Genomic DNA, 144,179 nt, shown 5'->3' with positions numbered 1-144,179 from the left:
GTGAGTTGGATATAACTCAATCACAGGATAGCACTTTGCATGCAGCAAATCTATGTTGTGAAGATATCACTGTCAACAAAAGTGATACATGTAATATTACTGAAGCCGAAAAGCAGGAGGAAGTCAATGAGCCAAGCACCGACAATGTACTGTCTAATAAAGTTGGCAAAGAAAGCACTTTAAATGTGAATTGTATTAATGCTGATTTGAATAACATGGCTTCATCCTCAAATAACTCTGTTCACTCACTGAATCTTTCTCAATGTGAAAAAATGGATTCTTCTGAAATTTCTAACAGTGAAGTTGGTTGTATAACAAAACTAACAACCCACCCAGCAAAAATAACAACTGGTGAATTAAGTTCAGTAGATGACTGTGCTAAGAAACCCCAGGAAAGAGTAACTATTAGTACTTCATTTTCAACTCTGAAAAAGCAATCGAAGTTTATGTACAGTGTAAACACTGTGTTAACTGGTCATATTGCAAGCAATACCAGCATAGCCACTAGGAGATCATTGAACAGTCATTTAAGTTCTGATGAACCAAAACCTCACATTAAGGAAAATCAAAGTAAGTACTTCCCACTTCCCCTGAAATCTGCAATGTTCTTGCAGCCTGAATTATTTGTGTATTGTTGTAAATAAGTACTGATATTTGGTGGCAGAATTTAATTATCCTTTCCTCTGTTCTGCCTTTTCCTTCTTGACTTGTCCCTTCTTGACTTGTCTCACCATTTTTATTTTCATTTTTAAGACTGAACACATGTAACGTCAATAATCTTTCCCACTTGTGTGTCATCATTTCCAAATGTTCTCTGCTAAATTTAGAAAATGAAAATAAAACAGTTTAATACCTAATATAAGCTGCTGTTTTAAATTGCACAGCTCAGTCCTAGTTATTTCTATCTGACATCTGATGTAGAATTGCCTGTGCCTTGTAATAGTTATCAGACTAAATATCTTATTGCTTTATTTTAGATGAACCAGAATCAAATGCTAAATATTATTCCAACGGCCTGCAGAAACCAGTATTCCTGGAAAAGGAGAATGATAATAAGGGAATTTCTTTATGTAAAACTATCTCAGACGGTCAAAACACTTCAGAAGGTGCCAGGGCTCCAGACTATTTTGAGGAACGTGTTCCTGAAACAAAAGATAGATGCAAAGCTACACTAAGCATCAGGGAAAAGGTTGTGGCTACAGCAAATTGTTTTGCAAGAAAACAGCTTGAAACAGATTATCCAGAGGATGCCTCAGCACAACATGAGGCACTTCAGTTCCATGCTAAGCAATATGTGTCATGCTCAATGCTAAATTCTAATGTGTCCAATGACATGCAAATAAAGCCTCAAGTGTTAACTCAGGCATGCGATTTTAGGAGCAGCGCAGAAAATCTTGTTGAAAAAACAAAAAATCAATTAAGGCGGAATGAAGATCAATCATTTTCATCAACTGGCATAGGGAAAAAGCCAGCTAGTGGTGAAAAATTAGTAGGTGACTGTAATGAGGGCTCATTCCTTCATGTGAAGCAAGAAATAAGTGCTGCTCAGGCATTGGTAGGTAATGGTTACGAAACCAGAGACACTCCTGATGTCACTAGTGATCATACAAGGAGTGTTATTTCCAACCATGGAAAGTCTCTGTGGGAGGAGGAGACAGCACTGACTGAATTACCAGTCCCAGAAATTCTGAGTAAAACTTTCAAGGGCTTTAAAACGGCATCTAATAAAAAAATACATATTTCAGATAAAAATATTGTAAAAGGTTGTGACTTGTTCAAAGAAATTGAGTTTGGCATTGGTGACGCTAAGCCCTGCAATGAAGAAAACAAAGAGCCCTTAAAGAAAACTCCCTTTGATGTTCCTGGGTATGAAACAAATTTAAAAGGATTCAAAACTGCATCCAATAAAGAAATAAATGTATCAGAAAACAAATTTGCTAAAGGTAGACTGCTGTTTAAAGACATCGAAGAGGAAAGCGGTCAAACTACAGCTATAATGGCAAAAGATAATGAGCTGTTCATTAAGCCTGCATCCAGCAATAAGCCTGACATATTTAAGAGTACATGTATAAAAGGAATGAATCCATCTGAGAACCTAGACAGTATGCCCCCCAAAAAAGGAGACGTGCAGCAGAGTGCAGGTTTAAAACATTCAGATCAAATTGACGTTTTTGGTTTCGATGATCCTCCTGCAAAAGGAAATGTTCAAACATTAGGCTATTTTAATATGTCTGCTTCTGAAACAGACTTCAAAGGATTCAAAACCGCTTCCAATAAAGACATAATTATTTCAGAAAGCACACTTGCTAAAGGTAAACTTATTTTTGAAGATATTGAAGATACAAGATACAGTGAAACAGGAAGGACCATAGATTGTAAAGCAAAAGGTGGTGCGTTGTCCACCAGTAACCTTGTAATGCATAACACCATGTGTAAAAATGAACCAAGTACATCTGAGAACACAAATGATAAAGCACCAAAAAGAGCAAAAGTACAAACACCTATGGCAGAAAATAGTCATTTAAAAGAACCTTCTTCAGACAAAAATGCAATGGATGCTGCAAATCATCAAATGACACTGAAAGCCTCCGCATACAGCCCAAAGGCTGCCTCTTCTGCACTGCCCAGGTACAAAAAGAAACCAATCTCTACCACTAAAACCTCTTTCCAGTTGAATGAACATTTGACTGAAAGCCAGCAAGCTGAAATCTCTGAACTTTCCTCTATTCTAGAAAATGCAGACAGTCAGTTTGATTTTACTCAGTTTAGGAAAGTGCCTTCTGTGACTGAGAAACAAAATTCAACTGAAGGTGGGAGCGAGTCCCAGAACCTTAACAACTCAGATGTCTGGAAGGACGTAGATTTTAATGATAGTTTTGCAGCAGGAAGGGATCATTCTGAGGGAATGGAGGCAATTCCCTCCAGTCCTGGAATAAAAGAATTGCCTTCTGCAGGAGAATGTTGCAGTAAAGAAACACATGATTCTATGCCAGATTTTGTGACCTTGGCACCTAAACAAGGTTTTCTGGTTAAACAAAATGAAAGACTCTTTGCAGGGTTTAATCTTGCTAGTGGCAAGCAAGTTAATATAGACAATGATGTACTAAAAAAAGCTGCTGAACTGTTCAATGATATAGATAATGATAAAGAATTGCTCAGCCACGCCAAAGAAGAAAGCAGAAAAAGCAATATAAAACACTCTTCTAAATTAATAAATAATGAAAATTGTGGAAAGACAGAACACACATCTGAGCATTTGGTATGTCAAAGTAATGTTTCATTACCATTCATAAAAACATTGGGCAAGAATGCTACAATACTAGTGAGTGGTAATGAAAAAAGCCAGAATCAAGAATTACAGCTGGATTGTTTAAAATGTGAAAGTACTGATGTAAAGCATACACCACAAAAGGAAACAATCAATGACAACTCAAAGTGTAATGAATCCTCTCTTTCTGAGCTTTCCATGAAAGGTTTTCAGACTGCCAGTGGGAGAAACATTATGATGTCCGAGTCTTCAATCCAGAAAGCCAGAAACATATTTGCAGAGGAACATGAAGACAGTTTTACATTGCGCTGTAATATTCAAAATACAATACAAATACCACAGCCTGTAAATGAACCGACCCAATTCCCATATGTTAATTTGGGGCCAAAACCCACAACGACATCAGGATGGCAAGAAAAAAATATTCTGAGAAGAAGTACAGAAAAAGGTTTCATGCCGGGTTTTTGCACTGCCGGTGGTAAAAAGGTTTCTGTTTCCGACGACTCTCTAGCTAAAGCACATAAACTTTTCCAGGAGGAATGTACCTTTAGCAAGGAAGGGAAATTGGATGAGGTGAAACAAAATAAATTAATGAACTCTGAGCCATTGTCTCTTCTCACTTGTGAGTCAGTCCTGAAACAGAGTGACGGATTCATTGAAGATATTTCAACTTCTAGAAATGCTTTGGAAATCAGACCAGAGCTTTATCCGGAGGGCATGTGTAGTAATAGGGCATCTAATGGAAGTGGAAACAATAGTGAATTTACAGCTGGGGAAGGCATATCAATAAATATCAACCAATCATCGCTGCTTACAACAGGCAACGTTTTAAAAAATTTGCCGTCTGAAAGTAGTGGCCATGATGTGTATTCAGTAACTGAGCATCTAAGCACTGTGGTTAAAGTCAAAAGATACAATGATTCAGGTCATTTTGTAAATCAAAATTTAGCTGAATGTAATGATAACCATGTCCTTAGCACTCAAAAAAATACTGCAAATATAAGCAACAGAAACGAGGACTGTACATCCCTGGCACCTCTCTCTTTCAGCACAGCCAGTGGGAAATCCGTCACAGTGTCTCATGATTCTCTTCAAAAAGCAAGACTGATGCTTTCTGAAGCAGCTAATGATGTTACAGTAGATACTAGTAAGCAAGAGGCGGCTTATATTACGCCAGCCATTCGAAAAACAGAAGCAGAAAAAGAGCAGAACACTGTTGATGATTCTGATAGAGTTAATGCAAATACATTTTCATTTTCTACTGCAAGCGGTAAAAAGGTCAACATAAGCGGAAATTCTTTAAAGCAGGTCAGAGCTGTCTGCCTATCCTCTGACCCAAAAGAAACATCAGCGGCTCTGTTTAATGTTGAAAAAAGTGTTTTTAATGAAGATGTTAAGGATGTATCTTTGCTTCAGCCCAATGTTACCATGCCGAAGGCTGTGTCGTTTAGTACTGCAAGTGGCAAGACGGTGCAGTTGTCAGACGAGTCTTTGAAGAAAGCTAGGGTGATTTTTTCTGAAATAGATACTTGTCCGTTGATGCAACAGCAGACTAATGAAAGCACTGTTGAAGAGATAGTAATAGGAGGAGGAATGACAAAATCAAAACAGATGCCATTAACAACAGAAAAAGTCGAAACAACTAGAAAAAATAATGGTACTTTTGGCTTTAATACCGCAAGCGGAAAGCAGGTCTCTGTGTCTGAAAGTGCGCTGCAGAAAGTCAAAGATATCTTTCAAGAATTTGATGATCCCGACAATTATGAACAAAATAAATCACTCGTAAGACTGCCTGTTTCATCAAAAATAAAAGAATCAACTCCAGGAACAAAAAGACTGGTGCAAACTGCAGGGTCCTCTTATAAAAATGATAATTTGCAATGTAAAGCAGGGAATCTTCGTACTTTTCAGGATAAGCAAGCTGGCAAGAAGTCACTTACATATTCAGAAGCAGCCATAAGCCCCATTATAACAACTGTCCCTGGAAATCAATTAACGCCCATCCAGTTGGTAAAAGTCTCAACCAACACATCAGCATTGGCTAATAAAACCAAACCCGATTTATATGTCGCAACAGCCCAGAACACACCACAAAATGATTTTGAAATAGAAGCAGCAGAAAGTGCTAGAGCTTTCTTGGAAGATGATGACCTGACAGATATGGGATCAGCTGCCCATGAAACATACTTGTATCTCAACCAGACCTCAAATACAAGAACTGGGAAGAGATCAAGAACAGAAGGGCCGACACCTGGTATGTAACGAAACACTGTTTCTTCATTCTTACTCAAAAGGGAATAAAACATAAACATATTTTGCAGTTTATTTTTAAAAATATGCTCTATGTGTATGTAAAGCAGTACCATTGAAAAACTACTTTTGGGTCATACATGGTTTCAGTATGTTGACTTTTGACTAAACCTAGATACAGTTGACTTATTAAGGGGAAATATGCAAATGAAAGATATACAAATTAATTGTAGTTTTTTTATATTTTTATAAGTTACTACCGCCCAGCACCCCTCTTTTGGAGCCACCTTGCCACCTGTTTGCATTTTTCACTTTAGTGATATGGCTTATTGCTGTATTCTTCAAAATGCCTGAAACTGTCGCTGTTGTCTCCCATTCATTGAATGAGAAACATGAAAACCTTGGTACTTTTCAGGCACCAAAACATGTAAACCCGTGTATGAACCCAGGCCAACCCAGTATCTCTGGGTGCAGACACAATATAGAGCAGATCACAATGGAAGGGGTTTTTCTTAGCCCCATGTAGCAATAGCCTTATTCTTACAACATTTAGCCAAGGTAAAACATTGGAAAGCAATCACTTGTGTAACATTTTCCTAAAAGAGCATTTATTTTGTCACTTGCATTGTAGCAGACTGTGTACCTTGTGACTAGTAATGGCTATGGTTGGTATTAATAATAATGAAACCTGTAGCATTACCTAGTGAACCAGGTAGTTGATGGTAAGCTGTAAATAGTAGTTATAAGAGTGTACTATAGTAAGTGCTGCCTATAATGCATTATTGCAATCTTATCAAATGCAGGAGAGCCACCAATCAAAAGACGGCTTTTACCAGAATTTGATTGCACAACAGACACTCGGCAACAAACGGGGATTTTAAAGCCTTTGATCAGCACTCCAGGTTGTATTTATTTATTGGCTAATAAATATGCAGAGTTAGACCATTTACAACTGTACCATTGTACTGTGTTAATGCCCATCTTCTTCCATGTAGTGAGATGATTCACTATGATTCTACATCTTTGGTGGATGGGTTTTAGTAACATGAAGATGGCATAGATAAATCAGAGGAGCCCATGTACAGAATGGGGGTTATAATAATATAATTCATGCTAACCTTTTAGACACATAACTTTTACATTGACTGATAATCGTCATGTATGTATATTTTTATGTTAGTTTTAAAAAAAAAAAAAAAAACGTAACTTTTTTTTTTTTAAAAAGTAATTGTCATTTTAATTACTTGTGTCTTAGACATGATGCGAGACAGGCGAAGGTTTTTGTACACCCTTCCCTTGAAGCCATCAACTTGTAATCCTGAAAGGTAAATATAAATATGATGTTTGGTATTGGATTGTATTGTTTATTCATACTGACAGATAAGATCCCTTTTTATGTTGCTTTTTGTGCTTATCACACCTGCCCTGTCCCTGTGTAGCTCCCTTGTTTGCAGTAGGAAAGTTCTGTCCCCATTTATGAGATGCAAGTTATGTTAAAGCAAGAAAAAAACCTGCATCTGAGGTAACCCCAATACAAAGTGAAACTCCAGTAGAGTTGCATGCTACAAAGTTGCAGCTGTTGGCTGCCATTTGACATTGTGGGAACATTTGACCAGTATATTTCCTATTTCCCATATAATCTAATACTGGCACAAGCAGAATGTAAGAGAGGCTTATATAGTTGTGCCCCTTCTTTAGGGAAGATTTAAGCACAAAAACTAATACTCCCTCATGTGTGCCTGCACCCAGGTTTACGCAGTGCCTGTCAGACACACCAACAATCAGGCCTGCAAGTATCGGCCCCGTGTGGAAGTACCCTAAGGGCAGGGGCGCACATAGCAGATTGTCCACTTTCCTCTGTCTGCATTTTGTATACAGGCACAGAAAAACAGATCCGCTTTTCTGCGCTCACTCCAGGATCAGCGTTGGCAAAACATATTGGAAATTGAACTGCCTGCTACATGTGCCCCTGCCTTTAGGGAGACAGTATAAAGATAGATCAGTATACTTAACATACCAGGCTATGGTCTCATGGAAAATCCAAAATATTACATGTAGGGCAATATTTGCAGTCCCTAAAATAAGACATGAGTCTTCTTGAACAAGCAAATACCCATGCCTATGATAAGTTACTTTATTAAAAATAATTGGAAAAATGTTTTGAAATCTGACTCACTTCTGTTCTAAACAGGGATGGTTAATGGAAATATGGTGCTTTTAGCTCATCAGGATTGAACTTGACAGATATATAATTTAGGCCTCAGTTAATATGAGATGGTGAAGTCATAATAAATAGCTGTTTAGATAAACTAATGTATGGAAGGCCCCAAAAACAAAAATCTTGTTTTATTTTTGTGCAAGGTTTTTAAAGCAAGCATACACTTTGGGACAGTAGGCAGCCCAATATTCCTGCTTGTTTAGCTTTGGCTGCATTAATGTTAAGACCTCTGTTGACTGCATTGCTGTCAGTTAGTTATTGAGCTTTTGTTGACATGTGAAACACTTGCAAGGGTAACTGAAAATGCATTTTCATATGTTTTCTATAACTAAAGCAAAGCATTTAATCTCCAAAATTGCATTTGTTTCTATAACATAACATTTTATTTTTTGGTGACCTGCAGCTATGTTTAAACAGCCACTATATGCTAAATTATTTTCTCTTAAGTTGTGCTTTAGACACGGGAAGACTGATTTAGTCTGATGGTGTCTTTTGTTCATGTTCAGCTAATACCTGTATTAGGTTTATAGCACTCAACCCATTTTGACATCTGCAGTCTGTATAGTGGAAAAAACCCTGCAGTCAAACATCAACTTGCTTCACATTCCAAAATGCAAACACTGGTAATATCAGGGAGGGATAGCTCGGGAACACTCACTTTGCAGTTCACCCTGAGCTACATAATACTCACTTTGCTACCTACTTTGGATGGCTGTATCCTAACGACTTGAGACAACATAGTTAGTCACTGGCCATACACCTTACTGGCTACTTATGAAGTATTTCCCATAATATATGTGGTTTCAGAGCTAATGAAAAATAAATGATCTAGACTTAAGGATAGTAATTCTGCATACAGTTAATAATCAATATTCATTAAACAAGCAACTTTTTACCTTTTCTAGTGCTTTACGTCAAGTCACGTGCATTCCTACACAAGCCCATCTCCATTCTAAAGTCAAAATCTTCCACCAGTCTCTACCCATCAAGTCACCAGATGTTGCATCTGATTCAACTTCTAAATCGTATAGCCCCACTGCTGCAAAAGAGACCATAAACTGCTCATCTGCATCTAAAATACCTGCAAAGAAATTTGTGCCTCCTTTTAAAAAGACTGTGGCGACCTTGGCAGACAACCAGTCAAACAGTGTACAAAATGGCAGTTCGGATGGGCTTATCGAGAGCATTGTTTATCCAAAAGAAGACAAAGTTGAAACCATATGTTCTTCAAAAGATCAATTTGATGACTCAGGTATTATATATATATATTTATACTTTGAGACATGGGAAAATGCAAAGAAAGGCAATTTTTCTTTAATTTCAGGGGGACACAGGCACTGGAGGGTTAGCTTCACTTCAGTGCCTGTGTCCCCCTTTCAATGAAGAGAGAAATTACTTTTACAGGTAAAGGTGGCCACACACGTGGCGATTGTAGATCTTACAATCTGCCACTAACTGTTCAGGACTGAAATGGCAGATAAGGAGGTAGAAACAATGGGATTTCTACCTCCTTCTGCCGATTCAGCCCTGACGGCAGATTTTGCTCAGGCGCCTTCTATGGCGCCTGATCAAAATCTTTTAACCGGCCCGATCGGTGAGTCGATATCAGCAGCCTCCTGCGATATCGGTCGACTCACCAACTTGCCATACACGCACCGAATATATCAGTGCGTGTATGGCCAGCTTTAGTAACAAAAATCCCTTTCTCTTTCATTTCAGAGGGACACAGGCACTGAAGTTGAAGTTAACACTTCAGTGCCTGTGCCCCCCTTTCAATGAAGAGAGAAAAGAATTTTACAGGTAAGTAACAAAGATCCCTCTTTTAAGCCTTTATTTCACTGCCACCCGTAGGGTATTGCTTATTGACCTGGAACTTTTTTTTTTCTCCCTAAAGATATTTTACAAATGACTTCAAATCTTCGATGTAGCAAAGACCTGCAGGAAATGAGAATTCGGAAAAAGCTAAGGCAAAAGATTAAACCGCATCCAGGCTCACTGTATCGTCTGAAAATGTCACATGTGAAGAGAATTTCACTTCAATCTGCAGTGGCAGAAAGGTGTCCCACTCTGTATTCAAGGGAACAGGTAACGTGCGGTATCCGTTTATTGGTATCTGTGGAGAATGTGATTGAAATGTCAGCTTCTCACCCAGTCACTTTCCACATTTGTCTTGAAAAATGGCGGTGTATGTAGAAGCTGTATGTTCCTTCCTTCCTCCCTCCCACACTTATTTCTTATCATTGTGTACAAACTGTGGCAGCCACATTTTCTTGCTTAATGCGCTGAGCCTGAATTTTGTTTGTATGCAATTACTGTCAGTGGCACAATTACGATAAAAAAAAAAAATGCTGTCTCCTCTGCCTGTTTAGTTATACAGATATGGCATTGTGAAGAACCATATTGGAGTCAGCAGCGAGAACGCATTGTCCTTCCAGTTCCACTGTTCAAATTATTTCACAAAAGAACTTCTTCTTTCTGGAAATGGTGTGCAGTTGGCAGATGGAGGTTGGCTTATTCCCACTGAACAAGGCAACGCAGGCAAAGAAGAGATATACAGGTATTTATTTAAAAGTGGTAAGTTTGCAACAGAAACGCTACTATAGTTTATATAAATGAACTGCTATGTCAACACGGGGGCAGCCATTGAAGCTGGGAAAAAGGAGAAAAGGCACAGGCACATAGCAGATAACAAATAAGCTTTGTAGAATATAATGGGGTTTTATCTGTTATCTGCTAAGAAACCTGTGCCTTTTCTCCTGTAAATGGCTGCCCTCATGGCTACACAGAAGCTTTATTATATAAACTATAGTAGTCTTTCTAAGGAAAACACACCAGTTGTACCAGTACAGGGCAGCAATACATTATATATTAATTACATTTATACACTTTCATTTTTTGGTGTTACCGTCCCTTAAAATCACCCATAACTTTGTATGGTATTGTGTGTAAAGATATATATATATATATAGTAGAAAGAGTGCCGCACACACAGGGACTTGATACAAAAGAAAAAGTGGTTTTATTGAAAAAATTCCAACGTTTCAAGCACAATCTGTGCTCTTCCTCAGGGACAAACCAGGTGGTTTGTCCCTGAGGAAGAGCACAGATTGTGCTCGAAACGTTGGAATTTTTTCAATAAAAACACTTTTTCTTTTGTATCAAGTCCCTGTGTGTGCGGCACTCTTTCTACTATATTTTTGTTTTTTGACCTGCACCAAGGGCATTTGGACTTGTATAGGGTGTGCTCCTCCCTGTATACTATATATATATATATATATATAGACAAATATTGATGTTATTCCTCCTACACACACTGAAGTGATCTAATTCTCTTAAAGGTAAAGTTACAACTTAAATATTGTAAACCATTAAAAACATTTCTGGGTTTCTGTGTAACTTTTCACTTTTGCTATGTATTTTCCTATGTTTCCTTTTTCTCATTTGTACAGAGCGTTTTGTGACACTCCTGGTGTGGATCCAAAATTAATTTCAGCTGAATGGGTTCATAACCACTACCGCTGGATTGTATGGAAACTTGCTGCAATGGAAGTCAGGTTCCCAAAGACATTTGCTTGCAGATGCCTTACACCAGAACGTGTGCTTTTACAGTTAAAGTACAGGTCTGTATAGCAGGGAAACCTTTATATTTCTCTCTGTTACATAATCAAGTAGAATGTAAACCCTTCCAGGGTAGGTGAAAGAGTGCTTGAGGGTGGTTTGTATATATATTCCACTATCTGGTTTAGCCTAGGTTGGACTATTGCCTTGATTGGTTGGAGATTTGTGTATAACGTTGGCTAAAGCAAACTAATCACATTTCTGTTTTATTTATGAGAACTTGCCAATCAGTGGGTTATAGTTCAAGTTTTCATGTTCCGCTTTTCAAGATTTATGTTTTAACAAACATAAGACTATAAGTTTCATCTCTCCAGCTCTGATCTACCGAGGTACTATAGAAAGTTAACGGAAGTGGATATTTTAAAATGTTATTTAATTTTGGCTGTAATATGAAAATCTTGAGCCTTGGAATATGGAAATAGCTGACTGGAAAACTGAAAGAGGATTCCGTTGTCATTTACTTTCACAACAAAGTGCAAGTAATTCCTCATAACATCAATAATTAAATCAACATTTTCTGTTTTATTTAAGGTAAATGTTTCCCACAGCAGTCTCCTATAATAACGTAACCTGAAATGATTGTATTTTCTTTCCAGATATGATGTGGAAATTGATAAGAGTCAGAGATCCGCCATCAAAAAGATCATGGAGAGAGATGACTCCCCAGCTAAAACGCTGGTACTGTGCATTGCCAAGATCATTTCCCAGGGCACTCGCCTGCCCAATGCATGTAGTAATAAAACCGAACCCGCTGACTCTAAGGAAAGTTCTGCAGTAATAGAGGTGACAGATAGTTGGTATGGTATCAAGGTTCTGCTTGATCCGTGTCTCACTGCTCTCTTACACAAAGGAAGGCTTTTTATTGGTCAGAAGCTAATTGTTCATGGAGCGGAACTTATTGGCTCAGATGATGCCTGCTCTCCCCTTGAAGCGCCAGAATCTCTTATGTTGAAGGTAATGTTACTAAGAAGGAACTTAATTCTCTGCTAATTTGAGACTACATTTTAAATGCAAAGTAACTGCATTGTCAAATTCAGCTTAAAATACTATTTGTGCTTCTCACTGCCACCTTTTTTGTACTTTTTGTACATCTACACTCTTGTTGTTTAGTTATTGATTTAAATGAAGTAAAATAATCTCTATATCTGCTGAGTCATGCATATTTTATATGGGGCAGTCTCCTTTTATGATAACGATGGTTTTCGATAATCTATAATTTATGAGCCCATCTGTAGATATTAACTTTGTAGCCTTCTCCTAGATTGCAGCTAACAGCACTCGGCCTGTTCGATGGCATACCAAACTTGGATATTTCAAGGATCCCAGACCATTCTGTCTCCATTTATCATCACTGTTAAGTGAAGGAGGTGTGGTGGGGTGTGTCGATGTAGTAATACAAAGAATCTATCCCATGCAGGTAAGAGGCAGAGCCATTTTAAATGAAATGTTCACTTTCAGGGGCTATACACACAGAAAAAAATTGGTGCTGGCCCACCAAATGTGACCTTTATACATGTATTATGGATATTGGTTGGTTCAAGGATTAGAAAGGTTCAAAAATTATATCTGCCAATGGACCATGTCAGTGTATGGTGCAGATGAGGAAGTGAAAAGGAGCTGCAGCTCCTCTTTACTTCCTGCTCTTCCAATCTGTTGTGTGCTCTGCATAAACAATAGAGCTATAGGAAGGCTTCCCTTCTGTGTGTGGCCCCACATATGCTCTCTGTCCTATTGACCCTTGGTATAGTAGTCTGAATTCAAATCCTGTAATTTAAAGAGACCAAAAATTAAAAAAAAAAATAAAGGGTCATCTTATATTTTGTTTTGAAGCCCCTTTAGGTGAATGTGATATTGCTTTTTAGTATGTTCAACTATCTGTGTGCCTCTGAGTTCAACATCATCAGGACCCTAATATGCCCCCCCCCCCCCCCCATTTAGTTCTAAGCATTCTGTAACCCATATAAAAAGCAACCTTATACATGTATATAGTCACAGAAAGCCTCGGTTGTTTACATGCACTGGCATTCCACATTTGTATATTAGCAGATATATAGAGAGAATATGCCATCTGGATCAAGTTTCTCTGGTCAGCTGCATGGAATCAATTCAGTGTATAGCAGTTTGTTAAAAAATGTATACCAAAGGGCAAACCTTTGTAATAACTGACTTTCCTACCTCTCCCTTCCTTCAGTGGATGGAAAAAATGGCAAATGGACTGTATGTGTTTCGCAATGATCGAGCAGAGGAAAGAGAAGCAGAAAAGCATTCAGCAAATCAACAAAAAAAGCTTGAAATGCTCTTTTCAAAAATACAAGCTGAATTTGAACAGCGGGAAGGTTGGCACTTTGGTTCTTTAAATAAACTGGCTTTGCAGAGAACGTAATGTACAGAGCTTATAGCACATAACAAAAGAGCAAGTCACATTGGAAGCATTCATCCTGACTCATAGCAGCATGATAAGTGGGAAGTTGGTGCGTTAACAGTTTTGGGAAAGAAAAATGCTAGATAAAGTCTAGAAAGGATGCATAACTAAAGGAAGGTTTCACAGGGAATATGAGATCTGATGAAAAGAGGGTTGGAGTGTATATTTGTTAGCTGATTCCTTTTGCTTTAAGGAGCATAACAAATTAGTAAGCAAAAAAAGCTGCACATTGTTTTGTGTTTCTTTAGTAGGCACAGGCACATTCCCTGCCCATGCTCTGTGCTGCTGTCACTTACCTGAGCTTAGGGACCCACTCACAATATACTGTATATATAGAAATGTCACTATACAAAGATAATTAGTCATTGATACAGAGTCACATTACATGTATAGCACTGCATCATCCCTCCTCAACCCCATTTTCTCTGATAATTTTAAACAACCCATAAGCTTAGCTTCTCAACAGCTGCCTAGAGCACACTGAGCATGTGCAGTGTCACTGCATTCAAAAGATGGCATTACAAGATGCCAGGCATTGAGGTCCTCTGGACAATCTTGAAAGTATGGGTCATTACTTTTTTGGGTTCTACAACTCTGCAGGTATAGAGACTTTATTATATAAAATGCAGCATTTCTAGTCATATTCATTTACAGCTCTCTTTAAAGGTCACTGCCACACAGGAGGGATTCCGCTGCCTCATTGCATTGGCCCAGGTGCAGGCCCATGGAGCAGATTTTGGCACATAACTGCTTGAATATACAGTTTTGCACTGAAATCCACTTTGTGTGCCCGCACCAGGCCAGTGCAATGGCTTCAGAGCAGGCACATCAATAAGCTTTTTGTATTGTAGGGTGGATTTTTATCTGTAAGCCGAGAATCCATCCCGTGTGACAGTGCCTTTTTGGTCAGCAACTAATATAAATGTAAAGTATACCTATCCATATACTTTAAAATAGGGCAGCAAGATGGCAGCATTCGTTTGCAAGGTGTAAGGAACTTGTAGGGTCATTAATAACATGCTCACAATTATTTCGTTCCAGTAACATGCAACAGAAGAAAGGGACTCAGGCGGCGGTCATTAAATGCACAACAAATGCAGACCCTTCAGGATGGGGCTGAAATCTATGAAGCCATTCAGAACGAATCTGACCCTGGGTATCTGGAGGTAAGCTAATACTGGCCTTAAATAGGCTAAGCTTCAGCTTTCCCTATATAACTTTTAATTGATATCCTTATAAATGATGTTTAGTGATGCATTCAGTTTGAAATGTGTGTGTATAAGGAATAATGCACCTTGCTTTTAGTACTCAGCATGTAGCCTTGATATGGTCATAGTACTCTTTAGTTACTTCTGATACTTTTGTACAGTATTTACAATAAGATTTATGTAATTCCCAGTGTTACTATAGGAGCAAGCCTTCCAATTGCTAACTTGTACAAATAACAGTTCTTTAAGACACAAAAAGAGATGTTACATCTATATAAACTTTAAAATGCATAGTTCACCTTTAAAGATCATTTTATTTTTTATGGTTGGTTTTTTAACGATTTAGCTTTTTGTTCAGCAGGCTTAGCTTTAATTCCAGCAGCTGCCTAGTTAGTAGTCCAATTTATACTAACAACCAGGCAGTGGTTCAGATGACTGTAAGGTGACTAAGAGAGGGCCTAAACAGAAATACACTGTACATAATAAAATGGCAGCCATTCAGAGCAATAGTTTTTTTTACAACCAGGGTTAGTGTCCTCCAGCCAACAGATATCATTTTATAGTGCAAGATAAAAAGAGGCGGAAGAGGATGGCAAATAATTTCAAAAACTATCTTTTAAAAAAAAATGAAGGCAAATTTAAAACTATGAATAAGACATTCATATTAAAAGTTAACCTAAAGATGAACAACCTCTTTAAGTCCACGTGCACATTTGGGTAGATGGTTGGGGAAATAAAATATGATTGCATATTTATTTGGATATTACATATCATGCTGTGCATCTCTGTGCAGAAGGCACTGTGCCCACTTTGTGTTATGAATCTAGGGTGGGTTATATGAAGTTCATTGGGAGTGCTCTCATGCATACTGCTCCTTTTTATTTTACTGTCCTTTATCATCTTATATCTCTTAGCTTGAGTAAGCTGTGTATTATAGGCTTATAAGAAAAGTATCCCTATGTTTTATCCACAATTTATTTTACTTGCATTTTAGTGGAAAGTTTCTAGGTTAAAACCTGTTGCAACCTTTGTGAGGCTGATGAAATTACTATATAAACCCGTAATGTATGTCTTAAGTATGATTTGTGTTTTTGTTTCATTGCTAGTCGTACTTAAGTGCTGAGCAGCTGAAAGCCCTCAATCACCACAGGCAACTTTTAAACGATAAGAAGCAAGCACTGATCCAAGCTGAATTCAGAAAAGCCATTGAATGCAGTGAGCAGGATGCAAATGGCTGTACAAGGAGGGATGTCACTCCTGTATGGAAATTACGCATTGCAGATTACAGAAATTATGAAACAGATGCAGGTCAGTCTTTATGTATATTTTTGTAAAAACAGTATTTTCAGTTCTTTGTAATAATCTATAAATATGCCTACCGGTTCTCCCTGCATAGTAAATACTTCTGAATTTTCCTGGCAACACAGAGCTCATAAAATTGCTAAAAGCTCATTTGCATTCCTTATAGTGGTAGGACATAAATGCTGGTTCCCCCTGAAAGCTGCCTTTTTTTGGTAAAGGTATTGTTTTCTTCGTGTTTTTCCTTAAAATCACCCTTAAAGGAGAAGGAAAGGCTAATAGAGTTAATCTCAAGCTGCAGGCATACCTTCAGTTCTCTCAATAGTGCCCTTAAGTCTCCCCATATTTCTCCCATTCAGATGATCAGAAGCCTCATAGGTAAAAAAAAATGCTGAGCTCTGTAAAGAATATTCCCATAATGCCTCGCTCTTGCACCAAGACCAAGACAGGTGTACATGCTCAGTTTGTAAGACTATGAGGAATCTTCCTGCTGATTGGCTCAGATCCACATTCCTAAGGGCTGGGGAAGGGAGTTCTTAGCATTCTTGAGGGAGGGGGGAGCAGGACAGAGGAGAGAGCTGCATGTCTCTGGCACAGGAAAACAGAGAGACAACAAATCCTGTTTCTTTTGACAGAGAACTCGGATGAGAGTGCATCCACTTCTCTCCATCTTCCTACAAAACGTAGGCAGAAAGAAGCACACCCAATGCATTGCGATTTTAGCTTTAGACCAGTGTTGTGTGTATCTTCTCTGCTTCACTTTACAACTTGTGAAGGGTGCCATCCATCCATGGCTGCACCCGAAAGTGAAGGTTGCTGTGAAAGAATGTGGTTCTGATAGTAGAATTAATAGAGGCGCTAATTAGGGGAAAGGTAACCTTTAGTTTTATTTTGATCACTGTGATTCTTACACCTCAAAACAAGTCCACTTATCAGAATATATTGGGATCAAATGTTGATATTTGTGTCCTAATTTTCAGCATATATACTGAACATTTGGCGTCCGTTACCAGATGTGCTTTCTCTTCTGAAAGAAGGTTGTCGCTATAAAATGTATCATTTGGCAGCATCCACATCAAAAGGAAAGTCATTAGCAGCTGATTTGCAGTTAACAGCTACAAAGAAAACTCGCTTCCAGCAACTTCAGGTATATAATAATGTGTATAATTTGCCTCTAAATGTTTATTAGCCAAAGACACTGACTTCTATGTGGGTTCTTTTTAGCCATCAGAGAGCATTTTGGAGCAGATTTACAGCCCGAGAGAAGTGACGGACTTCAGCAGGTTCCAGGAGCCTTTGTTTAGCGCCCCATATGCAGAGGTTGATCTGGTGGGATTAATCATCTCCATATACAAAAAAACAGGTACGTGGATATTTTGTGAATAATGCAAATGCATTCATCGTTCAACAATACTAATTTTAGTTGTCCTTTTCTGAAATACCTTTTCTGGGGAGCCTGACAGATGAGAAATACATTGACCCTAAGCACTGATAACTGCAGGTCATGCACCTAAGGGGCCATTTTGCTTAGGGGAAAACCTATGGGGACATGCTTTATACTTTATATCTCCGTAGCTATAATTACATTCAGATGGTTGTTATTGTAGTCCTTTGTAAGGCCGTTTACATTCCTGCCTGTTACCAAATGGTCACAACCCATGACCTTTCTGCCTTGCCCCATGCTAGCATTGAGGTATTGAATAGAAATGTGTACAGTAGCATTTTCATTACTATATAATGCTAGTGTACTTAACATAAACCACTCCATAGTGAGGAAGATTTTCATAATTGTACCTTGGAACTAAGAGACATACAAATGGCTCAGAAAAAAACAACTGTATCTTGTTTGCAGGTGCAGCTCCAGTGGTTTATATATCAGATGAATCTCACAATATTGTGGCGCTAAAATTCTGGACAGATCTAGGGCAGCTTGGGCTTGAGGAGATAACCAAGCCACGCACATATATCTCTGCCAGTAATCTTCGCTGGAGATCAGACTGTATCGAGGGGATTCCTACACTGTACGTTGGAGACTTAGCCAACATTTCTTCCAATCCCAAAGAAAGCCATCTGCAGAGGGCAATTCAGAAACTGAAACTTTCTGTACAGGTGAGGATATTGGCACAGCCAGCTGGGAACTCATTCCAAGGGCAACAGATCAATTTACAGTTGTGTTACTATTCTCTCAAGTAATAATAATACATTTCGTACACAGAATGTCCAAGATTTTTGGAATTCATCACAAACCGCACTGATGAAAACCTTGCAGATAAATAGCACAGACACAACGGAGTGCAGTAAGAACCCAACGACACCAACATGGAAGTCAGATGTTTCTGCTAGAAGTGGTTACCTAGTAAGTGCCCAGAGCTGCATCTGTTTGTAGTAAGATTCAGATTGACTCCGTGCAACTTCTCTACTATGATTATAACTTGAAAAGTGTTTGACAGATATTTCAAGCAACTGCCTGATGCAACATGAAAGCTGATTTCATTCATTTTAAATAGATTTATATTTCCCATACTATTACCAGAATTCTTCAAGTTTATGTTGAATATATTATTTTACTTCCATGCCGTTTTTTATTTAGGTAAATGAAAGGTAGTTTGACACAAATTTGTTTTTCTTTTTCAGACCCCCTTGCACCATAGTGGTAAAAGGTTATTAAATTCTGTCCATACATCAGATCCTCAGACAGAAAATCCTGGATGTAGTAAAGAAATACAACTAAAAACCTGCAAAAAGAGGAAAGCTCTGGACTTTCTCAACCGCATTCCTTCACCTCCACCTGTAACACCAGTACGGCCCTTTGTATCCCCATCTTTGCAGAAGGCATTCCGACCCCCACGGAGCTGTAGCGTCCAGAAGTTGGGCCCGGAAACCAAGGGTAATACTGAGAATGTCCAGGGAACAACCCCAGAATGCACTAAAGACCTAGCAAAATTAGAGGGTGAATTTGTGGCTGATGAAGAACTCGCCATGATCAATACCCAAGCTTTGCTTTTAGGTCTGGAGGAAGAAAAAAAGAAAACCGAGCAGAAAACCAGCAGAACAGCAGGTAAAATGACTGCCCATGAGTCTCCAATAGAAAATGCTTCCCCCGTTCCTGCCCAGGAACAACAAACTGAGGAAGCATTGAACATTCCAGTCGGTAACTCAGAGAAATCTTACCTGTGCCTAAGAAAAAGGAAACGGAAATAGTGGCACCATGTGTGTTTAATTACACAAACTGTAAATAGATGTTTAAAAACAGTGTGTATATATTTATAAATTCAGCAAGTTCTACAGACAAACTGTATTCAAAAAGAATGAACATGAAGTCAGGAATCAAAATACAAGTATCCATTAAAGTACAACAGGAATTAGTCAAGAGCTGCTGCTTTAACCTCTCTACAGCGATACAGTAAGTACAACACATAGACAGCAGAAGCTTTAGGAATAAAAATACAAAATATAAACACTAAAGTATCACTTGCAATGTATCTCACTTATATACAGAAACTACAAAAATACAGCTAATTTAAAATCATTGATTTGGTGGAATGGTTAATTTTTATTACATATAATATTCTGTAAAAGGCAGTGTTTGCCCAGGTTCAGTAACCCACAGCAACCAATAAGACAAATGTTTGTGATGAGTAAATACTAAAGTACCTGCTGATTGGTTGCTATAGGTTATTACACTGGGGCAAACTTAGTATAATTTTATAATATTACGCCTTAATCATCTTATTAAAAATGCATATTGCTGACTTATGGTTAGCCACAAATGTCTCCATCAGGGCCACCATCAGTTTAGGCAGGAGTCATGTCAGGGGACCCAGGATAGAGGGATCCCCATACCTGCTGTTACTATATTGTCTCTGGGGAAGCTGCAAGTTTATTTAAGCTGAGGAGAGAAGAATGGCATCTTTCATTTGTTTTAATTTAAGGCAGAAGGATATATCTTCTTTTATGATACACACAGGGGCATTTGTCAAGGTGCAAGGGTGTTCTTTGGTGCAACGAGGGAATAGGGAATAGTGCAATGCACATTCAAAGATTACCTACCTGACCTAGCCAGACACTACACCTTGTATAATGGTACAGACTCCTAATGTATATAGTTTTAGAAGTATGGCATACAATTCATGTGCTGTTTAACCTTGTTTCCTGCTCAATGCAATGGTATATATTACCTTGTTCTACAGAATGCCATGCATTTATACTCATGGCACAACTTCTATTCTAATGCACAGGGCAACTTAACAGTGGGGCAAAGTTATAATCCTTCTAAGTGCCCTTTTGGTCCAGTTTAGCACCATACTCCTGATGTCCTTGGTCCCAAAGCCATGTTTATACAGGCAATTCTGTACGTTCTGTTAAATTGCCTGCTTGTAACCCAATTACATTGGCTGCTACAAAAATCAGAGCAATGTACAGCTGAAATCTGGAAATGTAGATTGTATCAGAGAGAATGTTATTGGTGCCAGCTGGAAATGCCTTGTTCCATAGAAAGCAATGCAAACTAGAAGCCTAACGTTTACTCATGTATCACACTATAATACAAAATCAGGATAGGTTGCTGTAGCAGACTGTCCTACAAGAAAGCTTCAGTTTAAAGGGGAAACCATATTATATATTATTATAAATGAATGCAAAAAAAAATACTTTTGCAATTTACATCATCATTATTTTTTTAGATTAATACCATGATTGTGTGACCAGAGCATTCTCTACTGTTAGGCCTGGGCGCGGCTCAGGCAAAACAGCAAAAGCTTTATTTACTGAAGCAAGAAGTGTCTCCTGATGCATCCCTCCTTAATTCTATCACTCCTGTTGCACTGAACAATTGAACTGAGCAGGGAAGTGTCAAAAGACACATTCTACTTCAGTAAATGAAGCGTAGGCTGTTCTGCCTTGGACAAACAGCAGAGGGCACTCTTGTCACACATACATGATGCTAGGCAGTGTGTAAACTGCTGATATAATGAACTAAACATTGTGTAAATTACTCTGAACAGTTTTAAATTATATGGCAGAATTTATGTCCCCTTTAGATTTGTTTGATAAGAGGTTGCACCATGTCTATAACAGGAGTTGGGGTTTATTGTATTTCCATTTAGGGTTACCATGCTAGACTTCTACCAGGCGATTATATTTGGAATGTGAGGAGTTGTGTTGTACACTGCGTGTCTGTATGAGGAATAGTCCGATGATGCACAAATGCTTAAAACTAGCCTTTAGTGGGGAAGACCGCTCTGCCTCACAGCACCATAAGCCTGTAGCCACTGGCTCAGAACAGCTGAACAGAGAAGGTCTCTCCCGATAGTAGTTTTACAGAAAACAATCCCCCAGACAGTTGAATCTTCCATATGTTTAGGAAACAGCTTGAAATGAATTCCAGGTTTTGGGTAGAGTCCATGCACCAGATCCCCCCACTTCTTATGGCTTTTCAGCATGTAGAACAGTCTGAAAAGTGACATTGTGGTCATAGACGTCTTTCATCCTCTGAATCTTCTCCCGAGGGACCCCATGGCTGTTTCTTCTAATGGCACAGGAGAGGGTAACATTAATTCCTTCTTAGTGCCTTACGCTCAGTAAATCCGATCCAAACCCCAAAATCACATATAGTGAAACATTTTATAAAAATAAATGCCCCAATATATTTAGAAGGTAACAGATATTCATTCGGGTATATAAAACCCAATACAAACAGCAGTCACATAGGGGCATCTCCATTGCATTTTCCAGTTCCAAAACAAGCATAAGTTTGGGCACAAGATCAGGGCAGGCAGCAAGCAAACAGATGATGAAGAGGCAAAAAGTCAGGGCAGGGGCCAGACAACAGGCCATGGGTCAAAAACAAGTATCAGAAAATGGGGCATAGGGACGGAGCAGAAATAACATAGGGCTGTGACAGACGGGGAGATTAGTCGCCTGAAATGCCATCCCACTGGCTAGAATGTAAATTGTCGGTGGGATGGCATACGCATCAACGAAGTTTCCTCTCAAGGCAACGTTGGCGATGTTCCGCGTATCCCATCCCACTGACGATTTACATTCTAGCCGGATGGCATTTCAGGGAGATTAGTCGCCCACGATTAAAGGATAATCGGACAGGATACTTGGGCGGGGTTGGTCAAGGCAACAGCACAATCATCCAGCCAAAGGTATTGGAGGAGGCTTAAATATCCACTTAATTACAGCCAGAAGGAAACGTCTTTGCTATTAACCTCCAGGCCAAACCTGCAGTGGCTCCTGTAGGAGCAGAGTCCCTGGTTCTAAACAACGGAGTTCCTAATAACATCACATCTCTGCTTTTATATTCTTACATGAAGAAGAATGTTCAAAACTTGATAGCTGATTGCTTGCTATTGCAATTTAGCGCCTATGTTAATAAATAAGCCTTGTATCCAACTCTTAGTAATTCCATTGAGTATTAAAGAAAATCAGTGTAGCTGATGCAGTGCAAACAAAATGCATGGGTGTGAGTGAAGGGCATTCTTCCCCCAACTAATTTCAAACATGGACTTTTTTTTATTTTAAAAAGTGATTGGTAGAATGGGGTATCCATGCTTTTCTTACTAATTGAGAAAAGCTCCATAATCAACACTGGGGAGCCTGGCATCACGTTATCTGGCCAGACAGGGTGGCTGCTAACCCAATACCCCAGGTAAGGGGAAAGGGGCACTTCTCAGAAAGGTTTTCATTGTCTTTAACAGTTACTTCCTTCCCTGTCCCTTAACTGTTTTCCCTTTCCCTAGTGATTGCACCAATTATGAACCAGAGAGCATGGGTTAGCATTTACCTATGTTAGAATATACTTTGCATGACTTTTGCAGGGAATATCCCACTGTAGCAGGGGATGATACCGGGGCTCAGACTAGTTCTAATTAAACTACTATAATGAAATGGTTTAGGGATGCTGTAACTGGCAGCCTCCAAGCACAGATCCTCTACGGACATATTTCATGGAATCCCTTTCCTCGGGGGACAGTGATGACTCTTGTTTTGTGCAAATGAAAGTCACGATGACTCAAATGTTTTGAAGCTGATTAACGGTGTGAGACAGACATTGAACTTATTGCAACAACAACCAGAGCCCACATCTAGTTATATTCTTTCTAACCAAAGAAACATATGGTCCCTGTTCTGTCTAAAATTATTGAAGGAAAGGCTAATAAAGAGTTAATCTCAAGCTGCAGGCATACCTTCAGTTGTCTCAATAGTGCCCTTAAGTCTCCCCATATTTCTCCTGTTCAGATGATCAGAAGCCAAACAGGAAGAATAAACACTGAGCTCTGTAAAGAAAGTTCCCATAATGCCTCACTCCTGCACCGAGACCCAGACCAAGTGAACATGCTCCGTTTGTAAGACTATGAGTAAGCTTCCTGCTGATTGGCTCAGATCCACATTCCTAAGGGGGGGAAAGGGGGGAGCAGGAGAGAGCTGTGTGTCTCTGGCACATGAATTTCAGACACAACAAATTTTTGACAGGGAACTGAGTGCAGCGTTTCTGTGAGTGCTTATGGCTGTATTTTCTGATAAAGCTTACTTAGTTTTTACCTTTCCTTCTCCTTTCATGAAACAGGAACGGTCTAAGAAAACTCACATAAGTCATGTTTGTCTAAAATGCTTTCCACTAGGAGAACTCTGGATGGGCTCTGGTCTTTTTTCAACCCTTTGTAACTATGGGTGTGGGATACCCCCCTTAATTAAATGTACAGGTGGTGTGCCTTTGAAGTTGCAGTTACATTTTTCAACTCCCCTCACACTATGTAATAAGCAGTGCCCATTCCTGGGTATCATGAAGAAAGGCAATTACTACACAGCAGCCTTGGTAGGACATGAAGAAAGGCAAATGGAGCAGAAGCCATAGCTGTTCTGTAGCAGCACGGGAAGCTTGGTTATATGACATGTGGCCACACCATGACATCACAACGTACCTTGCTAGTTCCGCCACATTGAACTTCCAGCGAGTGCTCGGCTCCAGGAAAATAACTTGATATTGGTTCTCGAGTGCCTATAAAGTTATGCAGATATGGTCAGGATTGTTACTGTCATGCTCCCTAGTAGGGCACCTGAGGGTTGTATATGGGGGTTGCAATGGGCAACTTGTGGCGTTTTACTGTGGCTCTTAAAATGGCAAATAACCTCATTATAAATCCTCCAGACACTGGTACCTTGGAACAATAACAGGCCAATTTACTAACATACATTCCAAACTGCACCAGTCCAGAAGCAACCAATTAACCAATTAGATTCATGGCTTCCTTTTCTAACATACAGCAGACTGCTCACTGCACTGGTGCAATTTAACTTTATATTCATAAACCAGCTGTTATGGGGCATATGAATCATAGTGAAAATAGGGTTCACCACAGATCATCAGTAGGAACCCCCTGTTATCATTTTTTCAGTCCAACTGCATCAGTGTGAAGTCTGGTGTCACCATTTATAAGTAAAGAGAGAGCTGGAAAGTTCCCCTTTAAGTGATAGTGACACCCTTAGTTTGGCGAATAGATCTTTTCTTCGGGAGCAATAATAATTACTCAATCACTAACATAAACTCACCAGATTAGTAAAATATATTGCTGTAAGAAGAAAAAAAACACTCCACTTTCTCATATGGAGAAGGATACTACTTCCTGTAGGGATGGGTACTACTGCTATATTCTTGTTAATGTTTTTCCTTTTCAGCCCCCTCAAGCAAAAAAGAAAAAGCACCTCTTTTTGGAAAACCCGTCTCCTGCTCTGGCTGCTATATTATTTATTTTTAAATGGTAGTTTTTAACTCATCCCTCCTCATTCATTTATGTGTATCCCTTGCCTTCCCTGCATGAACGATATACTCCAGCACTGGGAGTTGAAAGGTTAATCTTAAGGCTGATGCCACACGTGGCGTTTTTACGCTGCGTATTTTCTAAACCTAAAAACGCCGCACAAGCCACACAGCCCCTTACTAAGGCGTTTTTCAGCCTAGTACTGGTGACGTAGCAAATCCCGTTTCCATGGAGCTAATAGTGTGAAATAATAAAAAACACAGTGTATTTCCGCTAGGTCTGGCAGTTGTGTTTGTGTATACATAGGAATAGCTTGCTGTGCAAATACTGGTGTATTTCGGCAAACGCTTTAAAAATCCATGCTAAGGTGTTTTCTAGCGTATTTCCGCATTGTGTGGTTTGCTTAGAGTCTTTTCAAGTTATTTCTAAGGATGATGATATCGTGTGTTTTTCAGCCGCTAAGAGAATTAGAAAATACGCAGCGTCCTAGCACAGGTTAGTTTATGAAAGACAAGCAAGGGCCATGCATTAATAATCAAGTAAGGGGGAATAAGTTAAAAACACCATTTAAATAAAAGGCGCACAGAGCAGTGCAGGAGAGAAGGGCCCTGGAGGGTTGTTAGTGTATAGACACAAACCTAAACTTAAAAAGGCAGCAGCAACACTGTGATAAGAAAGTCACATGGTATAAGCCTACAGCGCCATTTGCCTGCGATGTCAGTCATACATTTAAGAAAAGACCTGACAATTGTCACTACCTTTAAACAAACAGAGGTGACCTATTTTAACTATTTGATAAATATGGTTGTGTGTGTTTTAGCACTGCTCCTTAGTAGCACTGAGCCACATAGAAAACCATGATATTAGAAAATCCTATCTTCTCCTGGACTGTAACATGGCAGTGGGCACCAATGGGTTAACGCCCTTGTTATGAGAAGGACAGGAAATGACAACCAAGCTAATAAATTTGAAACACCGCCCCAACCCTGTGTCCTTTTTTACTGTACGAGTCACATGTTACAGTCAAGGAAAAGAAAATCATGGTAAGTGTAATGGATGCGAATATAATCTTATTCCTTGGCAACCAAAACGGATTTCCCAAAAATTGCTTTGTTAGCAAACACAATGTCAAATTGTAGAATTTGATGAAAGTATTTAACGACGACCACACAGCAGCTTTAGCCACCTTACATCCCTCCTTTGGACCCGCAAGGATGATGGGGATGTTTTTGTCAACTCTAATATCCTTGTCAAGATAGGTCCTCAAACATCTCACTGCATCAAGGTTATGCCAAAGCTCCTCTCCTCCATCTTGGGATGTGGGAAGAAAACTGGTAAAACAATATCTTGATTGAGTGAAAACCTATAGTTACTTTGGGTACAAAACCATTAGGCTTTCTAATCACCACAGAATCTTCTTTAAAAAGCAAATTGCTATCTGATGCAATTAGGACTTGTATTTCCCCTACCCTTCTGGTTGAAATGATGGCCAGCAGAAAAGTTGTCTTCCAAGTAATCCATTTTAAATTTGCCAATTCCAAGGCTCAAAGGGTGCTTTGGTTAAGGCTTGAAGAACCAAGACCAAATCCCACAGGAGAATTTGAAGAGCCTGGAAAAAACTAATAACCAGGGAGTTCTGGGCCCAAGATTCTTTAAACAAAGCTGATAATGCTGACACTTGTCCCTTGAGGGTGGAATTTCTCATATTCAACCTTTCAGCAGCCGCACCATCAATTTCCAACCTACTGGATTGAACCAGGACCAGGACACCGCAGCATGGGCATTATGGGAATCCTAAACAATGGTGCTTCCACCAATCTGAAAAGCTGAGGGAACCAAAAACATGAGGTCTATGGTTGGGTGACCCCACTTTTCCACCAGCAAGTTGAACACTTGACAACTCAGTTCCCACTCGCTCAGATGAGGCTTCCTGCTCAGTCAATCTGCCCAACCATTGGAAGATGTAAGGCAGTAAGATTTAGAAGGTGAGCTTTTGCCCAAAGAAATATTGACTAAGCTACATGGAGAAGCGATCTGGTCCTTGTGCCTCCCTGTTGACAAGATTCTGACCATGGTCATATTGTCTGAATAAACCAATATGGCTTTCCCTTTGATTTCTGACTTGAAGTTCAGGAGAGCCAATTTTACCATAAGCTCTAGTTGGATGAATATCTCATCTGAGATGGCTTTCACCTGCCTCAAACTGACTTCACACCTAGGCGAGCTCCCCAGCCTGTCTGGCTCACATCCATGGTCAAATAAATCCAATCTGGTTGGTCTATGGATTTCTCCGACAGCGGATTCTTTGATTTTGTCCACCATTGTAGACTGTCTCTCACTTTTTTACTAATTATAACAGTTTGGGTTTGACTTGCCTGCTTCCTGTCCCATTGAAACTTGGACTGTAAAGGCCTGATATGGTTAATGGCCCAATTGACTTTATCCATAGTTGCTACCAGTTTCCCCACCAATTGCTGGCACACTAGTGCTGAAGAAGATTAAAAAGTTGTCAAAATGCTGCACCAGGCTCTGAATCTCTACCACTTTTTCTACTGGTAACTGTGCCATGAACTATTTGGTGTCCAGGACCATCCTCAGGAACTTCAGCCTTAGAGTAGGAACCAGTAAAGCTTTCTGAAAATGATGATTCTGGATATAATCCAACTATATCCTTGTAATATCTTCAAAACCTTTTGAGAGTGTAGAATGAGCACTTTACGACTTGCTCCTTTGATAAGAATGTTGTCCAGATAGTCTTACATAGCTTAAGTGCCCTGCAGCTTCGGCGGGGAGCCCAAGTGTGCTGGAAATGGGGGTTCCCTTCATGACAAGGACAGAAAACAAAGGAGACAGGTTTGGGGAGGGGTTTCAAATTTATTAGCTTGGTTGTCATTTCCTGTCCTTCTTATGACGTAGGGTTAATCCATTGGTTCCTACTGCCAAGTGAAGGACCAGAAAATCTGTTTCTAGCAGGTAGCACTTATCTGTGTGACCTAATGGAGTTTGTTCTGCCATCATCACCCCAAAATGCCTGCCAGACAATGGATTCTGGCTACACTGGCTAGTGAATGACCACTCCTGGCTAGTGCATGATTACTGCAATGCATATCTTCATAAGCAAATACACAACACTTTCCTGTTGGAATAAAGGAACCTGTAAGTACAGGAGGGAGTATTATGGATATTGAGTTATAACGTTACAAGGTAATGTAACTCTTTACATGCCATAAAATAGATATATAGTATTGCCTGTATTTAGCAAGGAATTATTGCACCCACCATAAGGGTAAATACAGCTCCTGCAAATGTTTCAGTAATTATGGGGTTAATGCACAGGGACAGTGTGCAGCTTTATAAGCCCTATACAGATATGCGCAGACACCCTGTGAATACATGTGACCCCTCCTACTGTGTGTGCATAGGTTGCACTGTACCACATGGAAACTAATCAGGGGCAGAACTAGGCTGAGGCAGAAGAGGCATTTGGGGACACAGAGGGGGTGACCTAAAGGGAATAGTGACCAGAGAGCAGCAGGTAAGGTTAATGCAGGTAAGGTTAATGCAGACAAGGGGTTGGTTGGGGTTTGGATTGACCGGCCTAAGTAGGAATGCGGCAGCACCTGAAATACATGTTCTAATTGTATCTAACAAGTGTAAGTGCCATGTGTATAGAAGCCAAAACTAAATCTGATCCCAGTAAATAGGAAATCCTTTCATTTCTTTCAATCACCTAAACCACCCAGGGGCTGATTCAGCAGCAACTGTCCTCCGGGGGTACTTTAACAGAGTATGGATATAATGATAGCTTCGGCACGGGGCCATATCTGGGTGCTTTACAGCCGTGTTTATGAGGGAGTGATGCAAAAACACCCCCACCTTCCCCTAGAGTTCAATGCAAATTCCTAAAAAATGGCAGCCCTAGTGTTTGTCAGCCAATAGCGGCATGAAAATGTGCACTGGAGTGTTTGCAAGCCCCAGTCATGTGCGGAATTCAGCCAATCAGCTCACAGATATGGCAATGAAGGGGCACGCACATTTGTGCAACTCTCTATAGTAGCTCTCTTGCATATAAAGCCCACAGTGTCCTTACCATGACTGCATAAGGCTTCATTTCCCAAGCCTGGATATTGGTATTATCAATGATAATGGGGGTCTTCCCTTTGCTCATTGCCTTGCGTGCTGCAAAAAAACAACACAGAGTTCTTAATGAATATTTAATATAAAAATATATCCCTTTATACAGCCTTCCATGGTGTAACGTAACCTTGGCCACTGCCAGATATATTCCATGTTCTCACTGCCAGGCACCACTAACAAATGTGCCGTACTCATATTTACATTAAATACATATTAACTGCTATCTAAATATGAACTTGCACTATTCCCCATTATTCTCCAACACCATGCAATCACTCTTCATGTTTTATCTCGTCAGATTTCATTGAAATATTTAAATTTTTTGTGCTGCTACATACTTAGGGGCAGATTTACTAATCCACGAACGTCCGAAAAGCGTCCGAATGCGACTTTTTCGCAAATTGTCGCAAATTTTTCGAGCGCTCAATACGAAAAAGTCGCGACAATTCGCGAAAGTCGTAATGGCTATGAAAAAGTCGCGACAATTCATGAAAGTCATAATGGTTATGAAAAAGTCGCGACAATTCACGAAAGTCATAATGGCTATGAAAAAGTTGCGACAATTCACGAAAGTCATAATGGCTATGAAAAAGTCGCGACAATTCACGAAAGTCATAATGGTTGTGAAAAAGTCGCGACAATTCATGAAAGTCATAATGGCTATGAAAAAGTCGCGACAATTCATGAAAGTCATAATGGCTATGAAAAAGTCGCAACAATTTACGAAAAAGTCGTAACGGCGACGGAAAAATCGCAAAAATGCGAAAAAGACGCAAAATTTTCGTTTTCCAATCCGAATTTTTCTCATTCAGATTTGTGGATTAGTAAATCAGCCCCTTGGACTTTCACCCGCTACCTGGTTGCTAAGGTTTAACTATTAAAACTAGGGATGCACCAAATCCACTATTTTAGGATCCGGTTGAACCCTGAATCCTATGTGACAGAATCGGCCGAATACCAACTGAATCTAATCCTAGTTTCCATAAGGAAGGGTTAAAAAGAACCACACGTTTCGCGCATGGTGAAAAATGTTTAACTTCCATATTTATGTGACAAAAAGTCATGTGATTTTAAGGATTCGGATTTGGTTCGGCTAGGGGCATGGAATCCTGCTGAAAAAGGCCAAACCTTGGGTGTATCCTGAATGAAATCCTGGATTTGGTGCATTCCCTAATTATAGCAACCAGACTGACAGATCAATAGGAGTCAGTACAATGGGTGAAAAGTTCAGTTTATAAATTACAAAAGCATTTGTATCCATGTTCCTTTAGGGTGAAGAAACACGGAGCTACTTGTAGCAGCTACTTGTCACGGCTACTAAAATAGACAATGCTGATCATTTACTGGTAATTATCTTGTGTGTTTTAGCAAAGGGAATTCTCAGTATTGTCTATGGCAGGGTATTTTCTGGTGTTTAGTAGCCGTGACAAGTAGCTGCTGCTAGTAGCTCTGTGTGTCTTCACCCTTAAGCTATTAATATGCCTTTATAGAGCAATTTAGGGCAGTGGCACACGGGGAGATTAGTTGCCTGTGATAACTCTTCACTATTGTGGGCGACCAATCTCCCTGACATGCTATTCCACTGGCAAGAATGTAAATCAGCGGTGGGATGGCACACGTGTCGCATCGGTTTTCTGAAGTCGAGGAGAATAGCCGCCCGCAACAGTGAAGATTTATAACGGGTGACTAATCTCTTTTGAATACCTTTAAAGGAGTTTTTCACCTTCAGGTTAACTTTTAGTATGTTATAGAATAACTTATTCTTAGCAACTTTGCAATTGGTCTTCCACTTTTGACTCTTTCCAGCTTCCAAATGGGCTCACTGACCCCAGCAGCAAAAAACTATTGCTCTGTGAGGCTACAATTTTATTGTTACTGTTACTTTTTATTACTTATCTTTCTATTCAGGCCCTCTTCTATTCATATTTCTGTCTCTCTTTCAAACCTCTGCCTGGTTGCTAGGTTAAGTTCAAATCTAGCAACCAGATAGCTGCAGAAATTCCAAACTGGAGAGCTACTGAAGAAAAACTTAAATAACTAAAAAAACACACATAATATAAAATGATGACCAACTGCAAATTATCGCCGAATATCACTCACTGCATCACACTAGAAGTTAAAGGAACAGTAACACCAAAAAATGAAAGTGTATAAAAGTAACTAAAATATAATGTGCTGCTGCCCTGCACTGGTAAAAGTTGTGTGTTTACTTCAGAAAGTCTACTATAATTTATATAAATAAGCTGCTATGTAGCCATGGAGGCAGCCATTCAAAGGAGAAAAGGCACAGGCACATAGCAGATAACAGATAAAACACCATTGTATTCTACAGAACTTATCTGTTATCTGCTATGTAACCTGTGCCTTTTCTCCTTTTTTCCAGCTTGAATGGCTGCCCCCGTGGCTACACAGCAGCTTATTATATAAATTATAGTAGTGTTACTGTAGCAAACACACCAGTTTTACCAGTGCAGGGCAACAGTGCATTATATTTTTATTACTCTAAAGCTCTTTAATTTTTTGGTGTTACTGTTCCTTTAATCTTAACAGCCCATTTAAGCAGCTGAGTGTAACAAACAACACAATCACCTCTTTTCTGGTTCCATTTATGAGCTTCGGGCAGCATTTCATGGTCAAACAAGTAAGTGCCATCGTCCATGAGAAAGTACTCGTCTGTGCTGAACACAAGGGCACTTGGGAAATCCTGCTTCAGTTTCCTACAATCAGTGGAACACAGTGGCACCAGTAAGTTGTTTTGTTCTGCAAGCAGGGGGAGAAGAGGGGACCAAGACACAAGCAATTCACATTTATTCTTGTATTTTTTTTAGATTATATGATATTAGCAGTTCTTGGTTGGATAATAGCAGTAAGTGTAGCATGAGTGACCCCTACTGGCATCCAGAGGAACAGCCAGGCACAACAACATGCGCAGTGTAAGAACTGCTAATGTTATGAAATCTAAAAAAACATTACATTTCCATAACTGAAACAAACATAAAATGATATATAGGTTTTATTTCCACATACATTATATAAGTTGTGTTATTTCTATCCATGAAGAAGTCCTGTTTTTATTGCAATAAATGTGCTTAGTTTGCTTTGCTTTTTCTCCCCCCACATGAAAGGCTCTGTACATAAGGGCTTACACGGCTCCTTTAGCAAGGCAAACACGAGTGCAGATCACTAGAACAGATACAGAGCAGAGATCACACCAGTGCTATGCGCAATATGAGCCTGCAGGGGGCCTCATACCCCAAAGCAGTGGTTTTTGGTTTTTTTGATTTAGGTTCCCCTTTGAGGGGTCAGGTCTGGGTTAGAGATCTAGGAAAGCATTGCAGCTAGGAGATCTAGGGGGCAAAGGAGTCCAAGGAGTATGTACAAGAGTCAGCAGGTATTCTGTGCAAATCTCACCCTAACTGCCCTCCAGTTGGGAGCCCTCCGTCCCCGCTATGGGTCACATAAGAGGGTGCAGTCCCACAGTTTTGGAAACACATCCTAAGGGCTCTTTCTTCATGTGGTTTCTCCAGTGGATCTCCCAGGCATTTCACCAACAGAAGGAACCGCATGAAGAAACGCAGCCAGTTCTTCCCAATGAGTTTGTACTGACTGTCGAAGGGATGTGCCGAATGCAGGCGGAATGCAACTTGATGTAGAAAAAAATTGCACCAACCTGAGAAAGTAACGTAGCATCACATGGGCCTCTTGCCTTTCCCAGGCTGCCCTGGCACATGTACAGTATTGCAATACCTGCAAATATTACTGCACTGCACATGTGCGAGTTGGCTGAGAAAAGAAACACTGTGCCGCTGGGCTGCACTACTCAGTCACTCGGACCACATAACTAAGTGGCAGAATAGTATCGGCTGGGGGCCATTGGGCCTACCCAAGGACCAAAGTTCTAGGTCCCCCACCACCAATAACTGGCTGACCACTGATACCATCAGATCTCCTGCCTCCCACCCCCACTCACAAACCTTTCCCTTACACACCCGCTGCTTACGGGGGCCCACAAGGTAGAGACCGACAAAAACAGACCTATGCCCAAAACGTGCCCGATGGCCCCCAATCTGCATCCACTTACCTGCATTCTTTTTCCTAGCCTGCTACACCTGACCAGCCCCCAGTGTAAGTGTCAAGTAAACCAGAAGTGATGTAATGTAAACAGGAAGTAATGTCACAGGATAAAGCAAATTTTCCTCCACCCCTTAAATAGACTGCTTATTAGGGTGAAGACACATGGAGTTAGTTAGTAGCAGCTACTTGTCATGACTACTTATCGCCAGAAAATCCCCTGCCATAGATAACACTGAGACTTGTCTCTGCTAAAACACACAGAGAGTAAATGATCAGATATTCTGTCTGTGTCTGACTGCAGGTGTCTGTGTCTGACTGCAGGTGTCCCACTGGTACCTGACCGCTGCAGGACTCACCACACATCGCAGTGTAAAACATGGGATAAAATCAGCGTAATAATAAAAATAATAATAGAAATAATTTTACACATTTTTTCTTCCATTGGAACTTATGTAAAATAATGGCTGAAAATCTGGCGTTATTCTACACAGCTTTTTACACCGTTTTTTCAGCAAATTTAATGTTACACAGCATAATAAACAGGCCCCTTAGAAAAACATAGTTACACTTGGGCCCACATGGGGAACTATAATGAAATGGTTAAATCTTTTTCTTTTCTCTCACAAAGCAGCAGCAATGAAATGCTTTCTGGCTCAGATTCTAGTTATTTTTATTGCACAGCAATCTGACCACGTGAAACTGATTATTTACCCCCCTGCGTGGCTGCTTAGCTACACTGCTGCCATCCCACCCCTGCTCCCACCAGTATGGGCCAAGCTCCGTACCCCCCCTCCCCATTCCATGGCTGTTATATCCCTGCATTTACAGTAAAAGAAACAGGTTTATTGGCATCAATGTTGTAACCTGACCCAATTCAGAACCAACAGTACATCTGGGCACCTGGGCGCTTATTACTGCTCAGTTACATAAACAATTGGAAATGGTTAATGAACCTTGGCATTGGCGCTGTAGCCAAAGTAATTCTGTCCAATGCAAACACTGAGTTGTTATTGTCTTGTGACCATAATGAGAGGGAAATACGAGGACAATTAATAATTTCTCTATACAGAAGCAGCACTGCACCCAATCAGCCCCTGCCATTCCTGTTCCCTTGCGTTGGGTCATTTATCTGAGACCTCAGGCATAAAACCAACTCAGTTCCTCCTGCACTTTATTCCAGCAGCCTGAATATTATACATGCACATTAATGTACTCCAACTTTTTATGTGACAACTCTATTTGCTACTATAGGCACCATCTCTCCCTACTATACCTGCTATCCCACAGTCACAGTCCCTTCCCAGAGGCTATTATCCCCCCACTGCTACTATAGGCACCATCTCTCCCTACTATACCTGCTATCCCACAGCCACAGTCCCTTCCCAGAGGCTATTATCCCACTGCTACTATAGGCACCATCTCTCCCTACTATACCTGCTATCCCACAGCCACAGTCCCTTCCCAGAGGCTATTATCCCCCCACTGCTACTATAGGCACCATCTCTCCCTACTATACCTGCTATCCCACAGCCACAGTCCCTTCCCAGAGGCTATTATCCCCCCACTGCTACTATAGGCACCATCTCTCCCTACTATACCTGCTATCCCACAGCCACAGTCCCTTCCCAGAGACTATTATGCCCCCACTGCTACTATAGGCACCATCTCTCCCTACTATACCTGCTATCCCACAGTCACAGTCCCTTCTCAGAGGCTATTATCCCACTGCTACTATAGGCACCATCTCTCCCTACTATACCTGCTATCCCACAGCCACAGTCCCTTCCCAGAGGCTATTATCCCACTGCTACTATAGGCACCATCTCTCCCTACTATACCTGCTATCCCACAGCCACAGTCCCTTCCCAGAGGCTATTATCCCCCCACTGCTACTATAGGCACCATCTCTCCCTACTATACCTGCTATCCCACAGCCACAGTCCCTTCCCAGAGGCTATTATCCCCCCACTGCTACTATAGGCACCATCTCTCCCTACTATACCTGCTATCCCACAGCCACAGTCCCTTCCCAGAGGCTATTATCCCACTGCTACTATAGGCACCATCTCTCCCTACTATACCTGCTATCCCACAGCCCCAGTCCCTTCCCAGAGGCTATTATCCCCCACTGTTACTATAGGCACCATCTCTCCCTACTATACCTGCTATCCCACAGCCACAGTCCCTTCCCAGAGGCTATTATGCCCCCACTGCTACTATAGGCACCATCTCTCCCTACTATACCTGCTATCCCACAGTCACAGTCCCGTCCCAGAGGCTATTATCCCCACTGCTACTATAGGCACCATCTCTCCCTACTATACCTGCTATCCCACAGTCACAGTCCCTTCTCAGAGGCTATTATCCAACTGCTACTATGGGCACCATCTCTCCCTACTATACCTGCTATCCCACAGTCACAGTCCCTTCTCAGAGGCTATTATCCCACTGCTACTATAGGCACCATCTCTCCCTACTATACCTGCTATCCCACAGCCCCAGTCCCTTCCCAGAGGCTATTATCCCTCCACTGCTACTATAGGCACCATCTCTCCCTACTATACCTGCTATCCCACAGCCACAGTCCCTTCCCAGAGGCTATTATCCCCCCACTGCTACTATAGGCACCATCTCTCCCTACTATACCTGCTATCCCACAGCCACAGTCCCTTCCCAGAGGCTATTATACCCCACTGCTACTATAGGCACCATCTCTCCCTACTATACCTGCTATCCCACAGCCACAGTCCCTTCCCAGAGACTGTTATCCCACTGCTACTATAGGCACCATCTCTTCCTACTATACCTGCTATCCCACAGCCACAGTCCCTTCCCAGAGACTATTATCCCTCCACTGCTACTATAGGCACCATCTCTCCCTACTATACCTGCTATCCCACAGCCACAGTCCCTTCCCAGAGGCTATTATCCCACTGCTACTATAGGCACCATCTCTCCCTACTATACCTGCTATCCCACAGCCACAGTCCCTTCCCAGAGGCTATTATCCCCCCACTGCTACTATAGGCACCATCTCTCCCTACTATACCTGCTATCCCACAGCCCCAGTCCCTTCCCAGAGGCTATTATCCCCCCACTGCTACTATAGGCACCATCTCTCCCTACTATACCTAAGTATGTGTTGCTCCCTGCCTCCCCCCTATGCTGCCCCTGACAGGCGGGGGTTGAGCCGGGTACCTGGCCAGGCTGGATTTGCCGGAGCCCGGAAGACCCCTAAGCAGGTAGATGTGTTTACTGAAGCGAGATGAGCGAGGGGCCGGGCGGGGGCGCTGTGGAGCCGGCAGAGGATTCTGTTGTCTGCTTTGGGGGCGCCGCTGGTGCCTGTAGCGTCTGTTTTGCTCATCCAGGCTCAGGTTTCCAAAAGCGCTGCAAAATCGCTCATCCATGGTGCCCCGCTCTGAGCCCGGCCTCCCCCTCTTCCTCCTTCCCGGGCAGCGCTGGGCGTCTGGGGGAGGGAGTTGGGCGGCAGCAGTTTAGTCCAAGGGCGGCGTCTGTGTCTTTAATGTGCAGCCTGTCGGCTCTCTGTGTGACTTCCCTGGCAGCTTCCCGCTGTCCTGCCTGGTACTGTGCCCCATAGGCTTCTTCTGTCTGACAGTTAATGTGACTGCCACTCATATCTCGGTGCCCCTTAGGGTCGGAATTAATGTGCTGCCCTGTATTATGTCTCCTTGGCACTAACAGAGCTGTCTCCCTCCTGCAGGGCACCCAGCCTGGGCTCCAGCTACAGGGAAATGGCAGCTGGGCTGGAGCCTCTTGGTGAAATAAACAGGTCTTTCTATTCAGCAAAGAAACTGGTATGAAGGGACCCTTTCACAATCCCATATGCAGGTACAGAGGTATTGGGTGGATAAAGGTGGCAGTGGGTACAGAAGAATTGGATGGATAGAAGTAGTTTTGGGTACAGAGGTATTGGGTGGATAGAGGTGGCAGTGGGTACAGAGGTATTGGATGGATAGAGGTGGCAGTGGGTACAGAGGTATTGGGTGGATAGAGGTGGCAGTGGGTACAGAGGTATTGGATGGATAGAGGTAGTATTGGGTACACAGGTATTGGGTGGATAGAGGTGGCAGTTGGTACAGAGGATCCCATTATGACTTTAGCAATGAGGCTGCTCTCAAACAGGGACCCGGAAACTACGAATAGCTCTATTGACTGTCATTGGCTCCTGCTACTTACCCATCAGCAGTGGGAATCTGACAGACCCTCTGTGCCCCCCCCCCCCAAAGGGAACAGGGGTTCATAAAAGCAGAGCAAAACACCATGATGAGGAACAGTGTCCCATGCACCATTCTCTCCTGCCCAGTGGGCCGTGCCTGTGGGGGCACTGTATCTGTAGGGGTATGTCCTGCCTGCATATTACAGTTAATGGGGTGGGGGGGGGGGAGAGATCTCAGCATTAACTGGTATTTGTGTAACCACACTGATACACTCACCCCTGGCAGCTGTTTATTTGCACTTTGCACTGTCGCTTCCCAGAATTCCACCCATAGAGGAGCCCAGAGAGCAGAACTATTGTGCTCTGTATGTTTGCTGGCGCACACAGCATGGCAAGGTTATGCTGAGCAATAGATTTTATAGTGGGGTACACTAAAAGGGTTAAATCACAGTTGTTACTAAGCGCCACAGATATGCAGCACTTTTACAGGTAAAAGAATCCCAAAACTTCAAAGAACAGGAACCCTAAGGCCCATTTCCCACAGCACCAGCACCTTAAATCTGAGTTGATTTAATCCGTACAGACAGTTTCGGACTGAGATGCCCAGGGCCCACCAGGAAACCCTGGTCTCTTAACTTTATTTCCTCCTCTCCTCCTTCACACTCTATTATCCTAATATCTTTTCTCTACACACTATACTCTATTCTTCCATCTACCAAGCTGCCATATTCCTATACAGAAATAGGGAATGCCCATGAAATAAGCTAAATAGTTAGGCTAAGCAAGAGGGCCCACTGACACCTGGGCCCAATGGGAGTTTTCCTGGAATCCAGGTGGGCCAGTCCGACACTGCGTACAGCAATGGAACTCGGGCACAGGACCCGTGAGTGTAGCACCAAGGCTGCTTCCATAGAGTCAAAGGGCAGTGAACCAGATTCTTCAAATTTGTATAATGAAAGCAAATGTAATTGTAAGGAACATCCAGAATATGTGTGCCAGAGAGATGAATAGTCAGTATTTAATAAAGAAAAAATCCTTAAAAACTTGCCAGAACCTAGAACCCAGGCTGCTTCTACCATTTGGAGTCTGTAATTGCCATTGTGCAACATGAGGAGAAAATCTGTGCCAAGGAAAGTCAATGAAGGCATTATGGGTGCTATTATTTTTTTTTAAAGAAAAACCCTCTAACGCCTGTCCAACAGCTCAGAGATAATTCAGGAGGCAGGCGTGTCTGGGTCACAGAGGCTATCTGCAGAAGGCTTCATCAACAGAAACACAGAGGCTACACTGCAAGGGGCCAACCACTAGTTAGCAACAAAAATATCCAGATTACAGTTTGCTAAAAAGTACTTAAAAGAGTGTGCAGAATTCTGGACAAACGAGACCCAAGGTTAACCTGTAGCAGAGTGACCAAAGCATAGCAGCTCCTCTGTTAAACATGGCAGTGGGGTGTTATGGCTTGGGCATGTATGGCTGCCACAGATACCGGCACACTTATACTCACTGATGATGTTACTGCTGATGGCAGTTGCAAAATGTATAGAAACATCTTATCTACGAGTTCCAAACTCACTGGACGGTGCTTCGTCCTGCAACAAGATAATGATCCCAAACATACTGCTAAGGCAAAACCGGAGTTTCTCAAAGCTAAAAACTGGAAAATTCTTGAATGGCCGAGCCAGTCACTTGATTTAAATCCAATTGAGCATGCCTTCCATATACTGAAGAGGAAACTTAAAGGGATGAGCCCCCGGAACAAGGAGTTGAAGGTGGCTGCAGTGGAGGCTTGGCAAGGCATCAGCAGAGAGGATACTCACCATCTGGTAATAGTTACATAGGGTTGAAAAAAGACCAGAGTCCATCAAGTTCAACCCTTCAATGTCTATAAATTGCAGACTTCAAGTAATCATTGCATGCAAGGGATATGCAACAAAGTACTAAACATGCCTGCTCTAATAGACCTACCATTACTTTGTCCCAAACATTATGGTGCCCTGAAATGAGGGGACTATGTATATAAAGTGGTGAAACTGTAATGCATGCAAATCATTTTAAATGAAAGTCTGAAAAGTGCACTATAGTCACGTCTGAATTGTTTGATTTTACACTGAGGAGCAGAGGGGTGGGGCAGGGACCTCCTTCCTACTGTGTCTCATACCCCATGGCACTTACTCCCTGTGCATTCATATATATTTATTGTATTTATTTATTATAACACTTGTCCTCCCTGTGTGTAATTCTGTATGTTGTAAGATTGTGCAGCGCTGCGTACCCTTGTGGCACTTTATAAATAAAGTTATACATACATACATACACTGCTTGTATGCATCTCTCCATTAGTGCTCTGTAGGCTCCTCTAGCACTTTGAAGTCTGTTCTCCCACTAAAACTGGACACACAGACACTAGAACTGGGCGCCCAGTCAGCAGCAACTGCTTGTAGAAGTGCAGGATGTGTGTTGGGTGGGGGTGGAGGAGTTGTGCATTCTCACTAGGCTCCCTCTCACAGAGTGCTCTGCTGTCTCTATAGCTGCACCATGGGGTACGATACTGTCACTGTAGCAGCACTCTAGTCCTATGTGCCCAGCACCAGTAGGCTTGCAGGGAATAAAAGCACTGCCTTACACAGGGTGCACCTCTGGCACCCAAATACCAAGGGGGCAATCTGTTAGTTTCACCATAGTGAAAGTGTCAGCATCGGCAGGTAAGAACAGTCAATGGAAGCAAAATAAGCAGCAAACAAAGATATTTTATACAACCAAGTCCATTTATGAACCAAGACCGTATTATATAAAAGTAGAATGTGCCCAGCCTGTCCTGCTGGCTCAGCGTAACAAACGGGAGAGAAACATACATTGGAAAAGTGGCATATTCTGTTCTGTGTATATTTCCGTGAGCCCAATCAGCTGGCTGCCCCTACAGAACCCCCACAAACAATACTGATGTATTACTGAAGACAGTACGAACTTCTAACACTAAAGAGGGATTTATCGATGCTCGAGTTTGTTTCTTTTTCAAATTTGAGTTTTTTAGCTTAAAAAAACTCTAAAACTCGAACGTAAAAATTTGCCATCTTGAAGCTTGCGAGTGTCAGTCAAGACATATTTTCAAACTGGAATTTTTTAAGTTTCTAAACTGGAAAAACGTAAGGTATTCAAAATTTTCTTATTAATAAATAACAGGCATTTAATATGTGAGTTTATTCGATTTATAGAAACAAACTTGAATTCACAAACTCGAAAATAGATAAATGAGTCCATGGGTCCTGAGAGCATAATGTTCAGTTAGGGGATATGATCGGACATGAACATGTGCCGAGGGGGGTTGGGGGCAAATGAAACATAGAAACACCAAATATTAACAAATGGATATCATTGTTATGCTGAATTCCTGCCATGTTGTTACATTTATGCTACGGCTGCATTCCCCATTCCAATCCCCATCCAAGCAGATTCATTGTGTAAATATTCTCCTATCCTAAATCTGCCGTTTTTCCCTGCAACTGCCCCTATTCTGTGCTACAAGGATTGGGGGGACCGTGCGTGATTGCTCAGCACTGACAAACAAGAAGCTTTACTGGAAACACAGCAATGTCAGCTCAGCTACTGTGTTTGGTAAACAAGGGGGCTCATTTACTTGCCCGTGGCAACCAAATTTAACGGTTCATTATTCTTTCTGCAGCTGGCTGATCAAATTGAATCAGTGAATAGTTATTATGGGTTACTGCCCAATGTTAGTAAATGAGCCTTACAGTGTTCAGACAGCAGTGCCTCCTGCCAAGCATGGATGTCCCTGATGCAAATGGTTAACAACATTCAACCAATCAGGTCAATGACACGCAGAGGAAGTGATGTCACTGCACTGCTTCCCATTCATTTGAAGTGAACACCACATGTACTAAACAGCACCAGTGCCAACACGGTCATGCTTTTCCCTTTATAGTGCAATGGAGGTGACAATGTCCTGCACATCTCTGCCCTAAAGGTTTTTAAAAACAATTAAAAAAAAAAAAGTGTTTAATGTTGAACTAATTCAACATATAATAAAAAAACTGGGAATTTACCTTGAACACCTACTTTAACTTTGCATTGTGAGAAGCTGTTCGATTCATTAGGAAAATAAACCAGTAAAATATATTGAATTCCTTTCAAAAAGAGCAGGCAGATATTAAAAAATGTACCCGCTGTCACCACCAAGCTGGTTTCTGCAAGAACCGTGAGGTATATTGGTATCTTTAATCAATGATCCCAGGGTCAGTTCATAGTGTATCACACGCTGGTACAGGCGCTATCTGTTGTGAAACGTCCTGTTGTGGTGGGAAAAGTCCACAGAGGCTCCCCACCTTGGCCTGGGTTGTGGAGGGCGCCTGTGAGCGTTCTTGTGTGGGGGTTCTACAGAATTCATAACAACAGGCACAGTCATGTTGTGCTCATATCGTTCCAGCATCTGGGAGATCTTCTCCTGGGGAACCCTGTGCGTATTCCTCCTAAAAAGCACAAGTTTGAGAAAGTATAAATAAAAGAGCTTCTAGCAAGCAATACCTGGACTGAGATTCATTTCTTCCCATGGTCCTTTTTTGAGTCAGACAGTGCCAATTGGCATAGCTAATAGGTGCAGGACTTAGCAGAGAAAATTTACATATATGGGACCTGGTCTTTTCCATAATTTGAATCACCTCACTGGATCTACTAAAAGGTCACCATATTGGATCTACTATAAAAAATAACCATACTAAAATGGAGTCTATATGAAATGGCCTTCCTGTAGTATTCTGGATAACGAATCCCATACCTGTATAGCCAAAGTGTTCAGTGGGCAATGCTGGAAAGTATGCGAAGAGTCTGCTATAAACCTATGGAAGGGGCTATAGAGAGAGACACTACACCATGACCTGGGCCTTCGGCCTCATGCTTTTATAAGATCATGGAACTCGTTACTGACTTATAATGTCCCTATATTTTACAATAATAGGTATTTTATTTTCTTTACTATATTGACAATTTCAAATTATTACCTAATTGTAAATCCAAATATTGGATTGCAAAGCTGACTTGTCTTATCATGAATCCTATATTAATAATGGTTACTCTATTCTGACCCTTCCTTCTCTGCTTTAACCCCTCCTTATTTGTATAACTTAGCGTACAGCTGCTCATTATCTCACTAGTTACTAAATACGTGTAGTATAAAATATACTGATCAGTATGTATCTGTAGGACAATTTCAGTGAAGCAGTTTGATAGAACATGACTTACTTTGCCAATTCAAGTGGATCAAGCTTCCACCAGTTGTCTGGCTCCACAAAATCCACAAAATAACCACGCTCTATGGCCTTCAAAACAAAAAAGGGGTTTAGTTAAGCAACAAAGAAAAACAAAACATTAAGAGTGCTGTTATATATAAAATAAAATCAGCTTTTTAGAAGTAGAAGAAGTAATGTGTAACAAAGAAATGCTGCACATTATGTTTTGTGCTTCTGTACCAGTCCAAGGCAACCACAGCCCTTTAGCAGGGAAGATCTGTGCCCCCAAAGATGCCCCAGTAGCTCCCCATCTTCTTTTCTGCTGATTCACTGAATGTACTCTGGGTTGCTGTCAGACGAAGCTCATTTTCTGCTAGATGATTTGTGACGACGCCTAAGCTTGGCTTCCCAACAGCTGCCCAGAGCATACTGAGCATGTGCAGTGCCACTGACACTTCTCACAAAATACAAGATGTGACAACTTTGAAGGCTTGGATCACTGCTACAGAGATACTGTAAGAGTGCAGCACCAAGCTACAATGCCCATGTGCGATAAGGTTATAATAATAATGTGTCCAGTCTCACCATCTGCACGTACGGTTTCATTTCCCAGCCTTGGATATTAGTGTTGTCAATAATAATTGGAGATCTTCCATCATCCATTGCTCTTCTGGCTACAATAAAAAAAATATATGAAACAATAATATTTGCTTCCTTTAAAAACAGCACTAACCATCAGTTAAAATAATTTGCATTAACACAAACACATATTTAAGCCTGTTTAAAAGAGAAAGAAAGGTAAAAACTAAATAAGCTTTATCAGAAAGGTCTATGTAAATACAGCCATAAGCACTCACAGAACTGCTGAACTGAACCCTCTGTCAAAAGATTTGATGCGTCTGTTTTCCTTTGCCAGAGACACGCAGCTCTCTGCTCTCTCCTGCTCCCCCCTCCCTCAAGTATGCTAAGAATTCACTCCCCCCCCTTAGGAATGTGGATCTGAGCCAATCAGCAGGAAGTGTATGTACACTGGTCTGGGTCTCCATGCAGGAGCGAGGTATTATGGGAACTTTCTTTACACAGCTCAGTGTTTTTTCTTCCTGTTTGGCTTCTGATCATCTGAACTGGTGAAATATAGGGAGACTTAAGGGCACTTAATACTGAAGGTATGCCTGCAGCTTGAGATTAACTCTTTATTAGCCTTTTCTTCATCATTATATTGTCGAGAGCTCTGCATAAAAACACACCTTTGGCTGCAACCACAAATTCTCTCTGATGGCTAAATACAATTGCAACCCCTTCATTTGCCACCTTTTTAATCTTCCCATCTTGTCAACAAATACTAGCAACTTCCGTATAGGGTGTATGTAAAAAGTAAATAGTTACAAGTATAAAGTAATTTCTTATCATTACAGAGCAAAAGAAATCAGTCAGAACTGTTTGTATAAAAAGGACACCATGGGAAATGGCACTGCTGTATTTTAGAGATATCTGGATAACAGATCCCATATGATTCCATTTTTCTTATACCTCGGCATTGATTCCAGTTATGGGCATCTCCAAGCAATTTTACATCATACGTGTACCCATCTTTCTGGCAAAAGTAGTCATCCGTGCTGAACACAAATCCGTTGGGATTAAGATTGAGAAGAAAGCTGTACAATAAGAGAGGAAGGGGAGTTAGGGTTAAGTTGGTGTTTGTGCACAGGGCTCCTTTTCTGCTTCCCCTATGTCTCATAGCTACAGCGCTAAATGCAACCCTATCTAGATTCCACCGATATTGCCCTCCTAAGGGAATAGCATATAGTATGGCACCCAATACTTTAACAGCACCAAAAGCACTGCATTATATAAAAGAGATTATATTATTATATATTTTTTTATTATTATATATGATTATAAAGACATGTAATACATAGTCCAATTTATTTTTAGATACATACCGTGCCAGTGTTGTCTTCCCTGAGCCGGGAAGGCCTCTTAACAATACCAGTTTCCTTTCATCACTGGAAGTCTTTTTGTTATCGTCCTCAGTGTGCCGTTCTTGAGGAACATAAGTATAGTTATGTAACTGTGCTGCACCAGAATGTGATTCTTGATTTCCCAATGCATCACCAAACCTGTGTTCCTGCTGTCTTTTCCCACATTCACTATCTAAGAACAGTATATTCCCTTCCTTTAGATTAGAGTTACCGGCATTATGAGGGATGGGAAAACTATTCCAGTGTTGCTGGTCTTGCCTCTGATGTTCATTATGGCCGTAACGAATGTTCTTGTTTTCAGTACATGGTGCAAAGGCATTCTGTATTGGATGTGGCACTGGATGGTTGTATGGAGGAGTAGGGGGAAGGGGAGGTGGGCCATGAGAGACAGAGAAATTTGGGGGTAGATGATTTTGGAAATGTGGTGGTGGCTGATTTTGGAAATGTAGTGGTGGCTGATTTTGCAAATGTGGTGGTTGCTGAATTTGAAAACGTGGGGGTGGTTGAATTTGGAAACGTGGAGGTGGCACTGTATTGTTTAAATAACAATTTTTTATATAATCATATGGAAGAAGTTCCCTTAAATGGCTTTGACCATCACATATGGCCTTATTATTTGGGGTGCCAACATGCCTCAAGAATGTGCTGGAGTCTTGGCTAGACTTATTTAATAAAGTAAATTCCTTGTTATCATTAGCCTTGCTTTCACTTTCCTTGCCATTATCATCTGTTTCAGCCTCAAGTATCTGTAGCTCTTTATAGAACTGGCGCAGCTCATAGTCCATTCCATTCTGAGCACCTGCTCGACCTGAAACTTTCCCCAGCTCCACAGTACTTATCTTAAAATGCGGAGATTTGGATTCAGTCCAGTTTTTCACATTTTCATTCCACAGTACTGCTTTTGGATTTGGTGGACATTGTGGACCTATAAATGCATGGCTTTTTCTACTCCCCTGTTCTGCTATTGGAGCTGGTTGGAATAGAGGACTAGTAGACACACTGCCTGTTTTAATCCCCTGTTCTTCTGTTGGAGCTTGCCGAAGGAGGGGACCAATAAAAGCATGGCTTACTTCATTCCTCAGTTCTGCTTTTGGAGCTGTCTGGAACACAGGGCCAATAAATTCATGGGTTGTTTCACTCCTCTGTTCTGTTTTTGGAGCTGGCTGGAAGACAGGACCAATAAACACATGGCTTTTTTCTAAAACACTGCTATGAGATTCTTTTTTTGGAATCCTGTTGCTTTTGCACCTATCAGAATATGGCCTTTCAGACAGATGCTGTGTGCCAGGCATGTTGCAATTTTCTTCATCACTGGATTCGAGTGGTATAAACAGGGCTCCTTGAGCATCATTATAGCCCAAACCAGAAGTTCCTTTGGAATGGAGAGACTTCTTTTCTAGCTGAAGCGTACTGTGCTCAGTCTCTGCAGCGCTTTTCTTATCAGCAGTTTTTGTTTCATGTTCCTGATAGAAATAACGACTGTGTGGCTGGAATGGCTTCGCCCTTCTTTTTGTGCTTACAGCAGGATTTCGGCTTGTATGTAATCCAGAATCATCAGGTTTTAGTCTTTTTAAACTTGGCTCAATGAACGAATCCTGTCCATCCCATGACACTTCATTTTCAGCATGAGGCATCTTAAAAAGAAAAAAAAATGTTTATATGTTGCAATTGTAATTACAAGGTCATCTACACGTTCCAGCATACTAATGTGTGTTTTACCAAATAACTCCAAAGTCAGAGGCAACCAATATTGTAATTCTTGGCTTGCATACGTCCCCAAAACAGCCTGGTCTCATGCCTCTTCTCTGCCACCTCCCGCAGTTACCCTTCAGTGCCGGATACTTAGAGCTCTATTCCCAGATCAGTGACAGAAACACAGTACTAACGTTGGAGTTCATAGACGTTTCTTCTTACCAAGCTCAACACCAACACTTTTAGTAAAGCATAAAAGTTTTTACTTTGTGACGTCTTTCCGTGCTTACAAGGGGAATATACAGACATGTACATTTTAAAGCAACATCTCAAACAGACTCCACTCCTACCAGTGTTTAACTCTGTAAAACTCTTTTCCAGTTAACATTTTGCACTAATACACATAGGGGCTGATTTACTAAGACACGAATTCGAATTGGAAAAATTCCGATTGGAAAACGAACATTTTGCGTCTTTTTCGTATTTTTTGCGATTTTTTCGGCGCCTTTACGACTTTTCGGAAATTGTCGCGACTTTTTCGTTACCAATACGATTTTAACGAAAAAACACGAGTTTTTCATAGCCATTACGATTCGCTCGTATCTTGTCGCGACTTTTTCGTATTGAGCGCTCGTAAGCGGCGGCCGAAACTTTCAGACTTAGCATGATTTTGGAAGCCTCCCATAGGACTCAATGGCACTCTGCAGCTCCAACCTGGCCCAAGGAAAGTCTCCCATATGGCTCAATGGCACTCTGCAGCTCCAACCTGGCCCAAGGAAAGTCTCCCATATGGCTCAATGGCACTCTGCAGCTCCAACCCGGCCCAAGAAAAGTCTCCCATAGGACTCAATGGCACTCTGCAGCTCCAACCCGGCCCAAGAAAAGTCTCTCATAGGACTCAATGGCACTCTGCAGCTCCAACCTGGCCCAAGAAAAGTCTCCCATAGGGCTCAATGGCACTCTGCAGCTCCAACCTGGCCCAAGGAAAGTCTCCCATAGGGCTCAATGGCACTCTGCAGCTCCAACCCGGCCCAAGGAAAGCCTCCCATAGGGCTCAATGGCACTCTGCAGCTCCAACCCGGCCCAAGGAAAGTCTCCCATAGGGCTCAATGGCACTCTGCAGCTCCAACCTGGCCCAAGAAAAATCACCATACTGAAGCTTGAATGAATCCGAACGCTATGAAAAAATCGCAACATTTTGCGCAACTTTCGGAATGGCTACGAAAAAGGCGCGACTTTTCGCTTAAGTTTTAACGCTACAAAAAAATCACCAGATTTTACGCAACATTCGGATGGCAACGAAAAAGTTGCGATAATTTTCCGAAAAAAATCGCCAAATACTGATCATTACGAAAAAAACGCAATCGGACGCATTCGGCCGGTTCGTGAGTAAGTAAATGGGCCCCATAGACTGTAAGCTCAACAGGGCAGGCATCTTATTACTCTTGTCTCTTTGACACTGAGCATTTCATCTTTTATGTAACTGGACTTTGTATTTATTTGTATGTTTTATTGTATTGCCCTATTTGTTCTATTAAATTTATGTTCTTCTGTAGACACAGCACTGTGTATATAAGCAGGACTATAAAAATATAAATATACATACAAACTGCAAAAGTGAATTGCTTGTAACTCAAACTCTAAGCTCCCAGAATGAAGGGTGAAATCTGTGTATGTATTATGGGATGGCAGTAGACATTGCGCCCCTTTCTTGCCCGTCACTCATGAAGTCTAAGTAAGGAATGGCAGGAAGCCCAGTACTAGAATCCCTTGCCCCTCCAGCACTGCTCTTTGTCACTGCTTCTCAATGAGGCGCAAGGCACAGAGGACTGTTTCCATTTGCTAGGAGTCTGGGCACTAAGTCCTTTGTGTGTGGCCTCTAAGGTACCAATTACTGTGACAGCACTTGTGCCTATAGTAATGAGCCCTAATAAGTTTAGGCGACTGCTTCTCAATCTATAAGGCCTAGCCCCATTATATACAGCGGCATGTGGGGCCTAATGTTTCCCACTGGCCCAGTGCTGATATACTGGTGGGAATACTAGCTGCCTGTGCCCGGAAGCGATACAGGAATAGAAATGACCCGGAAGCTGCTGTTTTATTCTCCGGTTTCTTCCCAACACGACGAGTCACTTTACCTCAGAAGCCCCTGTCACTGCTCGGCTACGGCGCAACCGGCCCCATTTAAAAGACAAGGACCAAGAAGGCTACTCCATTTCCGGAAGTGACGGGAGACGGAAGAAGCTGTCAGCCGAACGGGATTATGGGAGTTGTAGTTCAGACAGTTTCATGGATAAGGAATCCCAAAAAAATAGGCGGGCATTCCTGGGGGTAATGAGTTATCTCGTTATAGTGAGGGTTATAAATGTTTGTGGAATAGTAGTGACTGGTGCAGATTTGAGTTATCACCGAACCAATGGGAAGTGGAGCTCTCATGCGTTTCTGTGTAACAGTATGAATGGCAGCGCCATGGCATTTTTAAGACAGAGCTGCCAAGCATTTCTGGGAAACTTACAGCTTCTCATTGCTCCACATTTCTAATGATAATTGTATAAATAAAGTATTGATGGGAAATGTCTTTGTCTGCAGGTTGACCCCCTGGTACTGATGGGCCAGTCCAGCCCTGGGCACATTGCCTCCTGGTACTGATGGGCCAGTCCAGCCCTGGGCACATTGCCTCCTGGTACTGATGGGCCAGTCCAGCCCTGGGCACATTGCCTCCTAGTACTGATGGGCTAGTCCAGCCCTGGGCACATTGCCTCCTGGTACTGATGGGCCAGTCCAGCCCTGGGCACATTGCCTCCTGGTACTGATGGGCTAGTCCAGCCCTGGGCACATTGCCTCCTGGTACTGATGGGCTAGTCCAGCCCTGGGCACATTGCCTCCTGGTACTGATGGGCTAGTCCAGCCCTGGGCACATTGCCTCCTGGTACTGATGGGCCAGTCCAGCCCTGGGCACATTGCCTCCTGGTACTGATGGGCCAGTCCAGCCCTGGGCACATTGCCTCCTGGTACTGATGGGCCAGTCAAGCCCTGGGCACATTGCCTCCTGGTACCGATGGGCCAGTCCAGCCCTGGGCACATTGCCTCCTGGTACTGATGGGCCAGTCAAGCCCTGGGCACATTGCCTCCTGGTACTGATGGGCCAGTCCAGCCCTGGGCACATTGCCTCCTGGTACTGATGGGCCAGCCAAGCCCTGGGCACATTGCCTCCTGGTACTGATGGGCCAGTCCAGCCCTGGGCACATTGCCTCCTGGTACTGATGGGCCAGTCCAGCCCTGGGCACATTGCCTCCTGGTACTGATGGGCCAGTCCAGCCCTGGGCACATTGCCTCTTGTGCAGTCTTTCACCCTTGTAGCCTAAACCAATTCTCTCCCTAAGTGGCGCACCCACAGAAAGTTTGAGGCAAACTGACGTATTTATAATTTTTTCTGAAAAAGAAGCTGATATGTAGTGGTTTGTAGGACTTTCCCACAGTTTTCCCTTAGCCTGAACTACTTTTCACTTCAGATGGCTGATTTGGAGACTTGGAAGTTTTTGGCTCAAGTGATAAAGTGGTTTTTGACTTCTCAAAGCTGCACATTCACTTTATGAATGTAGAGGTGGAAAGCTGAGGGTGAGGTTACACACCCACCATAGCAGAGATCTATCGCGGGCGACTAAATCGCTTTGTGGGTCCTTACCCTAACAGTAAGATCATAGCTAGGTGTGGGGGCTTGGAAGGGAAATAGACCTGCAGAGATTAGCAAACATGGAAACATATACATTTGGGGACTGGAATGGTTTTAAATTAAGGTACAGTGGCTTGCAAAAGTATTCGGCCCCCTTGAACTTTTCCACATTTTGTCACATTACAGCCACAAACATGAATCAAATTTATTGGAATTCCACGTGAAAGACCAATACAAAGTGGTGTACACGTGAGAAATGGAAGGAAAATCATACATGAATCCAAACATTTCTTACAAATAAATAACTGCAAAGTGGGGCGTGCATAATTATTCAGCCCCCTTTGGTCTGAGTGCAGTCAGTTGCCCATAGACATTGCCTGATGAGTGCTAATGACTAAATAGAGTGCCCCTGTGTGTAATCTAATGTCAGTACAAATACAGCTGCTCTGTGACGGCCTCAGAGGTTGTCTAAGAGAATATTGGGAGCAACAACACCATGAAATCCAAAGAACACACCAGACAGGTCAGGGATAAAGTTATTGAGAAATTTAAAGCAGGCTTAGGCTACAAAAAGATTTCCAAAGCCTTGAACATCCACCGATCATTCAGAAATGGAAGGAGTATGGCACAACTGTAACCCTACCAAGACAAGGCCGTCCCCCTAAACTCACAGGCCGAACAAGGAGAGCGCTGATCAGAAATGCAGCCAAGAGGCCCATGGTGACTCTGGATAAGCTGCAGAGATCTACAGCTCAGGGGGGGGAATCTGTCCATAGGACAACTATTAGTCGTGCACTGCACAAAGTTGGCCTTTATGGAAGAGTGGCAAGAAGAAAGCCATTGTTAACAGAAAACCATAAGAAGTCCTGTTTGCAGTTTGCCACAAGCCATGTGGGGGACACAGCAAACATGTGGAAGAAGGTGCTCTGTTCAGATGAGACCAAAATGGAACTTTTTGGCCAAAATGCAAAACGCTATGTGTGGCGGAAAACTAACACTGCACATCACTCTGAACACACCATCCCCACTGTCACATATGGTGGTGGCAGCATCATGCTCTGGGGGTGCTTCTCTTCAGCAGGGACAGGGAAGCTGCTCAGAGTTGATGGGAAGATGGATGGAGCCAAATACAGGGTAATCTTGGAAGAAAACCTCTTGGAGTCTGCAAAAGACTTGAGACTGGGGCGGAGGTTCACCTTCCAGCAGGACAACGACCGTAAACATAAAGCCAGGGCAACAATGGAATGGTTTAAAACAAAACATATCCATGTGTTAGAATGGCCCAGTCACAGCCCAGATCTAAATCCAATGGAGAATCTGTGGCAAGATCTGAAAACTGCTGTTCCCAAAGGCTGTCCATCTAATCTGACTGAGCTGGAGCTGTTTTGCAAAGAAGAATGGGCAAGGATTTCAGTCTGTAGATGTGCAAAGCTGGTAGAGACATACCCTAAAAGCCTGGCAGCTGGAATTGCAGCAAAAGGGGGTTCTACAAAGTATTGACTCAGGGGGCTGAATAATTATGCACACCCCACTTTGCAGTTATTTATTTGTAAAAAATGTTTGGAATCATGTATGATTTTCCTTCCACTTCTCACGTGTACACCACTTTGTATTGGTCTTTCACGTGGAATTCCCATAAAATTGATTCATGTTTGTGGCTGTAATGTGACAAAATGTGGAAAAGTTCAAGGGGGCCTTTTGCAAGCCACTGTATATACCTACAATGGGAAATGAGACTGAATAGCTGAGCAGGGTGCAAAGGGCAAAGAACAGTTGCAAGCTGTCATGTTTTTTGCTCTTTTCACCCTTCTCTGCCATCAGTGCCTCTGGCCGCAGCAGAAGAATCTACCTTCTCCCCATGAATATAGCACTGCCTATGTTTAGCAGCATTGTATTCATGAGGGGTGGGGGAGGCACACCAGCATCCTTACACTTAGGAAATCAACCCCTTGAATGTATTTCAAGTATTAGATTTGCCAATGAAAGTTATAATGCTTTCTACTCTAGAGTTGCTTATAATAGCAAATTGATTTTTTGTAGGATATTAGAAGGGAATACATGTTATGTAGCTAACAATTCTAGGTAAAGGAAACAGCCTTAGTTTGTGGAGTCTGCTCCAACCCTACCAGTGGGATTTACACTGAGCAATGAGAGATTGTACCAGTGGAAGGAACTCACAAGTCCAGTAGGAGTTGGGTTTGCATATACCTCAGCTTTTGCCAAAATGACTGATAATTTGGTGACAGTTGTGCTGGGAATGGCTGCTCTACAAACAGCTGGGAGAACCTCTCCTTTGGCAGTGATGAAATTCATAATCCAGACATGCTCTACTAACAATGATCACATAACTGAAAAACACAGCATGGAAAGGCAATTTATCTTTTGCAGCAGCCTAGCTTGGAGATGTCATGGATGAAGAGGCCACTTTGTTGGTAAGTGTAGTAATTACTCTGGCTCAGTTGATTCATGTTGATATGCAGAAACTAAGGGTCTGTGGGAATTTATATCTGTCTGTAGGATTTGTTTTGGTTCTGGGAACCTTTATGTATATTACTGAACACTGTAGTGCCGCATTGTTGATATCTAAAGGGAATTGTATAAATTTTTCCAGGATGGGTTAAACTGTTATGATTGTTTATATCCATCAAATGACATCATTTATTAAAAAACAATATGGCTAGAAATGCTGTATTTTATATTCTGAACGTATTGTACCACCTTGTGGGTGGTTAGGTTGCCTTTTTACGTGGGCTGCCTTTAAACAAGCTTAGGGGTCGGAAATTCATTCTTCAAAAGTAAAGGGAAATGAAGGTACAACTGCAGAGGAAGGTGTAAAGGCGACTTACCTGTGTTTAATCAAACACCACAAACAGCACACTTAGGGGAGCTTTTATTAACACTTGGTTTTTTTTTCATGATTTGTGTTTTTTCGTGCCAAAATAAGATTTTTGTCACTAAAAAGGCGATTATGCAACAGAACCGCAACAAATACAAAATCTTAAATATGCCATCTAAAACCTGTCGAAATCATGTAGAAGTCAATGGCAGATGTCCCTTTTACAACTGGAAGATCTTTGTTTGCTTCGTGGTTTTAGAGGTTTTTCAAATTTTTTTGATGCTGTCATTTGTGCAATAATATGAAAAGGTTGCATTTTTCGTATTGTCGCACGTGTTTTTTGAATTTTATTCTGCGTCTTTTTTCATTTGTGCTTTTTCAATTTGGATCTTTTGATAAATTGCTGACATTCATGAAAATGAGTTTAGTCATGGTTTTAAAAACCTTTAAAACCACTACAATCCAAATGTTGATAACTTAGCCTCTCTGTTTTGGGACAAAGCCCTTGGTGTGATAGCCAACTGGTGTATTTCATGTCTTTCCTGAGTAGAGCAACATCAAAACAGTTCTCTGTTTTATTTCTGAAGGTAATATAAGGAAGCAGCCCTCCTGAGGATATGATTAAAACATGAAGTCATTGTTATGTTCACCATTGGAAAGTTACTCTGGTTTATATTTTAGATTTGCTATACATCTGCCATGAGGGTATTTGTGCTGCATGATGGGGATGCTGTATGGGTCTTATAGGAATGTTACTCTATAATGTGGAATCAAACAACACCTCATCCTATGGATTCTATTTATTTTAGCCCTAGAATCTTGGACCCTACTGAGTAGTAACGCACCCCCTTACATCTCAGGCATGCAAATAGGTAACCCACTTATCCAATTCCTCTTGACAGATAACATAGAAACTTTACCCCAACTAGTTAACTTATGAGAGAATGTCTGACATATTTTAGGCCTAAAGGCAAATAATGCTTAATCTGGAGATCTTACCACATACCTTTCTAAGCTTAAATCTATACTGTCATTCCTACAAAGAAAAACAGCTGCTGTGCTTCAGTTTGAAGTGTAGTCAGCGATTAGCTTATGGTTGCAAATTGGCCATTGTGCAGCAGAGTGGGGGCAGGTAGTCAGGCAGGGAAGGGAGGGTTGTGCCGTCTCACAGCAGGCTGCTCTTTGGCTCTGACAGGGGCCAGGGACGACACATTTATGTTCCTCATGCAGATGTATGCTGCACCTGACGACTGCAACCATTAAAGGGGGAATATTGTAAATATGTAACATAATAAAGGCTGCATCTCACGGAAATATGTAGCTTTGTACATATAATCAATTAATATTCTGCAATTTTTCCTCATGCAAGTTTTGTATCAGAGTCAGATTTTCTTTTTAAAGACAGTTAGTGGAAACACATCATCAAGCATGCACCAATGATATATTAGAGTCCCAAAAAAATAACCCTGACACAAAAGGGTTCGTGTATGTCTGCAAGTGCAGTGAGCAAAGCACAGTTTTGAGGGCATTCGCCTTGTGTTCTGCAGTGTTTTTTCCCAGAATCTGGCGTCATGGTGGCCACAAAGGGGCAATTCTGTTCATGCAAATGCCTACCACAACACATTGCAAACTGGGCGCAATAGTCGCACATGTTTTCTAAGTCTGCCTGGCATCATTTCAAGTGTTCAGTGTGTGAGTGACGTGCACCCTATTCTCTCGGCACAACTGAAATGCTGAGAGAACCCTGGGGCTACTAACTGTTCAGGAGGTGGCACTAGCTCCAGGGTTTTCCTGTATCAGTAGGCAGGGCCGGATTTCTATCCCGGGCACCCCGAGGCCGCCCCTGTGGGTGTCCCCCGTGCGCATGCGCAAACGCGCCCCCCCCCCCCCCCAGTGCGCATGCGCAAACGCGCCCCCCAGTGCGCATGCGCCATCTCCCCATTGCGAATGCGCGAACGCTCCTTTTAACTCCCATACGGAGCAGTGGGGAGAGGTCCCGACTGCTCCGTATGGGAGCCAAATTTAAAAATGTTCTTGCGGTGGGGCGGCATGCGCCCCTAAACTTCTGCCGCCCTAGGCCCGGGCCTTTGTGGCCTCTCCACAAATCCGGGCCTGTCAGTAGGCACAACAGTTTGCAGATGTATAGGAGCCCTATAGCCTGCATGTAGATTGCTGAGAGGGGGTTAGTAAAGAGTCTGTTGTCTATTTCAGTAACTGTACTTACATTTTTAATTGATTATATCTAAAATGCCATGGAGTCAGCCCCTCCAGACTGAGTTGAAAGCTTATTGGTCCTTATACAGAGCCTTCCAGGCAGCCTTTCTCACCAATATTTTTCTGAAAATAAGCCACATATCTCTCGGGCAGTTTAAAATAATCCTTTTAACCAAGAACTAAGAACTACACTGGTTCCTATAATCAATCTAAAATGCTGCTGGGAGACTCATCTACCACCACTTTATCCACAGGCCGAGAATCCGCACCATACATTAATGAGTTTATTTCACAGATGACCCAATCCATTGAACCCCCCACTAAGATCATTGCATTTAAACGTACAATCAATACCCGAACGTTCATTGGAAAAAGACGTGTATGGCCAGCTTTAGTCAAAAGAAAACCAATATCTTTTTTGCCAATGGTAAGTGAATATTTTTTAATCAATTTATCAACATTCATATTTTTGTTGTTTTAGAGTTTTTTGAAACCACGACTAAACACATTTCCACTAAAACCATTAACGTCTAGTCATTTATAAAAAGATCTGAATTGAAAAGGCACAAATAAAAAAAAAAAAAAATTTGAAAAAACACATAAACCACGCATTTTTCACTTTTGTCAAGGAATGGAGCATCCTAAAAATCCAAGAACCTCTAACAGAGCAAAAAAGATCCTATTGGATCAGGACAGCTGCCCATTGACTTCTACATGAACGCGACAACTTTTAAATGGCGAAGCTTTGTATTAGTGGTTTTCGTGGCTTTGATGCTTAATAAATCACAAAACATTAGTTTTTTTATCAAATGAAAAATTTGAGTTTTAGCACAAAAAACCACAAATCGTGAAAAGAAATACGAATGTTCGTAAATGCCCTTACTGTAGTTCCTTGGCTCCCTGGATGACCCTAACCTATTTTATTGCAAATCTGCCTTGGGAATTTAAGGAATAAGCTTCAAATTAGGAATAAACAGAGTCCAGAATTCAGTGTAGGATTTTGCCAGATTCCTGCATGAACATCGGTGCACTTGTAAGGACTCCAGCACTTTTTGTAAGTGGTGGATTTGTCTGTATCCTTTGTTTCCAACTCAGATTTGAGTTCTCCGGTTCTCCCAGATTTTAATGATCTCTGTCGAGTGGAAGAGTGCTTACAAGTGCACCGGTGTTCATGCAGTATTTTCTATTTACTAAATGTTATACTTTTACGGAGAAGGAAATGAAGGAATTCATTTCCCTTCCTTCAGTGGATGACCTTTCTCAGAAGACTGCTTGACACACTGGTGAGTGCATTGCATTTCATAATCCCATGGATAAGAGAATAAAGGCTGATCTAAAAATTGCATTTTTAATTACTAGTTTTCTTTGTAAACGAAACAAGGCCCTGAAAAGCAGAATGGCTCTTGAGAACACGGAAAAGTCTTTTGCCTAATCATGGTGGCAGGAGATTGTAGGATTTGAGTTGGTTAAATTTGGGTTCCAGTTTTATTGCCACTGCAGTAGTCGATGCTACCAATCTGGCCTCTGTGTCTCTTTTAATTCCCAAACAAAATCAGTGAAGAATTCCAAGGTTCAGACAATTGGTTAGGTCAGGCTGCCATGAAGAAGGTTGAAGGTCAGGGCAGGCAGAAAAGAATCAAAGTCCATATAACAGGCCAAGGGTCATAATGGGGAAACAAGGACAAGGCAAGAACAAGACTTATAAGACAGGAACTCAGGACAGGATACTTGGACAAGATTCTCAGGAACTTGGATGGCTTGCACAAGTAGGAGAACTAATGATCCAGCACCAGGGTATGGAGGAGCCAGGCTTAAATAGTTCCTTAAGTGGATTATTGGCTGTAGCTGGATCATGATCATGGGCTAGGAAATACAGGCAGGAGGAAAAGACAATAATATAATCCACCAGGCCCCAACCACCCTGCCTTCTGTGGTTCAAGCAGGAGGAGCAGCAGCCAGTATATAGCAGGTCCCTGGTTCTAGACCAGGTAGTTCTTGACAGGTTTGTTGTTGTTGTTGTGAGCAGTCTTGTAAAAAAGACTTAATGATGGTGGAAAGCAGCAATAGATCTTGGAGACTACATGCAAATCTCTTCAAAACAGGAACTCTGTAGACCATCAAAGTATCTTTGCATGTGCAATTGGCATTCAGTGCAAGCCAGTGGGGTTTGACATCCAGTTCAAAGGTGTCTACTAAAGTCTTGTGATGTTTCACCACTTGGATGACATTCCATTGGGGCCAGGTTAAAGAAAGGACAGGGAAAGGTGGTTCAATTACTGCAAACATTGATGGGTGATTAATGAAGAGTATGTTAACACCCTGAATTAACCCGTCCTCTTTGGAAACAGTTATTACACAATTTATGGTCCCAGTTCCATGTCAGATCAATGGGTGGTTTACTTAACTCAGCATCTGAAGAGAGCTATAGTCAATCTGTTGCAGATTATGTTTTATACAAATGTCAGGCTCCATGGCCGCAACAACTGACTCGCTGACTTGCTGCATTATGTGCATTCCCCAGAAAGCTCTCCTTGCACCGTCAAATGTCTGGGAGAAAAAACTGGATTGTTTTATATCTGGCCTGTTGTATTAAGGGAGACACATTTGGTCTTTATGGAATCCACTTCCCAATAAGCAATACTTCATCTCCTGCTACCGCCTCAGATCCAGAGAGACATTAAACATAAGATCCTCGTCCCTGGATACAGTGTCTCTCATCAAGACTGTGAATAGAATTTTAGCAAAATCTTTGCTGTCCGGGACTGGCCACTTCAAACCTGCAAGGGTTTTGTCTCTAACAACCTCCATCAGGTGATGATTAAAAGACAACTAAACCCTAAAATAGAATATGGCTAGATATGCTGTACTTTATGTATTGAACTGAATGCAGCAGTCTAAGTCAGCTGCTGACTTGATCTGAAGGGGTTGAATCGGCAGCTTAAATCTGCACATGCAGAGTCAGTCTGGGCCTAACGGACCACCAGGAAACATATGGTGGGCCCTGGTGACCCAGACCCGCTTGACACTATAGAAGCTACCCCCAACCTTCCACCTCACGGCCATAAGGGAAGAGTGCAAGGAACACGCAGGGGAATGGGGGTGCAGTGTGTGGAGAACCTAACAACTGGGGTTGTGGTGCCTAAATTGGTAGACCTGGTTGGCATTAGACCCCCCCCCCAGTCCAATGCCTACTAGCAGGGCCAATGATTTGATCACACACTAAAGGATTTTAAAGTTAATCATTTGATTTTAAAGTAAACTTAATAAAGGTATTTTTAATAGGTCTTAGCTGGTGTGCCTTGACAGGTGTCTAACTATAGTGCGAGGTTAACTTCACTATTAACACTAAAGGTGGGCACACATGGGTCAATAAAAGCTGCAGGCTTTGGTTGGTATTGGCCAACATATGAGGCCCTCCGACGGGCCTACTCGACTGATATCTGGCCAAAAATAGGACAGCTTTGATTTTCACATGGGATAGAGGACCAGACGTGCACGTTGATGAAGTCCTCAATCTGACAGTCTGCATAGGAGCAATTATGATCCAATCATTTGGCCCGAGGGCCAACCAATCAGATGAGTTCAATATTTAATTGTGTGACCACCTCGCCAACTGAGCGGATCTTTCAATGCCTGGCCTGCTTTAGGCCTGTGGGGGCCAATCAGATGAAGACTGCTTCAATGCACCTTGTCTGATGGAATTTTCAAACCTGTCCGACTGCTATTTGTATGTATGTATGTATGTATAACTTTATTTATAAAGCGCCACAAGGGTACTCAGCGCTGTACAGTCTTACAGAATACACAATTACACACAGGGAGGACAAGTGATATAATAAATAAATACAATAAATACATATATGTATATATATATATAGGAACAGGTGAAAACAGGCACTCACGTATAATGAAGTAATAATTTGCCTGGGTGCAGTATAAAGTGAGCATACAAAATTAGAAAGAATATGCTGCACACTCAGGTCTTAGATGCAAAAAACAAAAAAAAATTTATTTGGATCAAGGATCGAGTCCTTGATCCAAATAAAAAAAATTTTGTTTTTTGCATCTAAGACCTGAGTGTGCGGCATATTCTTTCATTCTTTCTAATTTTATATATATATATAAATGCCATGTGGTATGAGAAACAGTAGGAAGGAGGTCCCTGCCCCGTAGAGCTTACAATCTAAGTGACAACATACACAGCTTTTATGGGCCCATATAGGGCCACTATTACTTAGCCATGTAGTACCTACATGCATAAGTGTCGCCTGTAACATGACAGATGGTTAGGGAATGCACTGACAGCGTCCCCCCGCTGGCACAGTAGTGGAATGGATTTGCCCTGTGGCTACTGAATACTTTCCATTCCACTAGTCAAACGGATTTCTCACTCGCCCATAGTTGTAGAGCGCCAAGGTTTCGTCACCGAGAGGGGGTGGATCTATGGCAGTTCCCAGTTTGGCCGCCTGGGGCCGCTGCATGACCGTACAGCGGGGAAGGCCGCGCTTATTCCCATAGCCGCTTCCATTGGAGCTGCCGGAGACAAATTGGCGCCATTTTGAAGCTCTGGGCAGGCTGCACGGAGCGGGATAACACGGACGGAGAGGAGAGCGGGGAGTCGGAGCCGGAGGGGAGGGAGTACAACGTACTGGCGAGCGGCAACATATAAAGGTAAGACATACGGTGCCAGGGCCGGCGGGCAGAGGCCTGTGTTCCGGTGAGCGGCCTCCCGGCTGAAGGGAACGGTGTGCGGGGGATGCGGGGAGCGGCCCGGGGGTACGGAGCGCTGTGCTGCCCTCACTCAGTGCGGGGAAGTTGTCTGTAATGCTGCGCAGTCATGCTGTTATGTACAGCGCCATCGCTGGCCCCTCCTGTCGCTGAACTACAACTCCCAGCATCCTCCGGCAGCCCAAGCCTGCCCAGGGGTCGGGGGGCGGGGGGAGAGGAGTATAGTTTCAAGACTGCTGATCACAAAGGCACTGGGTGCCCGGGGGTGCCCTGTATTGTTACTGGGTGCCCTGTATAGTCACTGGGTGCCCGGGGTTGCCCTGTATTGTCACTGGGTGCCCGGGGTTGCCCTGTATTGTCACTGGGTGCCCGGGGTTGCCCTGTATAGTCACTGGGTGCCTGGTATAGTCACTGGGTGCCCGGGGTTGCCCTGTATAGTCACTGGGTTGCCCTGTATTGTCACTGGGTGCCCGGGGTTGCCCTGTATTGTCACTGGGTGCCCGGGGTTGCCCTGTATAGTCACTGGGTGCCTGGTATAGTCACTGGGTGCCCGGGGTTGCCCTGTATAGTCACTGGGTGCCTGGTATAGTCACTGGGTGCCCGGGGTTGCCCTGTATAGTCACTGGGTGCCTGGTATAGTCACTGGGTGCCCGGGGTTGCAGGGCATATATATTCTGCCTGGATATTAGATGCCCAGCCTCTCACATTGCTGCTGTATGACTGGGCATGCTGGGTAGTTGTAGTTCTAGAAGTGGAGTGCAGGCATTCCTGGCCTGGATTGTCAAGATTCTAAATAATTAAAGGCAGCCATAACCCAGAGTGACTTTCCCTTTAATAGCTGTCCCAGTGTGGGTGCTGTACATTTGTCTGGCTGTGGGTGCTGTACATTTGTCTGGCTGTGGGTGCTGTACATTTGTCTGGCTGTGGGTGCTGTACATTTGTCTGGCTGTGGGTGCTGTACATTTGTCTGGCTGTGGGTGCTGTACATTTGTCTGGCTGTGGGTGCTGTACATTTGTCTGGTTGTGGGTGCTGTACATTTGTCTGGTTGTGGGTGCTGTACATTTGTCTGGTTGTGGGTGCTGTACATTTGTCTGGTTGTGGGTGCTGTACATTTGTCTGGTTGTGGGTGCTGTACATTTGTCTGGTTGTGGGTGCTGTACATGACTGCCTGGGCCATGTATGACTAGAATGCCAAAAACCCACTGGCACTGTTCTCCTACCTACTGCTCACCCCCATTTCTGTTCGGATTAGAAGCTTTACTTTGTGGCCCTTTGTAGCTATTTGATGGTTGCTGCGGCTGCATCTCCTTACTATATACTTTATGAATGGCATTCATTGGCTGACAGCTGACACAGGTCATTGACACTAGGGCTTGTGTGACACTGATATACTAGTGCTTGTCTGACTTATTTACCACTTGAAGCCCCGCCTCTTTGAGGGTCCAATCTTTGGCTGGGGGCCCCTTAGCTCATGGTTACTGATATAGGAAACCTTTGTGTATGAGTTTAACCATCTAGATTGGCATTCAGGTGTATCTAGGAGATCAAATAGGCTTTCCCTCAAAATCTTACCCTCACTTGCATTGATACTGAGCCCCTGCTCCACAGTTGGGCGCTAGTGATGCTTGGGCCAACAGTTTTTTTTTATTTTTGAAAGCCCGAGGTCGTGCTTTCTTCCTAAGTGCAAAAAGTGCGAAAAGTGCATCGTGCAAAAAACACACAAAAGTGCACAAAGGGTGCGTTTAGCTGCTAGCCCCTAAAGGGGCAAAGCTGCCATACTCGATTCCCACGTGGCCAAAAGGCTCGGCGAAAAAAGAGTCTTCGAACCCTCCTTTGCCGAAGCTAGGGAGGGTCCCTTTACATCCCCGACCCCCGGACCAAAAGGCTCACGGGGGCAAGGGTCTTCGGACTCTCCTTCGCCGCAAGGCTAGGGAGAGTCCCTTTCCTCCGGAATCCGCCGAAGCTTCCTCCGAGGTACAGTCAAGGCCGAAGTCTTGTCTTAGGTCGGGGAGAGACAGGAGCCAAAAGGCCACACAGTCCTCCCCTTGGTCCGTGGGGCATACCCAAAAGGGCAACTGCACCCTCAGAACCCATTCGAAAGGGTCACATAGAAAAAAGTGCAGTGACAAAACAAGAAGTGAATAAATATAAAATAAGAAAAAGAGTGCCGTGTATACGGCCCCAGCCTGACGTCCGGAATTTTAAAAATTTCTCTCTGCTCATCAGCCAAAAGGCCGGGGGCAGAAGGAGCGAGTGCAGCATAAAAACTTAAAGTGCCATTGTGCAAAGTGCTGTACTAGTGCAGCGTGAGCCACCACCTCACTGTGCTTGTTCGGGCACCCTGGGGTCGCTACTCCCAGGGCACGGCGCACCTCGGGCTTTCATGCTACCGGCCCTCTGGCCAGAGGATCATGGTAGACTGTCTTATATAGGGGGGGAGGAGAACCCCCTTAAGAACAGATACTACACTTGATCTTAGCCAAAGGGCCGAGAAGCGAGAAGCTTGGGCCAACAGTTACTTGACCCGGGGAAAGCCAAACCTGCCCCGTTTCGACCCGACCCACCATACTGCAACTGTTTACATAACTGCGCCCGACTCCCCCATCTCTAGATGTCACAGGAGGGGATGGGCACAAGTCTATAAAAGGAGTTAGACCTGGAGATAAATGGAGAAAAGAGATTGGTGGGGGTGTATATTTAAGCCCGCCCATAACAAAGACTTAAATTGCTGGCCCAGCCCCCACAATTAGATACCAATGCTGCACTGTTGTAGCTCTTAATTCCACCCCCCCATTGCTGGCATGATGCTTAACCCCTATACCCATCTGCCACCTCCACATTTTAACTCGGAGGCTGCACTGTGCTCGGTGGTGTCTCTTGTTCTTTTAGATAGTGCCTCTGTCTGCCCCGGCTGTACAGCTGTCTGAGCACAACAGGCATTGCTTGCCAACCAAACTTTGTACTGTGCTTTCTTAGGGACCCTGGCACACTCGTAGGCATGATGCTGTAGAAGGAGTGCTGTGCGGCAGTATTGGCACTGGAATAACTAGCTTTTTATACATGGTCTGCAGTGTTTTCATTGGGAAATAAAAATGCAAGAATATATATATTTTGCTTCCATGTGGTACCGTCTCTAGTAAGAAGCCATGTATTATTGGCTGTGTATGCACAGGCTTTAGTATTGTGTGTGTATATGTGTATTGCTTGCTTCTGCCCTAGTGATAATGGCTGGTAAATGCCCTTTCAGAACTCTCATTAGTTACTAGAAAGCTGTAGTGTTGTTGGTTGTAAACTTGCCCATGTGTGTAACTTGTGTCTGTGCTGGTTTTGGTTTTCTTCAATTCATGTCAGGTATATTGCAGCTGTAAGGACAAACTGGGCATTCTATGTAGCAGGGAGGATTTCCAAGTAACGAGAAACTCGTGTTCTGGGCTCTGTCACTTACCTGAGCTTAGGGAGCAACTGGCAATATACAATATATAGATAGATATACTACTAGGCTGATTAGTTAAGAATTTAGAGGCATATTACATAGAAACCAGTGTGTTCTGTGTCAGAATTATCAACCCTATTGCATCAGTTTCTATGGCAGATTCCTGTGCTAGGGGATCCAGCAGCCTTCCCTGAAGTTCAGCTTCTCAATAGCAGCTTAGAGCAGACTGAGCATGTGCAGTGCCACTGGCACTGAGCAGATGATCTTGCAAGATCCAGCTGAACCTATGGGCTGATTGCAGTAGGTTTAGTATTTAAAGTGCATTATTTCTAGTTCTTCTTCTTTTCATATGTCTTTTTAAAAAGTTTTCAGTTTTTTTGGAGTTCACATAGATTTTTGACAAATATGTTATTGCCAGCATGTATTCTGGATACTGTATTTGAATGCTTAGATAAACTGCTAATTGTAAGAAAGATGTTTGTAATGTTGAGGAACCAATAAAATCAGTCTCAGGCAGACATGCAACCAGTGTACCCAGGTCTGTGCATTTGGTGACAGTTGAATAGCAGATTATTGGGCAGTTGGGCTTTTGTGCTTGTTGGTTAAAATAAGCCAGCACAGTCTTTGTTGTCTAAAGGGAAATCGATCAAGTCATATGCTAACAAGTGTCAGTCGCTGTACTTAGGGCATACAAATGATTATTGGCTCAAGTACGGATCTGTCACTCTCCTTAAAGGGGAACTGTTGCAAAAATGAAAATATAACATGAGCTTCATTTCATGGTAATAAATGACATTCTATATATAATCAGTTAAAAACCCTGTATCATTTCTGAAATCAAGTTAAGCTGGCCATACACGGAAAGATCTACTTATTTGGTGATTTTGCCAAATGAGCTTATCTTTCCTGGATGTGCCTACTTTGAAGTGGGCAATATCAGATTGATATGATTATTTGGCTGTCAGGCCAAACAGTTGGATGACATTTATGGGATGCAGGCAGTCAGGATTTTTAAACCTGCCCAATGAACATCTGGCTTATTTTCGCCAAGATATCTGTTGGGCAGGCCTGTCTGAGGGACATGGGCTGATGAGCTGCCAACTCGGACTGCCTGCAGCTTTAATTGGCCCGTGTATGGCCACCTTTAATCCGTGCTATCCTCCTCTCAGCAGTCTGTCTCTCTACATGCAGGAGTCAGAGCCAGACTTTAATTGACAGGACATATGTGTTGGTGTGTGCTCCCTTTGCCTAGACAGTAAATTGGAGCTGTCTTTTATAATAACTGACTGACACAAAGCTGCATGTAAAAAGAGAGACGGCTGAGAAATTGGGGAAAGTGAGCAGTAATTTGATTATTTCAGAAACAGAACAGAGAGATTGTAGTTGATTATATTTTCAAATGTTGTTATATCCATGAGCTGAAGCTAATATTACATTTTCAGTTTTGTGATTGTTCTCCTTAAAGGGGTTGTTCACTTTTATGAAAAAGTGTTTACAACTTTTCAATTGCTCTTCATGATTTATTTTTAATAGTTTTTACATTATTTGCCTTCTTCCTCTGTCTCTTTCCAAAGTCTAAATAAAGGTCACTTTCCCCAGCTGCCAAAAAACTATTGCTCTATAATAGGGGCTGGGCGATATACCGTTTAATACCGAATACCGGTGTTTTTTTTTTTTTAAAACTATATTCATTTTTCAGATACAGCAATACCGGGGTGTCAGGGTACTCACCCGTGCGTCCCGTTGCGCGCGTGTTTCAAAGCGCACGTACATGTCAAAGCGTGCACGTCCGTGACGCGCTGACGGCGCCGGTTCTGTGCATGCGTGGGGGGTATTTAAAGCTATGAAACGCCTCCTCCTGTGCTATGTTGTCTGCGGCCTTGCCTGGGAAACTAAGCCTGCCTGATTTACCTTACGACTTTCTGTTGCCGATCCTTCGCTTGCCTGACTCTGATTTTCAATACTGCAGTAATTATTCTCTAATTTATTAGGAAATGGGGTTAACACCTAATCATGCATGGAAAAAAAAAATACCGTCAAATACCGTGACACCGATATAATTTTGATACCGCCCAGCTCTACTCTATAAGACTACAATGTTATTATTACTCTTATTTTCTATTAATTTTTCTATTCAGGTCCTTTCCTATTCCTATACCTGTCTCTCATTCAAACCACTCTTTGGTTGCTAAACTAATTTCAACCCTAGCAACCAGATAGCTGCTGAAATTCCAAACTGGAGAGTTGCAGAGCAAGGCATGAAATATTAAAAAAACAACAAATAAATGAAGACCAATTGCAAATTGGCTTAGAATATTACTTTCTGCATCCTACTAAAAGTTAATCCAAAGGTGAACAACTTCTTTAAATATATATTATACCTGCATTTCCTGTAAACAAGCTCTTATTGGCTGATTCAGCAGATTTCGAAGTGAGTGCCAAGGGCTTTTGTTCAGGCTTCCTGATAAATAGGTGTATATATTGAACATACACAATACGCACAAAGACACAACAAAGATACTACTAGAGGTAAAGAGGGCCCTGCTCAGAGGAGCTTTACAGACATTCATTAAAAGTAGAATGAGCAAGCGAAAGATCAGTTAAAAGTTACATTTGCCCATGATCAATCCAGTATTAACCCCTGTGGTTATACTATGTACTTGAATAGAAAGCACAGGCAGTTACCTCTTTTAAATTAATTCATGGTTTCCTTACTCTTCCCATAATGGTAAGAAAATCAGTGGCACAAAAAGCAGTGATCAAAGGCCATATCTGTGACCCGTAATGCAGAATTTTCAGGCTGCACACAGGCAAGTCCTCTTTCTGTAAGGATTGCAAGGACAATTCTGAGGCTAATTGTGAAGTGTGAGCTTTCATAGGTCAGATGGGTTTGCAGCTTCAGTAATGGGATTAAATAGTGCAGAGACTCTCAGCATCACTGCAGTGTATATTTCCACTCACTGCTCTTCTCCATCATTAGACACAGAGGCTTCATGTTTCATCTTGCAATCTAGAATAGTAATGCTCCAAGCAACTTTGCTGGCTTCTTAGTTCATTATAAATGGACTATTTTGTACTAGTTTTGGTGTATGACTCTTCAGAACCGGAAAGCACCAATGAGGGTAATGGTACGTGCCAGTGGCTCAAACTGCATTCTTAAAAAGGAACAGGTAGAAATGTTTGTTAGGTATGAGAGGCAACATATATAATATGTGTGTAATAATCTGTGTGGGTGTTATCAGTTTTTTATACAGCACTGACATATTCTGCAGCACTGTGCAGAGACTATACATCATTCACATCAGTCCCTGTCCCAGTGGAGCTTACTGTCTAAAGGCCAATAAAATCTGCCAATTCAGTCATTACGGATCTACTGAGCAGCTCATTGGCCAGTGCATAGGGCCCTCCCATGGGCCTTCCTGAACAGTATCTGGCCGAAATATCTACATTGGTAAAAATGAAATCTATCCTCCCCATCCCAAAAAAACAAAAAAAAAAAACAAACCCACTAACCAAGGGGTATCAGATTAGACATAAAGGTTATCCCTGCTAAGCCTAAATCTACATATACCCAGGCAAAGAATGAATGTTTTAAAGTAATTAAAATATAGTCTGCTGTTGCCCTGCACTGCTATGACTGGTGTGTTTGCCCCAGAAACACAACTATAGTTTATATAAATAAGCTGCTGTGTAACTGAGGGGGCAGCCAGTCTGTATGAAAAAGGATCCGGTTACCTTATCAGCTTTGTAGACTAAAATGATGCTCTATAGAGCATATCTGTTATTGGCTATCCCTGTTTTAGTTGCCCCCATGGCTACACAGCATCTTGTTTATCTACACCAGTGATCCCCAACCAGTGGCTCATAAGCAACAGGTTGCTCCCCTACCCCTTGGATGTTGCTCCCAGTGGCCTCAAAGTAGGTGCTTATTTTTGAATTCCCGGCTTTTGGACAAGTTTTGGTTGCATAAAAACCAGGTGTACTGCCAAACAGAGCCTCCTGTAGGCTGCCAGTCCACATAGGGGCCACCAGATCACCAATCAGAACCCCTATTTTTAACCCCAGGAGCATTTTTCATGTTTGTGTTGCTCTCTAACCTTTTTTACATTTGAATGTGGCTCACAGGTAAAAAAGGTTGGGGGTCCCTGATCTACACTATATTAGCATTTCTGAAGCAAACACATAGCTTTTACCAGTGTAGGGCAACAGTTATGTTATGTTTAAATTACTTTAAAACACTTACATTTTGCTTTACTGTTCCTTTAAAAAAGCATGTTCAGAGTGTGTATGTAGCCCAAGTGGCATCACTGCCTGGCTGTCATAAGCCATTTCTCCTAACTGTTAAGGAACCTTTCTGGGAAGGAAAGCCCAAGGGGTGGCACACAGTAGCCACCCGTAGTAATGAATAGCCAGTATCGGTGACAAGAATTGATTTTTATTTTTTCAACACTAACATTGCTTAGCTACCACTTACAGCATCTGAGGAACACCGCTTTGCCTTATATACCCATGTGTTGCTGTGGCTAAAGCAATGATGCACAAAGCCACCGACATTTTACAATATAGAAGAGAAAATGTATTGGCTGCATCGTGTTGTTTTACCTATTTAGTGTATTGGGAACGTAGCTTTTATATTACAAAAAAACTGTACTTCATGTGAGGCTTTAATCGGCATGAATCTAAGATTAAAAAGACTGATTTGTAAAATCCACTTTGTACAGAGGTGCGTTGCTCTTCACTGGTTTTGCAAAAAGAAACTGCTGTGCGCTAATGATCCAATTACCCAGGGCTGTACAGTTCAGACAGGGCTTACCCCCCTCAGACTATTCGCTGAGCACTGAGCATGCTGTGCTACCATTCTTTATTAACACTGGCACCTCCAGGTATCCGGCTGGATAGGAAATGCCCGCTTCATGCAAGCAGTGCCACCCCACAATTCCTATTAACGTTTTTATACACTGTTTATATTTTAAGGGCTCTGCATTCCATGTGGTTTAAATAATCAAATGTGTTTAGAAGGCCTGTTGCATTCATATTTATAATGCTTTGTCCTTGTATCCTAGAACACATGGAGCTGAAGGGGCTGTTAAGGCAAATTTCCAGTTGCTCTTATTTTCCAAATGAATTTACAGCTTGATCGTTTAAGGTGCAGGGGAAAAATGTGTTAACCAAATGCAATGTACACTTGAAAATACACGTTTGTTACCCTGTGAATATGAGATAATGGTTTACTGGCTTTTTTTTTTTTTTTTCAATTCTGTCTTTGTGGGGGATGTATAAACTCTTTGTAATTTTCTGTGTTGCTAAAATGTGGGAATTAGCTGGTGTAATTAATTAATGATAATTAACTAAATCATTACAATAATTATATTAGTATATTTTGTATTAGGTTTATAAAATATAAATTGTGAGGTTGTATTGTAGCCAATATTCAGTATCTACAGTATGCTATATCAAGTGCCTCTTTTATACTGCCATGGGTTTTTGGTTAGTGCTAAAACAAATACATATTTAATATTACAAGTATAGGATCTATTATCTGGAATTCATGGGACTTTCCAGATAAGGGATTATTTCATAATTTGAATCACCATGTCTTCAGTTTATTTAAAAAAAAAAACCCACATAGATTGATTGCCACAATTATGCATTCATGCAGCTTAGATACCATCAAGTACAAGGTACAGTTTTACTTACAGAGAAAAAGGAAATCATTTTTAAAAATTTTAATTATTTCATTCAAATGGAAAGGTTGCCTTCCCATAATTTGGAGCTTTCTGGATAACATGTTTCCAGATAAGGGGTCCCAGTAAGAATATTTTCACCTACTGTTTATCTTATGAAAATGTTCTTATTTCAATATTCAACTGTTTTATCTTGTTAGAGTGGTGACATTACACAGACGCAAATAAAACACATATTGCCCCTAAAAAATAAATCTACCTATATATATATAATTGGTTGCCCCCCAAAAATGCCCCTAAAAGTAAAAGTACAACATTTTGAAGTGTTGCCTCCCACTTGTTTGGATTGCCAAAACATTAATTGCTGTGTTGTTGTGTTAATTGTTGTGTTTATTACTTTCTGTAGTGTAGTCAAAGGAACACTAACACCAAAAAGTGTTAAAGTAATTATATAATTATATTATACATGTTTAATTATACAATATTATATAATTACATGTAAATACTGTTGCCCTGCACTGGTAAGGCCATAGGCACACACAGCGTTTGTGCTGCTTTTCTCAACCTGCGTTTTTTTCTAAAAGCTGAGAGAAGCTGATCTGCTCCCTTCTGCAGCTCCATTTATCTGCACTGAAAAGTACAGCTTCTGCTTGATTGCGGGCGTTTTTTGGCCCAACCTCCGCTATGTACGCAGATGTAATATAGTTACATAGTTAAATAGGGTTGAAAAAAGACCATTGTCCATCAAGTTCAACCCATCCGAGTAAACCCAGCACACAACCTATACTAACCAATCTATACACTCACTAATACTAACTGTAGATATTAGTATCACAATAGCCTTGGATATTCTGATTGTTCAAGAACTCATCCAGGCCCCTCTTATAGGCATTAACAGAGTCTGCCATTACCACATCTCTAGGAAGGGCATTCCACAGCCTCACTGCCCTCACCGTGAAAAACCACCTACGCTGCTTCAAATGGAAGCTCTGTTCCTCTAATCTATAGGGGTGACCTCTGGTGCGCTGATTGTTTTTATGGGAAAAAAGAACATCCCCCAACTGCCTTTAATCCCCTCTAATTTACTTGTACAGAGTAATCATGTCCCCTCGCAAGCGCCTCTTTTCCAGAGAAAACAACCCCAACCTCGACAGTCTAACCTCATAGCTTAAATCTTCCATCCCCTTTACCAGTTTAGTTGCACGTCTCTGCACTCTCTCCAGCTCATTAATATCCTTCTTAAGGACTGGAGCCCAAAACTGCACTGCATACTCAAGGTGAGGCCTTACCAGGGACCTATAAAGGTACTTTAGTGCATACAATGTAGCTGCAGAAGGTAGCGAATCCGCTTCTCTCAGTCTGCAGATAAAGCACAGGTTGGGCTGAATGGAACAAATACTCTGTGTGCCCATGGCCTACAAGTTGTGTGTTTACTTCAGAAACCCTACTGTAGTTTATATAAATAAGCTACTGTGTAGCCATGGGAGCAGCCATTTAAGCTGGAAAAAGGGATAAAAGACACCGGTTAAGGATAAGCTCCATAGGATACAATGATGCCTTACAGAGCTTCTCTGTTATCTACTATGTAAACTGTGCCACTTAGCCCTATTCCAGTTTGAATAGCTGCCCCGTGGTTACACAGCAGCTTTGTTTATATAGACTATGGTAGTCTTCCTGAAATAAGCGCACAACTTTTACCACTGCAGGGCAATTGTACATTATATTTTAATTACTTTAATGGATGTGACACACAAGGAGATTAATCTCCTCTATCGGTGGCTACTAATCTCCTCGAATGCTTTCCTGCTGGAGAGAGTAGAAATTACTTGTAGGAAAATGTGGCGCTTCAGCTTTCCAAAGTCCCTCGAAGTTTCCTCCTTCGTGAGCATGTAGTTCACAACGTGGAAAACGTGTCCTCACAAGGCAACTTAGGAAAGCTGAAGCGACACGTTTTCATATTGGCAATTTGCATTATCACCAGTGGGAAAGAATTCAGAGGAGATTAATTGCAGGACGATTAATCGCCTAAAGTGTCATCATCCTAATACATTTCCACTTTTTGATGTTGTTGTTCCTTTAACAGTAAAGTGTTCACCTGTACCTATGGCTAATGCCACATGGGGCTTATTCTGCTAAGGCTGAGAATCGGCACCACATGGAATTATTATTCGCGTTAACTATAGTTAAAGGTGTCCCCTTCATTTGGATGGTTAAAGCCAAATCGGTTAACCATAAGTATAATACAAGCTTGTTTATAACCTTGAGGCACACGTACAACCATGTTGATGTCATCAGTGATGTCATCAGTAGTTGGAACAATAGAAGGTTGCACATATGCGGTGGAAGGATACTAGAAGGCTTTAGTTTAGTTTAGTTTAGTGTAAAGGAAATTAAAGCCCTATGTAAACATTTGACAGACATTTAATAAGCAATCAACCTTCAATTTCACCCACCCCGTACATTGGTTTGAGTGTTGTTGGTGTACCCTCCCTTCATTTTAGGAATGACAGGCCTACAGACTTGCAGGGCAACATGTTGCTCACCGACCCCTTGGATGTTGCTCTCAGTGCCCCCAAACCAGGGAGTTATTTTTGAATTCCTGACTTGGTGGCAAGTTTTGGTTGAATAAAAACAAGATTTCCTACCAAATAAAGCCCCCTGTAAGCTGATAGTGTGCATAGAGGCACCTAATAGCCAATCTTAGCCCTTATTTGACTGTGGCTCACAAGCAAAAAGGTTGGGGGCCCTGATATATATAATAAACCCTGTGTCTTGTCTAATGTGGGTTATTCTGGGAAGGGGCTCATCAGCAAATCCTAGAGAGTTTTCTGGATTTCTTTCCATAGCAGAAAATGGCCAACACATAGGAAATGTTGGTTAAAAAAAAAAAAAAAAAAGCTTTTCGGAGGGGTAGTTGTGTCCCTGCGGTTCTGCTCTGTTGGTAACTGCCAAAATAAAGGAAATGCTTAAGTAAATGATTGATACAAATGAGACTGAGAACAGATGCTTTTACGTTTTTGTGCTTCCTGAGAAATTACCATCACAATTCAGATGACAAAGCTCCCAAAAGCACCCAATTTTTGCTTCTTGTTCACATGAATTGGAGTAGGCAGGGGGTTTATACATTGGATATACAGAACTGCATACAAAGCAACAAATGTATTTTTTAGCTGTAATATTGGTGTGTAGGCGCCATCTCAGTGCATTGTGCCTGAGCTTTCAGAAGGAGCCAGTGAAGGAGCCATTAGAACTGCTTTCAGGTATCCTGTTGTTTCTCCTACTCCCATGTAACTAGAGGAGTCCCAAGCTGGACTTGGATTTCTTACTATTGAGTGCTATTCTGATACCTACTGGGAGCTGCTATCTTGCTTCCTCCCCATTGTTCTGCTGATCAGCTGCTGGGAGGGGGGGGGGATAGCACTCCAACTTGCAGCGTAGCAGTAAAGTGTGGCTGTTTATCAGAGCACAGGTCACATGGCTGTTTATCAGAGCACAGGTCACATGGCTGTGGCACCCTGGGAAATGAAGAATGTGGCTAGCCTCATGAGAAATTTCAAAATAAACTATAAAAAAAATCTGTGCTTTTGAACAGATTTCAATGCAGGATTCTGCTGGATAGCTCTAACTGATGTGTTTTGAGAAAAAAAAAAGTTTTCCCATGACAGTATAACATAAAAAAAATGTTTGCCCCTCAGTCAGATATTCTATAGAACAGATTTTAGGAAAAAGTCGGAAAGGTTCACAATTTAAATTTTGCATACCTTTGCTTGTTTCCACCTATATGTTTCATGCATCCCTGTGCAGTCACATCAGATCAGTGATCCTTATTTCCATTTAGTCTGCCATCTGCCGGATTCATTAAAAATCAATAGTAAAACACTGAACAGCAAATAGAGTCCTATCCCATGGGACACATTTATTACAGATATTTCTCTAAAAAAATACTCCTAAAGTCTATACAAGTTAAATGGGTGGGGTTTTCAAATATTCTTTCTGAAAATTCACAGAAAGGTCCTGCCCCATTTTACAGCAGCATTTTCATAGACAGGAAGCTGTGCAGATCCGATTGGTATCATTTCTAACAATTGGCTGCTTATACTATTAATTCTTTTGGGGTAATATCATCTTATTCATGGTACTGAACACACGGTGCACTTACTGTGTTTTTTTATTTTTTTATTTATAGGTTTTAACCAGAGCAATTTTGAGAGACAATAATGCTTTATATATATATAAAGACTAGTTTAATATCTTAACTACCCCTTTTATGGTTCAATATGTTTTCATTATTAAAATGTCAGTGAACACCTCTTAAAGGAGAAGGAAAGGTTAATAAAGAGTTCATCTCAAGCTGCAGGCATACCTTCAGTTCTCTCAATAGTGCCCTTAGTCTCCCCATATTTCTCCCATTCAGATGATCAGAAGCCTCATAGGAAAAAAAATGCTGAGCTGTGTAAAGAAAGTTCCTATAATGCCTCGCTCCTGCACTGAAACCCAGACCAAGTGAACATGCTCCGTTTGTAAGACTATGAGGAAGCTTCCTGCTGATTGGCTCAGATCCACATTCCTAAGGGGGGGGGGGTGAGTTATTGGCATTCTTGAGGGAGGGGGGAGCAGGAGAGAGGAGAGAGCTGCTTGTCTGTGGTAGAGGAAAACAGACAACAAATCCTGTATCTTTTGACAGAGAAGTGCTTATGGCTGTATTTACATAGACCTTTCTGATTTACCTTTCCTTCTCCTTTAAAATATGTTTGGTTACAGAACTACCTCTCACAATCTTATGACAGCAAAGCCTGAATATAAACAATATTAGTATGGATGTATAAACCGTCTGAATTATGGAATGATACAAATGGGTTCACAAGTTTAGAAGTTTTGGCTCTTTAGCCATAATGTATGAGATTCAATTTATACAATGGAAAAAAGTGTCAGAGCAGCAACCATACCCGATGCATTTATATCCTTACAGCAGTGGTTTCCAACCTTTTTTTGCACCATGGACCGGTTTCAAGCAAGACAATTTTTCCAAGGACCAGGGGTGGTGGATATAGACTAGAGCTTGTTTCCCTGCAACTAGATGTGCCCAGCCCCCTTGCTTGTTTTACTTCCACCTAAGTGGTGACATCCCCTGACGCTTAATATGGAGCTTTAAGTACTTTGGTCCTTTTCACAATCAGTAGAAAGCTTCCTGGGCTTCGCATAGCAGTTGTCATGAGGTTGAGATCACAGGTAATTGGGACCAGAGGTGGCCCAGTTAGCAAAGCCCACGGCCCGGTACCGGTCCCCGGCCCGGTGGTTGGGGACCCCTGCCTTACAGTATGAATTCAGATACATTCAGAACTGGCAAATACATTTTTTCCACTTAAAAATAAAACACAAGAAGCCACAAACAAAATTAGTGAGAATTTCAAATTAAAACGTTCCTAAGAAATAAAAGCTGAAAGCTCTGAAATGGGTACTTTTTTACGCATTGTGGGTCTCACTTACTCTGGGTAAACTATGGCTTTGTTTTGTGCATTTAGATTGTAAGCTCTACGGGGCAGGGACCTCTATCCTCTTGTTGCTTTGATTCTTAACTTATTTCAACTGTACCTTGTATTTATTTGTATTGTTACAATTTGTATTTATTTTAATAACCCCCTGTTGTATTAATCTATTCTACTGTACAGCGCTACCTACGTACATACATAGTTGAGAAACTAAAGGGCCAGCGTACCTCTTTTCATAATTACTTTAATAAATAAAGCATGTTCTAAATATACCTTTTGCCTATTGTTTTAAAAAAATATCCTTGCCAAAAATATCTGTGCCAAACAGGGCAGAAAGTAAACTACTAGCATGCCAAACATTTGCTCTTAAGTCTACTAAATCTATTATGATGTGCTGCCCATTATCTCACCACCAAAGGCTGCCATGGGGGGAGGGGGATTTGTTTATACAGGGGGTACTCAATGGACTGGTGAATTATTAAGCACCTTGTACGAACTACGAAGTTGGAATGGAACTTTCATTGTAGTTTATGCTATTAATTAAAATTTAACCACAAATACCCCTAGGAAAATAGTTTCCCCCTACTAGAGGAGCCTAATAGGACACATACTCCAGTTGGGGTAAACAATACTAGTATGCCGCCAGCATCCAGAGGCAGCCATTGTGATTCTCCAAGCACGCCAATAACGAGGACAGTCCAAGCTCTTTCATTATTTGGATGCAAGTGATATCACACATGTATATTATGATCAGGCCAGAAGACTCACTCATTATACATATGGGTGTGAACAAACATGGCCGCCTGCACCACTGGCTCCCTCCCTGTGGCATAACTATTTTCCTATGGTAAATTAAGTATTGTGTTGTTTAGTTGTGCACACACACACACCATTAGTTTATACCACATAGTTTGTGATATGCAGCTTTTTTTCTTTCCTACCTTGCACAGAAAATAATGAAAACCTGTCCACTCTGAAATATTAACTTCCCAATGTACATGAAAACCATTTAATATTACATTAGGTATTTGTTAGTGTTACTGCTGTGGAAAGAAAATGATCCGCCAAATAATTGTTGCAATATTTGTAAATTGGACCCTAAATGAGAAAAAGTCATTTAGGCATTTTACTGCCAATAGATTTGCCACATTAGTGCCACCTAGAACACTGTATTTATTCTGCAGAAAGCTTTATCATACCTGAGTAAAGAGCCCTAGAAACTCCCTCCGTTTAAGATAGCAGCTGCCATTTTAGCTTGTTCTTTGTAGCTTCTTGCTGCAACTCCAGCTATTGGTAGCTCAGATTACACATTCCTAAGGGAGGAGGGGGGATTAGTTTATAAATTCTTATGGAAGGGGGAGCAGGAGAGAGCTGCGCAGACTCTGGCCCTGGGAATGAAGGATTTTTCTAGAGAGGAAGTCAGATACCAAAGAACATGTTTACAAAAAAAGGAGAAACCTTTCTGATAAAGCTTACTTAATTTTTACCTTTCCTTCTCCTTCAGTTAAGCAATCTTTGGTTGAGCACATATTTAGTTGAAGTTATAGCATATATATATATATATATATATCTCTGTTACTGTATTTCAGTAGCGGATGCTAACCAAGGCTTCTTGAGCATATTAGAGGGTGTTTTTAGGTGCTTTCCTGGCAGAGAAATCACTCACTTTCAGCTAAAAATTTATTCATTTATTTTAAAAGATCCAGTTTAATATGAACAATAAATAGCGTTCTGCACATTATTTTTATTAACATTGGTTCCATGATTAGAGTTTGTGCTGAAAATGACTTTTGCCAGATATTTTAATTAGGAAATAAAAAAAATTTTTTTTTTTTTTGTTATTTCTTGCTCTAAATGTGACAAAATGTATAACTGAAACTAAAGCCACATTCTATTTCCCACCCCCAAGGATCACAATCAAATAAACTAGCAGCCACTGTGAATCCTCTATAAGAATAATCCCCTTTCCCCAGCTACAGCCAGCTATTTTCACTGAACTCACCCCCTCCCGTTCCTTATAAGCAGGGCAGTTTGTTCAGTGCTCTTGTTTAAGCAAACCCCTTCTCTAAGCAGCTTATTATTTGGGGCTTCTCTGGGACTGGTAATTAGCTCCTCTGTTCTGTGGGACAGAAAGTGAAACCTCACTTCACATTCTTGTTTAGTGCCAGAAATAACAAAAATCATGGATATTATGTATTTAAAACAATAGGCAAAAATTGATCAGCAAGTGGGTGGTATACTGTCAGCATTCCAAATCATGGGAATGGGGGGGGGGGGTCTTGAAAGGGAAATAAAAAAAAACAAGTCAACGGTACCTCATTCTGTGTTGAGAATATACCAGACCATGAGCAACCAAAGGGTATAGCCCTCTTTAAGGCCAAAGTCACTTATCTGATAAGAGCTCTTGTGACCCTCAAGTTGGGTAACTACTGAAGGCCTAGTTCAGACTGAGGACTCCCTACTAAGCGCATTGCCATTATGTGTGAGGAACCAAGCACTTATATTTAGTCTTTATCTTGTTCTAAACCCTCAGAGGGTTAGTCATACATGGGCTTATTGATTCTGGGCATAATGAACTGGAATACAAAATAAGTCATGAAATGCCATCCATAAAGCCTGACACAATATGTCATGCATATATGTATAGCAGAGAGTTGATGGTAGAAAAGTGTTAGCTAATATACTTTGATATTGTGGTTTATAAAACATGGTTTCCTTGCCAATATCTACAGGTAAAAATCTAAAATCCTGGGCAGTATAGAAATTTAATCTGTAGAAACTCCCTAGAAACTGGGGGACATTTGGTTTAAGTTTAAAGATGTTATAGGCTTGGTTACAATTATTTCAAGAGAGCAGAAGTCATACTGGAACATACTGATAAATGCAGAAAAATTTATTTAGAGATTACATCTCATAAAAACCTAAACTTTCAATCATAACCTGAAAAGGAAGTGTTGAAAGTGTTTATAAAGTGTGAATAAAGGCTGAAACTGCATTTGCAAAGGCACATTAAGTAAAATTGCATAGATTTACTTTATAGCACTTTATGGCTATAAAAAATGACTTATATTTCAGATTGGTAATCATCTGCTAATCCTTTAGGTCGGGCAGTTTGGCCATTTCCTACCAAACTCAAAATCCAGTTAGTCTAGCTCCTCTCTTCTGCTTATATCCTCACCTTTGGGCAGTCAGCTATACACATGTATCGGTGCTATTTAGTCATCAATCTGGATAGCAGCACTGCTGTAAATATCAGTCTGTGTGCAGCCAGTCAGTTTTAATGAGAGAGGCCTTCCCCCAAGGGCAATGACGGACAAGATGTTTTGGTGCCTGCATTTAATCTCTGCTAATTTAGAGGAAATGAGGGACGCTTTGTTGTCCGCTATATCTGACATTATTCACAGGTGAAAAAACATCACGTCTGTCTTTGACCTAAAGAGCAAGTTAACCTTGATTTCTTTTGATATTCTGTTGAGAGGCAGAGGTGAGAGAGGTTCTCCAGTCATCAGTTACAAAAGCTATAAATGCTAAGCCATTCCCGTAACAGGAGAATTTGTGCAGATGCTGTCTACCCATGTAATGCTATAGACAAAAATAAATGTCTAAGCTCTATTGAACCTGGGTCTAAGGGAGTTCAAACAATTATTGTCATCCCAGAAGGATGAACTGGATAATTTTGAGTTTAGATGGGAAGATAAATCTGTGCGCTGCTCTTCCAACCTCTTTTAGATGAAAAAGGATTTTTAGATTAACTCTATGTGAAGATAAAGTTGTTTGAGCTTGTTATGGAGTTTGGTGTGGGGATTCTTTATAATCCAGTAGACAAACTTGTGATTTGGGTGCTGCATAAGATGACTTTAACTGAATTTCCAGCACAACGTTACATGAAATGGCAATGGTGCCATGTTTTGCTGCAAGAGTAATATTAAATGGACTGCATCAGTTAATTGTTTTGGTCCTTGCTCTGATGGCTCCTATACCTGTCCTTGTAATTCGTTAATTTGGCCCTTGGGCCAAACAGTTGATTTAGCTCAACATCATCCACTTTAGGATGAAGACACACGGAGCTACTAGTAGCAGTCAAGGCTACAGAAATATACCTTTACCATTAATTTTCTATAAGTGTGTTATAGCAGAGGCATTTCCCAGTATTGTCTATGACAGGGTATTTTCCGGCATTTAGTAGCTGTGACAAGTAGCTGCTGCTAAGTAGCTCCATGTGTCTTCACTATTAGGTGGATATATTGTGAGAAAGGTCTGCTTGTTTTGGGTTTAAGAGTATATCTGAGACAATTCACATTTTTAAATGGATAAATAATGCTAATAATTTACTGTTAATTCAATCTTTTCATCCCTGTATTTCTATTCATTTTGGTAATGAAGCAAAAGCAAAAGAGATTTTTTTTGTAGACTTCCTGTTAAGTTGATTTTGTTTTTGTTTTTTCAGGTGCAAAAATTATTTGAGCAACCATGGCTCACTCCAAGGCCAAGGGCAATGATGGAAAAATCACGTATCCCCCAGGTGTCAAGGAAATATCAGACAAGATTTCAAAAGAAGAAATGGTTAGACGGTTAAAGGTGAGTTATTTCTTTGTCTCTGCAAAAGTGCGTCCCTTAATGGCTGCAAACTCAGCAGGACAATTGCACTAGATTTTTATTGGGTGATAACTGATTTTCTTAAGTTATTTTTTTCTAAACGCTGCATACTTAGTGAATATTTAATAAGATAACTTTCAAGCATAGCTTAAAACTGAACCTATTGTATTTCCCTAGATGGTTGTAAAAACTTTCATGGATATGGATCAAGACTCTGAAGAAGAAAAGGAGCACTATTTGAACCTTGCTTTACACTTAGCCTCTGACTTTTTCCTCAAACATCCTGACAAAGATGTACGATTGCTTGTGGCATGCTGCCTTGCTGATATTTTTAGAATCTATGCCCCAGAAGCTCCATATACATCGCCTGAAAAATTGAAGGTAAGGCAGATAATGCTCTAAACGTTAATTATTCAACAGCAGGGCACTGCAGGAAACTTCTATAGAGACACACAATAAAGTTAAACCTATTAGAAGAAGATATTTGTACTTACTGCTAAAATATACATTGCACTGAAATAGCTTTCCATCACAGTATTGTGAATAAAATGTAGACACTATAGTTGTTCTACTCCTACTCATTAATTGAGATTGACACCAAGGCTTAAATTCTTAAGCAGTGCCTTTAGTTTCCCTGGATGAATAAGTTATTAATATAAGTAAGTATATAACAGGCCTTTGTCAGGGCCTATGTAAAGTTTTTAATAAGTTTGTTTAATGCCAGTATAGGCAGTTGTATAACTGTCTTCTGCAAAGTTAGATGGATGTTAGATGTTGGATGGAGCACGCCAGGACAACTTTTTCAATAAAAAAATATTATCCTTTATTTCTTGCTTCCATTAAAAACATATAGAGAAACTGAAACCCCCCAGCTTGACACGTTTCATGGCTCAAGGCCACTTCATCAGAAGCTATATAACTGTCTTCTGTACTGTCTCCATTTTACTAATGACAAACCATATATCATTTTGAAAGTCAAAGTAGAATAATATACTGTATGATATTTATAGTTTACTAGTGATTGGAAATTTTACAGTAATCAAAGGTGGTGAATGGGAGTGCACTGACAAATCCTCTTTCCTGTTAAATATCATGAGAATAATTACATAGACCCTCTATTTTACTTTTAGTGGTAAAGGTATAGGATCTATTATCTGGAAACCTATTATCTGGAAACATACGAATTATGGGAAGGCCATCTCCCATAGACTCCATTATAAGCAAATAATGCTAATTTTTAAAAATTATTTCCCTTTTCTCTGTAATAATAAAACAGTACCTTGCACTTGATCCCAACTAAGATATAATTACCCCTTATTGGGGGCAGAACAATCCTATTGGGTTTATTTAATGGTTAAATGATTCCCTTTTCTCTGTAATAATAAAACAGTACCTTGCACTTGATCCCAACTAAGATACAATTAATCATTGTTGTAAGCAAAACAATCCTATTGGGTTTATTTAATGTTAAATAATCTTTTAGTAGACTTAAGGTATGGAGATCCAAATTACTGAAAGATCCCTGATCCTGAAAACCCCAGGTCCTGAGCATTCTGGATAATGGGTCCCATGCAGACATTTGTTTTAAATCCATAAATTAGCCCCATACAGACAAATGTTACAAACCCAGTGTATGAATTAGGCTGTAGTAGAGTAGTTTGTGCCCCCCCCCCTTTTTCTTTTTGTTTTAAATTTTTGGTCAAGGCACATTTTAACAAGGTTACAGATAAAAGAAAATAAGGTTGAATCAACCATTCAGTCTTAGTTCTAAGAATATCTAGAATAGCAAGTATGCTTTATAATTTGGGCTACATATTGGAATGATTCTGATCATTGAACAGAAACATAAACCAGAGTATTTAATTTTATGATTTATCCTGTTTAAAGCAAACGTGCTAAGGAAACGGGCTCCCGTCCCCCCTTTTGCCTCCTTACTTTCTTGACCGGACAATTTTTACACTGGGGAGGACCCTTCTGTTATTTAAGCCACTTTCTCTCGATTTTAGAAACCAGCCAAAGATTTTAGAGCTGAAATGATGATGGCAGCATAAGTGTTGCTTCTTGTCCTGGATAACTATAACAATATTATAAGTCACTGAGGAGTTCCATGACCATATAAAAGCACAAGGCTGTAGGCTTCCTATTTTACAACATTTACTGTAATACACAAGTTTCAGTAAGTTGTGACAGAAATGACAGCACAGTTTATAAAGATATAATTTACATGATAGTCATTGCTTTAGTGTATTATAACGTAACAAACATCAGCGTTAGGCCTCTGTACAACTCAGTTATTTCATGCCATAGAATACACTCTGAGAGTGCAAAGTACAGTATTTGTTGTATAGAACTGATTTACAGATACTTTACCCAGCATCTCACATGGCACCACTTTCCATTTGGTTATGGCAAATAAAGCATAAATATTATTTTGGAAGCATACTTACTCCCTGACAGTTTCTTATGGCTTGAAATAAGCAGCAAGTTAAGTTTAAATTTAGTGAGTGTACATTGAATTAAGATCTGCTTATCACCTAATTTTTTGAGTACCATATCACTTTGTTTTTTAAGCCATTCTAGTCATGTTAGATACCTCAAAGATTCCTTATTTGCAAATGATTTATAGGTAGGGGTATGGGACCCATTATCCAGAATGCTCGGGACCTGGGGTTTTCTGAATAAGGGGTCTTTATGTAATTTTGATTTTCATACCTTAAGTCTACTAAAAAATCATGTAAAAATGAAATAAACCCAATAGGAGTGTTCTGCATCCAATAAGGATTAATTATATCTTAGTTGGAATCAAGTAGAAGATACTGTTTTATTATTACAGAAAAAAGGAAATAATTAAAAAAAAAAAATCTGAATTATTTCTTATAATGGAGTCTATGGGAGATGGCCTTCCCATAATTTGGAACTTTCTGGATAAGGGGTTTCCGGATAACAGATCCCATACCTGTACTTCCTCATTTACCCTTTATAAAAAGAAGATGCTTTTCAACTTATCATACCAGCAAAATGTAAAAATGAGTGGGTACAAATTGTTGTAAAAATATGTAGTCATTGATGTATTTCTTTTTTTGTTCTTAGGATATATTTATGTTCATAACAAGACAACTGAAGGGGCTTGAAGATACAAAGAGTCCACAGTTTAACAGATACTTCTATTTACTAGAGGTAAGCTATGAATATTGTGTTTTGTAATGTTTACATTGACTGTAACGTCGTCCTATATGAATTGTTACATGTGTCCCTTCTCTTAACAGAATATCGCATGGGTGAAATCCTATAATATATGTTTTGAGCTAGAAGATAGCAATGAGATTTTTACGCAACTGTATAGAACACTATTTTCTGTGATCAAGTAAGTATAAATAAGTTAGTAATGTCCAAGATGTTTCATGTGTTGGGCTTCGTGTTTCTTAGGAATGTGTGGTTTTTTTTTTTCAATTTCTGTAAAATGGAATAAGGAAACATAGAATATTTTATGCTGTTTTCCAGGAATATAGATTCTGTTGCTGTCAGTCAAAGGTTTTAAGGAAAGGGATGTCTAATGCATTGACGGCTGCTGAAATGTTAGGCACCCCCTGGTGAATTTATTGCAATTTATTTCCTACTGGCTTAGAGAACTTTCTAAAGAAGCATTGAGCTACTTTCAGACATCTCTTTCTGACTTACATGGACAATAGAGTTGCAGTTGATTTTACACTACTGGTTTTTTTAACTAGAAGGTTGCTCAGGCTAGTGCAGTGGGGAAAAAAAAGCCTTATTAACCTTCTACTTTTCATGGATTAGGGCAGATTGACGATTGTTTGTTTAAAGGTGAACTAAAGATTAAGTAAAGAAGTAGGCTTGAAATTAACCCTGTAGCATCAGTATATACAACAGGAAACCTCATTTTCTGCTTGATAATGTGCAACAAACCATGAGCTTGGCTTCTAAACAGCTGCTTAGAGCACACTGAGCATGTGCATGTCACCGAGACACCTAACAAATTCCAAGATGGGGAGTGCCAGTGCGGAGTCATTGCTTCTATAGAGATGCTGAACTTTTAAGCTGGTGCAGTTAGTTTAACATATAAAATATGACATTTGTATTCATATTAATTTTTTAGGGTTTATTCTTTATACAAACTCAACTACTTACTGGTGGCTGTAAGTGTAAAAACAAAACAGGGATCATTTAATGCTTTATAACAAAAAGTTCTAATTATTTTACTTGTCTAAAAAAAAAAAAAAAAAAAAAATGTTATACATAGCATCATAGCGCCCAGAATAACATACCTTTCTCCCTGCATTCAGTCTTATTTTATTACTACAGCACAAGTAGCTAATTTCAGCTACTAACAAGTCTTGTGTGAAGCTCAACCCCCATTTTTGTTCTTAGCTCTACTTTTTTTGACTGTGAGTTGCCTACTGTGCATATTTGCTTCCTCTGCGCCAGTGAAATTAATCAGAACAGAAAAGGGGGTGAGACTTCACACTAGACTAGAAAGTAGCTGAAATAAGACTGAATGCAGAAAGAAAGGGGTATTGTTATTCTGGGTACTATTGAGTAACTTTAGAGAGAGAAAAAGTTTTTTACTTATTATTAGATATTGTGATTTAGGCAGGCAAGACATCCTTTTCCCCTAAAAAGTATAGATAGGAGCTGTTCTGCAATTTGTCTTACTAAAGTTGTCTCCATCTTTATGTCCTTCAGGAGAATAACATTATATTTCCTACCTGCAAGTGCTGTTCTGTATAATGCTTATGCACAGCACAACTTGCGCTATTCTAACAGATAAACGTCATGAGGTTTATGAATTAAATGGTACAGATGTCAAAAAGGCATTTGTATGTTCCATTACAGATCATTGACTCAGTAAAACTGTTGCTTTTTAATAAGGATAAGGGAGACTGCATAGACATTTTTAATTGAAAAAGTAACTTTGCCAATTTCCTTGATTTTTAGTAATGGACACAATCAGAAAGTTCATATGCATATGGTGGATTTAATGAGCTCTATAGTTTGTGAAGGCGATACCGTTTCTCAGGAGCTGCTCGATAGTGTCCTTGTCAACTTGGTTCCTGCACACAAGGTATATATTTCTCAATATTATGGGTGTATTGCTAATAATAAAACTGGTATATAGATTATATATATTCTACTGTTCTTTGAACTGTTTTTGCACCCTCAGAAAAACTCATGCGTTGAGTTGTAAAACTTAAACTAAGGATTCTAAAGGCAAAATATTTTAATTGATATTTGTGTTCTGTCTGGAATAGGCAACTGTTTTCGAAAATACATCTACTAAATATTTTTTACTGTTTTTTTTAGTATGAAACAAACGTTGTTTGCATTTTAAACAACTAATGTTATTACCGTTTCACATTTTATGACCATCCCCTGGCTTCCGCTTTACATGTATCCCCAGTAGAGTTATACTGCTTTCGCCAGTGCCTTTCTTCTGCTTGTCCCAGCTGCACCTTTCTCCTGTATATTGCAAAATAGTTGCTTTGTGCTACACAGAAGGCAAATATCAATTAATATGTTGTGGTTTTTATGTTTTCGTAAGCAGATTTAAAAGAATTTGAAAACTTGTATTGTTCCTCATTGGTTACAAAAAAGGCATCCGAAATTAAGTGAAACATTTTCCCACAAGATGATAAATTGTTAATTGTATTATTTTTTAACACTCGGATGTCTTATTTACTGCCTGTTGGTTCTTTCTCTTGTGATGTACCACAGGGCTACCTAACTCATCCATATTCCCTCATTCACAGTTATACATACTGATGCTGAAAATGATGCGCATTGTCTTTTACAGTAGCCATGACAAGTAGCTGCTTCTAGCAACTCTATGTCTTTACACCCTTAAATGGACAGTATACTCCGGTTTTCAACATGAGCTTGATAAATGGGGCATGTACATAACATGCTTTTTGGCTATTGTGTTAGTAAGAAAATATCTATTGTTTCTGGCACTAAACAAGAAAATAAAAAGCACTTCTGGTAACTTCCTGGCCGAACGGTTGGATGAAAAGCTAATACAACAAATCACCTTTTATGTCCCTCACCCCTCCAACTGAATGTACAGTTCTCTATTGTAAATGTGTGTTTATGTATTTAAATGCATGTGTGCGTGTATGTATATAGTGTATGATATACAGTAATAATAAGGACATTTTCCACTTTTTACATTATCTGTGGTAAATTGTTTGGGTTTCAGGTATTGGCCTGTGGTTCTAGAATGATACCAACCAAATAATGTGTGTTTTTGGTTTCAGAATTTAAACAAACAAGCTTATGACCTGGCAAAAGCTCTGCTTAAGAGAACCGCTCAAGCTATTGAACCATATATTACAAATGTAAGTTTCAACTTAAAAAGTAATTATTTTTAATACTGTTATTTTTCTTAAAGGGAAAACCAATGAAATGAATTGATGCAAATATACTAATGGTGCTTTTCTGTACCCTTGTACTCTTTACCTTCATTTTCTGAGATATTTTTATGTTTAGACTTCTGATAACAGGTTTTGGCTCAACTGGGAGTCAGCAACTAATCTCCCCAATATGACATCCCACTGGATTGAATGTAAATCGCCGGTGGGATGGCATATGCAGCGACGCGATTTTGGGAAATCACAGTGCTGCATATGCCATCCCACCCACGATCTACATTCAAGCCGGTGGAATGGCATATCGGGGAGATTAGTCGCCCGAAACAAGGGCGATTTGACGTGGGCAACTAATCTCTCTGTCTACCACTGCCCTAAAATGGATCCAGAATATGCATAAACAATTAGCGCCATGGCAGAGGGGGAAATCTTTGCTACTGTGGGTGAAAAATCTTAAGCATACCTCTTTGCTAACATTCTGATTGCCATGTTAAAACACCTGATTCACCTTTATGTTAACTTTTAGTAAGTTATAGAATGTTCTATTCCTAGCAACTTTTTAATTGGTCTTTCTTATTTATTTTGTATAATTTTTGTATTAGTTCTGTCTTCTACATCTTTCCAGCTTTCAAATGGGGGTCACTGACCCCGGCAGCCAAAAAAAACTATTACTCTGTGAGCTTATAATTTTATTATTATTGTTACTTTTTATTGCTTTTATTTTTATAAGTCCCTCTCCTAGTCATATGCCAGTCTCTCATTTAAACCACTGCCTGGTTGCTAAGGTAAACAACATACTAACAACCGTATAGCTGCTGAAATGGAAACCAATTGCAAGTTGTTGTTGTTGTTGTCAAAATATCATTGTACATGTCATACTAAAATCTGAAGGTGAACAACCCCTTTTAGCCAGATCGCCACATGAAAAGCATTTTACATGCAATGATCAGAATGTTAGTGAAGAGAGGTATTTTCAGGTTTGTTGAGATTTGTAGCGATTTGACATCCGCAGGTATTGCAGATTATCAGCTGGCCACAAATCTTGTTAGCCACTGCCTTTAGGGTTGCTGACACTGTCCTTTAAAAAGCTGTTGAGCTGAAAGCCTGTTGTTAAATTTGTTTGGACTGAAAGCCCAGTGAAGATAAGCTTTGGTTTGTCATCTTCCAGTTCCCAATGGCCTGGTTCATGGTGCATTGACATATGAAATTCATGCCCAATTAACCAATGACTGACCGTCACAGTACATGGATAGTGCTCGTTCCATCATATATTTTAACAGCAGAATTTGCACTCTGAGACATCTTTATTACCTGGTTGGATATACCTGTATTTCATAGTGAATGAATACACAAATTAAAAGTTTAGCAATAAATCAGATTATATAAAAATTGGCATAGAAATGGGTACAGGTAGAAAACTAACATTTACAACCTTTGTCTTTTGTAATTGTTCCCATTGATTTAAATAAAAATTGGAACCGTAACACCAAAATATGAAAGTGTTTTAAAGTAATTAAAATATAATGTAATGTTGCCCTGCACTTGTAAAAACAGGTGTGTTTGCTACAGAAACCCTACTATAGTTTATATAAATAGGCTGCTGTGTAGCCATGGGGACCGCCATTCAAAGGGGTGAAGTAAATCGGTCCATTTTATACTAATTTTACACTTTTTTTGCATTTGCAGTTTTTTAACCAAGTTTTGATGCTTGGTAAAACCTCCATCAGTGATTTGTCAGAGCACGTCTTTGATCTGATACTGGAGCTCTACAACATTGATAGTCATTTGCTTCTTTCCGTTTTACCTCAGTTGGAGTTCAAGCTCAAGGTAAGTAAGATGCTTTAATATTAAAGAAACCCTACCATTAAAGTAACCTTTCTGTGTCATTGAAAAATGTGAATTTGTTAGCCCAGATATTACTGATAAGCATAATTGTCTAGCCCCTGCGCCAGTGTTAAACGTGGTGTTTTTGGCCCACCTAGAAGAAATCAGGAGAGTCTAGCCTATGAATATTCCCTTTTGTAGCTAATATGTAGGAGCATTAATATATAGTGGTCTGGTGGTACAGAAAATGAGGATGTTAGACTTCACCTAGGAGTTCCATGACCTGTATAAAACTGTAGACTACTGTATATTTATTTCTGCCATCCCCCTTTTCTTCTAAAAACTCTTATTTGCTTCTTATTGATGTGCTGTATATGTGTGTGTATGTATGTATGTATGTATGTATATATATATAATATATTGTTTGCACATTGTTTAAATGTTTCCTATCATGAATGGCATCTGCTTGGGTATGTGACCATAATGTTATAGTATTCTGAAAAGTAGTTAAGTGGCTATCTGTGCTTCTGTTAATTAAATGTTAATCTTTGGCATTCAGAGTAATGACAATGAAGAGCGACTGCAGGTGGTGAAATTGCTGGCAAAAATGTTTGGTGCCAAAGATTCAGAACTGGCTTCTCAAAACAAACCTCTTTGGCAATGCTACCTAGGAAGGTAATTATCAGGTTACTCTGTCATCATAATATTTGTACTTATGAAAATCTGGTTATATATGTACCCCTTGCCCATTTTAGCTTGGTTAACACCTTGGCTGAGCTTTACTGATAACTTATTTTGTCCAGGTTCTTAAAAGAACAGGTAAAGGTAAAATCCCTTGAGGATGCCAAGTTATCAGACACACTAGTCACTCTAGTCGCTTACCTGTAGCCGTATATTGGTTTAAAAAACAAACAAACCTCTTGAGGAGACTGCTTCCTAAGCACTGTGCCAAAAACTTCTACTTCTCTAGGCTTCCTCTGCCAGTTTGAATAAGCACATGTATAGTACCTAACTACAAATATCTATAATGCACATTGGCAACAATGTGTCTGAATGATGGCAACACATGACTTCTCATGCAGTACCCTGAGCTGTTTTTTTTTTTTTTAAAGAATAAGAGCAGCAACCAACCCAGGGTAACTTAGCACCCCCAGGGATTCCACTCTTTCTTTTCCTTTACGGGTATGGTTCTAAAGTCATTAAAGTGCAAATGTCTCTATAAACGGGAGTCCATATCAAAATTAAACACACAAACTGGTCTTGACCATCTTCAATCCCAACCCCCCGCCCAGGTCTTTCAAAAGTCATAGCAGAGAAGTGCAGAGAAAAACAGCCAGACCCACAATGCAAAACAGCCAGACCAAAATGCTCTTTTAGTAGCAACTATATTAACAAACAAATTGAATATTTTTCTATAATGTATTTTAGAATGTAAGTTAGAATTACATTTTCTTTCTTAGTACCAAAAATAATTTTTGGTTGTTGCTTCCCTTTTTAGGCAACATAATTTTTTTTTCTCCTTGGTCCTTCTCATGGATTTGAAAATGTGCTGTGTGTGCCAGATAATTTTTAAAATAGCGGGTAATACCCATTTATTGCCATACTGTATTTTCCAAAGAATGGAAAGTCTTTTATTCATATCAGCATAATCTATCATCATCATTTAATTCAGATAAATTAAAGCTTCCTGCAAAGAAATGTGTCCATGAATATATATTTTAGACATTTAAAAGTAAACATAAAGCCGGCAAATAGTCTTTATTTTAAAGATGTAACCTTTCAGTTAGCTGAATTTTATGTTTGCTTAATTTATTTCCAAATCCAGGAACTCATGCTTTTATTCCCTATTTTACTTGGTAGATTTAATGATATACATGTGCCCATTCGTTTAGAATGCGTGAAGTTTGCTAGCCATAGCTTGATGAACCACCCTGACCTCGCAAAGGATTTAACAGGTACTTCTATATCATTTCAAAAATAATTTGTTTTATTTAAGGAATATGTCACCATATTAACCATGTAATTCTTTAATTCCAAAATTCTCTTGTGTTAACACTAAGGATCAAAACACAAAAGTAGGCAGTGAGGAGCTCAGTTGTTCTAATCTGTAACAGTAAAGGAAATGCAGCAAAGCTACACCCCATTTCTAGAACAATTTTTATAAGTTTCTTCATCTGCCTCTCTGGATCTGACGCATCAGCCTTTTGTTCCAATCATTATTATATATAATGATTGTGTTAATGCAAAGGTATTCAATTTAGGCCCATGACCCACATGTGGCCTCAGGTTAAGGTTGGCTTACCATGGAGAGGTTCAAACAGTTCATTATTTAGTATTTCCCTTATAAATATGTCGGGTAAAAAGCTTGTGCATATAGTCTGAATGGAAACAAAGAATTAGGCAAAGGAGACTGACAAACTGCAAGAATTAAAAGGGATACTGCTGGTATGGTGGAAATGTACTTGTAGGAGAAACAAGTGGCACAGTCACTTTTTCAATTCAGGTCAATAGGGGGGCGGCCGGTGACAAAGTCCCATCAGCCTTAATCTTGGTGTGTGTGCGCAGAGAGATGTCATAAAGCTCAGGTATTCTCTTGTATGCAGCAAAAATATAACTAAGAATTTGTCAGCAGCAAAGCCCAAACTGATAACCCGAATACTGTACGTAAGGCCCAATAGCACAGTTAGGTGTTTGCAGAAAATTCATCTTTGTTGTGTCTCATTGGTTTTTAAGCTGGAAGCTGGTGATTTATGACTCGATAATGCACATTGTGCAAAACCACTTGTTTCCTATGGTAATAACAGAAGGCATTGGGTGCTTCTTCAATGGCTGAAAAGGCATCGGACGAATACACCACATTCTATCAATTTAAAAGTTAAAAAGTGATATGCTTGACAATGCTTTATATTTATACAAAAAAGACTTATTATAGAATTTTTTGTTATAGAGTATCTTAAAGTGAGATCACATGACCCTGAAGAAGCCATTAGGCATGACGTCATTGTGTCTATAGTTACTGCTGCTAAGAAAGATCTCCTTCTGGTCAATGACCAACTACTGAATTTTGTCCGCGAGAGAACTTTGGACAAAAGGGTAAGAGACTCCTTATTTTTAAAAGCATTTGTGTATGGGCTATGTGAGCTATATGACTTTTTATGCAGTGCAGATTTCTGGAAAGCACATCCTATTCTGCATCAGAGTTTTTTTTTTTTTTTTTTACAGTATTCTGAATGTCCTCCTGATTTGCAAACCCAAGGCAGCAGACTTACACAACTGCTGTTATGGGGTCATGGCATCTTAGAAGTTCTGGGTTACTTCCTTGTGAAAATGGAAAGGGCCAGGTCATGATCCGATTCACTTGTGTAGCTTTTCAGGCTTCACGTATCATAGGCAAAAGAGATGCATTGCCAATAGCAGACATTTTCATTAAATTTGAAATCGAAAAGACTAGCAGCTCTATGGAAACTGGGAATGTAAGACCATATGAATAGTAAAGGTGACCATACACAGGCAGATTTAAGATGGTCCTTTAAACTGATTCAGCAGCTTATCTGCCTTTGTAAGGGGCCCTCAGATGGGCCTCCTCGTCTGTTGCCTGACATAATGCTGTTATCTGCAGGTTTCATTTATTCCACTCCCAATTTGCTTTTTCACATTTTGTGCATTCCTCTTATATTTTACAGCTATTTGTCAGTGAAGGCTGAAAAGGTGGTAAATTTTAGTTCTTTTTAATGTAAGATCTAAAGCTGGAGAAAGAATTCTAGGCGCACACTTTTGAAGTCTGCACTGAATAATTTAAAATCTGTCAGCAGTCTATCTTTTGTGTAATTTTTATAATTTCTGTATTGTTTTTTTTCCCCTTATGAAGTGGAGAGTAAGAAAAGAAGCAATGATGGGGCTTGCTCAGATCTATAAAAAGTATTCCCTGCAAGGTGAAGCTGGAAAAGAATCTGCAAAACAGATTTCATGGATAAAAGATAAGCTGCTGCACATATATTACCAGAACAGTATTGATGATCGGTAAGGTCATTTATTTTGTTGATATGTCTTTTTTCAATATGTACGTAGATAATCATCTTTATGCTATTTAGGCCACTGACTAGCAATGGAGGTGTCAGACATAAAATAATCTTGCAGAATAATCTTGCAGGTTGCTTCTGGCTGTCTTCCAGTGTATTTTGTTGTTGGTAATTTTCTTCCCACAGTTTGATCATTGGGAAGTGTAGCAAATTATGTTAAAAATAATTCTTAAATTTAACATGTCACATAGAGGTAATATGGTATGGGGCTGCTTGTATAAAACACAAATATGCTAGGCAAGCCAAGAGCATCCATAAAATGCACAACTGGCTGTGTGGGTCAGACCTTCCCACTAGGGACTGGCTGTGTGGGACAGACATTCCCTCTAGGGACAGGCTGTATGGGTCAGACCTTCCCTCTAGGGGACTGGCTGTATGGGCCAGACCTTCCCTCTAGGGACTGGCTGTGGGGGTCAGACATTCCCTCTAGGGACTGGCTGTGTGGGTCCCTGTGGGACATTCGACCCTTCAGTGATTAAACACTATTTCATGATCTATCCAGAGGCTACCCACTAAGACTGGTACTATTCATTAAAAAAATTAGCAAATTGTTGTGTTTGCTGTTGGCTTTAGTTTGACTCACGTACATTGCTTTTATCCACAGTGCTTGTTAAGGATTTTAAAAAATAAAAATAAAACAAATAATTGGACTAACTATGCTACCATTATATAGGCTGGTCCACTAAGTTCAGTATATAAAAAAACAACCATTCTAGCTAATTAATTTTTAAGGCTTTTAGTTCTCCTTTAAACATTTACAGAGCCCAAAAGTGTGTGTGTGTTTTATAGGTTCCAGGGAGAGCATCAACCAATAATCAGAAATAGACAACTGACTGCAGCAAGCACATTACTGTTGCTTGTAATACATTTGTCGATACGTTGCCAAATATAATGTACATCTTTTGGGAAATGAGCTGGTGTTGTGCACTCATCAATTAATAGCTGGGAATTGTATTTGTTTACCCTCCAGGTTGCTCGTTGAACGGATTTTTGCTCAGTACATGGTCCCTCATAATTTAGAAACTACAGAGAGAATGAAATGCTTGTACTACCTGTATGCAACATTGGATACAAATGCTGTGAAGTAAGTTTTCTACTGCTAGTTCTGAATGTGTATCATAATCGAATTTATTGTCCCTAAAATATGAAATGGAACCCTCTTTGTTAGGGCTGCACTGAATCCACTATTTTATTCATTCAAATCCTTTATGAAAGATTCATCCGATTACCAAACTAAATCTGAATCCTAATTTACACATGCAAACTAATTTCTGCATTTATGTGGAGAAAAATTACATGATTTACGGTGTTGTATAGTCTCTTATGAGAAACATTATTATGATTTAGAATAGTATAAATTGTTAACTAAATAACAGATTTAGTGTCAGAGTCTAACATTTTGCAGAGGTTACAAAACAGTCAGTGAGATTGGAAATGAAAACTTGAACAAAGCTCTCCCAAAAATGGCAAATCCTCATTTTAATCTTCCACAACAGCTCTGCAAAATACTATGATAACAATTTTTGTGTTAAAGGGCAGTTTGTGTTTAGGATAACGTACATTGTGATATATTTTTGTTTTGTGGTTTTTGTATAATTTAGTTTGTTTAGCAGCTCTCTAGTTTGGAATTTTAGCATCTTTCTGGTTGCTAGGCTCCAACACCTTAACAATAAAGCAACCGTTAGAATAAGAGACTGAAAGATGGACATGAGAGTGCCTTAATAGAAAGATGAGTAATAAAAAGTAACAATCACAATAAAATTGTTACCTCACAGAGTAATAGTTTTTTGGTTACAAGGGACAGTGATCCCCTATTTGGAAACTGGAAAGAAGCAGATGAGGAAGGCAAATAATTAAAACACAAGGACCAGATCAACAGTTGAAGAATAAGATGTTCTATTAGTACAAGTTATCATAAATGTGAACTACCCCATTAATTAAAGAACTGCTTTAAACTTTTATAATTTACAATTTCAACATATGGGTAGGATCAGTCATTCCTAGGAAAAATAGCTATTCTACAGAAGCACTAGAATTTTGTAGAGGCAGAATGCATCAAGAAACATTCAGCTTATTTTGTTTTTCCTACCAGAGCTCTGAATGAAATGTGGAAATGTCAAAACATGTTGCGGCATCATGTTAAGGATTTGCTGGACTTGATCCAAAAGCCAAAGGTATTTAGTATATGGGTTATATTTAATGTACTTAACATTTAAGGAACTTTAAAAACTAAGTATGACTGCAAAAGTGTGTTTTTTTTTTTCTTAAGTTCCCTGTTCATCTTTGTTATAAAACATGTCTACTGCATAACGCATAGTTTTGTTTTGTTTTTGTTTTTTGTTACATGACTTATTTAGCGTATAACTGTGAAAGTCTGTATTTGGTTTATGGTTTTTACCATTTTCCATTAAGGGGTAACTAAAATTTAAATGCTGTTCCTGTACAAACCCAATGCAACCACAGCCCAGTGAAGATCAAAAGTGTGTGTTTGTGTAAATTTATATATATTCACACACACACACACAATAAAAGTTGCAATACAAGGCTGATCAATAATTCAGCACAGTAACTATTTTATTCTGTATCAGAATTATTAGTCATGCAGTACCAGGTTTTATGGCAAATGTAACTTTAGTTTGTTTGTGATTTCCGACAACCCCTAACTTTAGTTTTTTAACAGCAGCCCAAAGCTCAGCCATGTGCCGAGCCGCTGACACTCAAAAGATGGCCTAACAAAGCTTGAACATGTGAACACTTTTGAAAACATGAATCTTTATTATTATAAGGCTGCTGAATGTTTGATCTACTACAGTAACTGCACTATATAATATACAGAATTTCTTGCCATAGTTATTTTGGCTTTAGTGCTTACATTCATAGAAAAATGTGCATGGTAGCTTATACCCTGATAAGGTTTGATTCTTCAAAATAAAATTGGATTGGTTTGTTGCACCTATGCTATGTTATGTGTCTGAATTTAGTGGAACAGCACAAGTTTTATTGTTTTAAGGAGTAGGCCCTTATTCTGGACTAACCTGTAACTTCTATTTACAGAATAATCTTTATGCATATTTAAGTTTGTAAACAGGAGCTGGCATTTTTAGGGACTGGATTATAAGGAAATTATGCTGAAATTTAGAGGGGGGCATGGCCTGAATGTGGACAGTATAGGATGTAAGGGTTAAAGCGCCGCTAAATACTCTGATATTATCTGGGCTTTTAGCCTGCCATGGGACTAGGACATCTCCCAACACAACCTACAATACCTCCATCCTCTCAAGCGTCCGCATGGGGAAACATAGTGGGAAACGTGCAAAGCCTCTTGAATAGCATAGCTCTCAATATGAATGATGCCAGACCTACCATGAGAGCTGCTAAACTAAAACTAGACTTCAATCTAGTTAAGCAAGATGTGCAGAATATTAGAGACCCTACACCTGAGGTAGAAAAAAGGGTCTCTGATCTTGGCAATTTGGTAAATCCCATCCCAACTAGACTTGATGATATGATAACTTGTGTATCATAGGCCTACCAGAAAGGGCCAAAAGGGAAGCAAGTGGAAATCTTCCTTGAACGATGGTGGCTTAAATAAAATCTTCCCACCAAATACATCCTCTACAAATCTTGTCATTGAGGGAGCCCACAGAGTGCCATTTAAAGAGGACGTAGTAACCCTTATCATGGAATGAGTTGCTGAACTACCAGTTCTACCACTGGCATCATGGGGGATTTAAACATTGTATTCTCGGAGGGAAACAAGGAATGCGCCTAAAACAGGATTCGCTTAGGGATTCAGCCTTTTTCAAGAGGATTCGCCCTGGCCAAACCGAATCCTTAAAATCCTTTTTGTCACACAAATGGAAGTTAGAATTTTTTGCCACGTGCTGCTCACGTAATTCTTTTTGACGCTTCAGTAGCTTTATTTGCATATGAAAATTATGATTCGGTATTCGGCCGAATCTTTCAATCCCAGAATAAGTGGATTCGGTGCATCCCTAAAAACAACAGGCTATTTTCTCAACTAAGCAGACCCTGTCCTCTGTCTTCTTCGGCCTCCACATTTCACCTCACTGATTTCTGGGTACATAAGCACCTAGAGGAGAGATCCTTTACATGCTTCTCTGCATCACATAATACTATGTGCAGAATTGACTTATAATATATTATAATATTATTATACTTATTATATATAAATCTTATACAAGATATCCCATAGTTCATGTGCATCCCTCCATCTAAAAAGCCAAATATGCCAATTTTTTGTAGTCTGTCTGTATAGAAAAGAACTATGACATGTTATGTAGAAACTAATATACGCACTTGGTGTATTATTTATTGTTTCTGGATTTGCTGTTCACCTGTAATTGTGTGGGGTGAATTATATATAATATGAGAGCCAGCATAGCTTCCCTCACGGGGCTACGTCGGAAAGCCAAAGTGATTTGTATGTTCCCCACCAGTGGTTTACGTTATTGCTGGTGGGAAGGGAACTAGGGATGTTTTTGTTGCTTGAGGCAGAACAGATTTGTCATGGGTGACAAAACAGCCTGTGGCAGTTTAAATTGTGTTTATGAGCCTTTTTTTTTTTTTTTTTACATAAGCCCAGCTGAGTGAGCTTTTGTCACAAACATGGATATATTTTACCTGTAAAGGAATCATTCAGTGTACAAATGAAACTGGGTAAAATTGATAGACTTTGCAAAATAAACAGTGTTTTCAATATAGTTAGTTAGCCAAAAAAGGTTGGAGTGAGCAGATGTCTAACATAATTGCCAGAACACTACTACCTGCGTGCTCACAAACTAACCGAACAGTTATGGCCCGTGTAGTGCCCCAATCTTCAAAGAAAACACCCAGTTTAGTAAAGTGTATATATTTATATAGTGTGCTAACACAGTTTAATTAAACAATTATAAAAGGGGTCAAAGTTTACCTAAAAACCCAGAACGCCTGACGCGGTTCTTGCGTACCTGCACTTAATCATGCCGCACGCACGAAACGCATCAGGCGTTCTGGGTTTTTAAGGATGTAAATAAAGTTAGAGTTTTATCCATTTTCTGGCTGACCATGGTGCTTTGCGAACCGCTTTCTTCAGAGATTTGAGTTTGCTCCCATGTCATGGCCCCCCCTTCCTCTAAAGTCACTGACTAACTAAGAGGTTAGAGAGCGTAAAGCAGGAATTAGTGCTCTGGTTATTATGTTAGACATCTACTCAATCCAGTCCTTATACATTACGTTATTTAGAAATAATTTTTTATTGTGCACTATCTATCCATTTAACCCAGTTTCATTTTTACGCTGAACTGTTCCTTTAACAAAGGAAACACAAGCCATCTTCCTTCTCTTCATTTAGAAAATAGAGGCGGTAAGTCAAGGTCTTTGCAAAATCTGTAACAAGTACCTTGTGTTGGAGATTCTAATTTGTATTCCCCTTCCCTTTCAGACAGAAGCTGGCAGCAAAGCAATATTTTCCAAAGTGATGGTTATTACAAGTAAGTATTGTTCTTATACAGGCTAATGCAGCTGCCCAATATTGCAGTGTTTTCTCCAGATGTCACGATCATTTAAAAATATATATATACTTTGTTTTTAGGAAACTTGCCAGACCCTGGCAAAGGTCAAGATTTTTTAAAGAAATTTACACAAGTGTTGGAAGACGATGAAAAAATCAGAGGACAGTTGGAGAAACTTGTCAGTCCTACATGTTCCTGCAAGGAAGCCGAAGTCTGTGTGGTAAGGTTAAAGCTCATATAGAATTCTTTCCCCTGCAGATGAAAATAACCGGCATATTTAAAAGACGCAAACTGTTGATGTTTCTCTAAAAAGTTAGTGTGAAACTCCCACAGATCTGTCTTAGCAGAAGCCTCTGAAATATGCTGCTGTCAGCCCGTCTTTATACTGGGCAGGGCTTTATAGAATAAACAGTTCTCTCTGCATAATATTTACAAAAGCACTGTTATCACTTAATTACTCTCTTATTCCTAGAATCACAAAAATGCTATGTTAGGGGTTATTTACTTTCAGTGCATATGCATATAATGGGTTTTACGGAATAAGTCTATATGTGTATAGGGTTTTTTTTTTTTCATTTCACTCTAGGTCTAGTTTTAGACCCAGAGCCATATTGTAGTGGTATATGTAATCAGTAGGTATGAATTGCACCCTCCCCAGATTGAAATTATCAGACACTGGTTATAAGGGAAAACCTTTATACTTTATCATCTAGAACAGTGATCCAGTGGCTCAGGGGCAACATGTTGCTCACCAACCCCTTGGATGTTGCTCCCAGTGCCCCCAAACCAGGTAGTTATTTTTGAATTCCTGACTTGGTGGCAAGTTTTGGTTGAATAAAAACAAGATTTACTACCAAATAAAGCCCCCTGTAAGCTAATAGTGTGCATAGAGGCTCCCTAAGCCAATCTTAGCCCTTATTTGGCACCTCCATGAACTTTTATGATGCTTGTGTTGCTCTCCAAGTCTTTTTACATTTGACTGTGGCACACGACTAAGAGAGGTTGGGGACCCCTGATCTAGAAGATTGTAAGTTCTATGGGGCAGGGACCGCCTCTTGTATCTTTGACTCTTAACTTATTGCAACTGTATTTATTGTTATACTTTGTATTTATCTATTATTATGTTATTAACCCCCTGTTTGTATTAATCTATTCTACTGTACAGCGCTGCGTACATAAGTAGCGCTTTATAAATAAAGATATACATACATAATAAATAGACCATGTTGCAGATCATGATCAGCTCTAGTGAGGAAATTAAATTTTGCCTCCTTTTTAAATCTCCACATACCGGCATTATAATATCCCTTTGATATTCTGCTGGGCAGTTTGATTATATATGCATTTCCCTGTTAGTGACAGGTCCTTCATTGGTGCAGCAGTTAGTTGTGACACCCGGACATAGCAATGAGACAATGTGATGTCCTTTGCTTAGAAGTGGTAGCTAATAGGCACCCAGACAATAAACCACTTTATGTAAAGTCACAATTTTCGTTGGGCAAGTTTATTCAAAAAAAGGCAAATACATTTTGACAGTATTATTTTGAAGTTGCCCGTAGCACTTAATGTTGTTGTTGTTATGTGGTTATTTTTAACTGTTAATCTTCTTGACCAGCTGTTCCGTTTCTTAAAACATTTCATTTTGATTAAATATAACTGCGAGTTAATATTTCTTTAAATATTTTGCACCACAAATTACTTGGTAGCATATGGCTTATTCCTTACTAATACTAGCAGTCTGAAGAAATACGGATGACCATGTGTGTAACAGAATCTGCATGTCAATGATTTGTGCTTTCTTTCTCTCCACAAGCGTGATATTACCAAAAAACTGGGCAACCCAAAGCAACCAACCAACCCATTTTTAGAAATGATCAAATTTCTTTTAGAGAGGATAGCACCTGTACACATTGACACAGAATCAATCAGGTAAGAAAAACTGATTTTACTTTGTGTGTATGTATAAATAATTACCCCTCCAATTGACTGAAATGCTTAAAGGAACAGTAGCACCAAAAAATAAAAGTATTTTAAAGTAATGGAAATATAATGTACTTTCTACCTGCGCTGGTAAAACTGGTGTGTTTGCTTCAGTAATACTATTATAGTGTAGGTAAACAAGCTGCTGTGTTGCCACGGGGGCAGCCATTTAGTCTGAAAAAAGGAGCACAGGCACATAACAGAAAAGCAGATAGATAGCAGAAAAGTTCTGTAAAATACACTGGGATTCTATCTGCTTTTCTGTTATCTGCCTGTACCTTTTCTCCTTTTTTCAGACTAAATAGCTATTCCCCCGTGGCAACACAGCAGCTTGTTTACCTGCACTATAATAGTATTACTGAAGCAAACACACATGTTTTACCAGTTCAGGGTTAAAGTACATTATGTTTTCATTACTTTAAAACATTTTCATTTTTTGGTGGTACTGTTCCTTTAACCTGGGGCTAAACGATCAAATTAGAAAGACGGGTATAGGAGCCCGTCGGTTTGGGGACCGCATCAACGAGCCAATGCCGACCCCGATCCAATGAAAAAGCAAACCTTCCCGATTTCAGGCCAAATGCCAGGCAGGCTTGTCGTTAGTGCCCGTACATGTGCAGCTAGAATCACCCGGTGTATGGCCACCTTAAGAAGCAGTTATTATATTTTAAAGGAGAAGGAAAGGCTAGTAAAGAGTTAATTTCAAGCTGCAGGCATACCTTCAGTTCTCTCAATAGTGCCCTTAAGTCTCCCCATATTTCACCTGTTCAGATGGTCAGAAGCCAAACAGGAAGAATAAACGCTGAGCTGTGTAAAGAAAGTTCCTATAATGCTTCGCTCCTGCACCGACACCCAGACCAGAGCAGTGCACATGCTCAGTTTGTAAGACTATGAGGAAGCTTCCTGCTGATTGGCTCAGATCCACATTCCTAAGGGGGGGTGAGTTCTTAGCATTCTTGAGGGAAGGGGGAGAGAGCTGCATGTCTCTGGCAGAGGAAAACAGACGCAACAAATCTTTTGACAGAGAACTCAGTGCAGTGTTTCTGTGAGTGCTTATGGCTGTATTTACATAGACCTTTCTGATAAAGCTTACTTAGTTTTTGCCTTTCTTTCTCCTTTAAGTACAATTTTCATGTTCCATCCATTTATATATCATTTCATTTTGTCCTTCCCCCCCCCCTCCCCCTACTTTCAAAGTCAATGAACTATGATGGGTACTCCCTGCAACTTGCACAGACTCTTATGCTTATAGGCTTCCTTGCCGGGCTTTTACTGTGCAGTGTGGCAATTGTCCCAGACTTCTGCTTCATTTTAGAGACAGATGATCGCAAATGGAGTATTTCCATCCAATACTTTTGTTTTTCTTTTGCTTAACTTGCTTCTCCGGATATCTATTCATCTTTCGTTCTGTGTCGAAACAACTGTCTGGTTGCAAGAATAATTAAGCCCTAGTGAGCAGGTAGTAGGCTAAATTCCAAGCTGGAGAGCTGTAAAATGAAAGACGTCCCTCAGGCTAAAAAAGAAATAAGAATCTTAATCATGCTGGAATGTCTGTGCTCCCTGGCCCAGAAATGGTTAAATAACTGCTGTAGTGTAGAGTGTGGTTGGTGGGGTTTTTAAAGGGATTCTGTTGAGGACAAAATGCATCAGTTAACAGTCATACTCCTACAGAATCCTGCATTAAAATCCTTTTTTAAAAAGAGCTTACAGACTTTAATATTTAATTTTGAAATAGATATGGGGCTAGACCTCCTTAGTTTCCCAAGTGTCCTCAGCCATGTGGGTTATGCTTTGATAAACTTCGGTCTCTCTTCTGTCTCTCTTAACTGCCCTGCTGCAAGTTGGTATGATATCACATCCCCGAGCACCCTAGCAGCAGAACAGGAAGGTAGCAAGATAAAGGCTACCTGACACCTGCATTGCTAAAAATGCTCCCTAGTGGTAGATATGAGAATAGCACTCAATAGTAAAACACCAGTTCAACCATGACTCCCAAGTTACATTAAGCAGGAGAAACAATAGCTTATCTGAAAGCAGTTCTGTTGTGCAGTGAATGTTCTTTCTAAAAGCTCAGGATCAGGCCCAGTGCACTGAGATGGAGCCTACACACCAATATTACAGCTAAAAAATACATTTATTGGTTCAAGAATAACCTTTTAAATGGTAGAATAAATTATTTGCAATGTACACAGTGTAATTTAGTAATAACAACTACACCATAACAAATCATGACCACATCCCTTTAAATCTGTTTATACGTTTTAACACAGCAGTTCATTTCACTTTTTTTCTTTTCTTTACAAAGTTCTCTGATTAAGCTGGTTAACAAGTCAATTGATGGAACAGCAGATGATGAAGATGAAGGTGTTCCCACAGATCAAGCGATTCGAGCTGGTCTTGAATTGCTGAAGGTTAGTGCTAATGCTATGTTTTATGGCTTCTGCATAAAAACGTGATAATCTGAGATGAAGATATGGATTTACCTAAACAGACTTGCACCGTATAATGCTGCAGCTTGTTTATAATCAGCTATAGGCTTCCATTTACTTATTTTTGTGGACCAAAATCTGTTGCTGTGTGTGCAGTGTCATGCCATTGAATTCTGTGAAAGGTGCTGCCAGAGGCCTTATAGCAGACCGGGCTAACTCCCTATGCAGCAGAGCTACTCTACTGTGCTAAGCTCAGTTCTGAAGTTGTAATAAAAGCAATACATTTTCAAACAGTTTATGCTACAACTAACAGCCAGTCTTTCTGTATTGCAGGTGCTTTCTTTCACCCATCCGATTTCATTTCATTCAGCAGAAACATTTGAATCTCTCTTAGCTTGTTTAAAAATGGATGATGAAAAAGTAGCCGAGGCAGCACTACAAATCTTCAAAAACACAGGGGGTAAAATTGAAGAGGACTTCCCTCATATCAGATCGTGAGTTTCAATTTTCAAATGGTTTCGGGTTGCACCAGCACCCAGAAGCATTGTTTCCACTAGGGTGCAGGCAAAAAAAATGCTAGAGTTCGCATTTCGCAGCCAATATCCGCCGCATCTGCCTGCACCTCTGCAAAGACAATGCATCCGGATGCAGGCATGGTATCAGGCTGTTTCCAGTGTAGGGGCTGATTCTCGGCTTGCATTTTCCCACAGGCTGAGAATGGGCTCCATCTGGCACTAGGCTAAGGCTACGCCAGGCTGTTTCTCTGAGCCACTGCTTCAGTTTGGGTGCAGACAAAATGCATACTCGGGCTAGTACATACTAGACTAGAAATTAGTTTAACTACTTTCTGATTCTGAAAGGGTCACTCAGTTATACATGTAGCTGGAAAATGTTTTATTCATTGGCCTGTTTAATGCAAAATATAACAAAAACAAATATATTAATTTAAACCATATGCAAACATTATGTTCAGCACTAGCCCTATTAATTGCATCATGTTTAACACTGTCCCTTAATAATTTGAGAGATTGTATATCTTTTTCTTTTTTTTTTTTTAAGGTTTTTCCCACTTACGCATTTTTTCTTTATTTTTAGTGCATTGCTTCCAGTCTTGCAGCAGAAGGCTAAAAAGGGACCTTCCCGTCAAGCCAAGTATTCCATTCACTGCATACATGCAATATTTTCCAGCAAGGAGACACAGTTTGCACAGATATTTGAGGTAAAAAAAAAAACTGATCATGTTTTCCAGCCATACAGAATGTAATTGATTTAAAAATAGTCCAAACCCTGTGTAATTAAGTTTTTCCAAACTACAAAGGGATACTGGAATTTTGTTTGTCAAACAAATTGCATCATTATTACTTCATTTTTGAAGGCTATTTTAAACTCCTAATCCATACTGCAAACATAAATACTCTAGACTATGGGTGGATTGTGAAATATCACATGAAGAACGCCAAGCACTCCAGACCCAAGGTTTTGCTATAAAAACGATCCTTTATTGATTCATTAAAACGTTAGATGCCTTACGCGTTTCGTACGCTATGCGCACTTAATCAAGCCTATGATTAAGTGCGCATAGCGTACGAAACGCGCAAGGCATCTAACGTTTTAATGAATCGATAAAGGATCGTTTTTATAGCAAAACCTTGGGTCTGGAGTGCTTGGCGTTCTTCATGTGATATTTCTGGATTTCCCCTTCGGCTACGGGTTCGGGGCTCTGAGCACCCGGACCAACGTGGGATCCTGGTGAGCTTTACTTAATCATTTCTGAGTGTGTACAGCCTCAGTTTATTGTAGCATAAACGATCGGTCTGGGGTATGGACACCTGGACCGCCACTATTTTACTGGGTATGGAGACGTTTCCTATTGGGGTGTACATTTAAAATTATTTAGGTTAACTTGGTTTAAATATATTTTTTGTTGAAGCGTTCAATTATGGGTGGATTGTGCTTGTTTCTGCATAGTAATTTAAATTTGTTGCAGATGTTTGGGACCTGTTAACCAAATTGTTTGGGACCTGGGTATTTCCAGATAAGCGTTCCATAATTTAGATCTCCATACATCATTTAAACATTAATTAAACCCAATAAAATTGTATTGCTTCCAATTAGGATTAATTATATCTTAAGTTGGGATCAAGTACAAGTTACTGCTTTATTATTGCAGAGAAAAGGGAAATTATTTTTACACATTTGAATTATTTGAAAATTGTCTTCCCTTTATTTGGGGCTTTCTGGATAAAAGGTTTCTGGATAACTGATTCAATACCTGTATAACAAATAGAGAGCTTCAGATGAGTCATTGTGTGCCATATATATGTATGTGTATATATATATATATATATATATATATATATATAATATAATTTTTTTTTTCTTTTTTTTTTTCTTTACTTTGTGTGACTGTGTTTAAATAATATTTGTTTGCCATTTTTAGCCGTTACATAAAAGCCTGGACCCTGGTAACCCTGAGCAACTTATCACATCACTTGTCTCTATTGGCCACATAGCGCAACTTGCTCCAGATCAGTTCACTGCTCCTTTAAAGTCCATGGTTGCTACATTTGTTGTTAAAGATTTGTTGATGACAGATCGGGTAAGTTATTATATTTCTTGGGGCAGCATTATGTCTGGTTTATGTGTGTGCTTTCCAGAAACATTAGCTACAAGGATACAATTAATAGCTGTCCTATTTTAATTTACAGATATACTGTGTACTCAAAGCACATGGTGTTTTGTATGCTCCTTGGTTGCCTTCTAATATCAGTTATCTGTCTGTCAAACCCACTAGTAAGGAGGTGGATTGGTGAACAATAATGGAGATGTACTGGGCAATTTTTCTATTTAATTGTAGCTTTGTTAAATTTTAAGCTTGTAAAAACCGATGATTCAGACAAAACCTTGATTCACAATGGATCACAAAAGGCCAGAAATGGTTGGTTTACCGTATATAGTTTGCTTTTAATAGGTAAATTTTTTGAGTACCCTTAGATATTCTACAATTACCAGTTCAATTCTTTGCCTTTTCTAGTGTTTTGGCATACCTTGTGTTATCCTCTACTCTTAAACTCTTTGCTTTTACAAAAAATTGGTAAAATAATCTTCACTTAAAGGAAAACTGAAGCTTAACTAAAGAAAGTAGGCTATAAATGTTGGATGTTATGTGTTGGGCTTCCGTACCAGCCCAAGGCAGGGAAGATCTGTGCCCCCAGTAGCTCCCCATCATCTTTTCTGCTGACTCCCTGCACATACTCTGTGCTGCTGTCACTTACCTCAGCTTAGGGACCCACTCACAATATACTGTATATATAGAATATAAATGTCACACTATACTGTATATATAGAATATAAATGTCACAATATACTGTATATATAGAATCTAATTATCACAATATAAGGATGATTAGAAAATACAGATAATTACTGTATGGCAGCTATGAAACCAGGACTAGGTCTAAGGACCTAGATATCTAATTTATCTAGACTGTATAAATTATTCTTTTTTTCTATGTAAAGCTGTGCAGATGATAGTATGTAGTGGTAGTAGCACAGTTTATTTTGGGGGAGACAGATTTACTTTGTTACTTATTTATACTTATACGTATTTGTATTTTAATACGTGTCTCTGGTACTTGTGACATTACTTCCTTTGTGATGACAAAGTAACGAAACATTCCTACTTTTGTTTATAATAGCAAATCATACTATATACGATATTCTGTCCATGTCTGTTTGGAAACCAGGAGTGTCTGTTACTCTTTCATGCAAACGTCAGGTAGCCATTCAGGGGCCATTTATATTCAAGGAAACTTCGTACAACTTTGGAAAAAGGAGTCGATGCATATGCCTTTCAACAAGCAGACTGGATTTTTAAACCTGCCCCATCGACATCTGCCTGATTTTCGGCAAGATATCTGGCAGGCCTGTTTAAGGGCCCCATCCGCTCGGACCATCCACAGCTCTTATTGGCCCATGCATGACTGCCTTTACTCTTGCTGTTCTGCTAGTTTTACGTGTCTTTCACCATGTGGGTTGATGTCTGACTTTAATTGCTAAATCCTCTCGTTCTAAATCAGCACTGTACTGCCATCTTACTTTTACTTCCCAGGCGCCCCTCACACAGTATAGACTTGCAGATGCTCAGTGTACTAAAATCAGGGTTCCTGGCAAGTAGGGGTAAGAAGGCGGCAGTGCTATAGAAATTTCCCAGACCAGTGCATTTTTTCCCCCAAATTAAATTTTAACTGGGGTGTGCCCAACGTAGCTTTAGGCCAAGGATAGTGTAAGTCACCCTGAGCCCAGGCTCTGGCCTGGGGTTAATGATTAGCAGTTGTAATGACTTTGGGGTGCCTACCATTCCAGCACTTTCCTCATTGATTTACACTTTCCTTTCCCTTTAAAATACATATGGAATGCAAACCTTTTTTTTTTTTTAATTTATTTATTTTTTGCTCATGTAAAACACATTTTTCTTTCAGCTTCCGGGTAAAAAGACAACAAAACTGTGGGTTTCAGATGATGAGGTGTCTGCAGAAACTATGGTTAAAGTAAGTCATATTTGTTTTGCTGTTAGCCCAGCATTGCTATTGCAACAAATCATCAGTGATGTCTGAGCATTTTGGCACCTAGGCCTATTGGTTACATCAAACTTCTTGTAGCTGGCTAGAAGCATATATTCCATTGTTTTCCATCACTTTATCCCCCTGTTCCTATTCATACACCTGTCACACACACGCATGTTCTTTATCTCCAGAGACATGGAACAAGTAAGTATTTTGCCTGCTGTGAAATATTGGGTTGAGAACATTAACTAGCTAAGGAGAGATGGGACAAGGAATGTTAACAAAACATTATATATGGATGCACGTGGGTGCACAATCATGGCCTTAAATATATCCTCCAGAAAGCATTTGTTGCCCATATACATACTTTTATTCTTGTTCTGTGGGTAGCAGTTCTTTAGAAATAATATTGAAACTAGCTAGTAGAAAAGAGAATGCCTCCTGAGTCATTTTGTATGCTGGATTTGATAAATCGCGTTCTTTTTGTTTAGATTCAAGCAATTAAAATGATGGTGCGGTGGCTGCTGGGAATGAAAAATAATCTCAGTAAATCTGGGAATTCTACCTTACGACTCCTAACAGCAATATTACACACTGATGGAGACTTGACGGAACATGGAAAACTCAGGTAATAGGCAGATACAGTGGCTTGCAAAAGTATTCGGCCCCCTTGACCTTTTCCACATTTTGTCACATTACAGCCACAAACATGAATCAATTTTATTGGAATTACTCGTGAAAGACCAATACAAAGTGGTGTACACGTGAGAAGTGGAACGAAAATCATACATGATTCCAAACATTTTTTACAAATAAATAACTGCAAAGTGGGGTGTGGGGGTATGATTTGTACACCACTTTGTATTGGTCTTTCACGTGGAATTCCAATAAAATTGATTAATGTTTGTGGCTGTAATGTGACAAAATGTGGAAAAGTTCAAGGGGGCCGAATACTTTTGCAAGCCACTGTATATTTACCTTCCTCTTACTTTGAATGCTGTACAGGTATGGGATCCAGATTTCTTCAGACCTGGGTTCTTTCTGTAATTTGGGTCTCTCTAACTTAAAGGAAAACTGTACCCCCAGAATGAATACTTCACTTAACATAATATCAACTATCTGTTGGTTAACTATTAAAGACTCTTACCAAACTGGGATATATACAGTCATATGAAAAAGTTTGGGAACCCCTCTTAATTCTTTAAAGTTCTGTTTATTGTTGGCTGAGCTTTTAAAGTAGCAACTTCCTTTTAATATATAACATGCCTTATGGAAACTGTAGTATTTCAGCAGTGACATAAAGTTTACTGGATTAACAGAAAATATGTGGTATGCATCATAACAAAATTAGACAGGTGCATAAATTTGGGCACCCCAACAGAGATATTACATCAATACTTAGTTGAGCCTCCTTTTGCAAATGTAACAGCCTCTAGACACCTATAGCCTTTGGTGAGAGTCTGGATTCTGAATGGCGGTATTTTTGACCATTTGTCCATACAAAATCTCTCCAGTTCAGTTACATTTGATGGCTGCTGGCAGGGACAGCCTGCTTGAAATCATCCTATAGATTTTCGATGATATTCAAGTCGGGGGACTGTGACGGCCATTCCAGAATATTGTACTTCTCCCTCTGCATAAATGCCCTTGTAGATTTCCAACTGTGTTTAGGGTCATTGTCTTGTTGGGAACATTATCCTGAAGAATTTGTTGATGTTGAGTTGAATTCATCCAACCCTTGACTTTAACAAGGGCCCCAGTCCCTGAACTAGCCACACAGCCCCACAGCATGATGGAACCTCCACCAAATGTGACAGTATATAGCAGGTGTTTTCCTTGGAATGGGGTGTTATTCCGCCATGCAAAGCGCTTTTTGTTATGACCAAATAACTAAATTTTTGTCTCATCAGTCCAAAGCACTTTGTTCCAAAATGACTGTGGCTTGTCTAAATGAGCTTTTGCATACAGCAAGTGACTGTTTGTGGTGTGAGTGCAGAAAGGCCTTCCTTCTCATCACCCTGCCATACAGATGTACAGATACAGATGCACCATCTGCAGCAAGGTGCTCTTGCAGGTCTTTGGAGGTGATCTTTGGGTTATCTGTAACCATTCTCGCAATCCTCCGCATATGCCGCTTCTGTGTGGCCTTCCATTGCCCTGATTTACATTCCTTACAGTTGAATCTGAGAGTTTAAACCTCTGAGATAGCTTTTTGTAGCCTTCCCCTAAACCATGATACTGAACAATCTTTGTTTTCAGATCTTACGGGATTATCATTGGTCAGTTGCTGATAAGAGCAAGTCAGGCACAGATAAGGAATAAGGAGAGAATGGAACAAGCCCACTCTTCATTCTGCTGCAGAATTAAAGCATACAGAGCTCCAGTTAGCTGTGTTTTACCCTGTTTAACTGCTTTGCTATATAATGTTTTATGGTCCCTAAGGTGTACAGTGGAGGAAATAATTATTTGACCCCTGACTGATTTTGTAAGTTTGTCCAATGACAAAGAAATGAAAATTCTCAGAACAGTATCATTTCAATGGTAGGTTTATTTTAACAGTGGCAGATAGCACATCAAAAGGAAAATCGAAAAAATAACTTTAAATAAAAGATAGCAACTGATTTGCATTTCATTGAGTGAAATAAGTTTTTGAACCCTCTAACAAAAAAAGACTTAATACTTAGTGGAAAAACCCTTGTTTGCAAGCACAGAGGTCAAACGTTTCTTGTAATTGATGACCAAGTTTGCGCACATTTTAGGTGGAATGTTGGTCCACTCCTCTTTGCAGATCATCTCTAAATCCCTAAGGTTTCGAGGCTGTCTCTGTGCAACTCTGAGCTTGAGCTCCCTCCATAGGTTTTCTATTGGATTAAGGTCCGGAGACTGACTAGGCCACTCCATGACCTTAATGTGCTTCTTCTTGAGCCACTCCTTTGTTGCCTTTGCTGTATGTTTTGGGTCATTGTCGTGCTGGAACACCCATCCACGACCCATTTTCAGTTTCCTGGCAGAGGGAAGGAGGTTGTCGTTCAGGATTTCACGATACATGGCTCCGTCCATTTTCCCGTTAATGCGAATAAATTGTCCTGTGCCCTTAGCAGAAAAACACCCCCAAAACAAAATGTTTCCACCCCCATGCTTGACGGTGGGGACGGTGTTTTGGGGGTCATAGGCAGCATTTTTCTTCCTCCAAACACAGCGAGTTGAGTTAATGCCAAAGAGCTCTATTTTGGTCTCATCAGACCACAGCACCTTCCCCCAGTCACTCACAGAATCATTCAGGTGTTCATTGGCAAACTTCAGACGGGCCTGCACATGTGCTTTCTTGAGCAGGGGGACCTTGCGAGCCCTGCAGGATTTTAATCCATTGCGGTGTAATGTGTTTCCAATGGTTTTCTTGGTGACTGTGGTCCCTGCTAATTTGAGGTCATTAACTAACTCCTCCCGTGTAGTTCTAGGATGCTTTTTCACCTTTCTCAGAATCATTGACACCCCACGAGGTGAGATCTTGCGTGGAGCCCCAGAGCGAGGTCGATTGATGGTCATTTTGTGCTCCTTCCATTTTCGAACAATCGCACCAACAGTTGTCACCTTCTCTCCCAGCTTCTTGCTAATGGTTTTGTAGCCCATTCCAGCCTTGTGCAGGTCTACAATTTTGTCTCTGACATCCTTGGACAGCTCTTTGGTCTTTCCCATGTTGGAGAGTTTGGAGTCTGCTTGATTGATTGATTCTGTGGACAGGTGTCTTTTATACAGGTGACTAGTTAAGACAGGTGGCGCGATTTCGCGCAAATCGCCGAAAAAGACTCGCGAGTCTTTTTCGGCGACTTCCGGAAATCGCCCCGCCGCGTCTGCCATCCCGCCGGCGACTTACATGTTCGCCGGTGGGATGGCAGGGCTAGGCAACTCGGGGAGATTAGTCGCCCGCGAACAGGGAGTTAATCGCGGGCGACTAATCTTCCCCGTGTGCCAGAGCCCTTAAAGTTATTTTTTTGATTTTCCTTTTGATGTGCTATCTGCCACTGTTAAAATAAACCTACCATTGAAATGATACTGTTCTGAGACTTTTCATTTCTTTGTCATTGGACAAACTTACAAAATCAGTGAGGGGTCAAATAATTATTTCCTCCACTGTATAATTATATGTATATCTTAATATGACTTAACTTTTTTTTTTTTTTACATATAAGTGATGGGTGATATCCCTGCAGTGAGAACCACCATTTGTCTTTTTGTGTGCTACCACCATTAATGGGGATGTGGTCTTTAAAAAAAAAAGTTTTTTGTTATTATGTGGTGTTAAATAAAAACAAAAACTGACTTCCATTATTGGCCCTTCACCATGTAGGCGAGAAAAATTCTGTCCCTCGGTACCACAGAAGTTGTACAGTACTGTTCTAAGTGTCAGAATCGATACAAAATGCATTGTTTTGTATATAAAGCCGATCTAATTTTATTTCTTTTAGTAAACCAGACATGTCACGCCTGAGATTGGCCGCCAGTTGTGCCATTGTTAAACTAGCACAGGAGCCATGTTATCATGAAATTATTACTTTAGATCAATATCAGCTGTGTGCGTTGGCCATCAACGTAAGTATTTGTGCTCTGAATGTACCTACCTTATTTTGTCAGGTTTTACAACTTTTCCCTGTTATGATCAACTTGCTCTGCTTTAATGCATTTTTATCCCCCCAGTAATTTACTGCTCTATTTTCTCTAAAATTAGAGAGGATCTCCTACAGTGTCAGTGTTTGTCAGATATCCCCTTTGCAGTCTCACTAAGCCCTACCCAATGTCATGCTGCTGTATTTGTAATTTGCATCTTGAAACGTAATGTCTAAATGCTAGAAACAATATTTATTCCTCCTTAAATGCTATTTGATTAGCACTCTCTCCTTTAATGTAGTCAGCACCCTGAGTGTTTTTTTTTTCATTTTGCAAAAGATTTTAATGATATCAAGCTTTGTTCCACTGAATGCATCACATGATTAATGTCATGGTTTTTTGTGTTTTATTTGTAACAGGATGAGTGTTACCAGGTTAGACAGATATTTGCTCAAAAACTTCACAAAGGGCTCTCCAGATTAAGACTTCCATTAGAATATATGGCCATCTGTGCTCTGTGTGCAAAAGATCCTGTGAAAGAGAGGCGCGCTCATGCACGGCAGTGTCTGGTAAAAAATATTAACGTCAGAAGAGAGTACCTGAAACAGCATGCAGCTGTGAGTGGTAAGTACAGTGCTCTGTATAGGATGCATGTTCTTATAATTAATGTACCAACAACCTGCGCTTTAGTGAACAGCATAAGCAGCATTCAAAAAATGATTTCATTTTGTCTGCTCTAAAAATCTATTATCTGCCCAGACAGCTATGTGGGAATTCTTTATCTTGGCCAAAGTTGGGATTATCTGATCATTAGGTCCCTGGGACACCAATCATTTTATGGTGGGGCCTCTAGGGAGACCCAACAGGAGTCTGCCGCATTAATGCGCAAGTATAGTCCTTGACTAATAGGGTTTTCAAATCGTACTCCTTTTCAGACAGATATTAGTTGGATGGACTCCACACATGGGCCAATAAACTGAAGACTTTAGTCTGGAGGTGCCAGCTTTTACTGGCCCCTGTATGGCCAGCTTTTATTCATATGCTTAAATATTTTGTTTATGGATTGAATATTTTTTGCATAATATTAATTGCTCTTTAGAAAATTTGTCTAAGTAGTTACAGGTATAGAATCTGTTATTCAGAAAGCTTCAAAATACAGCAATGACATTTCTTGTAATGTCCTATTAGCCTTTTTTCATTTGCTCGGTATATAGGAAACATTATCTTGAACTTGGTATAGAGTTTGTGCTAAACTTTACTTTAAACAAAAAAAAAAAATAAAAATGCTTAGGTTTTGTCACATGGCAAACTGCTACTATGTTTCCAAATAGCTGGTTCTTGCAAGGTAGTCAATCACATTACCAGTGCACAGATAACCCCACTGCCTAATGGACCTCATTCATGGGTTGTTTATACAGAACTCATTACCTCTAAGTGAACTAACTCTGCTAATTATAAAGGACTAAAAACTTACTAAAGTAAGTGTGTGAAATTGAAAGGGTGCTCTGATGCAGAATGCATTTTTGTGCATAAATTCTGTTTATCTACCGCTTAATAACCAGACATAGATTATCTTCAGTTTTTGTGTTGTGTTTAGCTCAGCACAGAGTTCCATGACCTGTATAAAAACACTTGGCCTTCAACCAACTCATGGAACTCAATGTTACTTATAATATCCCTATATTTTATGACAGGGGTTACATTATTCACTATATATTAACTATATATCTACATATCCTATTTGTTTGGATGCCTTCTGCCTTCTTGTCCCACCTTCACTGCATTTCCCCACCCTTCAGCTTCTGACAGGACGTGGCAACAAGAGATCCTCCTTAACTCTGATAGAATTTGTTAGAATAATGAGCAAACAAGGGGTTAACAGCAGAGAGAGTTCAGGAGAAGGCAGGTTGTAATTGCCACAACAAAATTCCAGTGCTGTACAAAGGGCAAATTGTCAGCCTATAGAAACACATGGCAGTAAGTGTGTATGTCCCAGACTGTGTGTGTGTGAAGTCCCGTGACTGAAAATCTGTCCTTTGTACAGCACTGGAATTTTGTTGTGGCAATTACAACCTGCCTTCTCCTGAGCTCTCTCTGCTGTCAACCTGGTGTTTGCCACTGTTTGCTCTAACACAAAAAAAATCTAATAATCTTCTCTATATTGTTATGATGTTCCCTTCTAGAACTCTCTCCCCTGCCATTATTCTGTAAACCTTATTTGAGCAATCATTACTATAAATTAAAAAAAAAAACATACACTAAGCCACCTTTGTTACAGCTAAGAGAGAGAGCCTTTATTTTGACCTATACAGGTATCGGACCCCTTATCCGGAAACCCATTATCCAGAAATTTTCAAATTACAGAAAGGCCTATAGACTCCATTTTAATCAAATCATTCACATTTTTGAAAATTAATTATTTTTTCTTTGTAATGATAAAACATTACCTTGTACTTGATCCCAACTAAGATATAATTAATCCTTATTGGAGCCAAAACAATCCTGTTGGGTTTAATTACTGTTTAAATAATTTTTTTTAGCAGACTTAAGGTAGGAAATCCAAATTACGGAAAGACCGCTTATCCGGAAAACCCCAGGTTCCGAGCATTAACGGATAACGGGTCCCATACCTGTATATTGATTTTTACCTCTACATGGTTAATTTCAAATGTCTTTATTCTTTCATTTGAAATTAACTGTAGATCATAATGTACCCCTTAGTGTAATTTGTAAAGAGATTAGAAGTCACCTTGGAGTTATGTGACCTGTATAAAAACACACAAGGCCTGTGGCCTTTCATATGGTCATGTAACTCCTTGCTTCCCAGCTGGTGGGCTGTGGTTTCCTTGGATTGGTAAAGAAACCTAAAACCTACTTGTATAATACAATCGCTCACCTCTGTTGGTTCTCTTTTAACTACTGTATATACTCAAGTATAAGCCAAGACCAAAAATGTGCTGAAATATTCACCCTCGGCTTATACTCTAGTCGGGTGAAATAAACACAGGTTTTCAGAAAGTCTCACCTGCACAAGCCCCTGCCAGCGAAAATTGCCAGCCCCTGTACCATTCCCGTGCCCACCAGACTACCTAATAGTGCGCTATTCTGCGCGCTTGGGCGGAAGTGACTTTGTTCCCACTTCTCTGCTGGGACCCCCTGCCAGTGATTCCCATTCCCTCCAACATCAGCAGCCCCACCAGCCCTACTAATAGTGCCTTCTTTTGCACCCCTGCAGTTTCAAGGTACCGGTAAAAGACAATTAGACAGCTGAATTATAATTACTAGATAGGCTTAAAGTTATAGTGACATTTACTGAGCTCTGGTGACAAAATAAATAATTTTTACTACATTCCACATTTATTAAAGCAACTGTTTTTATTCTTTCATTTGAAATTACAAATCAAAAGCCAGGCTATATATTATACCTAGATATGTATAGATCCTAATTATAGTTAATCAAAATTGATTGAAGTTAAACTTGTGTGTTTAACTTCAATCAATCAATAATTACCTATAATTTGTACCTAAGTACAGTATTAGAAATACTGATCAGGTATATCCATATCATGTGATCAGCATTGCTAATACAGGTGAATACTATTAACTCTTTTACTGCCAAGCACGTATGGCATACGTGCTGGCAGTAAAAGGGCTTAAACGCCAACGACGTGTCTCATACGTCGTTGGCGTTTAAGCGCTGCCCTCTGCAGCGGCGGCATGTGCCGCCGCTGCAGAGGGCTTCTAACAATGACAGCCCCCCTGGGCAATGTGCCAGGGGGGCTGTCATCAGGGTCCTGCGAGCCGATCGCTCGCAGGACCCTCCAGGAAGCAGCAGATGCGATCGCATCGCATCTGCTGCTTCCTGCTTCCTCCCTCTCCCCCAGCGCCGGCCCAACTGAGCCAGGAGCGATCGGGTCTTCAGGAACAGGTAAGGAGTTTTTTTTTTATTGCATTTACACACTTTTACACACTTATACACACATTTACATACATTTATACACACTTACATACATTTACACACACTTACAGCACACATTTTAGCATTTTTTTATTTTATTTTTTTTTTTTTTTTTTTTTTCATTTTTCACACTTTTATACACTTATTTACACTCATATACACACTTACACACTATCACACAACTTTTACACATGTACACACATGTATACACAAACACTTTGGTTTTTTTTTGTTTTGCTTTTTTTTTTTTTTTTTTTTCATTTTACCACTTTGTTTTTATTTTCTTTTACCTAAAAACTGTTTATTTTGACAGCGTAACTATTGGATCAGATATTCTGGCCACTAATTACACTGTCATGTAACTTATTTTGTTGTTTCACTGATTTGCACAATTTTTGTGGTTTTATCACATTTTATCCCTATATAAGTGTTCCTGATCTGTTTTTAGCGTAGCTTTGCCAGGTGTAACTTTTATGTACAAAAATAACTTTACCTATTTTGAATTCATCAGAATGTGTACTTTCCAAAAATATATGGTTTTCTGGGGGTCACTGTATAGTTAGGGGGGGGTTACTGCACATAATACACTGACAGGGGGCTCTGTGTGCAAAAGCTGAGCTGGCAGGCGAGAAATCCTTATGCGCTATTTTCATTTTGGGTTCAGTACATACCGCAGACTTTGGTATATCTATGCATATTGGGCATCAATCTGTTCAGTAGGCCTCTGGTGTTCCTATTTGGGGTGACTTGCCTTTGTACGCAAGAAATTGTGTGAGATAAATGCGACAAATTGCAACATTTTTAGGCAATTTTCTGAAATGTCATAAAAACCAATAACTTTAGGAAAGCTCTGCAGATTGGTACTTTGGTGTAGAAAGGACTCTTTACCCTTGTTGGATTTGTCAGAATGTGTACTTTCCAAAAATATATGGTTTTGTGGGGGATCTGTATAGTTAGGGGAAGTTTTGGCACATAATACACTGACAGGGGGCTCTGTGTGCAAAAGCTGAGCTGGCAGGCGAGAAATCCTTATGCGCTATTTTCATTTAGGGTTCAGTACATACCGCAGACTTTGGTATATCTATGCATATTGGGCATCAAACTGTTCAGTAGGCCTCTGGTGTTCCTATTGGGGGTGATTTGCCTTTGTACGCAAGAAATTGTGTGAGATAAATGTGACAAATTGCAACATTTTTAGGCAATTTTCTGAAATGTCATAAAAACCAATAACTTTAGGAAAGCTCTGCAGATTGGTACTTTGGTGTAGAAAGGACTCTTTACCCTTGTTGGATTTGTCAGAATGTGTACTTTCCAAAAATATATGGTTTTGTGGGGGATCTGTATAGTTAGGGGAAGTTTTGGCACATAATACACTGACAGGGGGCTCTGTGTGCAAAAGCTGAGCTGGCAGGCGAGAAATCCTTATGCGCTATTTTCATTTAGGGTTCAGTACATACCGCAGACTTTGGTATATCTATGCATATTGGGCATCAAACTGTTCAGTAGGCCTCTGGTGTTCCTATTTGGGGTGACTTGCCTTTGTACGCAAGAAATTGTGTGAGATAAATGCGACAAATTGCAACATTTTTAGGCGATTTTCTGAAATGTCATAAAAACCAATAACTTTAGGAAAGCTCTGCAGATTGGTACTTTGGTGTAGAAAGGACTCTTTACCCTTGTTGGATTTGTCAGAATGTGTACTTTCCAAAAATATATGGTTTTGTGGGGGTCACTGTATGGTTAGGGGAAGTTTTGGCACATAATACACTGACAGGGGGCTCTGTGTGCAAAAGCTGAGCTGGCAGGCGAGAAATCCTTATGCGCTATTTTCATTTAGGGTTCAGTACATACCGCAGACTTTGGTATATCTATGCATATTGGGCATCAAACTGTTCAGTAGACCTCTGGTGTTCCTTTTTGGGGTGATTTGTCTTTATCTGATCTTTATCAAGAAATTGTGAGAGATAAATGCGGCAAATTGCAACATTTTTATGCGATTTTCGAAAATGTCATATAAATCTGCAAACTTAGGAAAGCTTTACAGCTTGGTACTTTGTAGCAATAAGAAATATTTACCCATTATAGATTCGGGGGGATGTGTATTTTCCAAAAATATATGGCTTTCTGGGGTGAATGTACTTTTTTTGTAGCATTATCCCACATAAAGGATGTAAATGTGTTGATTTTGCAGGAGCTGAAATGATAGATCATATGGGGGTATGTTCCCATTGGGGCCCCTACATGCCACATACTTAGGTAAACCTATACATATTGGGCATCAAACTGTTCAGTGGACCCCTGGCGTTCAAATTTAGGGTGTTTTATCTTGGTACCTAACACTATGTGGGAGATAAGATGCTGCAAAGTGGAAGCTTTGAGGGGATTTTTGGAAATGTCATCAAAATTGCTAACTTTAGAAAAGCTGTGCGGCTTGGTACTTTGGAGTAGAAAGACATGGGTACCCATTTTAGATTCGGGGGAATGTGTACTTTCCAAAAATATATGACTTTCTGGGGTGAGCGTACTTTTTTGTAGCTTTATCCCACATATAATGATGTAAATGTGTTGATTTTGCATGAGCTGAAATGACAGAAATGACAGTATATATGGGGGTATGTTCACATTGGGGCCCCTACATGCCACATACTTAGGTAAACCTATACATATTGGGCATCAAACTGTTCAGTGGACCCCTGGCGTTCAAATTCAGGGTGTTTTATCTTGGTACCTAATGCTATGTGGGAGATAAGATGCTTCAAAATGGAAGCTTTGAGGGGATTTTTGGAAATGTCATCAAAATTGCTAACTTTAGAAAAGCTGTGCGGCTTGGTACTTTGGAGTAGAAAGACATGGGTACCCATTTTAGATTCGGGGGAATGTGTACTTTCCAAAAATATATGACTTTCTGGGGTGAGCGTACTTTTTTGTAGCTTTATCCCACATATAATGATGTAAATGTGTTGATTTTGCAGGAGCTGAAATGACAGAAATGACAGTATATATGGGGGTATGTTCACATTGGGGCCCCTACATGCCACATACTTGGGTAAACCTATACATATTGGGCATCAAACTGTTCAGTGGACCCCTGGCGTTCAAATTCAGGGTGTTTTATCTTGGTACCTAATGCTATGTGGGAGATAAGATGCTTCAAAATGGAAGCTTTGAGGGGATTTTTGGAAATGTCATCAAAATTGCTAACTTTAGAAAAGCTGTGCGGCTTGGTACTTTGGAGTAGAAAGACATAGGTACCCATTTTAGATTCGGGGGAATGTGTACTTTCCAAAAATATATGACTTTCTGGGGTGAGCATACTTTTTACTAGCTTTATCCCACATATAATGATGTAAATGTGTTGATTTTGCAGAAGCTGAAATGACAGAAATGACAGTATATATGGGGGTATGTTCACATTGGGGCCCCTACATGCCACATACTTGGGTAAACCTATACATATTGGGCATCAAACTGTTCAGTGGACCCCTGGTGTTCAAATTCAGGGTGTTTTATCTTGGTACCTAATGCTATGTGGGAGATAAGATGCTTCAAATTGGAAGCTTTGAGGGGATTTTTGGAAATGTCATCAAAATTGCTAACTTTAGAAAAGCTGTGCGGCTTGGTACTTTGGAGTAGAAAGACATGGGTACCCATTTTAGATTCGGGGGAATGTGTACTTTCCAAAAATATATGACTTTCTGGGGTGAGCGTACTTTTTACTAGCTTCATCCCACATATAATGATGTAAATGTGTTGATTTTGCAGAAGCTGAAATGACAGAAATGACAGTACATATGGGGGCATGTTCACATTGGGGCCCCTACATGCCACATACTTAGGTAAACCTATACATATTGGGCATCAAACTGTTCAGTGGACCCCAGGCATTCATATTTAGGGTGTTTTATTTGGTTACTTTATGACCTGTAGGAGATAAGATACTATAGACTAGAAGCTTTGAAGCGATTTTTAAAAAAAATCACAAATTTTGATAAAAACCAATAACTTTAGGAAAGCATTGCGACTTGATAGTTTGGAGTAGACAGACAGTTGTGCCTATTCTGTATTCCCCAGAATCTGTTCTTTCCAAAAATGTACAATTTTCTGGGATAAACCTTCTGTTAGTGGAATTTTGGCCTTGAAATCCAAAGTATGCAGTTTTTTTGGAGCAGTGCTTTGGGAATTTGGTAGTGTACTGCTGGGAGTTTTTGACCTATACAAGTGAGAAATCTCCATAAAACTATATATATTTGGTATTGGCACGTTCAGGAGACATGGGACTTTCCAAATCAGTTGTATATTCGTGCATAAAATAATTTTTGTTTCTAGTATGTGTGATTATATTATGGAAAATTTGATTTTTTTTGCATTTTTAGACATTTAGAAGCCTATATCTTGTTACAGAATTGGAATTACACAAAAATTCTACCATATTTTGAAAGCTTAGGTTGTTCTGAAAAAAACGATATATTGTTTTCCTTGGTAAACTAAAAGTCCCCCCGAGGAAAGGCCCCTAAAGTGAAACAGTGCAAAATGTTCAAAAACTGTCTGGCAATACAAGTTCCGCTTTGACCAAAATGGCTGGCAGTAAAAGGGTTAATTATTATTACTTAATTTAAAGTTGAACACATTGTTGATACCAATCAAATTGATTATTGAAACTTAGTACAGGTATGGGACCTTTTATCCAGAATGCTCGGGACCAAGGCTATTCTGGAAAAGGGGTCTTTCCGTAACTTGGATCACTATACCTTAACCCTTTAAGTGCCAAGGGACGTAGATTCTACGTCCCAGGTACCAAGGGACCAAAGTGCCATGGGACGTAGAATCTACGTCCAATGGCACTGTCGGGTTTACAAGCGCTGCGCTCGCTTTTAAAGCAGCGCAGCGCTTGTAAACCCCTCAGATCCCCCTAGGCAACGAGCAAACATAGACATACTCACCGATCCGGGTCCCCGAGCCGCACCGATCGCGTCGCCAGCCAATGACAGCAGTGGACACGCGTTGATGACGTGTCCACTGCTGTCCCTTTAAATAGCGCCGCCTACTGTCGGCTCCCTCACTCCTGCTGCGCACTTCGGACGAGATGGAGCTCCCCTGCTGCCTTCCTGCTGGATTGATCGCCCCTGATCGCCCCTGATCGTCTGCCTGCCTTGGGTAAGCTGAACTACAACTCTCTACCACTGTTTATTTTGCTTATTTCTATCTCAACTGTCTAAAAAAATTTTTTTTTTTTTTTTTGCATTTTTTCTTCTATCTTTGTCATTATTACACTTTTGTACACATACACACTGATTTACAACTTTCCCAAGCACACACAGACACTTACACACACACTTACACTTACACTTTTTTTTTTTTTTTTTTTTTTTTTTTTCTTTCTTTCTTTTCTTTTCTTTCTGTCTTTGCTTTCTTTGGCAGTCTTTTTTTTACTAAAACTTTATTTCTGATCTTGCTCTATAATTATCTGATTTATTTGGTTGCATTTTAGTGTTTTTTTGGCATTTTCATAATTGATTTCTGTTTTTGAATTATTCTATTGCACTGTAACTTTTTGTATTGCTATTGGGTGCTGAATTTGCAGTGACGTTGGTGGATCCAGGGCTCTGACCACCGATTTCATTGCAATTATTGTTCTTCTGTTGGTTTAGGTGGTTTTATTGGATTTTACGGTGTTTTATCTTTGCATTGTTCTTTATTGTGTGTTTAGTGCCCCCAAAAAGGTTGCTTTTGCAGTGACATTGGTGGATCCAGGGCTCTTACCGATTTCATTGCAACTATTGTTCTTTGATTGCTTTTAGTGGTTTTATTCCATTTGATTTCAGTTGTTCTAGAAAGGTCCAGAGGTGCTAAGATTGTTCTGGTAGTTTCTATTGCCAAGGGTTAGGCTGATGCCACACGAGGCGTAGGGCTGATTTTTTCAGCAAGTGGAAAAACGCTTGCCGAAAATTCAGCCCTACGCCTGCTACTTGTTCCTGCACCCGAATGAATGGGATACGCTCGGGTGCAGGCACGTGTAGCCGATATACGCATGAAAACGCGAGACTTTGCATTCTCACGCGTTTTCATGCGTATATCGGCTACATGTGCCTGCACCCGAGCGTATCCCATTCATTCGGGTGCAGGCAAAAAAAAAGGGGTGCATAGAGTGCAGCCCCAATATTATGCATTTTCAGGTTTGGCGGCCATGTACTTATGTGCAACCAGACATAGGTATCGTTTTATTCAGGGGAACTTGCAGATTGATGGTTAGTAAGTTTTTGGTAGTTGCCATGGAGATTTTGGGGAGAAATCTAGGTTTTTTATCTGGTTTTTCCTTGATTTCTGACCAAAATCTAGGTTTGTATCTGGTTTTTCCTTGATTTCTGACCAAAGCGCTGACTTCTGCAAGGGACTGCGGCCACAATTTTCCATGTAGAAAGAGAAGAGTGGCGTCTCTGAATAGCTGAAGGTGTGCACTTTTCAGAAATATATAGTTTGCGGGGGTTATTTCACAGGTATGGGGGTGTTTAGACTAAATAACTGCAGATAGAGCACAGCCCCCCCTTATGCATTGCCCCTGTTTGGGGGCATTTGGTGGCCACGTCTTTATGTGCACCCATACATATGGGGTATCGTTTTATTCAGGGGAACTTGCAAATTGAGGTTTAGTAAGTTTTTGGTAGTTGCCATGGAGATTTTGGGGAGAAATCTAGGTTTTTATCTGGTTTTTCCTTGATTTCTGACCAAAATCTAGGGTTGTATCTGGTTTTTCCTTGATTTCTGACCAAAGCGCTGACTTCTGCAAGGGACTGCGGCCACAATTTTCCATGTAGAAAGAGAAGAGTGGTGTCTCTGAATAGCTGAAGGTGTGCACTTTTCGTAAATATATAGATTGTGGGGGTATCTCACAGGTAGGGGGGGTTATCACTGAAAAACTGCAGGTAGTGCACATAGAGCGCAGCCCCCAAAATTTCAACTGAAATTCCCCTTATGCATTGCCCCTGTTTTGGGGCATTTGGTGGCCACGTCTTTATGTGCACCCATACATATGGGGTATCGTTTTATTCAGGGGAACTTGCAGATTGATGGTTAGTAAGTTTTTGGTAGTTGCCATGGAGATTTTGGGGAGAAATCTAGGTTTGTATCTGGTTTTTCCTTGATTTCTGACCAAAGCGCTAACTTCTGCAAGGGACTGCGGCCACAATTTTCCATGTAGAAAGAGGAGAGTGGCGTCTCTGAATAGCTGAAGGTGTGCACTTTTCAGAAATATATAGTTTGCGGGGGTTATTTCACAGGTATGGGGGTGTTTAGACTAAATAACTGCAGATAGAGCACAGCCCCCCCTTATGCATTGCCCCTGTTTGGGGGCATTTGGTGGCCACGTCTTTATGTGCACCCATACATATGGGGTATCGTTTTATTCAGGGGAACTTGCAAATTGAGGTTTAGTAAGTTTTTGGTAGTTGCCATGGAGATTTTGGGGAGAAATCTAGGTTTTTATCTGGTTTTTCCTTGATTTCTGACCAAAATCTAGTGTTGTATCTGGTTTTTCCTTGATTTCTGACCAAAGCGCTGACTTCTGCAAGGGACTGCGGCCACAATTTTCCATGTAGAAAGAGAAGAGTGGTGTCTCTGAATAGCTGAAGGTGTGCACTTTTCGTAAATATATAGATTGTGGGGGTATCTCACAGGTAGGGGGGGTTATCACTGAAAAACTGCAGGTAGTGCACATAGAGCGCAGCCCCCAAAATTTCAACTGAAATTCCCCTTATGCATTGCCCCTGTTTTGGGGCATTTGGTGGCCACGTCTTTATGTGCACCCATACATATGGGGTATCGTTTTATTCAGGGGAACTTGCAGATTGATGGTTAGTAAGTTTTTGGTAGTTGCCATGGAGATTTTGGGGAGAAATCTAGGTTTGTATCTGGTTTTTCCTTGATTTCTGACCAAAGCGCTAACTTCTGCAAGGGACTGCGGCCACAATTTTCCATGTAGAAAGAGGAGAGTGGCGTCTCTGAATAGCTGAAGGTGTGCACTTTTCAGAAATATATAGTTTGCGGGGGTTATTTCACAGGTATGGGGGTGTTTAGACTAAATAACTGCAGATAGAGCACAGCCCCCCCTTATGCATTGCCCCTGTTTGGGGGCATTTGGTGGCCACGTCTTTATGTGCACCCATACATATGGGGTATCGTTTTATTCAGGGGAACTTGCAAATTGAGGTTTAGTAAGTTTTTGGTAGTTGCCATGGAGATTTTGGGGAGAAATCTAGGTTTTTATCTGGTTTTTCCTTGATTTCTGACCAAAATCTAGTGTTGTATCTGGTTTTTCCTTGATTTCTGACCAAAGCGCTGACTTCTGCAAGGGACTGCGGCCACAATTTTCCATGTAGAAAGAGAAGAGTGGTGTCTCTGAATAGCTGAAGGTGTGCACTTTTCGTAAATATATAGATTGTGGGGGTATCTCACAGGTAGGGGGGGTTATCACTGAAAAACTGCAGGTAGTGCACATAGAGCACAGCCCCCAAAATTTCAACTGAAATTCCCCTTATGCATTGCCCCTGTTTTGGGGCATTTGGTGGCCACGTCTTTATGTGCACCCATACATATGGGGTATCGTTTTATTCAGGGGAACTTGCAGATTGATGGTTAGTAAGTTTTTGGTAGTTGCCATGGAGATTTTGGGGAGAAATCTAGGTTTGTATCTAGTTTTTCCTTGATTTCTGACCAAAGCGCTGACTTCTGCAAGGGACTGCGGCCACAATTTTCCATGTAGAAAGAGAAGAGTGGTGTCTCTGAATAGCTGAAGGTTTGCACTTTTCGTAAATATATAGATTGTGGGGGTTATCTCACAGGTAGGGGGGGTTAACACTGAAAAACTGCAGGTAGTGCACATAGAGCGCAGCCCCCAAAATTTCAACTGAAATTGCCCTTATGCATTGCCCCTGTTTTGGGGCATTTGGTGGCCACGTCTTTATGTGCACCCATACATATGGGGTATCGTTTTATTCAGGGGAACTTGCAGATTGATGGTTAGTAAGTTTTTGGTAGTTGCCATGGAGATTTTGGGGAGAAATCTAGGTTTTTTATCTGGTTTTTCCTTGATTTCTGACCAAAATCTAGTGTTGTATCTGGTTTTTCCTTGATTTCTGACCAAAGCGCTGACTTCTGCAAGGGACTGCGGCCACAATTTTCCATGTAGAAAGAGAAGAGTGGTGTCTCTGAATAGCTGAAGGTGTGCACTTTTCGTAAATATATAGATTGTGGGGGTATCTCACAGGTAGGGGGGGTTATCACTGAAAAACTGCAGGTAGTGCACATAGAGCGCAGCCCCCAAAATTTCAACTGAAATTCCCCTTATGCATTGCCCCTGTTTTGGGGCATTTGGTGGCCACGTCTTTATGTGCACCCATACATATGGGGTATCGTTTTATTCAGGGGAACTTGCAGATTGATGGTTAGTAAGTTTTTGGTAGTTGCCATGGAGATTTTGGGGAGAAATCTAGGTTTGTATCTGGTTTTTCCTTGATTTCTGACCAAAGCGCTAACTTCTGCAAGGGACTGCGGCCACAATTTTCCATGTAGAAAGAGGAGAGTGGCGTCTCTGAATAGCTGAAGGTGTGCACTTTTCAGAAATATATAGTTTGCGGGGGTTATTTCACAGGTAGGGGGGGTTAACACTGAAAAACTGCAGGTAGTGCACATAGAGCGCAGCCCCCAAAATTTCAACTGAAATTGCCCTTATGCATTGCCCCTGTTTTGGGGCATTTGGTGGCCACGTCTTTATGTGCACCCATACATATGGGGTATCGTTTTATTCAGGGGAACTTGCAGATTGATGGTTAGTAAGTTTTTGGTAGTTGCCATGGAGATTTTGGGGAGAAATCTAGGTTTGTATCTAGTTTTTCCTTGATTTCTGACCAAAGCGCTGACTTCTGCAAGGGACTGCGGCCACAATTTTCCATGTAGAAAGAGAAGAGTGGTGTCTCTGAATAGCTGAAGGTTTGCACTTTTCGTAAATATATAGATTGTGGGGGTTATCTCACAGGTAGGGGGGGTTAACACTGAAAAACTGCAGGTAGTGCACATAGAGCGCAGCCCCCAAAATTTCAACTGAAATTGCCCTTATGCATTGCCCCTGTTTTGGGGCATTTGGTGGCCACGTCTTTATGTGCACCCATACATATGGGGTATCGTTTTATTCAGGGGAACTTGCAGATTGATGGTTAGTAAGTTTTTGGTAGTTGCCATGGAGATTTTGGGGAGAAATCTAGGTTTTTTATCTGGTTTTTCCTTGATTTCTGACCAAAGCGCTGACTTCTGCAAGGGACTGCGGCCACAATTTTCCATGTAGAAAGAGAAGAGTGGTGTCTCTGAATAGCTGAAGGTGTGCACTTTTCAGAAATATATAGTTTGTGGGGGTTATTTCACAGGTAGGGGGGGTTAACACTGAAAAACTGCAGGAAGTGCACATAGAGCGCAGCCCCCACATTTTTAGCTGTAATTGCCCTTGTGCATTGCCCCTGCTTTGGAGTGTTTGGTGCCCATGTCTTTATGTGCACCCATACATATGGGGCATCATTTTATTCAGGAGAAGTTTGTCTTTCAAATATGCCTTTGTTAGAAAATTTTTATGAGATTTTTTTTTGTCAAATCCACATTTGATCATGCGTCCAAGTTTACGTTTTAGAAAAAAAAAAAAAATGTCATAAAAAGTTCCAAATTTCACAATGCACTGACAAAAGGTATTTGGCTTTTGAGTGAAAACTACATTGCACCTAGAAACCTGAAGGTCTGTAGTTTCTAAAGATACCAAACATGAGGGGATATTTTAGATTTACATATAAGTTATGCTGCATTAACTGTTACAAGCGCTTTTCTGCTTTGTTCTGGTGTGATATTGTACTAAGTATTGCCTTAGTTTGGGGGTTACTTCTGGACAGGAACTGTGGGGTACCACCACATATTTGGTATCGTTGGAATTGGGAGTATCAGGGCTTTTACAAACAATAAAAAAAAGTGAGTAAAATTAACTTTTCTATGGAAAAAAACCTCAAAATATACAGAAATTTTTCATAATTTTATTTTTTTTTTACATATTTCACCCAAAATACACATCATATCTCCAGAAAAGTTATAAAATTTGGTATGTATGTCGAAGCCCAATTAGTGACGAAAAAAACGATATATAATTTCCCTAGTTTCGTGGAGGTTTTCCTACCAAAAAACATTGTTAAAGTGAATGAGTACAAAATGCTTAAAAAACGTCTGGCACTGGGGGGAACCGAAATGACGAATTCGGCTGGCACTTAAAGGGTTAAATCTACTAAAAAAACAATAAAACATTAATTAAACCCAATAGGATTGTTTTGCATCCAATAAGGATTATTTATATCTTAGTTGGGATCAAGTACAAGATACTGTTTTATTACTACAGAGAAAAAGGGAATCAGTTTTAAAATTCTGTATTATTTGATTAAAATGGAGTCTATGGGAGACAGGCTTTCTTTAATTCGGAGCTTTCTGGATAATGGGTTTCCGCATAAAGGATCCCATACCTGTAGCTGCTGCATTTCCCACCCTAGGCTTACACTCAAGTCAATAAGTTTTTCCAGTTTTCAGGTAAAATTAGGTACCTCGGCTTATATTTGGATCGGCTTATATTCGGATCGGCTTATACTCGTGTATATACAGTATTTTGTGAAGTAGAGAGCAGTGCATGGGAACTATTCCTTTTAATGGTGTTTTGTTTTTTATTTCTTGCTACCTCTAGAAAAATTGTTCTCTCTTCTGCCTGAATACGTGGTTCCATATACGGTTCATCTACTTGCACATGACCCAGATTATGTGAAAGTACAAGATATAGAGCAGCTGAAGGACATAAAAGAGTAAGATCTGTCACTTCCTTTTAATGCCACATGTTTTCTTTAATGATCCCATTTGTGCCATTCTGAGCCTCATTCGCACTAAAATATGTTTAATGTGTAGATATGTTCATGTTTTTTTTAAATCAAGCGTTAGAGTTCATTAGGAGTATTTTATTAAATAAATTAATGGGCTCATTTATCAGTTTTCAAGTTTGTAAATTCGGATAAACTTGCATATTTAATGTTTGCTTATGTTATTAATATTTGGCACCCCACAGTGATTTAGCCTTTCCTACTCCTTTAATATTATGTTATTAAACATAACCTTTAGCTTAATAAAAGAAAATGTAATTCTTTTAAGTGATCATCTAAAGTGATACTGCAACTGAAAATAGTCCCTTGATATTCCTTGCACTGCTGGTTCTGACTGTTGGAACAACTCTGCAGTAGCCTATGTGCGCCACACTCTGCCTTTGGAAATAGTTGTTGGGTGGTCCCTAAGGTGTGTAATTATGTACTGGGGATTGCCATGCTATCCACTGGGAAGGAGGGGGCATATGTATTTAAAAGGCTTAACATGACTTCATGAACTTTTTCACATGAGAGATGGTATGTGTTATTTGATCACACACCTAAATGTTGATATATATATCCTTATACATACTGTAGCTCATATCCCAAAATTGTACTTATTTTGGCAAGACAACTGTGATTAACCAAGAAAAATGAATGGCGCTGATTTAAAATTGGTTGCAGGTTTGTGTGGGTATGATATATTGATATTATTCCCTATGTCTTTATGCAGTGCTCTTATTTATTTCTCAAGAATTATATTTTATATTATCTGCTTGCCATTTCAATAGGTGTCTGTGGTTCGTTCTGGAGATTCTTATGTCAAAGAATGAAAATAACAGCCATGCTTTTATTAGGAAAATGGTGGAATATATTAAGCAAACAAAAGATGCACAAAATCCCGAAGACCAAAAGATGAATGAAGTAAGATTTATGCTATAGTTATATAATATATAATTTCAGCTGATTCCCTCTTAGGGTAAAATCCATGTCAGACTGGAGTATCAGAGGACCTCCTGGTGGGCCTCAGCCTAGGGAAATTACGTCAGCCCATAACTATTGCTACAGTGGGCCTGATAGACACTATGATACGGGGTATTTTGTCGTACACTGTCATCCAGCAAAAAAAACAGCAGTGTCACTACTCCTTATTTAATGACAGCCTCTGTATTTTGTCTGGCCACTGTTCTGTATGCTTAGTAATGCAGGGCGGTTCATCTTTTATCTGCAAGACATTTATCAGGTGTACCGATGACAATATATCTGCAATAATGAGCATTTAATTTCCTAGCTCAGAATGTAGAAGACAGCATGAGCATTTAATATTATAACATTCTGTAACAATGTTTCCTTGTGTTCAGTTTATCTTTTTGTCTTATATTCACCAAAGGCAGCTTTGGAACTTCAGCTGTGGAACAGTCCATTCTTTATGCTCTAGCACAGATGGCATGGGCTGCTAGGGATCGCAGATCTGTCCCAGCTGGTGTACAAACTGACCATTCTCTATGTCACAAGGTGTTAAATGAATGTTGAACTGTCATACTGATGAAAGATTGTGTATTATTTTGTAGAAAATGTACACCGTTTGTGATGTGGCAATGAATATCATTATTTCAAAGAGCACAACATACAGCTTAGAGTCCCCGAAGGATCCAGTGTTGCCAGCACGATTCTTTACTCAGCCAGATAAGGTACTTTCTCTGACATACAACAAAGCCATTGTCATCTTATTGTATAGTCTGCTTTCTTCATTTTTGCAACCCTTCTTTGTATAGCAAATACACTGATTAAATTACAAACAAATATGAATACTGTAATTATAATAAATAAGGCAATACTAAAGCTTGAGTAAATATAATGTTATAATAAAAGGAGGTAATTATTTAATGACAGAATATCAAAATGGCTATAATATGATATTGAGAACCAAGTATAACATTTTGTTTACATTTACTTCTCTTGTAGAATTTTAGCAACACAAAAAATTATCTTCCTGCTGAATTAAAGTCCTTTTTCACCCCAGGAAAGGTGAGTTATTAAAATGTTTTTTATTGTGTCTTTGCCACAAACAAATGTCAGAGTTTGTCATACTAATGTCTATACAGATACTAAATAGCCATTAGGGTAGTGTGTGTGTGTGTGTGTACGTACGTACGTACGTACACAAATTTCTTCTGATACTAGGTACATTCATGTAGGTATGTCTTGTATTTATTTACAGCTTCTCTGAGAAGACAAAGTGTTTGAAGTGACAAAACTTAAAAAGTTGAGTAGTAATGTGAAGTGCAGGTGCATCCATATTGTTTATTTACTTAAAGCAGCATTAAAGCTAATTTTCTCCTTTACATTTCATTATATTGCCCATTTGAGGCACTATACTTTTTACCTGAGGGGTAATTGCCATAGTTTTACCAGATTTGGCCTGTGTTAGGAGACAGTTTATCAAAAGGTCCCTCCTTGCAGTGTACTTCAACAGCCGTAAGGCAGTTATCTATGATCTAAGTAATAGTATTATATAAAAGTGTATTCAAGGGAATAAAAAAATTGTTGCAGCCATAGGAAGATTCTATTTACAGTGCTGTTCAGCAAGCCAGTAACCACGGCTTCCATAGAGTCACTTGAACCTTACTAGCAGTGACAGTTTCTGTGCTGTGTGTCTGTAAGTACAAGTTCTGCTTTCCCAGCAGCCTAGAAATGACACATGGGGAATTATCACACTGTCCCCCATTGTCCTCAAATTGCAATTTCTGCTTTTACAGGATCCTGGAAAAATAAACAAATGGAAAATATACAGCTGATACTGTTTCCACTGGGGAAACATATAAGGAAAATTAAAAAAAATAAAAATGTGACCCTTTGTTTGTTTTGTGTCTGAATTGCTTTGTCTATTTTTGTTTTTAGCACACAGTTTTGTCTCTACCCTTACTGTTTGATGGTTGAGAACCCAGCTGCCTATAGCTTGGATTCTATTGTATGTTGTAAGGGGTAATGATATATTATGCGGTTAGCCCGTTACTACAAATAAGCCCCTACTGGGGTGGTTTGAAAGCACGCTGAATAATGCAGTTCTTGCGCACCCTAGCCTGCCTGTAATGAGCCCCATGCTTCGTGTGAGGGGGATCGGTACCCCCTATACACTATAACAAAGGGTCACACAGGCACACAATGGCATTTTCAGCTGAACCCTTGCAAGTTCAATGTGGAAGTGCACTTCCGTATTAAACTTGCAAGGGTTCACCCTGCTGAAAACGCTGTTGTGTGCCTGTGGGAATCTTTGTGAGATTAGAAAGCACCACACAGGGGGTAGCTTGACACGTGCAGCTGTGAATGGCAGTGATAGAATGTAAAGAGCTCTTGTGCACTCTCAGTTGGTAGCCAACCTCAGTGTTTTAATTATGAAATGAAAAAAAAAAAAAAAAAGTTACAGGGCTCTTCTGGATGGAGTGGTGTAAAGGTGATGCCTTTATAGGAGGATAATCACGGCAAGCTATCAGCTTGAATAAGAAGCTGAAATTACCTGAAAGCTTGCTGTGATTATCCTCCTATAAAGGCATCACCTTTACACCACTCCATCCAGAAGAGCCCTGTAACTTTTTGACTGGATAGAATAGTATGTAAACATATGTGTAATAGATTCTTGTATGTATGATGTTGAGGAGTTTTGGGCTAATTGGTTTACTTTATGTGCAGAAATGTAAATAAGTGTTGCATACTGCAAATCAGCATATAAATTATTACTGGTTTTTAGATTTAAAGAATAGTGGAAATATTTGGCTAATACTAGACAGGGCTGATTTTGGGGATGCAGATAAACGCAGGCTGAGTATTAACCCCTATGATGGCATCAGCCTTTCCCTGTGCCTATCTGGAGCCATTCTATCGGCCCAGGTGCAGGTGCAGACTAGGTTTTGGCACAGAAATCCACACCACGTACCAGCATCCAGGCACAGGGTAAGGTCAATGCCAGTTGAGGGGCTGTTCTTGGCTTTAGGGTAAACACAGAATTTGCTTCCAAAATTGAGGTGGTGTTGCATGTGCAGTTTTTTTGAGTTGTGTCTATTTGCTTTGTCCAAACACTTTTGCCATGTTTGTCATTAGATTCCTGACTAAGGAGCGAGTTAGCAAAATGGCTTCCATATTCTCAGGTTCGGATAATCATTTGAGAGATTTGCACATTAGATTCATTTGTTTTACAAATTGTAAAATACTTTTTCTCTCACTCTTTATCCTTCTAAAAGCGTTACTGTTTGTGCAGCCCAAGCAGCTGTATTTGCTTTTGTTAAATTCCTACCTCGTCTCAAGAAACCAAGGTACAAAATGTGTTTGATGTGATTGAAAAACATCAAATGCCGAGATATCAAACAAATTAATTCATAAGCTAACATCACAAGTCTCGCTTTGATATTTCTCTGCCCATTTTGCAGACCTTTTAATAATATGCTCTTTTTTTTTTTTCTCCAATGTTTGCATTCACTTACTTTTAGAGCAGCAATTTTTGACTTTCAGACACACAAGCTGGTGGAATGGATGTATAGGCAGAAGCTACACTATGAGCAGCTCTTGCGTCAGCATCATTTATTTATATAGCGCCAGCAGTGCCATAGATTAATTATAACAAACTGGATCAGAGGGCCCTGCTCTTAAGAGCTTACAATCTAAAGGGCTTAAGTTTTCCTATCTGGGGCAGGTACCATTCACCATGCCACTATCCCATGTGGGGGGACGCCATTCTTTTGCAACAAATTTAAATTAGGTTGTATGTGAGCTTTAATTTATATTTATGGCATCCATATGGAGTAACAATTTTGTGCATGTTTCTTCATGTTTTTTGTGCTAGTGTGGATATCAGTCAGTCACTTACGTATAGAAATAATTGCCACTGGGTACGGCTCTTTTTGAGAATTTTAGTACCAGTTGACTGCTCAAAGCAAATAGAGGAATATGCTTATAAGGTGATCCAGGTGCTAACAGCCCTACTTTGGTTGGGGGTAACAAAAGTGTTCTACTTCTAGTGAGTGTTACTGCTTGTTGGGGCACACACTCATGCATAAGGAGTAAGCATCCCAGGCTGTGGGTTGTAGGATCATGGGACACATCAACCATCAAATTATTTTGCCTACCAAATATTAAAATCTTATATTTCTCCTTTTTCTTTCAGCCAAAATCTACAAATGTTCTGGGTGCCGTCAATAAGCCCTTATCAAGCGCAGGAAAGCAAATGCAGTCCAAGTCATCTAGAATGGAGACTGTAAGCAACGCTAGCAGTGGTTCTAACCCAAGCTCTCCTGGGAGGATTAAGGGAAGGTATGACCAGATGTGTTATTTGCCCTTGCTATTACAATGTAAAGGAGACTGGTTGATTTATATTGACTGGTTGATTTATATTGTGCTTTCTTATAATAAATGACAGACTTGACAGTACAGAATTGGATCAGAGTGAAAATGAAGATTACACAATGATGTCTTCTCCTCTGTCTGGAAAAAAAAGTGATAAAAGGGACGACTCCGACCTTTTGAAGGTAGGACAATTTTATTTTGTTATTGAAGTTTTATGAAATGTTGCAGAGTAACATCAGATTTCATATCAATATTCTTGTTTGCTAGTTTTAAAGCAGCATGCTAACAGAAAAATAATTTCTACATGTACTTTATAAATCTGGCAACAATATCATCAATTCTGAACATAGTGTAATCAAATGATTGGTTGGTTGCGTGTGAACACTTGTGCTCATTAGTATTCACCCAGACAGCTTCAGTAACTGCTACTAACCAGAGCATGTTAATTTTATACAAGGGAGTTGTTGTCTTTTTTTCTGGAGTAGGCTCATATTAAGTTTATTTTTGTGGAAAACAATGATAATTGCTTTTTTTTTCTTTGTAGTCTGAGGTAGAAAAGCCAAGGCGAGGAAGAAAGCAGTCTCTTATAGATCAAGATGACAGTATATGCATGGATGAATTATCAAAACCTGTGCAGGAACCAAAGTCAAGGACTAGTCAGCGAGGAAGAAAGCGAGCTGCAGCTTCTTCTGAATCAGAGGAACAACCATGGCAGGAGAAAAGGCTAAAAGAAGACATGTTGGAAAATGAAGATGAACAAAATAGCCCACCTAAAAAGGGAAGAAGAGGGCGACCACCTAAGTCAGCTAAAATGGCCCTTTCAAAAGAGGAACCTTCAGCCACAACTCCTAAAAGGGGGAGGAAAAAGGCTGCACCAGTAGAAAGTGTTCAAGCAGAAGAAGAGGATAATCTAGAAATAAGTGAAGAGCAAGATGCTGAAAACATAGTGCAGAAGCGGAAAGGCAGGGGCTCATCAAGAAGGACTCCTCAAAAGTAAGTGCTGTGCTTTTTATTTCTGACTCCCCAAAAAGCGAACTTATAATTGTTGTTGTACTAAATTGAGTCTGCATTATCAGGTCTGATTCAACCGATTCTCTTCTCAACACCAGTCAGCCTACACCACAGAAGAGGAGAGGAAGGCCACCCAAAGCTTCCACAGTGCAGGAAAAGAAAGGGTACACACTAAAGCTTTATCCAATTTCAATTCTTGTGTTCTACATAGTTCTAAAAATTAGAATTCTAATTTGAATTAAAAGTTTTGTTTTAAGCTTTTACTTAGTTACCTAGTTCGCTCTTTAGAGCAGGTTGTAAGTTCAGATTTTTACTCCCAGTTAAATGCCATGTAAAGTGAGCCTGTTCGAAGAGCTCATGCTCTGTCCTTTAAACTGGGACCCCAATGACTGTTTTCATGATCAATAATGTGGTCTTTGTTCAGCTACAGATTCATCAATTTAGCTGTAAAAATTCTATTGCAAGAGAACTACATACGGCTAGAGAATATATAGGGTACCCTGTAGGATATGCACAACTCTGTCATTTGCTCTTATCATTGGCTCATTGGCCACACAACCCCTGATAAGATCCATCACAAAACTGGCCAAATTGGGAAACAATTGCTCCTTTAGAAAGTCCCTGAACTGAGTATCTTCCAGTGTACGGACAGTTTAAATTGCCCTCATAGTGAAGTTATATAAATGATTAGAACTTGACTCTGTTTTATATAATGTATCAGATTTTGAAACGTTTTATTTAGCTTTTTTGGAGGGATTGCCACCTTGGTCCTAAGACTTGACTTTCGTTTAGGCTACCCATCCACCGGATAACAAAATCATGTTTTAGCTTTTATATACTACATACCAAAGAAATCAGGCATTCTTTATTTGGATTAAAAATTTAACTTTAAAGCGAAAGACATAAGAGCACTACAAACATTCCATTGGTATATTTACTGTTATTATTTTTGTAAAACCATTGTAATCTCTTGCAGGCCTGAACTGTCAAATGCCAAAGTGGCTTCTGTAAGATGCCATAGACGGATGCCAATATCACTATTTATTGGGCCTGTTTGGGCCTCTGTGTACTTGAAACACCAGGGCCTAGTGAATCCCAGTCCAGACCTGGCTTCCTCTCCCTGCTGTAGTTAATAAAATCAACACATACTGCACTTGCAGTAACATAAGCTAAAATACAGCTTTGCTGCACCAAAATGTACTCATTTTAATTTTTCCTTTCTTAAGCAATGTTGGGCGACCAAGAAAGGTAGTAAGTAAAGAACCAGAATCTGAAGAAGAAATCGAAATGTCCCAGAATAGTCCAGCTCTTAGTGAAAACAATTCTAATGAAGAGGAAACTGCAGACGAAGAAGTAGTTGTTCCTAGTACTGTAAGTATTCCCTAAATTTTACTTGCTCTATAGGCACTTAAAGGAAAAGTAGCACCAAAAAAATGAGTGTTTTAAATTAATTAAAATATAACATACTCTTGCCCCTCACTGGTAAGTCTGGTGTCAACTTTTCCAATAATGTGTCATATCTACTGTCTGATACAGTAGGTAGGTGGACTTGTACTCCACGCAGATTCTGTTTCTAGATGCTATCAGGATTAAGCAATCTTATCATTAGCTAAATTTGCTAAAAAGGTAAAATTGAAGTGTTTTCTAGAATTTCATTATTTTTCTCAGGGTTAAAAGGGCTCCCCAAAAATGTTTAATGCGTAATAAAAGAAAATGTAATGCTACGCCGGGTTGCCTAGGGAAGCCTTAGGCAACCTGGCCAGCCTCTCCCCCCCACCCCAGGGACCCAGAGGGGTAGGTGACAGAAGAGGTACATGCCTAGTGCCCCTCCGCCGTTATGCCCTAGGCACGTGTCTCTTCTGCCCAGCCCTAGTCCTGGCCCTGATGATATTTATTTAAAACAGTCCCTTGTACTTGACCCTAAACTAGCATAAATTTGTGTTGGGGGCAGCCGTAATGGGTTTATGTAACGTTTAAATATTTTTTCAGTAGGCTTAAACTAATCCAAATTACAGACAGATCCCTTATCCAGAAATCCCAGGTCCCAAGCATTCTGAATAATAAATTCCATTTGTGTAGTTACCTGCAAATAAGCCTTCAGTTATCTGGTACTGGTCCATGTGTCGAAAGAAACCACCGGAAAAATGATTAAACATGGTGATGCACTTCTCACATAGAATATTCCATGGGTTGGTGCGTTTTTCACCCAATATGGATAAAGTGTAGTTTTGTAACCGTCATGTAGTTGCAAAAAAGAGCCATAAAGCCACTTTCATCATTATAAGGGTCAACTGACAGAATGGTTGAACACTATTGTAATTTTTACATTTATATTAACTCATCATTTAATACCTTAATTAAACACAAATTCAATGACAATGTTGCATTGTATTCTTGCGGGTGGTTTGCCATTAATCATTAAATAATGTCTGAATTTTATATACCCCAGGGAAGGCGCAGATCTGCCAAAAAGCGATGAAGCCGGACAAAGCAGAAGTCTGAAGCTGAAGTGAACTAGAAGGGCCACTGCTATAGGAGCCGGCGCGAGGCTGCTCGTGCATAGGAGACGCCGACGAACGACAACACGCTTAAACATTAAATATCATATCCCTTCATTTACAGCCACAATCGTTTGTCATTAGCTGTGGGTACTTTACGTGATTTGTAATGTGTGCTGGACATGTAGACATGAACGTGTAAATAGCGATTTTTTTTTTTTAATGTTTCATAAAGTGCTTGTATAGCTTTTTGTTTTGCAGCTTTAAACTGACTTTACCTGAATGGACGTCAGAAGATTTTTACATACGATGGACAAATGAAAGATATCAAAAAAAGATTCATATGGAATTGAAGCAATATTTGCTGTTTTTTGTGGACCCCTCCCATCCCACGTCGCATATTACTGTGAAAAAAAAAAAATCTTGCCGTTGATTTACTGCAAAGCTAAATGGCCTTTTTATCTTCCACTCTTGTCTCCGGGCACCTCTTTTCCGCTTTGGCGCTGCCCTGACTTTGAGAACAGATTCTCCATAGGATAACTCCATACACAGCAGAATTCAATTGTGTGCGTAACCAAATGTTGTCATTCTCCAACTCAGTATTCCTGCCAGGCTGACTGTATTATGGCATTGCATATTATAGGAAGAGGTTTTAAAATATTTAAATTTTTTAACATTTTGGCGCTATTAAATAATGTATGAAAGATGCTACCTAAGTGATGATCTTTTAGTTTTTGGTAACCAACAGTGTCAATAAAATTCTGTATTGTTGTCCCCGCCCAATATTTCTTAATGCATTTAGATATTTATACGAAAACAGTACCCCCCAGATTGGTAAGTGTTACTAAATCCATTGGTCACATTGTGTCTGACGCACTGAAGCTTTCCTAGTGGAAAACTCATTCTGTTCTCGGGGTGGAAATTCTTTCAGTACTTTATATATAAAGTTATTGCAATTGTTGAAAGCATATTGTCTTGTAAAAATGCTAGAGCATAGGCAACGTGCCCTTTACAATGCTTTGCTACAATTAAAGGTGTAAGTATGTCCTTTTTTTTAAAGGTTTGCATGTCTGTGATCAGTTCTGGGGCTGAGGGTTGTGTTGATTTTGAAAGTGTTCATTTTAAAAGTGGTATTTTCTAGAAATAGTCCTTCAAAAGCTGCCTCTATTTCTGTGCCAACTGAGAATTCTACATTGAGACTTAGGGAACAGAAGAGCCGTTTCTATCAGAAAATCTGGTGAGGACATTATTGAAGAATGCGCCTATACACGTGCATTGTTGGGTGGCTCCGTTTCATAGACCTCCCTGTGTACACAGTGTACTTTTTAAAATTATATAGAGAGATGAACAGCTTTGCAATGTATACATTAATGAGAATATAGCGTCATTTATAAAGGCATCTAAACTTTCCAGAACAATCTCTCACCTTTTGTTCATTGGTACATGTGAATCAGATCCTAGTGTATTCTGAAGTCAAGCCTAATGCCTTGTCTGTCTGTTTTTTATGTTTTTTGTTTTTTTTTTTACTTCAATTGCTGATTTTGTTCATTAGATTTTGTTTTCTGTATATGTCTGTTTACATTTCTTTAATGAAGTCATTTTTTGAAAGGGAATAGTTCAGTCTGTATTGGTTTTATTACCATTATTATCTCTTGGATATGGAATAGTAAGTAAGGCGTGACACAAGCTGCTGGATTAAGCCTCACTTGGCCATGGGGTGAGTTAAACTTCATTTCCAAAAAATCCTATTTCCTCATAACTTGGCCATTGCTCCAAACAAAGCAACACGTGACATCATCTTCAGTGATGTTTTTCAGAGACACTTTGCAAATGAGACTGTCACCAGAGCCTTGACACCATCTAACTTGCAAATCACTGGTGGGAAAATATGCGTGGCAAAAAATTGGCCAATGTTTCTTTACAAGGAAAGCCAAAATGCAGTGTATGTTTCCCACCAGCTATTTGCATGTTAGCTGCTGGGAAGGAAACAAGGGACGTTTTGTCGACATTCTATCTGTATTGGCTACAGCCAGTGAGACTTGGATAAACAAATACACAGTTGCTTATTGATTTTTGTACTAGGCCCTAAAAACTCAGGTATTTGTTAGAGAATATACTGAATAGGGTAAAGCATACAAAGTCAGTCAGTTTGCAGTAGGGCTAGTTAACCATCATCATCTATCCATCACTGCATTAGGGCAGGGTAGAGAGGAGGTGGTAATGAGGGTGAAGAAGGTATAATATAAGCAGTTATGTTAGATGGGAAAAAATGAGAACCAAGACAGCTGCACTGTCTGATACCGCAAGGGGTATATTTGCTCCCACTTTGTTCCCTGTGATGATCAGCTTTGAAACTAACCTTTGGGTGATGAGCTAGGAAACTCCATTGCACTTCTATACCCCATAACTTGCCTGCAGCAGGGGAATACAAGCCACTTCCTCCTCTTTAGGTTGCAGCTAATTTGTATTAATGACTTTTATGCGTGGGTAGAAATAGTACAGAATAGTACAGATAAGAGTAAGGATGATGTTGACTGACAGCTTATAATATAGCAGTATATGTTTTATATTAAGGTTAAAGTAATACTTGCATTGTCTGCTTTCCCATGCCGGAGTGGTGATCTCTGTTTTATGAAGATGAATTTGTACTTTATTTGTTTTATATGTATAAAGTTTATTTTATAAGAGCTACCATTCTGTACTAAAACTAACCTATGCTGATACTAGAACCCAATAATAAAGGGGTTCATAACCTGCAGTGTAACTTGCTGGCAGTTGGATAATGAAGTGATGGGACTGGAATCACGTGAATTCGGATTTGCAGAGAAAACCATTCAGTATCCTTAATCACAGGGCTACATTCTTGCACCTCCTGGAATGCACAACTGCTTATTTATAATCTGACATTCCCCTTTTCTGTACCCCACTACCCTTTGGTCTGTGCTATATTACTCGGTGTTCTTTTGCTATATTTCTGTATAGGACTGTATGTTATGGCTGGCAAACAAATATACATTTTACAGTAAAATGTGTAAATACTTTTTTTTTGTGATCTAACATCCTTGCAAGCCTCCAAACAGAAGCTATATGACAGATTAAAGAAAAAAAACAGAGAATACTATGCTTACAATGACTTGGTTATGCAGCTGCCTAGCAATGATTGGTCACGTCATGAAGTCTCAGGCGACTAAGACGCATCATTGCACAAAGCATGTACTTAATGCCAGTGTTCCATGCAGTTTCATTCCCTTGATCAATATTCTTGTTTTTCTGTTTCACTGACAAGTGCTGTTTCTTTTATTTTTTCCTTTGAGACTGAAACATTTCAGTCATGTTTTGTGACTTAATTTTCAAATAAATGATGTGATTTTTTTTTTCATAGACTTATGTGCCTGGGTCCTGATTTATATTTAAAATGTGTACATTATTAAACTGATGGTGCAAATGAGGTGACGTTCTGTGCCATTCTCAGTATTGTTGCATCACAGATTATATTATATATTAGTTGTAAGTTAGTCAAAGTTTGTCAAAAATATCTGGACAGAATGTTTTAATATTGTCAAAAATATTGACACAAATTTTCTGTAGATACACTTATTGCTGAGTTCCAAACTGTCTCCAGAAGCAGTGTTGGCACCTTCATTTGTATGGAGTATGGGGTTTTTTGGGGTGATCAGAGGCCAATGAATGTAAGAAACCATGTGTAAATCCAAAGTTGAATGGAGCGGTATAAAGGTCACTGCCATTGGGCTGTGAATAGTGGCATTTCACCATCTGGCAGTCTAAAGGGAAAGGCTGGGTTTGGTAGATACTACCTGCATAATCTTATGGTAAGATCTGATAAAAGAGCAATAATGGTCTGGTTTGGGCCCCTTGGTTATGTTGAGAGCAGGTGTTTATTATTCTGTGCTTTCTACTTTGGGGCAATAGAAACACACTCCTGTTCAGCACAATAATGGCCATACAGAATGGATTTATTGAGATGGGAATGGAAGACCTTGACTTTTCACAGAGTCGTGATCTCCACCACACAAACTTGTGGGATGAATTTTATCACTCATGCGGAGTGTGATCCCCAGTATCCAGTGCCCAACCTCTTACCTAGGAATGAAAGGTAATCCCACCAACAATATTCCAGTATGTAGTGGAAAGCCTTCCCAGCACAGTAGAGGCTGTTATAGCAGCAACAAGAGCATCAACATATTATTGCCAGTGAATGAGATGTCGGACAGGCAGGTTGAAGCAGCTTGAAGATGTTAGTGCTTTTATCCATGACAAGAAAGGAAAGTTTCCAGGAAGAAAAGGAGCACAGAACACTTGTGTTATCCTGATTGTGGGGATAGTGAAGGGGGATTATTGGATTGGATGCAGGTGCCGTAGGATCAAAAGAAAAAGGGAAGGAAAAAAATATGATCATGGTTATAGCAACATTGTGTTATTTTAGTGGCAGTTTCCCTTTAAAAGATTCCCATTAAGTAGAGATGTCCATTGGGCACAGGGCTGGATGTTTCCCTCCAAATAATTTTTATGGCCCCAGTTTGCTCAGCTGCTTCATAGACTTCACTATATAACATCATCATTTCAGTTAAGTCTGGCCCTCCAACATGCGGTATGACATATGATTGGCCCACTACATGTAAGCAGACAGCAGTGCTCTAAAGGATTTTCGTGGCCCAGGACTGCTCGTGAGCTCCACCTCTTTTGATGGCATAATTATAATCTGCACCTAAATCTAGCCATGAGCCCGTCCCGAGTCCTCATACAGATACTGAGTGCTAGTGATGTAGGTTATTAGTTTTTGGATTTGTCTAGGGGTTCACATGTTTCCTAGCAACTTGCCAATAGGCTGCTCACTCTAGGGTGCTGGACTGCCCTGACTTCTGGGCAACTCTTAATAGGCCTGTGTGAAGCTGTCAGCTAGGAGTTTGTAGGTTAAACAGAGCACTGGTTTTGGGCCGATCCGTGGCCGGATAAGGGAGCTATATACAAGATGCCTCTGTTCATTACACAAGCTGTTTCAGAGCTTTATAATCCATCTGTTACACATTTATACAATGTCTCCTAGATTGGATTTATTACAAGTACAGCCATTATCCTGCAGTGATAGGATCATGTATAATCTTTATTACAAGCTTGGACCCTATCTAGATGAACATTAAAATGAACAGTCACTTTGTTCTGCAGCTTAATTCCTTTTAGTGGCTTAGTAGAAAATTTACTTGAAGTTAAACTTTAAAATTAGGTTCACAGTTCAATGTTGGTTTCCTCTATTAATACGAGTGTTCGGCCAGCGGTGATAGTGCAATATATTTTGTGTATGCCTGTCTGCTGTGTCTATAAGGATCATGACAAAACATTATTTATACAATTCCGCAGTAGCGGCTAGAGAATGGGAAGGTTGTGTTTGCTCCCTGATTGGAATCAGCCCTTGGTGGAGGCTCTCAATAAAGCCAAAGCTATAGAGAGCCTGAGAGTATTAGTCAGGGACAGATTGTGTCTTAAGTTGCCCTTTTCAACCATACCAGTTGACTATCTGTATGGCATGTCAGGGGGGCTGAAGGTTACCTGCCCTGGCTGAAAAGTTCAATTTCTCAGCTGAAAAGAAGTGAAGCCACAGCCCCTCTTTTCAGTATCTGCTGCTGGTCGGATCATACAGGCTGTTGGCCCAAACAAATGGTACAATAGAAAGTGGCCAAACCCCTCACCAGGGGAAACTCATCCCAGGCATCAGCACCCTGCAAGCTACAGGGGTGCCAAAAATCCATGCCTGCTAAATTAAAGAGTTTATTTTTAAATCAGAATTTCTGGTTTTATAGTGCCAACAATGTAAGGTAGCCTTTTATTGGCTAACTGAAAAAGTAAAAATTTAAAGCTTTTGAGATGATATTACATCTCTCCTTCAGGCTAAAATATAATAAGGAGAGATGTTATAGTATCATCTCGAAAGCTTCCAATTTTTACCTACTCCCATAAAAGATATTGCCTAACCTTACATTTTTTGCTATTTTCTCAATGGCTGACACACCTTACGCCTCTTCTAGTGCAGAGAAATCTCATTGGGGGGGAAGAGTGGCATCAATTTGGCTGCTTTAAGGTGGCACTGAGACACCCTCTCTTCATTGATCTTCTCTCCAATGCCCTTTTACATTCTTTCCTCTATTCCCCCCTTTTTCTTTCTCCCCATACCATTCTACCAGTTCTCTGCCTTTTTCTGTTTCACTCCCTTTTCTGCCCCTCTTCTCTGTTTTTCCACCTTTCCATTTTCTTCCCCATACCAATTCTACTCCCCCCCCCCCCCACCTTCCCATTGGTACCCTCCATTTCTCCTCCTAAATTTTGGTGACATTTTCTCTTCTGCTCACCCATTCACTCCTAGTTTAAAGCTACAGCTTCATGGTTATTCTCTGACCTCCTTTTATACCCTCGTATTCTGGTCTGGATTGCGGCAATGGTATACTTCAGTATTGTAGTATCACTTGTGATCCATCTGCGGTGAAGTTGCCTGTAGCACATATACTTTTTTACTTACTGTTGTCTTTTGTTTTGTATTCTTGATTATTATCTGCTGATTTGGATGGGTGTCTGGATTTTGTATGGCTTTATCAAACCCCTCAATGACCATATCCACCGCATGGCCCACTGCCACAAATAACCATTTATTCCGGTTGGCCAGCTACAGTAGGGGGGTAAAGTGAATGCACTAAAAGCAAACTTCAGGCTACAGGGATCACAGTAAAGGCAATCATGACAACAGTGCAAATGTGGAGCTCTGTCTACTTAGAACCATGGCCTTAAAGAAATCTACTGTATACCCCCTAAATGAATATTTAACCAACAGAGTTTGTATTATGTTAAGTGATCTATTAAAGAATCTCACCAAACTGGACTAAATATATATATCAGTAAATATTGCCCTTTTACATCCTTTCCCTTGTCTATGAAGATTCTCATTTATCCAGGTCATGATATACCGTATCTAGTAGAATTAAGTCTAAAACAACTGGACTTCTGAGGCTTGTCCTGAGGAGTTTGGGCCATTCGCTTACAAAGAGGTTGTTTTGTCTCCCCAATGTCAGAGCACTCTTCCCTACACTGGACAGCATAGACCACATTATTTTTCATGTGCTTTATTGGAAACCTACATTGTTTGGGGGTATAGTTTTCCTTTAAGTGCACAGAATTGGTGTCATTCCCATTAGTCCCTCCTTACAACCCTAACATACACTCTATTGTTGTTCATGGTTTTCCTGTTGGTGGGTTCATGGACACTACCATTCCCTGCTGCAAGAGAGGCTGTTAGTTCCTTAGATGTGAGCCTACATTGATTCAAAGTTTATTTCCCCTTCAAATCAGCTGAGAATCTTAGAGGTTCAAACACTTTTACCCTTCACACATAAGTAACTATGGATGAATATTTAGTTCTAGGACTGTAAATAACAAATTACATTTAGGTCATAGTTATACAGAAAACATTCAGATGTCACTGGCGGTAAAATAATGTGTGTCAATATAAATTGCACCAATCTGTTCTAAAGGTGGCCATACACTATTAGATCCGTATTTTGAGGTCGCCAAACAGATCTTTCCCCTGATGTGCCCACCTACAGTGGGTGATATTGTTTTAATCTGATTGTTTGGCCCTAGCGCAAAAAGATGGCATTACAACAAATGGGAAAGTATCAATGAGCCGATATGGTCCTCGATCTGACGGGACAATCAAGCCTGCCTGATGGACATCTGGCTGATTTTCTGAGGCCCATTGGAGGACCCCACACATGGACAGATAAGCTGCTGAATCAAACCCGAAACGGCAGCTTAAATCTTCCCGTGTATGGCCACCCTAACTGTCTGCTCACTTATATACGGTCCAATCTGGATATTTTCTGGATATATATGGATATATATGTTGAAATCGGTGGATAAATGGCGATTGCATTGGTATTAAAAAATCTTGGAACATCATTCCTGTAATGTTAGCATTGGTGACAGTTGTGTATTCCGGTCCTCCATGTGAGAAAAAGTTAGGTTTCCAAAGCAGAAAATGGAATTATCTTCTGTTGATGTCATCTGTGCTTATTCCAAAGGCCTGAGGAGATGCAGGTTTGTGTAGAGGAAATCAGAGGCTGATGGCAGGAAATGAGAGGATAAGATATTCATTGTTATTAATGCACCTAATAATAGCCTGTAAGGAGATAACAGTGATGCTCCCTTGGACACCAATAAGATCAGACAGTTGATGATCTGATTTAGTCCTTCCCATTGACAAGCAGAGGAAATTCTAATTATTCAGTGTTGAGAACAAGCTTCTCCTGGGGCTAATTACATGTCAGAGATCTGGGTGGCCATTAGCGGCACAAGTGGAGCAAATGGATTTGTACCTTTATAAAACTTGCTGCCATTATTGTAAGGACAGGCCAAACCTGGTTGGACAGATCAAACGCTCATTTTGCTTCAAAATAAATGGACACTTTTTGTTTTCTAGACTGCCTTATTATATTGCATAGGGATAACTAGTGATGAGTCAATCTGTGTCCTTTCACTTCGCCGAAAAATTTGCGAAACGCATTAAAGTAAATGGGCGACTTTTGTTGCAGCCATTGGAGTCTATGGGCAGATATTTGTTTTTAATTGAAAACTGTGTCATGAGAAAGGACCTAGATGTGGACCGAAACGTTGGCCTGTTTTCTTTTTAATGATGTTGAATAACAGTTTTTAACGTTTTTGTTAGTAAAAATTCCTGTGTTTTTGCTAGAAATCCATGGTATTGTTACCTTTTATGTTAGATACCTCCAAATAAAGCCCCTGTAAGCTGATAGTTTAACCCTTATTTGGCTCCTCCATGAACTTTTATGGTGCTTGTGTTGCTCCCCAAGTCTTTTTACATTTGACTGTGGCTCACGAGTAAGAAAGGTTGGGGACCCCTGTTCTAGAGAAATGTGCCCAGTCCTTCCAGCCCTGTGTCTGCACTCTGCTCTAGAATAAAATTCTGGTGCAAGGAAGCCCCGAGTTTAATGGCTGCCATAAGCAAGCAATAAGTAGAAGGCTTCCCAGTGCCTTGTATTCCCTGCCCCCCCCCCC

General features: G+C 40.2%; 4 protein-coding genes and 1 pseudogene across 9 annotated transcripts in view; 2 read left to right on the top strand and 3 right to left on the bottom strand.

Moving 5' to 3' along the window:
- The window catches only part of brca2 (BRCA2, DNA repair associated), a 28,603-nt gene extending 8,794 nt beyond the window's left edge, over positions 1-19,809 (top strand). For all 5 annotated transcript variants that reach the window (XM_031897235.1, XM_031897237.1, XM_031897236.1 and 2 more), the window contains 18 exons: positions 1-570; positions 978-5,522; positions 6,322-6,420; positions 6,774-6,843; positions 8,642-8,988; positions 9,631-9,821; positions 10,106-10,293; positions 11,186-11,356; positions 11,951-12,308; positions 12,616-12,771; positions 13,546-13,690; positions 14,818-14,942; positions 16,091-16,292; positions 17,264-17,430; positions 17,508-17,646; positions 18,136-18,392; positions 18,499-18,639; positions 18,918-19,809. The exon at positions 1-570 is cut by the window's left edge. In XM_031897235.1, coding sequence (XP_031753095.1) covers positions 1-570; positions 978-5,522; positions 6,322-6,420; positions 6,774-6,843; positions 8,642-8,988; positions 9,631-9,821; positions 10,106-10,293; positions 11,186-11,356; positions 11,951-12,308; positions 12,616-12,771; positions 13,546-13,690; positions 14,818-14,942; positions 16,091-16,292; positions 17,264-17,430; positions 17,508-17,646; positions 18,136-18,392; positions 18,499-18,639; positions 18,918-19,484 — 8,438 coding nt within the window. In that variant the 3' untranslated portion in view covers positions 19,485-19,809. The remainder of the gene's footprint in view (positions 571-977; positions 5,523-6,321; positions 6,421-6,773; positions 6,844-8,641; positions 8,989-9,630; positions 9,822-10,105; positions 10,294-11,185; positions 11,357-11,950; positions 12,309-12,615; positions 12,772-13,545; positions 13,691-14,817; positions 14,943-16,090; positions 16,293-17,263; positions 17,431-17,507; positions 17,647-18,135; positions 18,393-18,498; positions 18,640-18,917) is intronic.
- On the bottom strand, positions 19,482-36,975 carry n4bp2l1 (NEDD4 binding protein 2-like 1). Of its 2 annotated transcripts, none has more exons than XM_002934036.5 (5): positions 36,458-36,975; positions 31,775-31,945; positions 29,139-29,227; positions 24,212-24,288; positions 19,482-21,810 (listed from the first exon to the last, which is right to left on the bottom strand). In XM_002934036.5, the coding sequence occupies exons 1-5, from the start codon at positions 36,621-36,623 to the stop codon at positions 21,708-21,710; spliced, it is 606 nt and encodes a 201-aa protein (XP_002934082.1). In that variant the 5' UTR covers positions 36,624-36,975; the 3' UTR covers positions 19,482-21,707. The 2 variants fall into 2 exon arrangements, with proteins under 2 accessions (XP_002934082.1, XP_002934081.1); XM_002934035.5 differs by having other exon boundaries at positions 31,775-31,902; positions 36,458-36,966.
- Positions 36,976-40,180: 3,205 nt separating this feature from the next.
- n4bp2l2 (NEDD4 binding protein 2-like 2) lies at positions 40,181-48,610 on the bottom strand. The gene is made up of 6 exons (XM_002934034.5): positions 48,489-48,610; positions 44,620-46,292; positions 44,207-44,331; positions 43,262-43,350; positions 42,690-42,766; positions 40,181-41,920 (listed from the first exon to the last, which is right to left on the bottom strand). Exons 2-6 carry the CDS (start codon positions 46,290-46,292, stop codon positions 41,722-41,724), a joined length of 2,163 nt encoding a protein of 720 aa, XP_002934080.2. The 5' UTR covers positions 48,489-48,610; the 3' UTR covers positions 40,181-41,721.
- An 11,050-nt stretch (positions 48,611-59,660) lies between these two features.
- Positions 59,661-135,522, top strand: pds5b (PDS5 cohesin associated factor B). Its single transcript, NM_001114028.1, is given in 35 exon segments — positions 59,661-59,744; positions 78,856-78,986; positions 79,182-79,385; positions 82,095-82,181; positions 82,271-82,368; positions 83,958-84,084; positions 85,274-85,354; positions 87,071-87,211; positions 87,768-87,883; positions 89,069-89,163; positions 90,156-90,301; positions 91,077-91,228; positions 92,258-92,371; positions 93,380-93,461; positions 96,731-96,779; positions 96,881-97,020; positions 98,614-98,729; positions 101,086-101,191; positions 101,543-101,703; positions 102,305-102,428; positions 103,650-103,808; positions 105,691-105,759; positions 106,266-106,402; positions 110,241-110,364; positions 110,799-111,003; positions 126,090-126,204; positions 127,047-127,179; positions 127,827-127,946; positions 128,221-128,283; positions 131,414-131,559; positions 131,666-131,774; positions 132,137-132,585; positions 132,669-132,767; positions 133,830-133,974; positions 135,053-135,522. Coding segments are annotated over 34 exon segments (4,350 nt in total). The 5' UTR covers positions 59,661-59,744; positions 78,856-78,878; the 3' UTR covers positions 135,083-135,522.
- Positions 62,206-62,301, bottom strand: LOC116409054 (annotated as a pseudogene).
- Positions 135,523-144,179: the final 8,657 nt, after the last annotated feature.

The sequence above is a fragment of the Xenopus tropicalis genome, chromosome 2 (assembly GCF_000004195.4).
Source record: "Xenopus tropicalis strain Nigerian chromosome 2, UCB_Xtro_10.0, whole genome shotgun sequence".
Taxonomy (NCBI): Eukaryota; Metazoa; Chordata; class Amphibia; order Anura; family Pipidae; genus Xenopus; species Xenopus tropicalis.
This window is presented reverse-complemented; position numbering and strand designations above follow the sequence as displayed.

Bases quoted from the DNA above. Each gene is read 5' to 3' on its own strand.
- n4bp2l1 (XM_002934036.5), bottom strand. From the start codon at position 36,623: ATGAGCAAAACAGACGCTACAGGCACCAGCGGCGCCCCCAAAGCAGAC. The intron at 24,289-29,138 runs GTAAGGACACTG...ATAACTTTATAG, and splicing joins TGAAGCCTTATGCAGTCATG to GCACTCGAGAACCAATATCA. The intron at 21,811-24,211 runs GTACGTTGTGAT...CTGTGCCATTAG, and splicing joins AATGTGGCGGAACTAGCAAG to AAGAAACAGCCATGGGGTCC.
- n4bp2l2 (XM_002934034.5), bottom strand. From the start codon at position 46,292: ATGCCTCATGCTGAAAATGAAGTGTCATGGGATGGACAGGATTCGTTC. The intron at 44,332-44,619 runs GTATGTATCTAA...CTTATTGTACAG, and splicing joins GGGAAGACAACACTGGCACG to CTTTCTTCTCAATCTTAATC. The intron at 42,767-43,261 runs GTGAGACTGGAC...TTTGTTTTGAAG, and splicing joins TGAAACCGTACGTGCAGATG to GCCATAGAGCGTGGTTATTT.